The following is a 123,666-nucleotide window of genomic DNA, read 5'->3' on the forward strand; positions in this document are numbered from 1 at the left end:
GTGAGCCATCTGGCTCTTGAATTAGGTGCAACCGCAACAAACAAAAAACAAAAACATGAACAAGAAAACATCTTAAAGTGACTATGCGCAAACAGAAAAATCTAGGATAAAACTGCAAAGTCTTCCAGAATAAAAGCACCGTACACCGAAGCCGTGTGAAAAAAATCCCAGGGGGATGCAAATAAAACAACAACAACCACAAGACAACTTAGATTAAAGCCATCATTCTAACTCCCTACTTCAACAAACAAACATGGCCAAATCAAAAAACTTTTCGAAATCACCAAAATAATGCCATAAAAGCAATGTAACAGTGATCATAGGAACTGTGACCGGATTTTCACAATAAACGACATAAACAACATGTACCACCAAACCCTGCATGAGTCACTCCACAACAGCAAGAGCATCAGTCGGAGTATCAAAAATTTTCAATGCACCTTTAAGATCAGCACACTATAATCAAAACACCGATCATTTTTTTGCAGCGGTCATCCGGAGCGAAACATTTTTTGATTTCAGGCCGCTGAATAGCAGTGGCAGCTAGGGGTGTAAACTCCTCTAGAGCAGTTTTGAGTGAAGATCTCATAGGTAGTGATTCAAGTTGCAGTTTATTGGCAATTGCATTCCAGACCCTGGGGGCATCAATAGCAAAGGCCCTTCCTCCAGTATTGTGTCGTCTTAACACGGAGGCTTTCGCGACCAATATCATCCGTAGAGTTGTTTTTTGGGTTGGATTGCGGTGTGCTGTACTAGTGACGAATTGGCCCCGTTCTGTTTACGTGAGAAACCTTACTAGTTGCCTGTGTCGGGTGGTGACGGGTTCTAACGACACATTTATATACTTACGCGATCTAACCCCCCAAAAAAACCTCTATTATGGATGACATCGTCTTGTTAATAAAATAAATACCTTTTTTATTGTTGCTGCAAACATCGCAGACCACGGCATGGGAGTTTCAACTTCTGTGTGGGTGCGTTGATCCACCAACCCTGGCTGCAAATGCTGCAGCCTGCACAAGGCTGGGTCACTCGCGGCCACGCCACGTGCAGCAGGGTAGCCACTACCGCTGCCACCACCACCATCACCGCCACTACCACCGCCACCATCACCGCCACTACCACCACCACCATCACCGCCACTACCACCGCCACTACCACCACCACCGCCACTACCACCACCACCGCCACTACCACCACCACCGCCACCATCACCGCCACTACCACCGCCACCATCACCGCCACTACCACCACTGCCACCACCACTGCCACCACCATCACCACCGCCACCATCACCACCACCGCCACCACCATCACTGCCACCACCACAACCACCGCCACCACCATCACCACGACTACCACCACCGCCACCAACACCACCGCCACCACCACCGCTACCAAATGGCGCTCGCCATCGTCACGCCACCGCGGTCTCGGCGCGAGCCGCACGGACCATCTGCGCTGAAGTTGAACAATTCGATTTGGAGAAGAGGAAGAATAAGGAATAATAAAATGAGTGCATTGCATCGGAACAAAATCGCTCTAACACCTCCGTAGACCAAATAGCAGTCGAGGAGTAGCAGTAGACTTTGGGGGTCGGCGGGGGTGTCGGGTGGGGCCGGGTGGGGGGTGGGTGGGGGGTAGGGGGCGGGTGGGGGGCGGGGGGGGAGTCCGTTGGGGGGGGTGGGGGGCGGGTGGGGGGCGGGTGTGGGGAGATTAGGTTGGGGGCGATTAGGTGGTTCGAGTTGGGGGGGGGTAGGGTGGGGGGGGGGGTGACGGGGCGGGTGGGGGGGACGAGTGGGGGGGGGTCGGATGGAGGGGGTCGAGTGGGGGCGGGTGGGGGCGGGGCGGGGGGTGGATGCGGGTGGGGGTGTTCTCGCGTTAATCGGCAGCACAGAAACGATTCAGACCACGAGGTCAGGGAGGACATTAAAAACAGAAATGTAAAAGAGCCGTGCGGGATCTCAGCGCGGCGAATTAGAGCAAAGAGGATCGGTTCCATATTTTATCCCCCCCCCCCGGATGGAGGGGAGGGATGATGGGTCATGGAATTTGGCTTCAGCCCATCATCATCCGTTGTTCCATCGGGGAGGGGGGCGATAAAATATGTAACCGCGTTGTCGTGAAGCCAACAGCGGGTGTAGTGGGGGGGGTGCGAGGTAGGGGGAGTGGAGGCTACAAGAAAGCAACAAGCACGACAATAAAATAATTTTTTTTTTTAAAAACACGCTTTAATGAGTAATGGCAGAACTCCACGACTCCAGGAAGTGGCTCCCCGAAGCTTGCCATAGCGTAAGGGGCCATGGTGATTTACAGCCAACGTCAGTTGAGCGTGGACAATTATACCCGTAAAAAAGATTGTTTAAAAATATACATTTTTATTTTAAATGATAGAATATAGTATTGCCATCAGTATGACACACCTATACCAAGTTTACAGTCGATACGACATTGGGAAGACGGTTGAAATTGAGTTACAAGATTTGAGGATACGACAACAGACGGAGTGAGTTAAATAAAAGCGTGTAAAATGTTAAAAAATATATATTTTTCAATTTTTATTGATAGAATATAGTATTGTCGTCAGTATGACATAAGTATACCAAGTTTGCAGTCGATACGACATTGGAAATACGGTTGAAATTGAGTTACAAGGCTTTGAGGATACAACAGACAGAGTGAGTTAAATAATAAAAGCGTGTTAACAAAGTGAGCGAGACATCTCCGTTTGCTTTTACGGAGTTTTTGTTTGTTGTTATTGCATTAATTAAAGACAACCCATTAAACATCTTTGGTACATATATTAATAATGATAATGATGGACACGTTATCTGTGAGCGTGGGAGGGGAGTGGGTGGTATTGTGAGTGCATCATCCCCCCCCGACTCACGGCACACGAGGAAGATGCGGCTGTTACCTGCGCCTGGGATACTCTCAGATGGCTGCTAATGGATTGAGGATCAATGGGGAGAGGAGAGGGGAGTGAAAGAGGTTATTGATGTGCGTGCCGGAGAGAGAGAGGAGGGGGAGCTGGTGGGGGAGAGGGGGGTATATCGGAGTGGGGGTCCAAGCAGGGAGGGAGGGGTGGGAGATATTGGGAGGGAAAGAGAGGGAGGGAGGAATGGTGAGAGGGAGTGAGGATGGGAGGGCTCCAGCCGTACAGATACTAAAATTGGAACGATACAGAGAAGATTAGCATGGCTCCTGCGCAAGGATGACACGCAAATTTGTGAAGCTAAAAAAAAAGAGGGAGGGAGGATGGGAGGGAGAGAGAGGGAGGGATGGGAGGGAGGTGGTCGGAGCCAGGGTGTGGGCTGGAGTTCCGCCATGCGCGGCTGACCCACGCCGTGCCAGCCTTCAAGGAGCAGTGGGCGATGGAGGAGACCGTGTGCTCGGTGGCAGATGATGGGGAGCTCTGCATGCAGTTATCAGCTACCCGTTGGAGGCCGGTTGACTGCGAGAAGGGCTGCGTGCAGAACGAGAGAGAGCGAGAGAGTGAGCGAGAGAGGGGGGGTCATAAAACCAAATTTAAAAAAATTACGAAATGATGAACGAAGCAAAGTGCCGACTACACCGAGCATCTTCTTGTTTCTACTGATCGTAACCAAAAAAGAGTGAGCGAGAGAATGAGCGAGTGAGCGATAGCGAGAGGGGGGGTTTACATAAAGCAAAGCACAAAACAACGAAATTATGAACGAAGCAAAGTGCCGACTACACTGAGCATCTTCTTGTTTCCACTGTAAAAAAAATAGAGAGGGAGGATAGGAGAGAGAAAGGGAGGGAGGATGGGAGGGAGGTGCCCTTCAACATCAACCCACACTACCTGGACACTGACCTCAACAGCAAGCGCATGGGGGAAAATCATGAGGAGCCTGACACCCCACCTGTACTGGCTTTGCGTGAAGGTTGCATGTTGCTTGTGGAGGGTGACAAAGCCACACTGCTCGGCTGTACTAAAGCACGACTCTTTTTAAATCCTTTATATTAAGTTCGCTTGCTTGCTTGCGCGCTTACGACCGTGCAAATCTTTCGGTCGTTTTTTAACCCACTTCCCGTGATCCAATCGAGCTGACATTTTGAACACAGACTCGTTGTGCGTGACAATGTATTTTCGTGAACATTTTTTTTCCAAAATTTTACACTTTTAGGAAAAAATAAATTATATTTAATTACCAATGGCTTAATGGTGGCAGGCATTCATCTGACCCATAGGTGGCAGCCATTTCAAGCCAGAGGACGAGAGGACTCTAGCCGCCACGCATATAAAGGGTTTATAGTGAAAAACTTTGTTTTTACGGGTTAATTTTTTCAGATCGAAGGAACCCACAGAGCGCGATGTTGGCACAGACTTCAGCTTCCTGCTGGCCCATAAATGAGCATTGCATCGCTTCTCTAAAAACATCACTGCTTTCATAACTCTACATCAATTGTCCGACAGGAACAATCCAACCAGTGTCACACTATGCATAGTCAGTATCACATCATCGATGCCGTAAGATACAATTAAAGTAGGCTGCAGTTGCCACTTGTGTAGTTTATTGGATGTTTATGCTAATGGTGTTAACATTTATTTTGAAATGAAATTCATCTACAAATCTTGAATTGCTATATTTTTTTAGTTTAAGGAATGTTCATTGCTAAACACTAATTACCATTTTTTCAATACGTTATTTTAAAACGAATACTTTTATTGCTGTACAGCAGTTTGCACCAAAATGAGATAGTTGTATTCAAAGGCTGTATAAGGACGTGGTTTAATACTTAAAACATACATTGAAAGAAACAACGTACAATTATAGTTTTTACATCCTTGACAATATTTACATATGACATACACCTTTTAGACTTAAATTCATGTTTAATAACTCGCAAATCAATGTTTATTAATCAATGTTAATACTGATTTTGGACACAAGCACAATAAAATGTTCATATAGGGAGGGAAGATGGGAGGGAGAGAGAGTGAGGTTGGGAGGGAGACAGGGAGGGAGGATGGGAGGAGTAGTGAGGATGGGAGGGAGAGAGAGGGGAATGAGAATGGGAGGGAGAGAGGGAGGGGGAGAGGGAGGGAGAGAGGAGGCGAGGATGGGAGGGAGGGTGGGAGTTATTGGGGAGGGGGGGGGAAATGAGGATGGGAGAGAGAAAGGGAGGGAGGATGGGAGGGAGGAAGTGAGGATAGGAGGGAGAGAGGGGAGTGAGGATGGGAGGGAGAGAGGAGAGTGAGGATGGGAGGGAGAGAGGAGAGTGAGGATGGGAGGATGGGGGAGACGAGGGAGGGAGGGAGAGAGACGCAAAGGGAGAGGGGGGGCGTGGAAGAGAGGGAGGGGGAGACGTGGAGGGAGAGATTGTGAGAGAGCGGGGGAGAGAGGAAGGGAAGAAATTGGATGGACAATTAAAAGGGGAAGTAGGCAGGGAGGGATGGGGGGGGGCTCCTATAGGAGTGGGGATCAAGATGGGAGGGGCGATTGGCGAGGGGTAGGGTGGGAGGGTTGGATGGAGATGCGGGGGGGGGGGGGTGCCCAGCTCAAGCGATCGATGACGCTGCGAGGAGGAAGAGCGACACGGGGTGGACACGGGGCGTGAAGAGGTCAACATTGGCACGGCCCTCTCCGTGACTCTTTCTGTCATCATCAACCTTGGAGAGTCATCGGTTCACGCGATGTTGTTACTTCACGTGACACGCTCATCGCTGGCGTCGTCATTAGTAATGCGGGGCATTGTTCGCCGAGACCGTCGTCATCACGCCTGTTAATTAGTAATCGTTATTAAGTCCATAGTCATCATCATCATTACACTCGAATAGCTGTCAACCCACGCGGTTTACCCCGCATTCTTGTGCAGGGATATTGAGTTTTCAGGTCCATACGGCGCACAGCCCTTTCAATGCGGGCAACAAAATAAAACAAATTGTGTCTTTGTTTGTGTTTCACTCCTTGTGATGGGACGTTGTTGTATGAACGTTGAGATTTATGACCAATTACTGTCTGAATTGGTCTGTGATAAGCTAGGGCACTGATAAGGGGTTGACAGGGATGCACTCATGATGATCATCAGCATCATGGTGAGTTCTAGCAGATTACGATGGTAGCAGTGGGGCAGTGATGACTTTAGCGCCTCAAAGTAAGAAGGCCTGGGTTCAATTCCCGACTCGGGTGCCCTGTGTGGAGTCTGAATGTCCCCCCTGTTCCACAGAGTGTGAGTGGGTGTGGGGATAGGGCAGTTGTGGAGAGAGTGGAGAGTTTCCCATATCTGGGCAGTGTGCTCATGACCGGCTCCGGTTTGACAGCAGAGGTCTCACTCCGAATAAGTCGAGCGGCATTATCTTTTCATCGGTTGCGTAACGCTGTGTGGAAGCTACCTGGTCTGTCGCGCCGCACGTTAACTACCTCGCCTGGTATGCAGGAGGTCGTGGATTCGATTCCGACCCTGACGCCTGCCTGCTGTATATTTGGAGTTTGCGTGTCTCTCTCTCTCATCATCACGGTGGCTAGGAGATGTTTACTACCTCGCCTGGTATGCAGGAGGTCGTGGTTTCGATCTCGACCCTGACGCCTGCTGTATATTTGGAGTTTGGGTGTCTCTCTCTCTCTGATCATCATCACGGTGGCTAGGAGATGTTAACTACCTCGCCTTGTCTACAGGAGGTCGTGGGTTCGATTCCGACCCTGACGACGCCTGCTGCTGTATATTTGGAGTTTGCGGTGTCTCTCTCTCTTATCATCATCACGGTGGCTATGAGATGTTAACTCCCTCGCCTGGTGTACAAGAGGTCGTGGATTCGATCTCGACCCTGACGCCTGCTGCTGTATATTTGGAGTTTGCGGTGTCTCTCTCTCTCATCATCATCACGGTGGCTAGGAGATGTTGACTACCTCGCCTGGTATGCAGGAGGTCGTCGATTCGATTCCGACCCTGACGACGCCTGCTGTGTATTTGGAGTTTGCGTGTCTCTCTCGCTCATCATCATCACGGTGGCTAGGAGGTGTTAACTACCTCGCCTGGTATGCAGGAGGTCGTGGATTCGATTCCGACCCTGACGCCTGCTGTGTATTTAGAGTTTTCTCTCCCCCTGGACGCGTGGATATGTCTCTGGGTCCTCTAGTTTTATCCCCTGCCCCCTTGCCCAACCACATTTAGAATCAATGTCACTCGCACAAAGCATTTGGCCGCTACTATCAATGCCCACGTGATGATAGTAATAATCATAAGCACACTTTCAGTTGGAGCTGTCATTTGTGGAGGCCAGGTCACTTCTAAAAAAAGTTAAAGAGCCGCTCTCTAGCTCAGTACGTGGCCGGCCTTAGACCTGGCAAAAAAAAATTCAATAAGTAATATTTAAAAACTACTTTTTTTAAAACACGCTTTAATGAAATGTACCGTACTCGTAATGGCAGAACTCCACGACTCGAGGAAGTGGCCCCGAAGCTTGCCGTAACGTAAGGGGCCGTGGTGATTTACAGCCAACGTCAGTTGAGCGTGGACAATTAGACCCAAGCCCAAACATAACATATAAAAAATAATGTTTAAGAATATTTTATATTTTATTTTTAATGATAGAATATGTAAATTTGGGAGCTTTCGTGACTGCAGGAATTATTCTTTGGTTCTTTTCGGTTAAGTCACGTCTAAAAATAAAATAACCGAAAAGAACCAAAGAATAATTTCTGCAGTCACGAAAGCTCCCAAATTAAGATTGAACCACTTCTACGGGGAAGTTTTAAACTTATCCTTTTTTCTTTCTGGCTATTTGTTCTCTCTGCCTGTGTCCTCTCCTTGAAATTTCACACTTAAAATTCTAACTTAGCAAATTTTGAAACACGTAATAAACCAGGCTATGCGTTAATTGTGTGTTAACCGACTTTCTGTGTTGTATTACATCACATTTCGATAATTTACTAGGTTATTTAATTTTCGTGTGCTTGTCTCCTAATTTTCAGGCTTGCCTCCCGTGCCGCGTTTGTCCTAATTTTCAGGTTTGCCTCCCGTGCCGCGTCTATCATCTCACTTACAATAGGAGTACGTTGGCGTGCACCCATTGATCTCCCCGCCCTCTCCCTCCCCCCGTCCCCTCCTTCTCCTCTCTATATTTAAGGGACCGTCACAGAAACGACCATCTCTTTGTGCCGATTTGTGTCCTCTCTCTGTGTGCCGTTGTGATGTCTGTCTGCTTGTATGTCTGTCTATAGTTTTCTAGTTAGATTTGTGTTGCTCACACAGCCGATTTGTGTCCTCTCTCTGTGTACCGTTGTGATGTCTGTCTGCTTGTATGTCTGTCTATAGTTTTCTAGTTAGATATTTGTTGCTCACACTTAAAATTCTAACTTAGCAAATTTTGAAACACGTAGTCAACCAGGCCATGCGTTAATTGTGTGTTAACCGACTCTCTGTGTTGTATAACATCACATTTCAATATTTTACATGGTTATTTAATTTTCGTGTGCCTGTATACTCCTCTCTATGTGTGTCGTTGTGATGTCTGTCTGCTTGTATGTCGGTCTATAGTTTTCTAGTTAGATTTTTGTTGCTCACACAGCCGATTTGTGTCCTCTCTCTGTGTACCGTTGTGATGTCTGTCTGCTTGTATGTCTGTCTATAGTTTTCTAGTTAGATATTTGTTGCTCACACTTAAAATTCTAACTTAGCAAATTTTGAAACACGTAGTCAACCAGGCCATGCGTTAATTGTGTGTTAACCGACTCTCTGTGTTGTATAACATCACATTTCAATATTTTACATGGTTATTTAATTTTCGTGTGCCTGTATACTCCTCTCTATGTGTGTCGTTGTGATGTCTGTCTGCTTGTATGTCGGTCTATAGTTTTCTAGTTAGATTTTTGTTGCTATTTCTTTTATGCCTGATGATGATTGCTTGTGTTGCAATCGAAACGTCGTAATGTGTTGTTTTATTTTGATTTATTATTTTATTTTTAGACGTGACTTAACCGAAAAGAACCAAAGGATAGAATATGTCATTGTCATCAGTATACCAAGTTTGCAGTCGATATCACATTGGGAAGTGAGTAAAAATGTAGTTACAAGATTTGAGGATACGAAAACAACAACAACAACAGAGTGAGTTAATAGAAAGCATGTACAAATAATGGAAAAAAATATTTTTTTCTTTTATGTTTAATGATATAATATAGTATTGCCATCAGTATGACATAAGTATACCAAGTTTGCAGTCGATTCCACATTGGGAAGTGGGTTAAAATTGAGTTACAAGATTTGAGGACACGACAACAACAACAGAGTGAGTTCATAGAAAGCGTGTAATGAAGTAAACTCCGCGCAGCTTAATGGGACGAGCCAATTTCGCCGCTCCACCTCTCCAAGCCGCTCGTTCTTCTCCCTCCGTTGGCCGTGCAAGGCTCAGCGCAGTTCGGATGGAAACAAATGAACAAATCACGGTGACAAACCACAACAGAAGGGGATCCTCTGCACCAATTGGCACGTCAAAGCGCATTAAAGTGTGTGCGGGCTAAACACAGAACACCAATGATTTATTTTTACAATTACTCTTTATAATCTTATTGATTTAAAACTCCATTTAGCACAGCCCACCGAAGAATAGAATAAAATGTACTATGCTAATGCTTGACGGATTGTGAATTTAATTATGTCTGGGGGCGTACGTGTGTGTGTGTGTGTTGGTGTGTGTGTGTCACGGATCGAGTGGGCTGAATGGGCGCGGCACGGGCTAGAAAAGAGATGGAGAGGACGTGGAGCTGAGTGGACTTGCCGATGATTGGTACCAGCGGTGTCAAGATCGGCCTCTGTGGAGGAGGCTCGTTAAGGACGCTACTGGGTAGTTGGAGGCAGTCGCACTCCAACAACAACGGAGGGCGGAGGAGCGACGCTCACAACAACGAGCGGAGCGCCGGGTGGCAAAAGCACAGCAAGTTGGCACAGTAGGGGGCACAGGTGGTGCATCAGCCAGTCATCTCGGTCATCTCGCTCAGTCGACCCGTGGCACCTGGGTCTGCCCCGTGACCTCTTGCCAGTGGGCGTTCGACACGTCACGTGGCCTCAAGGTGCACTTGGCCTGGCACAAGCGTCGTGGTGACGTCACCGCCACTTAGTTGCAAATGGCGGTTGTTGTTGTGTGTCACTGTGTATGTATCACTTATGGGGAGCGGTAGTGTAGTGGTTAGCGCGCTGCGCTACGAACCCGGCGGCCTAAGTTTGATTCCCGCTCGCGGCCAACACCAGTGACGAATATCTGAAACAGTCCTGGGCGTCCCCTAGGTCGACTCAGCCTGAATCGAGTACCTGGTGCGATGTGTAAACATCGCCACTAGGGAGACAAAGGCGGCTGCGCGTGGTGCTGGCCACCCACCCCCTCGTGTGCCGTGCCAGCCTTCATAGGTGCTCGCTAACAGCACTTTACGCAACAGTCTGTTAAAGGCTACACGGGGGACCTTTGTCTTTGATATTCACTTCATCGATGCGTACGGGCGCGTGCGAGCGTCAGCCCCATCCGTACGCTCGAACGTTCCATTCCAATCGGACAGTGAAAACCGGTTCCCCCCTTTAAGCGGCTATCGGTTTTGAACCGGTTTCGCACGATGGGTCAGTGGTCGAGGCAGGGTGGTGTGGACGCGTGCTCGCTGCAACGTGGAACACGGAGCGGGTTCTGCGTTATAACGGAGCGGGTTCCGCGTTAAAACGGAGCGGGTTTCTTTGTTATGAAAGTTTTGTGTGGTAAGAACGACGCTGACGCCAGTCGTGTAGGGGCTGACGACAACTCTTTATTTAAGGGCTCGCGCCTAACTCGGGGGAAGGGATTAACACAGAGTTATTAACTAATCTCCCCAGGGGAAGGGTACTGGGAGTTCCCTACACCCTACCAGGCTATCGGGCTCTTCCCACAGCACTAACCGAGGGTTCAGCCAACTCTGCCAGCCGGGTAAAGCAGCCCCCTTTAGCCTGGCTCTCTACCCTCTATCCCGGAGCCCCCTACTCCCCTAACACTCACTCCTCTGGCTCACGGCGAAGACCCCGTCCACGTCACGGGTCTCCCCTAAAATACCCCGGGGGGGCATGACGTCACTTTTCCTTGACGGCATTCCCCCCGAGGTAGAGGTCGCAAACGGGTTTTGATTCCTTACCCGTACCCGGCCGCACCAGGGTCGCAAACGGGTGCCCGTACCCTACCCGATACCTGGCTACCCGTACCTGGCCGGGTACGGGTATCGGGTACCCGATTGCGACCTCTGGCATGAAGCCATGTTGCAGGCGCGGGTGGGTTGATTCTAGGAACTTGAATTGTGAGAAGAGACAAGACGTTGGGAAATGGGTGACAAACGGTGACTCACCAGTGACTCACGGCCTACCCGTACCCGGCCGCACCAGGGTCGCAAACGGCTACCCGTACCCGGCCGTGTACGGGTAGCCGGGTAGGGTACGGGTATCGGGTACCCGGTTGCGACCTCTGCCCCGAGGCGAGTGTGACCTGACGTCAGCACTCCACTCCTCAACATCAGGAGTGAGCCGGTTTTCGCTGTCCGTTAGCAGCCCCTGCGAGAAAACAGGAAGCGACAACCGATTGGAGTGGAATGTTTGAGCAATGGATGCGTTAAAAACCGCACGGTGTCAGGCCTCTGAGGGTTAACAACAATCATACCGTACGCATCGATGAAGTGAATATCAAAGACAAAGGTCCCCCGTGTAGCCTTTAACATACTGTTGGGGCAAGTGCTGTTAGCGAGTAGCACCTGTGAAGGCCGGCACGGCAAAACGAGGGGGTGGGTGGCCAACACCATGCCGGGCCGCCTTTGTCTCCCCCGCGGCGATGTTTACTACACACCGCACCGGGTGCTCATTTGAGGCGGAGGCGACCTAGGGGAGGCCCCTGGACCCGTTCAAATAATCGTCGCCGGTGTTGGCCGTGAGCGGGAATCGAACACGTGGTCGCCGGGTTCGTAGCGAAGTGCGATAACCACTGCGCCACCGCTCCTTCGCAGCGAATATCACACTCAAACGCACACACACATGCAGACATGTGAAGTATCGGAAATGACGGCAGGAAACTTTTTGACGGGTAACACACTTTTTATTAAATCTTGACTTGTCACAATACAACGTGTGGTCTCTATTCTTCCGACGACCCACTTTACTTAACTCGTGTAGACTCTCTCTCTCTGGCTACACTCTGTACTTAACTCGTGTAGACTCTAGGCCTCTGGCTACACACATCACTCGTCTCGTGTAGACCCTATGCCTCTGGCTACACACTCCACTCGCCTCGTGTAGACTCTAGCTCTCTGGCTACACACGTCACTCGTCTCGTGTAGACTCTAGCTCTCTGGCTACACACATCACTCGTCTCGTGTAGACTCTAGCTCTCTGGCTACACACTCTGCATGCTGACACTGCATGCTCCCCCTACACTCCGCCTCTGGGTTACACCGAGTCCGGGTCCTCACAGGACAGCGGGACTGGGTACCGCAGGGCCCTGTCTCTTCCTCTCCGTCTTCAGTCTTCGCTGGTTACACTCTCCCCGTGCGCCTGTGCGCATCACCTTATATAGTCCCTCCTCCCGGGAGACGGAGCGGATGCGGACCTCGATGCGAGCATCGCTCCTTAGTGAACCAATCACGACGCGCTATCTCTACGATCCGCTTTCCCCCAGCGCGTGTTTCCACTCATCACCCAATCACGCCGCGCTGCCACCCGATCACTCCCACACCAGCGCGTCACCGGCACCCAGCCAATCAGCACCACACAACACACGATCCCGCGCTGACACCTGATCGCTACCCCAGCGCGTATCGCCACTACATCACCCCCCCCCACATAGCACGCAGCCGTCCCGGCTGCTAACCAACAACCTCACACACCGTTAACACAACAAAACCCCCACCCCCCCAGTGTGCCCCGTAACACAACAACAACACAACAGCAACCTATGTACAATTTGACAATTAACACAAGAAAAGTCAACAATAACACACAACACCTTATAAAAAGCTATATACAGCCCGACGAACAACATAATAAAAGTGATTTCCAGAAAATGAACGTGCCCGGCGTCCCCGTGACTACCGCAGCGACGAGGCGCTCCAACTTCCTCGACTCCTCACATGGTAGGTCATGAAAAGTAGCGCGCCTTGGCGCGAGTCCGTCTGGCCGGTCCGTCATATGGGACGGGACGCTGACGACCGTCCGGTGGTTCCGGTTGCTCTAGACGGCGCGGGCCGGGCCTGAAAGGACCGGCCCCGCCGCGAAGATCCGGCCGCCGGTGGTCGGCAGCTGTCAGTTCCGAGAGACCTGGGAGGAGATCAGGCGGAAGCATATGAGGATCAGGCAAGGACATTTTCCCCTTTGGGTCGTCGGTCACGTCACATGCTCGGCCCTCACGACACAAGGGGAGGCCATATGGAGGCGAGAACGGTTTCAGTCGGGAGGGGTGGACGTACCACCGTCGCTTTCCCCATTTTATCTGAACGCACTGGGGGCGTGCAACACGCACGACCTCCACGGGTCCCCGCCATGGCTTCAACAACTTAGGCAACGTAGCCCAAGGCGCCTGAGGGCAATGCAGCCAGGCCCTGTCACCCGGTCTCCAGTCGTGCACGGACACCTTTCGTGCACGCAACCGCTCGTTAGCAATTTGGCGAGCCCGCGAATTAAGCCGTGCGGCTTCCCTTGCCTCTGTCAGCTTATGAATATTAAATTTAATATGTTCTGCCAATTTAGAATTAGGTCGTGGTGCGGACAGGCCAAGCTGCGTTTCCATTGGCGGGTCGGCTTCCCGACCGTACATCAGATAGAATGGGGAAAACCCCGTGGCTGCATGGGGGGCCATTCTATACGCGGCGAGGACCCCCGGGACCTGCAGGTCCCAATCAACATGTGCCTCACACACCCGCTGGCACAGCATAGAAGTCAAGGTCTTGTAGAGTCTCTCCACCATCCCGTCCGTCTGCGGGTGGTACAGGGAAGTACGCACCTTCTTAGTGCCCAACAGATCGCACACCTCTTGCAGCAATTTACTTGAAAATTTTTTCCCTTGGTCGGTCAGCAGGCGTTCGGGAGCCCCCTTGTCCAGGACGTAGCCCTGGACAAAGGCGTCCGTCACAGCCGCCGCCGACTGGTTGGCGAGTGGCCACGCCATAGGCCACCGGGTAAAATATTCGACTCCCACCAACAGGTACTTATTACCCCTAGGCGTGACTGGAAAGGGCCCCAGAATATCGAGCGCAACAAGCTCGTTAGTGCGCGAGACTTGAATGGATTGCAGCGGTGGATTAGCTGCCACGGGCGGTGGTTTCCGCCTGGCGCACTCAACGCATCCCTTCAGAATATTTACCACGTCGCCCCCCATTCCCGGCCAATAATAATCACGCTGAAGCAGGGCAAGCGTTTTGTTTACCCCCAAATGCAAGAGGCGTTCGTGCGCGGCCAAAACCACTTTCCCCCTCACAGCAGAAGGCACCACCAGTGCATGCCGCCGGGACAAACTGTCCCATCTCATCAACATGCCCTGTTTAAGTACATAGGAGCCAGTTCGCTCCTGGTCCTCGTTAGGACCTCCCACCCTGCGGCGCAACGCTAGCAGGGAGCTGTCCGCCATTTGGGGGCGGCCCCACTCACTCAGCGACAGTGAGAGCAGCGAGTCCCGATCCTGAGAGGTAGCGGGAACATCCCCGATTGGTGTGTCCGCGGTCGCAACCAATGCCCCCCTATCTTCCCCAACCGGCGGTTTACAGCGCGCCGATCCCGATAGACACGCACATTTCTGACAAGGCAACAATCGCGACAGGGCATCGGCATTTTTGTGTCGCAACCCCTTACGGTACGTGGTCGTGAACTGATAGTCTTGGAGGACTTCCAACCACCGTGACAATTGGCCCGAGGGTTGGGCGACCCTCAACGAATACTGTAGCGCCGCGTGATCCGTCCGGACCGTAAAGTGACGACCATAGAGATACGGTCTGAACTGTTGTACGAAAAATACAATGGCGAGCAGTTCACGACGGGTGACGCAGTAGCGCTGCTCCGCTGGAGACAACACCCTGCTACCATAAGCGACCACCCTTTCGACTCCCCCAACGACCTGGGACAGTACCCCCCCAATGCCCGTGTTGCTAGCATCCGTATCTAGCAAGAAGGGACTCGCAAAATCCGGATAACGCAAGGGTGGGGCACCCACCAAGGCGTCCCGGAGGGAGCAGAACGCGGCCTCCTCCTCCAGTCCCCATCGGAACTTCACACCTTTCGCCGTTAGAGCGTGCAAGGGTTTTGCAATAGTGGCGAAGTGCTCAACGAATCGGCGGTAATACGAAGCAAAACCGATGAAACTGCGCACGTCTGCAACTGACGTGGGTGTCGGCCATGAACTGACACAGTCCGTCTTCGCGGGATCGGTAGAGATCCCCGAAGAGTCGACAATGTGACCCAAGTATCTAACGGACTTACGAAAAAGGTGGCATTTGGCCGGTTTAAATTTCAATTTAGCCGATCGCATTCGCAAGAACACCCCTCTCAATCGCTGGGGGTGTTCCTCAAATGTTCTACTGAAAACAATGACATCGTCAAGGTAAATCAAGCACGTCTCCCATTGCAAGCCCGACAAAACCAACTCCATAAGACGCTGAAACGTCGCTGGAGAGGAGTGAAGTCCCATGGGTAACCGGTTAAACTGGAACAAGCCCCCTGGAGTCCGAAATGCTGTCTTAGGTTTAGACTCTTCGTCGAGTGGCAACTGCCAGAATCCCGATAATAAATCAAGAGTCGAAAAATATCGCGCACCAGACAATGCGTCGAGGGACTCGTCCATCCTGGGGAGCGGATACGCGTCAGCCACAGAGATCTTATTCAGGCGACGGAAATCTACGCAAAATCGCAAGGACCCATCTTGCTTCTTAACCAGCACAATAGGTGCTCCCCAAGGACTGGAGGAAGGCAAAATAATGTCGGCTTCAAGCATATCGTTAACGGACGACTGAACATGTACCTTCTCCGCAGGACTCAGTCGGAAGGGATTTAGCCTGACCGGCGCCGCATCGCCCGTGTCAATGTGGTGGCGCAACAAATCCGTACACCCAATGTCATATTTATGTTTACTGAACACATCAGAGAATTCCATGAGCAACTCGCGCAGCGCACCCAACTGCACACCTGACAAATCGTCCGAGCCCGCGCACAGCAAATGGACCCATTCAAGGTCCTCCCTTGGTTCAATGTTTTGCGTGGGGCTCGGATCAACGTGCGCAACCAGCCGCTCCTCCGCAGGAACCCGCGCCGCGTGAGCCAGCACGGTACCCTGCTGAATGACGGCTGGCCGCGACCCAGCGTTTAAAACCATTACAAACGGATCCTTGTCCGCCCGAACCAAAGTGTGAGCCACCGACAAATCGACCCCCCCGACAGCCCTGTTAGAAGGACCCAAAAGCATGCCTTGTTCCAAAGTCCCCTCCACCCATGGTTTCCGCAACCGGAGGTGAATTAGCATCTGTGAACCCGGGGGCACGTGCACGGTCTGCGTCGCCAACGCTTGTATCGTGGCGCACGCCGTCCGAATCTCAGTAGGGTTCGTCAAAAATGAAATACGGCGACCCGATGGTAGTTCAATGCAACGCTGATCGATTAGAATTTTAATGGGCATCTTAGCCAAAAAATCAGTGCCCAATAGACAAGGAACCGCCAAAGAAGACGAAACGAAAACGGGTCCCGACAATTTGATATCTCCAATGCAAATGGACGCCCTAATCTGACCGATAATGCCCAACGATCCACCATTTGCGGCGAAAAATGGCACATCCACTGGGAGCAGCGGACGGCATTGTACGGGGAGAATGTTATAAATGAGGTCCGATATAATAGTCGCCGACGCCCCCGTGTCCACCAATACCCTGACCTCGACCCCATCAATAGAACCCGCGACGACGGATGAACCCGCTGAAGCAGCCTCAATTCTGTGCCCCAACTCCGACCATTTAATGTCTCCCCGATCCCGGCCGAAACCCCCTCGCCGAACCGAATCCCCGAACCCTAACCGGCCCTCCTCCGTCGCCCCGCGACGGCCCATGCGTGTCGAGTGTGTGGGCCGAGCGTGTGAGGTGCCGCGACTTGCCGGGGTTTGTAGAGATGCCTTGGGGCCTTGGTCGTCGTCCAGCCGAGATCCTATGGCGCGCTGACGGGGAGCGCGGCAACCGGACGCCACGTGGCCCCGGAGGCCGCAGTTATAGCACGTGATGAGGGTCGTCGGTGATCTCGGTTGCCCCAGCTTGCGGGCCGATCGCAGAGGCGACCGACCCCCCGACCTCCAGTCCCCTGGTCGTTCCGCGGCGAACGCCTCCTCTCGCGGACCGACGACTTGGGGTTCGGTGATCACCGAATCCGGAGCTGAGGCCACGGCAGCGTTGCAGACGATCCCCTGTTTGTGTTGAAGGACCTCGTGCGCTTGTATACTCGTAGCGACCCGTAAGGAAGAAATGTCGATCTCGTCGGCCGTGTTGATGGGGACCCCCAGGTCCTGCGCCAACTTAAGCAGCTGCTCCAAAACCATCGCATCCTGTCCCTCCTCGTCCATCCGAGGGAATGCAGCATCGGCGAGAGCCAGCAACGCCGTGCGATAGGCGAGCGCGGTCTCCGTGTCCGCCTTCCGCCTCGCATAAAAATGATGGCGGCACGTCGAGGGAGGTCCGTAGACCTTGGCCATGAGACCCAGCGCTGCCTTCAGCGTGGAGCGGTCCGACCTCCGAGCAGACATGAAGGCCGCGAGCGCGTTATCGTCCAACATGGCAGGCAGTGCCCGCAGCGCCGTAGCATCGGACCAGGCAGACATCTCTTGATGCGCCAAAAACCTGCGCTGAAATTGGCCCCAGTCCCCGCCTTCCGCCTTGAAGGCTGACAATGCGGGGAGGCGCTGTTGAAAAATGAAGTCGTCCTCCGCGTCGTGGTTCCTTCCCGCCGCTCCGTCGGTGTGTAAGATGGCGGCCCCAATGGCGGATGACTGATGGCGGTCCGCAGCGCGCGTTGATGACGTAAGAGGGCGCGCTTGGAGAACTGCCGCCACGTGGCGGTCGCCGTTCCCGCCAAAAGTCGACGCCGATGAAATGGCGGGAATCGCCAAGTCATTTTGGCGGGAATCTGCGGGGCGACCCTGTAGAATGTCCGCCGCCGTCTCCGCTCCAGCCGACGAGCTGATTTCCGCCAGGATTGACGCGGCGGCGAGCAGCAGCTTCGCCAGACGAGAGTGCGCCTCACGGAGCACGGCCTCGGTCCCCCGTCGCTCCTCCGGCACCGTCGGCGGATCTTGCAGCGTGGGCCATTCTTCGTCCTCACCCCCCGACGGCAGCTGACCCGGGTCGTCAAGGTTGTCCTCGCGGTCAATCCCGTGGGTCCGATTGGTCTTCCTTGCATCCATGCTTGGAAGACAGTTTCACTTCTGACGCCAGTTGAAGTATCGGAAATGACGGCAGGAAACTTCTTGACGGGTAACACACTTTTTATTAAATCTTGACTTGTCACAATACAACGTGTGGTCTCTATTCTTCCGACAACCCACTTTACTTAACTCGTGTAGACTCTCTCTCTCTGGCTACACTCTGTACTTAACTCGTGTAGACTCTAGGCCTCTGGCTACACATATCACTCGTCTCGTGTAGACCCTATGCCTCTGGCTACACACTCCACTCGCCTCGTGTAGACTCTAGCTCTCTGGCTACACACGTCACTCGTCTCGTGTAGACTCTAGCTCTCTGGCTACACACATCACTCGTCTCGTGTAGACTCTAGCTCTCTGGCTACACACTCCGCATGCTGACACTGCATGCTCCCCCTACACTCCGCCTCTGGGTTACACCGAGTCCGGGTCCTCACAGGACAGCGGGACTGGGTACCGCAGGGCCCTGTCTCTTCCTCTCCGTCTTCAGTCTTCGCTGGTTACACTCTCCCCGTGCGCCTGTGCGCATCACCTTATATAGTCCCTCCTCCCGGGAGACGGAGCGGATGCGGACCTCGATGCGAGCATCGCTCCTTAGTGAACCAATCACGACGCGCTATCTCTACGATCCGCTTTCCCCCAGCGCGTGTTTCCACTCATCACCCAATCACGCCGCGCTGCCACCCGATCACTCCCACACCAGCGCGTCACCGGCACCCAGCCAATCAGCACCACACAACACACGATCCCGCGCTGACACCTGATCGCTACCCCAGCGCGTATCGCCACTACACATGTATGACATGACGCGTGATAAAAACGTCGTTGCATATGGGATGCACGCTTATAGCTGGACCAGTTGCAAATCTTATCCGAGTGAGTGCAAATTTAATGTTGAATGTAAGCGTAGTCTGATCGGGTCTGTTTCAGTGTGTCTTTGTTTGTGCCGTGCTGAAGTCACCCTGTGTCTGTATGAGAGCGTGGATGTGGGGCAGTTCAATTAATGTGATATTGGACTCTCACCATAGACCATCACCATAGACCATCACCATAGACCATCACCATAGACCATCACCATCACCATAGACCATTACCATAGACCAGGGGTCTGCAACCTTTAAGACATAAAGAGCCACTTGGACCCGTTTCCGAAGGAAAAAATAAACTGGGAGCCGCAAAACCATTGCAACATTTAAAACAAATATAACACTGCATATATTGTTTCTTACCTTATTGCTATATACAGGATCGTGCAGTCAGCCGTCAATCTAAATAAAAAAAGGACTTTTTCACTTAACAATGTAAAATATATTTTTGCAAATTAATAGCTAAATTACCTGGTTAATGGGATTTTTGCTCCTGAACCTCAGTGCACAGTGTCTGCACATCAGGGCTGTAAGACGTCACCTTCATTTTCACACAGGCTTGCAAGCTGTCATCTGTGAGGCGTGATCGATGTTTGTTTTTAATATAGTTCATGTTGGAGAAGACCCGCTCACATACATTTGTGGAGCCGAAGATCGACAGGACTCCAAATGCATACTTTTTCATGTTTATATAAGTGTTGGGGATGGCATTCCATGTTTCGAATACAAGTTTGTCCTGTTTGGGAAGGTTTTCAATATCACTCCATTTATGATTCTGAGCCAGAATGGCCTTCTGACGGGCAACATCCTCAAGAGTAGCGGTCAAGCATTTGAACTTGGACACCCATATATCTTTGTCGGCTATATCGGCCAGTTCCATCTCAAGATCAGGTTGACTTACACCTGCAAATGCAGTCATATTCAATAGGGATGGATCGATCGCCAGGGGAGTGACAGGGAAGGATAATGTCGTTTTTTCCTCTCTGAACTCACAGAATCGTTTCCCAAACGAACTTTGCATTGTGGTGATTGCAGACTTGAAATATTCCAAATGTATCGTATCATGACTTTGTTTGAACTCTCTCAAAGAGGGAAAGTGAGACAGTGTACCTCTCTGTAAATCTTTGACAAACACTGTCAACTTGCGCTCGAATGCCAAAACCTCCTCCAGCATGTGCAGGGCTGTGCCTCCTTTCCCCTGAAGGGTTGTATTTAGCGTGTTTAGATGTGCTGTCATGTCTACCATAAAATGTAATTTTTCCAGCCACTCTGGCTGTTCCAGCTCAGCAAAGGTGAGCTCTTTGCTGCCCAGGAAGGTTTTTACTTCTTCCAAACATGTGACAAAGCAACGGCAACGTTATTGCCTGTCACCGGGCGGGCAGTGTGGAGCGGAGCGGCGACCTGTCAGCAGCGGCAACGCCAGAGCAGGTGTCACAGTGCGCCTCCTCCCCTCGCTAGCATCCGCCCCGGAGCCGCGGTCAAGGTTCAAAAGAGCCGCATGCGGCTCCGGAGCCGCAGGTTGCCGACCCCTGCCATAGACCATCACCATCACCATAGACCTTTACCATAGACCATCACCATCACCACAGACCATCACCATAGACCATCACCATCACCATAGACCATTACCATAGACCATCACCATCACCACAGACCATCACCATAGACCATCACCATCACCACAGACCATCACCACAGACTCTCACCATAGACCATCACCATAGACCAACACCATAGACCATCACCATAGACCATCACCATAGACCAACACCATAGACCATCACCATAGACCATCACCATAGACCATCACCATAGACCATCACCATAGACCAACACCATAGACCATCAGCATCACCATAGACCACCACCGTCACCATAGACCATCACCATAGACCATCACCATAGACCACCACCGTCACCATAGACCATCACCATAGACCATCACCATAGACCATCACCATCACCATAGACCATCACCATAGACCCTCACCATAGACCATCACCATAGACCATCACCATAGACCATCACCATCACCATAGACCATCACCATAGACCATCACCATAGACCATCACCATAGACCATCACCATGGACTCTCACCAATGCAGAGTTTAGGTTTTGAGCTCTTCCTCGACTAACCACGGAAAGGGAATTGGACCAGGTGGTGATCAGTCCGCACAATTCTGGAAGATCACCGCCAGGGTATGGCACCTCCTCTACCCCCACGGGAAGGGAGTGTCACAACATCTTTGCATGATCCAGCAACCCTCGCTGCTGCTGCTGCTGCCTCCAGAAGATTTGGTTACAGGCAGCAACGTGCAGCGTAGCCACCACCGTCATTACCACAGCCATCAATATCAATTCTCCACTAAGTGACGGTGACGTCACCACGGTGCCTGTGCCAGGCTAGGTGCACTTTGAGGCTACCACGTGAAGTGTCGAAGGCTCGCTGCTGGCAGGAGATCTCGAAACAGACCCAGCAGGTGCCATGGGTTGGCTGACTGAGATAACTGGTAAATACACCAGCAGTACTCTCCTACTGTGCCAACTGGCTGTATTTTAGCCGACCAGCGCTCCGCTCGTTGTTGTGAGCGTGCTGCTCTGCCCTGCATTGTTGGTCGAGGGCGACTTCCTCCAACTGCCCAGTAGCAGTGTCCTTCACGAGCATCCTCCATAGAGGCCGATCTTGACACCGCTGGTAGCAGTCGTCGGCAAGTCCACTCAGCTCCACATCCTCCTGTTCCACATCAGCTCCATCTCTTCTCCAGTCCGTGCCGCGCCCGTTTAGCCGCCTCTATACAGCCAAACAGAAGCTGCTTGGGCATGCGGTGGCTGGGCATGCGGGCTACATGACCCAGCCAACGCAGCCTTGACTGCCAGACGAGCTCACCGATTGGAATATTTCCAGATGTTTCAAGGATTTGTGAGCTCCCCACACACAATCCAGCCTGGTTAAACCCAGGATGGATTCAGAGGCGTATATATGTCCCCGGGCGCCAAGGTAAAGGGACGCCAAAATGAGGCTTACAACGTTACATTAAAACTTATTGCAGCTGGCGCGGCAGCCTGAAACTACTGCACAAATCTACACCTCAACCTAAAAGTTTATATATCCCACCACACATAGCCTATATGTCATGTAATTACATTTTGGTACGTGCGCCTATTAAAAAATTACATGGATGAACGTCCCAAACAACAGACAGGCGCAGTCTTTCAGCCTTAGTCACTGGCCTGTTTTTTGGTGGCAGAAACTACGACGGCCTATTTTGAGTTCTTATTAGTGACACCACGCTCCAGGCGGCTGCACGCTCAATTACATCAGCATGGTTTAAACGCCGACTAGCGAACGTAGAGGAAGTGAATCGATCGTGGCTATTATATTCACCAATCAATAAAGCTGCTTACTGTTTTCGTTGTCTATTATTTACATCATCGAGTTCAAACTCACGAGCTTCGTTTGAGTTAACAAACGGTTTCAACAAGTGGAAAAACAGAAAAACTAAATTCTCATGAAAACAATCCTAGCCACCGCACAGCTTTTACTGCATGGAAGGAAGCCGAACGAAGGATAATTGATGGTACTGGAATTGACGCAGTGGTTCAAGCTCAGATTCATTTGGAAAAACAATGTTGGTGAGATATATTGCAAAGAATACTCACCTGTATTAAGTTTCTGGTTTCACAAAATTTGGCACTACGTGGCCATGAGAAAAATTTGAATGCAGATGAGGATAACAATGTTGGAAAAATTATCGCGCTGATCAAATTCGTTGCGCAGTATGACCCATTGTTAGCAAAACACGTACAGCACGCAGGAGAAAATCCGGGATCAGTTTCTTATTTGTCACCCGAAATCCAGGATGAATTTATCCACATACTTGCGTCGACTGTAAAGAACCAATTGTTGAGTGATATCAGGAAACACGTTCCTTAGGAGTGGGCAGGTAGGAACTTGGTTGGACAGCGCATTCGTGCATGACAGACAGACAAATAATCCCTGGTGGGCAGTGTGGAACCTGTTTTTCGTACCTGTATGTATAAAAGATAACTTGACTTTAGGTAGCCAGGCAGACAGCCCCCTTAACTACCCCCCCCCCCTCCCTTAGGCCCCTCCCCCCTTAGGCCCCTCCCCTGACCCCCTTTCCCATAGGCCCCTCCCCTGACCACCCCCCCCATATCCTCAGGCCCCTCCCCTGACCCCCCTTCCCTTAGGCCCTCCCCTGACCCCCCTTCTGTTAGGCCCCTCCCCTGAGCACCCCCCCCCCATATCCTTAGACCCCTCCCCTGACCCCCCCCCCTCAGGCCTCTCCGCTGACCCCCCCCTAAGGCCCCTCCCCTGAACCCCCCTCAGGCCCCTCCCCTGAACCCCCCCCCCCTCAGGTCCCTCTCCTGACTCCCTCCTTCCTTAGGCCCCTCCCCTGACCCTCCTCCCTTAGGCACCTCCCCTTTCCGTACCCGGCAGTAGGTCTCCACCAATCAAAGAGCTGTTTGTAAGGTCTCCACCAATCAAAGAGCTGTGTGTATTATATATTTATTTATGCACGACAGACAGACAGACAGTCAGACAGACAGACAGCTAAATAATTCCTAAATGCGGATGAGGATTAAAATGTTGGAAAAATTATCGCGCTGATCAAACTCGTTGCGCAGTATGACCCATTGTTAGCAAAACACGTACAGCACGCAGGAGAAAATCCGGGTTCAGTTTCTTATTTGTCACCGGAAATCCAGAATGAATTCATCCACATACTTGCGTCGACTGTAAAGAACCAATTGTTGAGTGATATCAGGAAAAACAAGTACTACAGTATCTACTTGACTCAACTCCTGATCTAGGACATCTGGAACAGCTTTCTCAGGTCATAAGATTTGTGGATGTGGATTTTCAAACTAAAAAAGTAACTATCAAATAATTTGTTTTAGGTTATATCGATATACATGCAAAAGATGCAGCAAGCCTAGAAAGAGTCATCGTCGAAAGACTGAAATCTGACAACATACCTCTAGCCGACTGTCGGACACAATGTTATGACAATGCTGCTGTGATGACTGGGCATATATCTGGCCTTCAACAACGAATGTGACAAAAATCACAGAGCATTGTCAACTGTGACAACCACAGCTTAAACTTAGCAGGAGTACACTCAGCTAAACAGGATCCACATTTCGTCACATATTTTGGAACAGTTGAAAGTATATATTTGTTTTCTCTCGTTCAACAATTCGTTGGGAAGAGTTAAAAAAAAGCTGTGCCCATCACAGTAAAGTGGGAGTCTGAAACATGCTGGAGTGCACGATCAGAAGCTGTTAAAGCTATCTATGAAGGACTGGATGAACTAGTAGGGCTGCTAGACAAATTATCGGACGTAACTATGACGCCTGAAACCAGAAGCGATGCAGAACAGTTACAGGTGTAGGGGTGTTACGGAGGAGCTGTATGTGTAGGGGTGTTAGAGAGAGAGCCGTTATGCATGGCAGCTTATGGGAAACAAACACAGTGGGCGGGGCTACGTGAGTGCACGGGGGGGGGGGTGCTCTCAACGACGTCCGCACCAGGCAGCCCGGGGCCCCACCCCTTAGCGGGGGTGGAGTATAAAGGGGGATGTGTCAGAGGGCTCGGGGCAGAATGTTTAAGTAAACTCTTGAAGACCGAAGACTGCCTAGCTAGAGCCCTGGACTCCCCTGGGACGCCGCCCTTGTCAGGGCCGCGCAGGACCGAGCCAGCGGCGTGGTCCCGTGAACCAGAGCCAGGACTCTGGGACTCCGGGTACCGTAGCCCGACTGACCAGTGTCGGGCCAGACAGCCTCCCCTAGCCCAGTAATTGGAGGATTAGGAGGCAGGCTAGGGGTAGCTAGCCGTGTGTTCCCAGCTATCCGGGCGAGGGGGCCGATACCCCCTCCAGTACTGTATGTCCCCAGTGACTGTTGTGAAATAAATACGTGTGCCTCTACTCGGGTGTCCACGCGTCCTCAACGGTACTACATCTGGTGACAGAAGTGAACAACAACGAACATGGACACGCGCCGAACAGCTTGGGCCGGGGTGCAGGAGGCGGAGGACACCGCGGGAAGTGCGGTGCCAGAGACGGCTGATGGAGGCAACGAGCAGCCGGGGCCGAATGTATCCTTACCGGGGCATCGGGAGGAAGGGGAGTCGCCATCCGACGGACTTCGGCTGGCGCACGCGAGGCTGGCGGAGCTGCTGTATGCTGCTGCCGCCACACTCGAGAGCATCACTCGGCTGGGGGCTGCTGGACCGCCGCGGGGCGAGGACGGCCGACGACCGTTGCGCCTTCCCGCCATTTCTACTGACTACAACTTTGAATCTCCCGCCATCGCCGCAGCAGCTGCCGAGGGCGTGGCCAGCCTCAACCTGGGGTCCGACATCGGCCTCGCAGGGGCTGCCGCGTCACCACCAACGGACGGAGCGTCACCATCAGCGCGAAAGGGCGATTCCATCTGTCGTTCGTGCCGACGCTCAGCCGAGTTGCGGGGACAGCAAAGCGTGGGCCTCCACGGCGATCGCTGCGCTACACCAAAGGCTGCCCCCGCTGAAAGAGTTTGTAGCTGAGGAGGGCGACTGGGGGGGGTTCCAGCGGCGCTTCCTCGCGCACCAAGAAATGGCGGGGTGGTCGGACGCCGAAGCCCTCTGCGCGCTGCCGGCGCTCCTCGACGGCGACGCCCTCGCCGCTCTTACGTCGGCACCGAGGGACAAGCGCTCCACTCTTCAGATGGCGGCGGAATGCAGACAGCGATTTTACGATCGCCAGCGGGGTGCAAAGGAGTCGCCCCTCGCCTACCGTACGAGCCTTCTGGCGTTGGCAAAGACGGCCTTCCCTCGTATGGATGACCAAGGCGTGGACGCGATGGTCACTGAGAAAATTCTTCTGCTGGCGGACGACCTGGACATCGCCATCGTCGCACAGGAGGACACGGAGATGGGTTCCCTCCAGGCGGCGCGGCTCATCCACGCTAACCTCCTGTCACAGCGACGGAAGGCCAGCAGGGCAGCGGCCGGGCGTACGGTGGCTGCCGTCACCCCCCCGACGGAGGAGGTCTACGCCGCCGACTTCCGACAGCAGCAGAGGGTGGGAGTACGGGCGGGCCGGGATGGGTCGGGCCACTCCGACCGTCCGTCATCACCGCCTGCGCTCCCGCGCTGCTATAACTGCGGCATCCGGGGCCACGTCGCCTCGGGGTGCCGCTCTCCTCGACAGCGGGGGACGACGCCTCGCCGGGACGCCGGCCCTCCTCCTCCTTCCAAGCTCCATCAACATGACCCGGCGAGTCGCGGCACCCCACATGTTTGGCCAAAGCACACACCCGTTACACACAAGCACACCGCAACGAACGGGGGGCCAACATTGCGCACCGTCGGGCCAACACGCACCACTATGGGGACCCAAATCGAACCCAGGCAGTGGTCCGTGTTGGCCCACCGCGTTGTGGCGGCGTCGTCGGGGTCGTCGGCCGTAGTAGGGCACATTGACGGGGTCGAAGTGCGTATCCTCGTCGATACAGGAGCGTCGGCGACTATCATTTCGGAACTCATATACAACATTCTCCCCGTCCAGAGTCGTCCTTTGCTACTGGTTAATGTCCCATTCTACGCTGCTAATGGGGGCTCATTGGGTATCATGGGTCAGATTCGCGCACAAATTTCGATCGGTGATATTAAATTGTCCGGCCCCATTTTTGTTTCCTCCTCGCTGGCGGTTCCGTGCCTGCTGGGGACGGACTTCTTGGGCAAAATGCCAATTCGGATTTTGATTGATCAAGGTTGCATTGAGCTCCCGTCGGGACGACGGATGGCGTTTTTGCCTTCCCCTACTGCGGCTCGGTCGGCGTTCGCAACGGTACCGGCGTTTGTCGTTCAAACGGTTCGCGTGCCGCCGGGGGCACATATGTTGGTGCCCCTAAAACTTCGTAGGCCCTTCGCTAAGGGTGTTGGGGACCAGGGTGTCCTGCTGGGGCCATCTAGGGCTGGGGTTAGCGGGCCGCATTTAATTCCCGCCCAGACCATCGTAAGGGGGGACGGGGACCCTTTCATCGCGGTCCTCAATGTGGGGTCGCAGGCCGTGGTAATTCCTCAAGGGACCGTGCTTGCTCACGCAACGCCGGTGCCCTGCGAGGAACCTGTCGCCAATCACGTTGGCACTGCCACTCTGCCGCTTCCACATTCGGACACCGATGAAGGGTGGCTTGAGGCGCTTTGTGCGGGATCGACGGACCTGTCGGATGTAGAGCGTCAAAAACTTAGGACACTCCTGCGCGAATTTGCCGACGTGTTCAGTCAGAACAAATTCGATTTAGGCTGTACCCATTTGCTGCGTCACCATATTGATACGGGTGACAGCGCGCCCATACGCCAAAATCCCTTCCGGCTGAGTCCCGCCGAGAAGGACCATGTCAAATCGGCTGTTGATGACATGTTAGCCGCTGACATCATTTCTCCCTCTACCAGCCCGTGGGGAGCGCCGATCGTTCTGGTTAAGAAACAGGATGGATCGTTGCGGTTTTGCGTCGATTTTCGCCGCCTCAACAAAATTTCCGTTGCTGACGCATACCCGCTTCCCCGTATTGACGAATCGCTGGACGCCTTGGCGGGGGCGCGATTCTTCTCCACATTGGATTTGCTTTCGGGATTCTGGCAGCTTCCTCTGGACGATGAATCTAAGCCTAAAACTGCATTCCGTACACCACATGGTCTCTTCCAATTTAACCGGTTGCCGATGGGATTACACTCGGCGCCGGCGACTTTCCAGCGATTGATGGAATTGGTTTTGGCTGGATTGCAGTGGGATTCGTGTTTAATCTATTTGGATGACGTTATCGTCTTTAGCAGAACATTTGACGAGCATCTCCAGAGGTTGCGGGCCGTTTTCCTCAAAATGCGGGCTGCTAATTTGAAATTTAAACCCCAAAAGTGTCATTTATTGCGCGAATCGGTACGTTATTTGGGGCACATTGTGGGACGCTCGGGTATTGCTACCGATCCCGCCAAAACGCAGTGCGTCAGCTCCTGGCCGACTCCCACCTCGGTGGGAGAGGTCAGGAGCTTCGTTGGTTTCGCGTCATATTACCGACGCTTTGTCGCGGACTTTGCCACCATTGCTAAGCCCCTGCACGCTTTGACGTCAAAGGGGGTCCGCTTCCATTGGGGACAGGAGGAGGAGGCTGTGTTCCGCTCCCTTCGGGACGCTCTGGTTAATGCCCCTCCCCTGGTTTATCCCGATTTTTCAAAACCCTTTGTGCTCGATACCGACACGAGCAACACAGGTATTGGGGGCGTGCTTTCCCAGGTGGTTGAGGGCGTGGAACGGGTGGTCGCGTACGGTAGTCGAGTGTTGTCTCCAGCGGAGCAACGATATTGTGTCACCCGTCGGGAACTGCTGGCAATTGTCTATTTCATCCAGCAGTACCGGCCATATCTGTACGGGCAGCGTTTCACCGTCCGTACAGACCATGCGGCGCTACAGTACGCCCTGCGAGTCCAACAACCATCGGGACAATTGTCTCGATGGCTGGAGGTTCTCCAGGATTTTGATTTTGAGACCACGTACCGTGAGGGCGTTCGCCACACCAACGCGGACGCTCTGTCGCGCATGCCAACCACCTCCGAATGCGCATTCCTTCCTGGGGTCGGGTCGGTGCAGGCATCCTGGTGAAATGCCTGTTCCGGTCTTGGCGGCTGCTGACGACGCAGCGTCAATGACGAATTCCATCGCACAACAGGGATCTGATTCCCTGTTGGGGTTGCCTGCCACGGAATGGGGGCGGTTGCAGATGGAAGATACCTCCCTCCTTGCGTTGCGCCGCCGCGTCGGGGACCGGGGGCGGGGGAGGGGTGATGCCGACGCATGGGAAATGCTCGGTGGGTTGTTAATGCATTGGGACGGGAAATCCCATCGACACCGGCTGGTGGTCCCTTCGGGGTTACGGGGTAGGGTGGTGTGGGCCGCTCACGAGCGCCTCCTCCACCTGGGAACCCAAAAGACCCTGGCCTTGCTCCAACTTGATTTTTTTTGGCCGGGCATGACAAGGGATGTCGGGGATCTGTTAGGGTCGTGCCCTACGTGTGCGCAGCGGAAACCACCAGCTAGGGAGTCAAACCCGCCCCTGCAGTCTATCAGGGTTTCCCGAGTGAACGAACTTGTCGCGCTGGATATTCTGGGACCGTTCCCCGCCACCCCCAGGGGAAATAGATATGTGTTAACCGGGGTGGAGTACTTCACGCGCTGGCCTATGGCCTGGCCCCTGGCCAACCAGTCGGCAGCAGCCATCGTGGAGGCCTTTGTCCAGGGATATGTCCTTGACAAAGGTGCTCCCGAGCGGCTGCTGACCGACCAGGGTAAAAAATTTTCTGGCAAATTGCTTCAACAGGTCTGTGACATCCTGGGCACGAAAAAGATTCGGACCTCTCCATATCACCCACAAACCGACGGGATGGTCGAGCGGTTGCATCGTACCATCACGTCGATGTTGTCACAGCAGGTTTCGGACTCACAGACAGATTGGGACTTGAAAATTCAGGGGGTCCTGGCAGCATACAGATTGGCCCCCCATGCTGCCACGGGATTTTCCCCCTTCTTCCTTATGTATGGCCGCGAACCTGACCCACCTGTTCGGGCCCAGCTGCAGATCCCAGCGCCACAGGGAAAAACTCAATTGGCCGAACATGTTAAATTTAACCTGGAAAAATTGACAGAGGCGCGGGATGCTGCCATGCAAAATTCTGACATGCGGCAGAGGGCTAATGAGCGCCTCATACTGGGTCGCGCGCATGTGCTACAGTGGAAGCCGGGGGACAGGGCATGGCTGCACTGTCCCCCAGGTACCGCTCGCGACCTCCTCAAAACTGGTGCGGCCGTGGCGGGGCCCCGTCGAGGTGGTTGAGGTCCTGAGACCTCAGTGCGTACGCATTAAATGGGGGAAGCACCCGGTGGTTTGTACACCCCTCCAGGCTCAAACCCTTCGTTGCGGTGCGAGGTCCCACTACACACGCGCGTGGCCAAACATGTGGGGGGGCGACCGACTCAAAGAGTTCGTCTCCGCTGCTCTCGCCTGACGCGTTGCCGGCTGTCCCGCCCCCAGGTGCACCGGGAGTGACGGGTTCACGCCCGACGACCCCCACGGGGGATGCCGAGGGTCTTGCGACGTCAACAACAGACTCACTCGGAGATGGACACTTGCCACCCGACGGCCTGCCGGCCGGGGTTATCCCGTGTGACGGGCCTGCGGCGAGGACGCGCGCAAAAATGCGCAGACTCTTGTGACGCACGGAGTGAAAATGGGAAAAAAAGGAAAAAAAGAATTTTTTTTTTTGAAATATTTTTTTTCCTGTGTACGTTCACATGTTATGCTCACTGTGTGCGGCGTCGGTGGTGTGCTCCTGGCACATTGCATTGTACGAATGTTGTGTTCGCTGTGTGTTGTGTGTGTGCTGGGGGGTTTCCTGATAAAAATGTATATACGTTGGTTGTACGGATTTCGTATTTATTCGGGGGTGGGGTGCGTCGGGTTATTTTCCCTTCCTGTTGTTCTTCTCGTTGCGTTATTGTTGTAAAAATGAGGCACACGCTGGGGGATCGAGGGGTGAATAAACTTTTATTGTCAAGGTTGCAGCCAGGACGGCTGCGAGCTGTACAGGGGGGGGTGATGTAGGGGTGTTACGGAGGAGCTGTATGTGTAGGGGTGTTAGAGAGAGAGCCGTTATGCATGGCAGCTTATGGGAAACAAACACAGTGGGCGGGGCTACGTGAGTGCACGGGGGGGGGGGGGGGGGTGCTCTCAACGACGTCCGCACCAGGCAGCCCGGGGCCCCACCCCTCAGCGGGGGTGGAGTATAAAGGGGGATGTGTCAGAGGGCTCGGGGCAGAATGTTTAAGTAAACTCTTGAAGACCGAAGACTGCCTAGCTAGAGCCCTGGACTCCCCTGGGACGCGCCCTTGTCAGGGCCGCGCAGGACCGAGCCAGCGGCGTGGTCCCGTGAACCAGAGCCAGGACTCTGGGACTCCGGGTACCGTAGCCCGACTGACCAGTGTCGGGCCAGACAGCCTCCCCTAGCCCAGTAATTGGAGGATTAGGAGGCAGGCTAGGGGTAGCTAGCCGTGTGTTCCCAGCTATCCGGGTGAGGGGGCCGATACCCCCTCCAGTACTGTATGTCCCCAGTGACTGTTGTGAAATAAATACGTGTGCCTCTACTCGGGTGTCCACGCGTCCTCAACGGTACTACACAGGCATGCGTATTAAATTTTAACTTCATAGTTTTATTAAATTTCTAGAATGTCATTCTTGGAAAAATGTATCGTGTTCAGAAGCTCTTACAGGAATTTTTGGAAAACGGGGCATAGATACAACAGGATCCTACTATGAACTTCAAGGAAGCAGCAACTGATCTTGAATCTTTGGAGCATGAATTTGTCACGTTCGTGATGATTTGAGCCAAGTTGCTGTAGAAAACGCCAAAACAAGATGCACAGCCTGGGGGATAGATGTGGACAGAAGAAGATGCCAGGAGAATTGGCAAGAGATGCAGGACTTTCAGCAGAAGAAGAAATTGTGCGCGTTATGAAGAGCGTACTTTATCGACTTCAACAGGAGATGTCAACACGGCTTTTACGACTAAAAGACCTGAACACAAAATATGGATTTCTGCTGGACGTCAAAACTCTTCTATCCGACACAGATGTCAATGCAATTCGTCGAAATTGCAGATTTTGGAAATTTCTATGACACCGACATCAATGGCCACGAACTTTTCACAGAAATTGGAGATTGCAAAATGCTGCTCAGTAAGAAGTTCTACCAGACAATCCTTTGGAGCTTCTTAGTTTTATGGAGACATATTTCCGAATTTGCGAATTTCACTGCAAATTGTATTAACAATAGCAGTTTCAATTGCAAGCTGTGAGCAGTCGTTCAGCAAATTGAAAATTGTCGTATTTGCGTGCTTCAATGGGACAAGATTGTCTCAGCGATCTTCCTCTTCTTAGCGGTGAAAGCGAAACATTGGAAAAAAAACAGATTTTGATTACGTGATTGACCAGTTTGCGACAGTGAAATCAAGAAAAATTTATCTTTTGTAGACTATGTCAACCAGTCTACGACAGTGACAGAGTGAGCCATGTGATATAATTTCTATAAATTTGCCTCTTTAAATACAATGTTTCATTAAAATTTAAATTGTTATTCCTTATTCGATGTAATAGGAAAATGTGATTAAACGGGGGGGGGGGGGGGGGGCGCCAATTTTATAGTTCGTCCCCGGGCGCAAAATATCCTAGCTACGCCTCTGGTGGTCATGCCCAAGGAGTTAAACGTTGACGAATCGAGGAGGCAGAGTTTATCCAGCATTCACCCCAATGCAGATAGACGGATGCGTCACTGCTTCAGAACCCAGGGATCTGAAGCAACACGCCACTTGTGCACAAGGCCACAAACAATGTCTATCAGCGTTGGATGTCTTTTCCAGGGGCAGAGCACTTTTGGCAATGTAGACAGATGCTTTGTATTGCTACAACCAAGGTCAACCCAACCTTTACTTAAAGCTAGTTAAAGTTGGCAGTATTCCGTTTCTCCCCCCTTGCCCCACATTCTTGATGTTCCTTTGAAATAGTTTGTTAGTGTGACAGAAAAAAGTGTCTCTTGAACATAATGTCCACATTTGCGTGTTTGGGGAAAAAGGATTCATTAGGTCATAAATTAAAGAAACCTGGATTCAGATTCTTTAAGCATGGCAAGGTGATCTTGTTTGAAGCCAAAGGCCTAAACCTTGGTACACGTTGCTGCTATCGAGGGACTTGCCTTGGGGAAGAAACGTGGCCAAATGCAGCACTAACACTGCCTACATATTGCACACATACAATCCTCGTGAAAGGTCAGAACAGTAGCGAATTTAAGAATTTTATTTGACAATGGTCAGCAAGACACGCAAGTGCCAGCAATCACAAGTAGTCATCAATAGCCACTCCCATCGAGCGCCACAGCCCGGCTCCTGTGCCTCCTCACGGCAATGGCAGCAGACAGGAGAGCAATGACGGCTGTGGCAATGACGAGGAGAAAGGACAGAGTCCCAGCAGAGGCCCACGATGAGGAGGGAGCCTCCAGCAACAGCAGAGCAGCGTCGTTAACAGAAGCTTCTTCAAAGAGCACGGGGCCCTGCAGTGACACCACGTGCTTTCCTACCACGCTGGAAGCGTCAGAGATGGCGTTGCGCTCTGGAACAACAGAAATCGGTTGATGACAACTGGCCCATACGAAAGGACATCATATGCGCAGGTCAAGTTCCCCAGAAAAAAAAAATCAAACGAGAAGGTAATTGTGGCATGCCACGGGTTGTGAAACCAGTCTGCAAAGGTCACAGCAAATGCACTTTAAATATAAACGATAACATAGCAACATTAAAACCCCTTCGTCCTCTTGAAAAATCGTTACTCTGCGAGGCTTTTCTGGGTAAACAAGCACAAAATATTCAATAGGTCGCGGTGGTGCTGCTCACTGTAGCGCCTGGTCTGTCCACACTGCCGATTGCACTCGGTGAGGAAGTTGGGGCTGGAGCTGTCGCACACCACAAGAGAGCAGTGCAGGTAAACCTGTGGCAGACAGAATGCATCGCTCCGGTAAGTAAATGTTTCCATGTTTTTAGGTAGTCCTTTTGCCCTCCAGTTGTACACAGTACACGTCATCCTTCCATGTGACCTGGTTTTCAATGGATGAAAAGAATCGGGCACTCACGAGGTCACGGGTGGTGCTGCGGTCAGAGTTCATGAAGGCGAAGGCCTGGAGTGCCAGACGCTTGTAGTGAGAAGGCAGTGGCAGGTCAGCAACACCAGGGAAGAACACACTGCAACAAGGAGACTGCACGGGGCAGCTGCACAAGAAAAAGTGCCGTTTACCCTCAATTCAAAGAAGATTGAATGCATGCATTTTTATTTAAATCTGCACGCAAGGATGAAGGGCAGCTTTAGTCAAGACATGCTCACGACTAGCAAGGCAGCCCAAATGCCAATATTCAGTGCATCGGTGCAATGCAACCATCACTGCATGTAGTCGGGCATTGTACAAACCACCAGCTCTGGGAGGCAGAGGGTGGCTGTGTTAACATCCAGAACCAAAGGAGCAGTGGCCATCGACATTTGGGGATGGCACTGCAATCTTGCTTAGACGACAGTACTTGATAGTCACCATTACACGAACCGTTGTCATTAACAAGGGGACGTAATTAGCACAACTCTGCTTACGTGGGGGAAGAAAAAGAGAGACAACCAATGCCTCAAAAACCAGGTTGCCTCTGCAGGCTCTGCTGTGGCAGAGAGAGCACTACCCCGCCCAGCCTCACCCATCCACCACAAGCTTCCACTGCGTGGGATCGGTGGCATCTGTCGTGGGCGTGGCCCAGCAGTCCTTCAGGAAGAGCACCAGCGTGGGGTCAGAGCGGTGCAGCAGTGACGCCTGCACGTAGAGCGGCGTTCCCAGAAGCGTTACCAGTGGGTACTGCCAGGGCTGGTACGGCGTGGTGTAGGAGTTGTCTGGCACCGTTCAGACATGGTTCACAATGTATGTGGATTAGTGGTGTAAAGGACCTGTTTAGAGCACATTGGACAAGGTAAAGCACAAAACCCCTAAAACGTGCGCATCACTTTTGAATTGAACTAGTGCACATCTCAACATGTTCCTGGCATAAAAATCGTGGTTTATATTTTATTTGTATTTTTAGAATAACATTCTGTGAGCCTCACCTACATACAACGGCATCTAAATGTCTGTAGATGCTGTAAGGGGCCACCATTTCACACGGAGGGACGGGAATCGGGTGCTAACAGTTGGCAAAGTTCTAGTCCCATTTTTAGCCAATTGGTAACCAATGAAGCTATTGATAGCAATTCGTTCAAGCAATTGTGATCTGACGAATGAGGCTAAGAAAGCCAGTCCAATTTTCCTGTAAACAATGCCCTCAGAGACCGTTTTGATTGATAGGGGCATTGTCATCCCGTTCAATGTCGGCCCCACACCAACATGGTTTCAAGCCAATAGCTGCTAGATTCAAAACCTCAGCAGAAATTAGCATTTGAAGTTACATGTCGTACCATGGATAATGTGCAAGTCGTTCTAGTTCCCTTATGGCTAATTATGAACTCTGTTGCCAGGTTCACAACACTGGCAGCACAGCCTAGCACGTCATCCGTTTGCAGTTCAAGTCCAGCAGCCATGCCGATGAATGCATTCAAAAATCGCATGCAGCCTGCAATCAGTGGAAATTAAACCAGGGTTGAGCTCCTAGCCGAGCAATGGCTAAAATAATCATGACTTTCAGCTGGCTTCGAGTCAGAGCTAATACAGACCCAAGTCTTCCCTGGGTAGAGCGACATCACAACCCGTGTTCAAGGTGGCATTTGTCCATTCAGAGCTGCACAGGGTGTGGGAGAGAGCAGTACTCACCAGTGAAGACCTGGAGCAGCAGGGAGAGGGGCCCAGTGGCCGTGGCTGGAGGTGGCGGTGGCAGAGTGCTCACCTGCACTCGAAGCTGCAGGTCTCCACTTCCAAGGAAGCGGCATTGAAGAACCATCCTGGTAAAAACACACACCACCAGCCAAAAGGCATGCACAATGCCCTCACGGCAGCAATAGATTGCAGGAGCGACACAGCAGACCGATAGGGTGCTTTGCAGATGTACCAGTGAAGGGACCCCCACCTTGGTTAATACCGCGTTTACATTAGCCATTAACCATATTCCTACTACAAGATGTTAAAGATCCTGTGACGAGGAAAAGTCGCCCTTGTGCGTCGAATGTCCCAATTTAATAATTAAATCGTTGAATATGGAAGCACAGCTTGGTCACGGTTCTGCTGGCATATGCTGCAAATATTTAATGTCGCAGGGACAGTGGCCATTGATGGGGGTGGGTCTCCTCTGCAAGACTCATGCTTGACCCTCATGAGCACAGCACTTGCAGAGGGGTGGTGGCAGTGCTTACTTGTATGTGGATGACTTGGTGATGGCGACGCTTCCATCAACGCAGAGCTCCCGCTCGGAGACCAACAGCAACTCGTACACGAGCTCCTGCCCACTCCACTGGACACACCACAAAGTAGTCGACACAAAACGATAATGCCATCGAGTGATCAAGTAGAAGAATGATAAGTGGTACTGGCCAAGAGTCCAAATTGTTCACAATTAGCTACAAATTATATTAGAATCCCCCTAAATTCTGCTTTGGCACTCGATTCATTTGAAACTCAATCATAAAGTGACCCTGTTGTTCTTCATCAACTCGTGCATGATTGTGCTCTGCACATCAAGGAGTTGTGCATAGTCAAGGGTCCCGATGCAGCACTTCAACAAGGTCAAACAACAACCATCAGGATGGGGGCAGGGCAAAGCAGAGTCCAGGAGCCCATTACCTGCACAGTGGCACCACACGCTGCCATGGGTACGTCAAAGACTGCAAGGTCTGCAGACACTAGCACGGGGCTGCACTGCGCACTGCTACCGCCAGTCAGGTGCACGGTGCTCAGGTCCAGCGGCGGAGACGTTAGGTTCCGAGACACGGGCACCACAAAGCGCCCATCTGTGGTGCACACTGGGTGGAGCATGGCGGGAGGGTATGGTGAATCACGAAAGATGCCCCATGTAGACCGTGGTGATGGAACAAATCCAGGGAAGCAGCACAGCAGGATGCTACTGTGCCAACATAGAACCTCAAAGCAGGAGCCTAGTTTAGGTAGTGAATGATGGAACCTCTGTTTTGAGTCAGCTACGTACCAGCTTCACTGTAGAAGCAGCGGCGTAGAGTGGGGTCGTAGCAGCAGCCACTCTGTGCACAGACGTCCGCGCTCAGGACACTCTGCACAGAGTTGCATGGGAAGTTCCTGCTCTGACCAGAGCACGTGGCGATCTCTAATAGCAGCAGGAGCACAACAGGTCATCGTACAAAACCCCACACGTACTTAAAATAAAACGGCATCGTTTGAGCCACGTATGTTAAGGAGTGTTACTTGGCACATGACCAAATCACCCGGGCAATGCACGCAATCTCAGAAGCGGAGCAGGGTTGAGTGTACTGCAAAGATGGGCAAACACGTTGCTCACTGGCTGCAAAAGGCTCTGGCAGTGCAGCACAATTTGTTGCATTGAAGGTTAGTGCCACTCAACCACAGCCAACAAGGAGCAGCGTGGTGAAGCATGGTCAAATTAACCCTCACGACCCAAGGCAGCACCAACCAGCAGTGCATTAGGAAAAACGCGTTTATATGGTGCAACTATTGCAATCAGCCATTGGGGGAAAGTGCATCGGAAAAGGATTCAAGCTGCAAGTTTGTCCAGTAAAAGCCAAGGGCATGAAACGCATCTGCAGGAAATGCAAGCGCATTATTGCAAAAGCACCAGGAGAGATGATCTAGGTCGAAACAGAAAGGCAGCTGTTGACCCAGCAGACCCATTCTAGAGCACCAAGTCACAGGTAGTGCAGTCTGTGGGTCAGATTAGCAGAGTCAAATCAATGGTACTCACCTCCAGCCCTCGCCGATCTTAGGTTCTCAGGGCAGTCGATGGTGAAAGCCCAGACGAGTCCATTCAGCCCCTGCCGCATCTCCTGCAGCTCCACCTGGATCTTCCTCCTGCCGTCCTGGTGAAATCAGCAGCCCTCAACATCGGACTCGGGGCCAGTGCTCCAGGAAGGCTTAAACAAATCAGTAGATTTAGTGCATTCGACATTGTTGGGTGAGGCCAGGTTAATGACAAGTAAAACTGTCAAATGGGAAACCCGCCACCACCTACCACCCAAATTATGGCAGGTAGACTGCATGTCGGGGGGGTTGCATTCCTGGGTCCGAAACCACTTTCCCAGGTTAACCCTTGTTATTGTACAAACGGATGCTGCGCTGCTCCGTGTGTAATACCGTTTCCATATTCAGCTTGCTACAAAACCGCAATTACTCTTCCCACACACATAGCACTCACAAATTACCACCTTTCACAAGACTTTCATGGCTTCTGCAAGCAACCTCAAGTAGTGCACATATTTCTGGCACAAAGCTCGTATGTTGGTTAGGTCTGCCACTTGCATTTTGCTGTTGTAGATCATACATGTCCAAGTAAGCCCCGTGTGCAATATTTTCTTACATCTACGTTGGTCTCTTAGAGGCCAGCTTGGATAGTGACCTTCTGTAGCAATATATAGTGCCGTTAATTCTATACCAAGCATCAAACTGCTCCGATTCCCTTCTTTGCATTGAATAGTATCGCGAATGCTGCATCCATTAGCAGGCGTGAAATACATCAACTGAAAGCTTGTTTTGCCGTGTATTTTGTGTGATGTAAACACCAGTTAACCGTTCACACATTGCCTCTATTAAGGTGACATGGACGTCTAGATGGCAAATCCTTTACCGTTAAGCACCGGAAGAGAACATTTATGCTAGAGATAAGACGGAGACTAAAGACAAAAAAGTAATGCAATGCGGCAAGAAAGGATACTTAGGATTGGTTTAAAGAGTAATGTAGCGACATGGCATACTACAATGAACAAGAGCACAAATGGCAAGTGCAAACCAAGGTAAATCTGATAAGACAAAGATGGCAAGATCTTGATAAGACATATGGAATGAGCATTGCATCGATTGTCCAGGGATACCAGTCAAGAGAAGGAGCTGCTGTATAAACTAGAATTAAAGACGCTACCACCAAGAGATGATCGAAATATCATTGTAGGAATAAATTGAAAAAGGAATGCAAACAATCTGAAAACAAATTCCAGAGTGGACGGCATGAGCTAAAATAAAAAAAAAATCTTGGAAGGAACTTAAAAATAAATGCACGAGCTAAGCAAACGTGGAGGGGAAAATGCCAGAGTAGACAAAATCAAATTAGATTCTGGCCAGACAACATCTGTGGGCACGTGATGGCCGATCGGTTATGGATTGCGAAACATCAATTTCGCTACTACCACAGCAGTCCCAGCGGGTACTAGCATCGACGCAAGTCACAACGGTCTCCTCGTGTTCACCTCCAAGCGCACGTGGCAGGCATCACCAGCAGCGGTGAAGTGGAGCGCAGCACCGTCCCTCGCGATGGAGAAGCCGCAGTCCCCCTGCGCAGACTCCACATCCACGGCCTCATTCCGCACCGCTGGAGACATCGAAAACAAAGTAAAAAAACCTGCATTTGGATGGATTACGCACCACAAGTTCATGTGGGCAGCGCGACTGCAAGGAGAACAACAAAGTATGGTGTCAGTGTGAACGCGAATAGGAAATCTCCACAGCACCAGGAACGTCTCTAAGACACCGGATCCTCAATACACTGTTGGAATTATGGTACTCCCAAACCTGCACAACGACCTCTTCTAATAGTTGCTAGTAAATATGGCTGCGTGTCGGATTTAGCGACAAGAGCTCCCAAGTCGTCAACGGAGGACTCGTGGGAAATGCAGACAATGCGACGAGAGAACCAAAGTAGGACAGGAGTCACCAGGTTCAGTTTACAACGGAAGTCACGACCTTGCATGAAATGTTCCAACGAATGGGAGAGCCCATTGTGCAGGCAATCAAGAAGTGGTATTGATTAATAAGAGATTCCACCGTCTAGTAAACACACGCAGCTATCCTATGGAAGAATAAGATTTGATTATCGTCGTCTGCTGTATTAGACTAGTGGAAATGAACCCTGACGCCAATACAGTATCATGCTTTGAATCCCAGATAAAAGTTTCCATCGTTCATGCGAATTACATGCCACACAGCGTTAACCAAAAAAACCTAAAATCGACACCGAATAAGAGAAATTGAGAGGTTAGAGCACATCGAAAGCTAAGCAGTTGGGACCAAACTGGCCAGAGAATTTCATCCTCGAATCAATTTGATAGCATCTATGAGAAGCGTCATATATTCAATCATACAATGGATCAAGATGTCAATTATGTCATCACGATTTAAGTGAAAGCTCGAGGACTCACTCCGTACAAAGACACGGTAGTCACTGTGGGAGGGGCTGCTCCATCCCACAGAAAAACCAAGGGTGGAGGAGATGCATTGCTTCAGCAGACCTGGGGGAGGCAGTTCAGAAGTTGAGACGTCAACATCAACTACACCTTATGGAGCAATTAAAAAAACAGCCCGCGACGGTTGCTTGGAGGGCGCACATCAGTACCTTCACTTTTCTGTGCACACATGTAAGGCGTTGTGTGTTGTTCTTATTTGGCGCAAATTCAAAAGGCACGTGCACAACTGGACAGTATGAACCTCACACCAGGGATCGTCAGCCTGCAGTTTCGACGCAGCTGGTTGCAACATGATATTTTGGTAGTAGACCCCTGCATTAGACTCTTGAAATTGTAGTAGAAAGTTGCCAAGGTAGAGCCTGATATGCAAATTATCAACGCGAGTGCACAGTTCGTTGTTACTATAATGGAAAGGAACAAGGTCATGATGATTTTGCACGCGTGTTTTACGTATAGTCGTGCAGTCAAATGTTGTACAATTCACTATTTTAAGTAAAGTTGCAAGGGCCGTGCCAATCAGTCACCAGCCATATTTTTCGAAAGCGTTATTATCGTAAAAAGGAACGTGCAAGGGAGAGTTAATGTCCCCGAACGCCCCCTTTTCCATGCGCTGGAGGATTATTAATTATCCACGTGCCGGCCTATGCCCAACGGCAGCCATCACGTCGCGTCACGTGACCGCTGCAACGGCAAGCGCACAACAAATTCACCCCCCTCCACCTCGTCCAGGCAGCGCTCTTGTTGGCAACTCGTGTCGCCGGTAACGCTTTACCAGTTCACCGAGAGACGCCGCCATTATAGTCTTGTGCATGGCGGTGTCCAGACACACGATAGCGGTATTGAGAGAATGCGCGATGTGGTTGTCATGTGGCGACAGCAGCAGCAGCAGCGCCCCCTACCACTCGGCTCCCCCAGCGTCCGCGGTCCCAGCGACTGTCGAAGCCTCGCGTGGACGGAGCCCAGGCAGAGGAAGCTGCGGGAAGTACGAGACACGTGACCGCCAAGACGAGAGAACGCAGGGGGAGGAGAGAGAGAGAGGCAAACACCGCAACCCCTCAACAAAAAAAGAAGTGGCCCTGTAGCGATTTTAGGAAGGGCCTATTCAAGGCCAGCACGGTGCACGAAGGAGTTGGTGTAAACAGCGCCACGCAAAGCCACCTTTGGAACCCCTACCACCCACAATTGGGCAAGCGAGACATTTCAGGACCGCATTTCCACATTTTTATCTCAATGCATTTCTCCATGCAGGCCAGTTACCCAAAGCGATATGGAAACGCCCTCTCTTACAAACGTACACAAGACTTCATTAACCAGTGCTGTTGAGGAACATCCCTGAACACCACTCAGCACGCCCCTCCGCCTCCTCACCTGGTCAGGAGCAGGAGAAGAACTCGCAGAGCCGCCATCGTAAAACAAATCATCAGCTGCGTCGCTTCCCTTAGGCCATGGACCCCTTTTATATGGAGAGCCCTCAGCGATCCCGATCCAGATTGGATCAGATCCACCCACGCATTGTCTAATCAGCGAGATTTTATGAGAGCAGATCGAGTCACTCATTGTCTCATCAGTAGAGGTTTGCTCGATCTCGGCGCACGTGCATGGATAGGAGCTGCACCGCAAATCACGCGGCACGTACGCAGGAGGAGTTCATTGGCTCATTACTGAAACTGAATGAGGCCGCGCGCAGATAAAAGCCCCGAGTCGGGACAGTAGCTGCGTTGGCTCTGCTGGTGCCGTGCTAAGTCTCCGTTTTTTGTTGTCCTTGCGATGGAGATCACGAGGGCTTTGTTTTCGGTCCTGGGGTTGTTATGTCTTGTCTCTGGTGAGTGGAGTTTGGTCGAAAGATTATTTTACAAACGTGTTTATTCGTCGTGTAATGTAACTGCCGTGTTTACTAATGCGAACACCATAATATACACGTACTAACGATGGGTTTGGTAGTGTGGCGTGGTGGTTAATTCACTGTTCTATATACCTGAACACGAATTTGCGTCCTGTAATGTTAACATTGGCGAGATGTGTCTAGACCTGGGGCTTTGCCCTAATTCAGCCCGTACTGATCTGTATGGTCAAACTGACGACCGCAATGTGCGAGACTTGATCCAGTAGCAGATTGCCAAAACGTATTCTTAACCTGTCGTGACGCGTATATACATTCATTGAGGTGCTACTGGGGAATTCGAACTCTCTTGTATTAGCAGCTCCGTGTGGATGATTGACTCGAGGCTCTGAGACTTTCTACGGCTTCACTGACCACCTGTGTCACTGTTTGGGTAACTCTCGCGTCTCCTCCCGTGCTGCACTTCCAGCTGCAGTGGCCACCTCCGCCACGGTGAGTGTGGTGTGTGACGAGGCGACGCTCACGCTGACCGTGAGCAGGGACCTGTTCGGCACGGGTCACCTGGCCCAGGCGAGTGACCTGTCCCTGGGAGTACCAGCCTGCCCCGTCACTGGGAGCGACGCCCTTGCTGGGACGGTGACCTTCCTCTACGCACTGGAAAGCTGTGGCAGCAGCCTCCAGGTAACTGGCTGCTAATGCTGCTGTAACATAATCTGCGCAATCCAACTGCTTTATGTTTTTGTCGAGTATAGGTGCAGAAGTATTACGATTCCGCATTCGAGTCAAGCCAGACTTCTTCAATAACAGCGGGGAGTATCGCTTTGAAATCCCCTTGGTATTTGTAGATCGGTCATTGCATTATTATGTTAAAGTCCGTTCTGGTTGACCAGTCGTACATTAGAGCGTTTTTATTCTTCCATAATACATTGGGAATCTGCGTTTGCCATGGTTTGTGTGGGTGTTTTTTTATGGGTGACATGAGCGAGGTGAATTATTTAAACCAAGGAACAGCTGCATTGGGTCTTTCACCAAGGTGTTTGAGCTTTTTTTTAAAATTATTATTCTGCTAGTATTGCAATGGGTAATAAACCCCACGTCTTCCTCCCTTCTTAGACGAGTGCAGAGCTGCTGTCTTACGAGAACTACCTCTACTACCGCCCCACGTCCAACACGGGCATTATCCGCACAAACTACGTCGCCGTGCCGGTCGTTTGCCGCTATCCCAGGCGAGTTCACCAGCAGTCTCTTGTTGACATTTTCTTAATTTTGAAGTCCAGCTAAACTGTTTACAATTCTACCACTGTCTTTAAAAATTATGTGCCGTTGCGTGTGCTTTAGCTTTGCGAGGCCTGAATTGCAATAAAGCCAATGTCGGTGAGTTAATCCACCGATGGAAAGTCTCCCTGTGCTGTCTGTCGTGGGGGTTTTTAGTGGCAACTTTACTGATGGGTTCACATCAAACGCCTGTCATGGCCTGTCTCAAACATCCAGCCTTGCAGTGTCCACGCCTGAAGTCGTGCATGCATTGCATACTGTGTGAACCACGGTTCCCTTAATTATACTCCATTCCCCCAAGTCGTCTACTTTACTCTTATTTGGTCCTCGTCGGATAAAAGTCTTGCAAGTTGCGATGTTAAATATACTCTAAAAATATCGTTCTGTATCTCTTCGCTTGTCTATTCGTTGTAAGCTGTTAACGACATTGCAATAATAATCTGGTCAAAAATTGGTGCACTTGAGCATCACCCACCTCTGCTCTTTGTAGAGAATGTGTGCCTGATCTCTTCCTGACTGCAGGAAGGGGAACGTGTCCAGCAATGCCATCAAACCCACATGGATCCCCTTCAGCAGCGCCAAGGTTATGCAACAGCAGCTGAGCTTCACGCTGAGGCTCATGACCGGTCAGTGGTGATGTGAGGACGTTGATTGCCTATTATGCACATGGCTACTACCAGGATGGCAATTTAGACTATAACCCCTTCAAGATGTGTGCTTGGTATTGAAGAATAGACCAGATATATGCCCGAGGTCCCTAAACTTTATTTTAGGTTAAAGAATAGGTTTACCCCTTTTTTTCTGGCACCAAAACTGTGGTGTTAAGATGTTAAAACGCCAAACTGAACTTTTTTTTACAAGGAATCGTGTCTGCATTAACCACTAATTGTGGTTAGAATGCAAACAAAACAACTGATAATATATGCATTGTCTTTGAAACTGATTGGTCCACACCAGACGGCTTTCTGTCGAGACGAAATACTCTGCCAGAAAGAAAGCTGTCTCTGGTTTCCACCAAATGAGTTTCAAAGATGATGCATAGATTATCCCTTTTTTATTTGCATTCTGACCACATTTTGTGGTTAATGCAGACATTATTCATTTGTAAAACGTTTCAGTTTGCTGTTTTAGCATCTTAACACCTGTTGCCAGAAAAAAGGGAAACCTATTCTCATTTTGGTACTGACAAAGGAGGTCCCATGATTTATCTTGGTTTCTTCCACAAGCAGTGGCGTGAGCAAGCACTTTCCTGGCTGTGCTTTTAGTCTGCACTCAGCCTTGGCAATTGTGTTTTTGAAGTTGTCTAATTGTGTTTCCTTTTATAAAGACGACTGGAGTGTGGCGCGACCTTCCACCGTATACCAGCTGGGCCAGACTCTGCATGTCGAGGCGAGCGTGCAGACACTGAACCACGTTCCACTCCGGATCTTCGTGGTCAGCTGCTTTGCAACCCCGGTTCCCGACAGAAACTCTCCCCTCAGCTACCAGATAATTTCTAACTCTGGGTGAGATTTCTCTCTTAATCCCACCTAATGAATGTTTATGTTCCTTGTCTTTAAAGGTGGCATTCCACTGCTTGAGTATATAACAGAGCCTGACCTTGGAATGCCGCTGAATCTTGCTCTGATGGTTAAGCCTGACCAGGTGTATGGTTAATGATTTTTACTGGTAGGAACGAAGTGAACCAGCCTACAATAGATTATTCCGTCCGTCCGATGTCCGATTAGGTGTAGCAACATCGCCCCCTACTGCAAACACTTGGCAGGACCCTACAAAAACCTTAACACTCTCTGAGGCTTTCCTGGCTAAACAAGTGTCATAATACATTATGTTTATATTCTTTGGTTATTCGTTCCTACCAGCCCACCCCGCAGGGACCTGTTATCATGTGTCTGTCGGTACATTACTGATGAGAGATGTGGTCAATGTGCGTCATCGGTGACTGATTTGGTTTGCGAGTGTGAGGGGGAGCCCCTTGCCCCTTAAGAGGTGGGCTTGGCGCACCCTCTGTGCCGTATTATACAGTGGAAGAGGAGTACTACATCTCCTAGCGCTGGCTTTCTGCTGGCCTGCCCTATGTAAAGTCACGTGTCGTACATCTACGGTGCCTGTGCAGGTGTCTGGTGGATGGCAAAGTCTCGTATGATGCTCACCTTACGTCTGGGTTCCTGCTCCGGCAAAGTGACAACGTCCTTCGCTTCTTCATCGATTCCTTCCGCTTCCTTGCGACGTTGACCAACAATGGCGATCAGGTGATCTACTGTCATGCAGGCTTCTACAGAAACCACCTTTTTAGCCACGTGGTAGGCAGTGTGGTTGAGTAATAACCATCTTCCTCTTCTCGGTCCAGGTTTTCGTCTTCTGCCAGCTGAAGGTTGCAGATGTTGCTACATCTCCTACGGCTGTCAATAAAGCTTGCACCTACAGCCCCTCGGCTGCATACAGGTTGGTCTGCTTCCTTGCATTGCCCAGCAATTTGTTTTTCAGTGTCTTCCATCCAATAGCTCAATCCATGCCTTGCATGTGGGCTACATATTATTATTACTGTGTGCTTAACTAATATCCCTGAGAGCTGACTGGTTTCTAGCTGCAACTGGTATTACATTTCCTGTGCAGTCCCACGGGTCTTCTCTTGTTTAGATGTATTCAGGTGATTATTGGTCATAGCCTGCACTTGTCTTGAGTTTAGCAACAGGTGTAGCAGCCTGCAATCGACATCTGTCATTCGTTTGAGCTCCTTTTGAAAAATCTCAGCCTCGTAGCGAGAGTTCAAATCTCACTCGTGGCTAATGTCGGGAGCATCAACGGAGCCTCGCCTTTTGTATATTTTTTTTTTTCCTCAAACTGATCACCAGGGCTGGTGTGTAACAACATTGGAAGTGGTCCTGGTCACAGACTTTCCCTTCATGCTACAAATACTTTCAGTACTTTCCTATAAGGCTCGGACTCTACAGGTCGGGTGCCGTCATACAGTTCAACACAATTACGCCCAGAATTGTATTCCTGGCCATTGCTCCCATCGAGTGGTATTGTCGCTATCGGTCTGGTCGACCGTGATGCTGGCCAAATGGTACACCACTGTACGTTGCTTGCCCTGAACGGGTGCTCAATCGGCACTTTTCTCAAATGTGAACGGATACGAGTGAGCATTGCCTGTGTAACTACAGACGACGTTTGTGTGCAATGCAGGTGGGTCTCTGCTGATGGCTCGGACTCGGTGTGCAGCTGCTGCGAGTCCACGTGCCCCAGTGGAAGAAGGCGCAGGGATGTGGCAGCAGTGACTGGTGAGTACAACCGTCGTATTCAGCCATTTAGTCTTGTACAGAAAACCCTTGAATATGAAAGGAGTTACGTTCTTGGAAAGTGTCAGAAAAGCCAAACTGCGACATTCACTATGTAAGCCTTGCCTAAATAATGGTGTTAGGTATGTGCCAAGTAAACTAAATGGAAATAATTTCGATTTAAAGCGTTTGTGACTGCAGGGATCCATATTATTGTTTTTTTTCGGTAAAGACACGTAGAAGGGAAATAAAAAAAAATTAAACACTAAAATTCTCATGACGTTTGGATTGCAACACAAGCAATCATCATCAGTTGTGTATGGGCTTAAGCCTGGGCCTTCGCCACATTACTAATGTGGTCCTCTCACTCAGGACCGTCGTATGCGGTGGAAGATGTGATGCTGGGCCCCATCGTGATTGCCAAGCCCTTCTCAGATGGTGCTGAGCCAAGCAGCCCTGCAAAACCGCAGCAGACACGGGTTTCTACATCTGCATCCAAAGGTAAAGCTACCAGATTCTTTCATGGCACATTTTTTCCAGTCTCTTAAAAGCTATTTCTCATACTTTGATACTGGCAAAAAGGTCCCATGATGCATCTGCTCGCCCAGGGATATAAATGCTCTGATGCATGGATTGTCGTTGTACTGTTTGCCTTTTGACGTTTTCTGGTTTGACTCGGACTAGCCCATGAAGAAGGTTGTCTCTGGTGTAGACCAATCCGTTTCAAAGATGATACCTATACAAAAGGAGCATGTTCACCAAAAGTGCGTGCGGTTAATGCAGACTTAATTTAAAACCAGGACATCCCATGAGGCAATGACGCTTCAAGGTTGACCTCATGGATTGGCAGTCTGTAATACTTAATCTCTATACGGAACTTTTGCAATTTGGGGAGGAAGCAATTTGTTTTTCGAAGTCTGCTTTCTTACTCCTTTTGAAAGGGCCTATGACATCCAACTACAACCCCTTTCCCCAATAAGATGAAAAGGTACAAAACACGGATATTACAGCAGTGCCCTAAAAGGTATGACCAACATATATTGCCATGATCCTCCTTAAATGTGCTTTGGTCGTCAGATGTAAATGTTTAACATCTCAATTTGTTTAACATACCTAATATGATATTTGTGATGGGTTTTTTAATAACATAAGATGTGTGACGTGCTGAAGTAAAGCCATCCACCAGTGTTAAATGGCAAACCTTGGTGAGTGACAAATTTGAACAGTACACCTTTCACACCTTGACCAAATACTTGGATAGGTCAAATGCCCCCACAACCTCCAGCATGTGGAAACCCTTGCTTTACGGCTCTGCAGTTACCCACCAGCCCTTTCTTTCAATTGTTATTTTACAGGTGCTGCTCCCGTCCTTGGTCTGGGAGTGGCTGCGCTGGTGATGGCTGTCGCAGCAAGCGCCACGGTGGCTTTGTTTGTTTCGAAGAGGCGTCACACGACTCCTTCAAAGGGATTGCAAACGAGCTTCTGATCTTCAGTTGCTTTGCTTAAGTTGTGATAAATAAAACTGGTGCATTACTTCTCTTGTGGGGTCTTTGCTTGGCGTTTCGAGCACTTTGTGTAACCACACCATAGCCCAGTTCATGAGGGTGAGCATGGAAACAATTGTGGTCTCCAATTCATGCGTGCCAGGACTAGTAGGATGTACCTAATAATAATGGCAAATGTTTTTTTTTAACCTTCCCAATTGTCCAAACTGGCAGTCATTGTTGTCCATGTACAATGGAGCAGTTGAACAATTTCAAGTAAGAAATCATTCCTATGTGTCACTTTAATCTTCCATAAAAATGGCCCCAGAAGTTTTTAACCGTGGCAGTAATTGGGCATTGTTGGTACATTACAAAGACGGATAATGTGTAACAACCGTGCAAAAAAATAGGCGCATTTAATACTGTACTTGAGCTGGTTGGAGTATTACATGTGGACATTTGCTTCCAGAGTGCCCACAGCCTTAAATAAAAATATTACCGGTAGGAACAATTCCACACTGCCCACCAGGGATTGGTGATCTGTCTTGCATAGCCACGCCCTCGATTTGTATTTCATAGAGCGCTTCGGGCGGGCTTAGTACCACGTGACACGCCGCCCCACGTACCTTGCGCCGCGTGACACAGATCGCACGAATGCGTTATCCAACCAAGTTCCTTCCTGCCCATTCCGAACGAACTTGTTATTACAAATGTTATCAGTTCAGGACAAAGGAACTTTATACCATGACATTTCAGGCGCTAGGTCACGTAGATGTTTCGTATGGTTTTTTTTTTACTTAAAAGGAAGATTCAAATCTCCCCGAAAAAAATATAGTACCGTTTCATGCGTCATGTCGGTTATTATGCAGGATTGAGCAAGTCCAGGAGAAATGGTCTTTACAGGTTGTCAGTCCTTCACACAGTTCGAGGAAGTTGAGGAGAAACGCGAAGGGAGGAGGTCAATGATTTGCAGGCTGTGTTTGAGGCAAACGGTCTCCCTAACAGCCAAGTTTTCCAGGCAGATGGTTTAACACAGGTAGTTGTAGACATGAGACTCTGGGCTATCAGCAAGTGTGGTGGTCATCAGAGGCGTAGCTAAGGGGGGGGGGGGGGGGGGGGCAGGGGGGTACATGTCCCCGGGCGCCAAGGTAAAGGGGCGCCAAAATGAGGCTTGCAACGTTACATTATAACTTATTGCGGCGGGCGCGGCAGCCTGAAACTACTGCACAAATCTACACCTCAACCTAAAAGTTTATATATCCCGCCACACACAGCCTACATGTCATGTAATTACATTTTGGTACGCGCGCCTATTAAGAACTTGCATGGAAGAACGTCCCAAACAACAGACAGGTGCAGTCTTTCAGCCTTGGTCACTGGCCTGTTTTTTGGTGGCAGAAACTACTACTGCCTATTTTTAGTTCTTATTAGTGACACCACGCTCCAAGCGGCTGCAGCAGCCAGAGCAGCCCACGTACGTTCAATTACATCAGCATGGTTTAAACGCCGACTAGCGAACGGAGAGTAAGTGAATCGTTCGTGGCTATTATATTCAACAATCAATAAAGCTGCTTACTGTTTTTGTTGTCTATTTACATCATCGAGTTCAAACTCACGAGCTTTGTTTGAGTTAACAAACGGTTTCAACAAGTGGAGAAAGCCAGAAAAACGAAATTCTCATGAAAACAATCCTAACCACCGCACAGCTTTTACTGCATGTGTAGTGGTGGTATTGACGTGCGCCGACTGTGACAGTGATGGATCACGGGGCGGCGCGGGGTGCGGGGTTGGGCACGCGTTGTGGGCGTGGTGTGGACGCGCGCGCCGGGAGTGACAGATGACGGGGCGGCGCGGCGTGGGTGGTGAGGCACGATGAGATGTGGGAAAAGAGGATCGTAGCCAGCGCCCAGCGATTGGTCGAATAAGTGGGTGCTCGCAGCGACGTCCGCAGGTGGGGTATAAAGGGGGACGCGCGAGAGCACTCGGGGAGAGTTACCCAGTTGAAGACCCGAAGACGGAGCTGAAGACCTAGTGCCCCGAGACCCCTAGTCCCGCCGTCCTTGTGGGGACCGGGGCCCTGTGTGGCTCGGAGGCGAGGCTGTGGGACCCGGGGTCCGACGCCCCCGTGGGTCGGGCTGGGGACCCACAGTCGAGACGGATACCCCGGGCAGGGATTGGTTGTCACCCGAGATACTAAGTGGGTGTTTGTCACCCGAGATACTAAGTGGGTGTTTGTCACCCGAGATACAAAGTAGGTGTTAGTCACCTGTGAACGAGTTTGATAAAATAAAGAGTGTGTTACCCGTGAAGTCGTCTCCCGCCGAGTTACTACATTACAACTGGCGTCAGAAGTAAACCTGTCTTCAAGAAGTATGGACACGAGGAAGACTACCCGTACCCACGAGCGAGGTCGGGACGACGACGGCGTACCGGGGACACCGACCTCGGGAGTAGAGGACGAGGAGTTGCCGCCGATGCAGCACTTCGCGGTGATGGCCGACGCTCCGCTTGCCTCCGACACCAGCCTCCAGGACGCGCACTCCCGGTTGGCGGAGTTGCTACTCGCCGCCGCCGCTGTCTTGGCCGACATCTCCGTTCCGGCGAGCGGAAAAACGGCTGCGGGGGTCGTGGAGGAAGCGACGTTGGAGGATTCCCGCCAAAAGGCGCTTCGCGCCAAAAGTCTGGAAGTTGCCGCCGTTTTTGGGGGGCCGCCACCGATTGGCGGGAAAGACGGACGCCACGTGGCCGGACACCTCCGCGCAGCGCAGCCCACGTCATCAGCGCGCGCCGGAGCCCTCCATTTTGCGCCTGACAACCGAGCCGACATTTTACACAACTACAGCGGAGCGCGGGAAAATCTCTCCGACGTCGACGACGATCGGGTCCTCCAGCAAAGATTGCCCGCGCTGTCGGCGTTCAAGGCGGATGGGGGCGACTGGGGAGCCTTCCAACGAAGGTTCCTCGCTCATCAGGAGATGTCGGGGTGGTCCGACACCACTGCCCTGCGTGCGTTGCCAGCGATGCTTGACGACGACGCGCTTGCAGCCTTCACATCTGCTGCAAGGTCGTCCCGCTCTACGCTCCAGGCCGCACTACACCTGATGGCGAAGGTGTTCGGGCCGCCCTCCACGTGTCGCCACCAGTTCTACGATCGGCGGAAGGTGGCTGGAGAAACGACGCTCGCCTATCGCACGGCACTACTCGCCTTGGCGGACGCAGCTTTTCCCCGCATGGATAAGGAGGGGAAGGACGCCATGGTGACGGAGCAGCTGCTGGTGTTGGCCCACGAGTTGGGGGTCCCCATCAACGTGGCGGACGAGATGGATATCTGCTCCCTGGCGATCGCCACGAGCATCCACGCGTACGAGGTCCTCAAACGCAAGCCGGGGGTCGTCTGCAAATGGGCGGGGAACGCGGCACTGGCCGCCACGATCGCCGAACCTCAGCCAGCTGGGGTGCAGGAGCAGGCCTTCGCTGCATCGCGTCTGGGGGAGTGGAGAACGGGAGGTCGTTCGCCCACACGTTCGCCCCGCAAGCTGGAGCAACCGAAACCTACGACGTCCGTCGTCTGCTACAACTGCGGCCTTCGGGGTCACGTCGCAGCCGGGTGCCGGGCCCCGCGTCAGCGCGCCACAGGACCACGTCGGGACGACGACCAGGGCCACAAGTCATCCCAACAAAACCCGGCAAGTCGCGGCACCTCACACGTTCGGTCCACAAACACGGCACATTCGGGTCGTCGCTTCGCGGTGGGGGGTTCGCGGCTGGGTGCCGGGGGTTCATTTCGGCGAGGGGGGTCCGTACGCGGCCCGCAAGCAGTCGAGTGGTCCGAATTGGCCCACAGGATCGTGGCTGCGTCGGCCGGGTCGTCCGTGGTAACGGGGTTCATTGACGGGGTTGAGGTCCGGGTGCTTGTTGACACGGGTGCGTCGGCCACCATCATCTCGGACCTTATTTATAACATTCTTCCCGTCCAAAGTAGACCCCTTCTGCCAGTAGACGTGCCATTTTATGCGGCGAATGGGGGATCCCTGGGGATCATCGGCCAGATTCGGGCGACTATTTGCATTGGTGACATCAAATTGGCGGGCCCTATTTTTGTATCATCATCGCTGGCCGTTCCCTGTTTGCTAGGTACGGACTTTTTGTCCAAAATGCCCATCAAAATTCTTATAGATCAGGCCTGCATAGAGCTTCCGTCAGGTCGGCGGGTTGCGTTCTTGTCGAGCCCTACCAAAATGCGCACGGTTTGTGCGACGGTGCAGGCGCTGGCGACTCACACTGTACGGGTGCCCCCGGGATCGCAAATGTTAGTACCCCTTCGGTTCAGGAAGCCACTCGAGGTGGGTGTGGAGGCACAGGGGGTGCTGTTGGGGCCGTCTAACAGAGCCAGTAGGGGCCTCGACTTAGCGGTTGCTCAAACCATGGTGAGAGGGGACAGTGAGCCGTTCGTAATGGTCCTGAATACGGGGTCGCGGCCGGCCGTAATTGCGCAGGGAACGGTGCTGGCTCACGCCGCGCTGCTACCCGTTGAGGAACGGCTCGTGGCTCAAGCAGATTTCACTGTTAAGTCGCATCCTCCAAGTGATGAGGGGACTGAGTGGTTGGACTCGTTGTGTGCCGGTTCTGCTAACTTGTCCGCGGTGCAATTGGGAGCATTGAGGGGTTTGATAATCGAGTTTGCTGACGTGTTCAGCAAACATAAGTACGATATCGGCTGCACTGACCTGTTGCGCCACCACATAGCTACAGGGGACGCGGCCCCTATTCGTCAGAATCCCTTCCGGCTCAGCCCAGCCGAGAAGGAACATGTGCAATCGGCGGTTAATGATATGTTGGCGGCCGATATCATTTCGCCCTCTTCTAGTCCGTGGGGTGCTCCTATTGTCCTAGTAAAGAAACAGGACGGGTCCTTGCGGTTTTGTGTCGATTTCCGCCGCTTAAACAAAATCTCGATGGCGGATGCGTATCCGCTCCCCAGGATGGATGAGTCGCTGGATGCCTTGGCGGGAGCGCAGTTTTTTTCCACACTCGATCTGCTTTCTGGATTTTGGCAATTGCCACTCGATAACGAGTCTAAACCTAAAACTGCTTTCCGGACACCTGGGGGCCTATTTGAATTCAACCGTTTGCCCATGGGCTTACATTCCGCTCCCGCCACGTTCCAGAGACTCATGGAATTGGTTTTGTCGGGCCTCCAATGGGATACCTGTTTGATTTATCTCGACGATATCATCGTCTTTAGTCGGACTTTCGAGGAGCACCTCCAGCGACTGAGAGCGGTGTTCCTCAGGATGCGTTCCGCTAAGCTTAAATTTAAACCGGCTAAATGTTTTCTGCTTCGGGAATCGGTCAGGTATTTGGGCCATATCGTGAGTCGTTCAGGGATCTCGACGGACCCTGCTAAGACGCATTGCGTCAGCTCATGGCCAACGCCAACCTCGGTCACGGAGGTTCGTAGTTTCATTGGTTTCGCCTCCTATTACCGTCGTTTTGTCAAGCAATTTGCCACCATAGCCAGGCCCCTGCATGCTTTGACGGCTAAGGGTGTGAGGTTTCACTGGGGGGCGGAAGAGGAGGCTGCGTTCTGCTCCCTCCGTGACGCCTTGGTGCAGGCTCCCCCCTTGTGTTACCCCGATTTCACACAACCGTTTTTGCTTGACACAGACGCCAGCAATACGGGTATCGGGGGGGTGCTCTCACAGGTGGTCGGGGGGGTGGAACGGGTGGTCGCCTACGGTAGTAGAGTTCTTTCCCCCGCCGAACAACGCTATTGCGTAACTCGTCGTGAATTGTTAGCCATTGTGTTTTTTACACAGCAATTCCGGCCGTATCTTTACGGCCGTCATTTTACGGTCCGTACGGACCATGCGGCTCTACAATACGCTATGCGCGTGGCACAGCCATCGGGCCAATTGTCCCGATGGTTGGAGGTCCTTCAAGACTACCAATTCACGACGATTTACCGCAAGGGGTTGCGACACTCAAATGCGGACGCCTTGTCGCGGTTGCCTCCGTGCACGGACTGCACATGTTTGTTGGGATCGGCGCGGTGCAAACCCCCGGTTGCCGGCACCCCGGGAGTTGCGCTCGCCGCCACTGACACCCCGGGAGAGGACGCCCCCACGGGGAGGGATTCGCTGTTGTCGTTGCCCCTCATTGAGTGGGGCCGCCTCCAGATGTCCGACAGCTCCCTACTTACGCTACGTCGGAAAGTTGGCGCTCCCGAGGTAGGGGAGGCGCGGGTCGGTTCCTGGGTGTGCAGACAGGGCCTTTTGATGAAGTGGGACAACATGTCCCGGCGTCACGTGCTCGTTGTGCCTGTTGCTATGCGGGGTAGGGTTGTTCTGGCAGCTCATGAACGGCTCATGCATCTGGGTTTTCACAAAACGCTCGCCCTAATCCAGCGAGACTATTATTGGCCGGGGATGGGTAACGACGTGGCGAATATTCTTAAGGGATGCGTAGGGTGCGCCAAAAGGAAACCGCCACCATTGGCAGCTAATTCACCGCTGCAATCCATTCAGGTTTCGCGCATAAACGAATTGGTAGCGTTGGACATCTTGGGGCCCTTTCCGGCTACACCAAGGGGAAATAGGTTCCTGCTGGTTGGCGTGGAATACTTCACCCGATGGCCTATGGCATGGCCGCTCGCCAACCAGTCGGCTGCGGCGGTGGCGGACGCCTTTGTCCAGGGTTATGTTTTGGACAAGGGCGCCCCCGAACGCTTGCTGACGGATCAAGGAAAGAATTTTTCGAGCGTTTTGTTGCGCGAGGTGTGCGACCTGTTGGGTACAAAGAAAGTGCGTACTTCCCCCTACCACCCACAGACTGACGGGATGGTTGAGCGTCTGAACAGGACGATTACGTCTATGTTGTGCCAACAGGTCTGCGACGATCAGGTTGATTGGGACTTACAGGTGCCGGGGGGTACTCGCGGCCTATCGAATGGCCCCTCATGCGGCGACGGGGTTTTCCCCATTTTTTCTTATGTATGGGCGGGAGGCCGATCCGGCCATGGACGTCCAACTGGGGATTTCCCAGCCACGTGCAAAATCTAAATTGGCAGACCACATCAAATTTAATATCGCCAAATTGACTGAAGCGCGGGAGGCGGCAAGGTTGAATTCGCGGTCGCGGCAAATTGCGAACGAGAAATTGCATGAGCGGAGGGTGCATACGCATGATTGGAAACCAGGCGATAAGGCCTGGCTGCATTGTCCACATGCACCGTTGGCTACGTCCCCCAAGTTGTTGAGACCTTGGAGGGGACCGGTGGAAATTGTGCGGGTTGCACGACCCCAGAGTATACAGATTAAATGGGGGGAAACGCCGTTGGTACGTGCACCCCTCCCGACTGAAGCCCTATGCGGCACCGTGTGACCCCGTTCTGTGCCGTGACGACCGGGCGTGTGATGTGACTGTCGACTCGGGGAGGGAGGTGTCGCAGGCTGATCCTCACGTGTCTCCACCTGACCCACCCCCAGGTGCCTCGGGCTTGACGGCTGCTGACCGTCGAGAGCCTGAACCCCGGGGCACGCACGGGTCCTCGATGCCTGGCCGATGTCTTCCTGAACCGCCGGCACCACCGGACATTCAACCGCGTCTGGTGCCGTACGACGGACCGGCAAGGCGGACTCGGGCTAGGGCTCAACAATTTTCATGAAGACGTTTTTTTCTCTACACCGAGCTCGCCCGGTGTTCCCCTCTGCCGGGGTAATGTCCCGTTGTAGGGACGCTCGGAAAAAGAAGGGGACACTGCACGAGTCGAAAGAAAAAAAAAATTTTTTCCATTTATTTTCCTTTTTGCATACACATTGCTATTGTCACTCGCCGGTTTGTATATATTGTTCTATTGTCGCGGTGGCACTGGTTGATGGTTGCGGATGGTAGTGTTCGCGTCGTGTTGTTACGTTAGTTGTTCTTGTTGTTGTGTTGTGTTACGGGGCACACAGGGCGGTTTGTATATTTTTATAGCAGCCGGGTCGGCTGCGAGCTATGTGGTAGGGGGTGATGTAGTGGTGGTATTGACGTGCGCCGACTGTGACAGTGATGGATCACGGGGCGGCGCGGGGTGCGGGGTTGGGCACGCGTTGTGGGCGTGGTGTGGACGCGCGCGCCGGGAGTGACAGATGACGGGGCGGCGCGGCGTGGGTGGTGAGGCACGATGAGATGTGGGAAAAGAGGATCGTAGCCAGCGCCCAGCGATTGGTCGAATAAGTGGGTGCTCGCAGCGACGTCCGCAGGTGGGGTATAAAGGGGGACGCGCGAGAGCACTCGGGGAGAGTTACCCAGTTGAAGACCCGAAGACGGAGCTGAAGACCTAGTGCCCCGAGACCCCTAGTCCCGCCGTCCTTGTGGGGACCGGGGCCCTGTGTGGCTCGGAGGCGAGGCTGTGGGACCCGGGGTCCGAAGCCCCCGTGGGTCCGGCTGGGGACCCACAGTCGAGACGGATACCCCGGGCAGGGAGTGTCCCGAGTAGCTCAGTGGCGTTAGTCGCCGAGTAGCTAAGTGGATGTTGGTCATCCGAGTAGCTCAGTGGCGTTAGTCGCCGAGTAGCTAAGTGGGTGGTTGTCACCCGAGATACTAAGTGGATGTTGGTCATCCGAGTAGCTCAGTGGGCGTTAGTCGCCAAGTAGCTAAGTGGGTGGTTGTCACGCGAGATACTAAGTGGGTGTTTGTCACCCGAGATACTAAGTGGGTGTTTGTCACCCGAGATACAAAGTAGGTGTTAGTCACCTGTGAACGAGTTTGATAAAATAAAGAGTGTGTTACCCGTGAAGTCGTCTCCCGCCGAGTTACTACATTACACATGGAAGGAAGCCGAACGAAGGATAATTGATGGTACTGGAATTGACGCAGTAGTTCAAGCTCAGATTCATTTGGAAAAACAACGTTGGTGAGATATATTGCAAAAAATACTCACCTGTATTAAGTTTCTGGTTTCACAAAATTTGGCACTACGTGGCCATGAGAAAAATTTTAATGCAGATGAGGATAACGATTTTGGAAAAATTATCGCGCTGATCAAATTCGTTGCGCAGTATGACCCATTGTTAGCAAAACACGTACAGCACGCAGGAGAAAATCCGGGATCAGTTTCTTATTTGTCACCCGAAATCCAGAATGAATTTATCCACATAATTGCGTCGACTGTAAAGAACCAATTGTTGAGTGATATCAGGAAGCATGTTCCTTCGGAGTGGGCAGGTAGGAACTTGGTTGGACAGCGCATTCGTGCATGACAGACAGACAAATAATCCCTGGTGGGCAGTGTGGAACCTGTTGTTCGTACCTGTATGTATAAAAGATAACTTGACTTTAGGTAGCCAGGCAGACAGCCCCCTTAACTATCGCCCCCCCCTCCCTTAGGCCCCTCCCCCCTTAGGCCCCTCCCCTGACCCCCTTTCCCATAGGCCCCTCCCCTGACCACCCCCCCCATATCCTCAGGCCCCTCCCCTGACCCCCCTTCTGTTAGGCCCCTCCCTTGAGCACCCCCCCCCCCCATATCCTTAGGCCCCTCCCCTGACCCCCCCCCCTCAGGCCGCTCCCCTGAACCCCCCCCCCCCTCAGGTCCCTCTCCTGACTCCCCCCTTCCTTAGGCCCCTCCCCTGACCCTCCTCCCTTAGGCACCTCCCCTCTCCGTACCCGGCAGTAGGTCTCCACCAATCAAAGAGCTGTTTGTAAGGTCTCCACCAATCAAAGAGCTGTGTGTATTATATATTTATTTATGCACGACAGACAGACAGACAGTCAGACAGACAGACAGCTAAATAATCACTGGTGGGCAGTGTGGAACATTGTTCCTCCCTGTAAAACAAGTACTATGGTATCTTACTTGACTCAACTCCTGATCTAGGACATCGGGAACAGCTTTCTCAGGTCATAAGATTTGTGAATGTGGATTTTTTAACTAAAAAAGTAACTATCAAATACATTTTTTAAGGTTATATCGATATACATGTGTAATAAACCTTCTCGAGACGGCTTCTGGAATCAGTCCTTTATTTTTCACTTCCACAGTTACACACACTCCCCGTTGCTGACAGGCAACTGGAAGCGGGCAGACAACCAGCTAAGTCGCCCGCGGCACCCAGAGCCCCGTACGCGCGTGGCTCCTGCTCTCTTCGTTCCCAGGTCTGCTCCCGACTCCTCCGTCTTTCCTCCTCTTAATCCCTGGGTCACGTGGTACTCCTAAGCCAATCCTCCATAGTCAGCGTTGACCGTTCCAGATCATTCCCCGTCAATCCCGGGACCACGCCTCTGATTCGGCTTCCCATTAGCTGAGGCCCCGATCGGCCAAGCCAATCACCCTAGCTAACATGCCGTGATCACGCCGAGGCCATGCTCCCTGGCTCTCCCCTCATTGGCTACAAAGCGGGACCAGCAAGCCGATCACCACGTGAGCCATACATGGCTCTTATTACACATGCAAAAGATGCAGCAAGCCTAGAAAGAGTCATCGTCGAAAGACTGAAATCTGACAACATACCTCTAGCCGACTGTCAGGCACAATGTTATGACATTGCTGCTTTGATGACTGGGCATATATCCGGCCTTCAACAACGAATATGTGACAAAAATCACAGAGCATTGTTTGTCAACTGTGACAACCACAGCTTAAACTTAGCAGGAGTACACTCAGCTAAACAGGATCCACATTTCGTCACATTTTTTGGAACAGTTGAAAGTATATATTTGTTTTTCTCTCGTTCAACAATTCTATGGGAAGAGTAAAAAAAAAAATCTGTGCCCATCACAGTAAAGTGGGAGTCCGAAACATGCTGGAGTGCACGATCAGAAGCTGTTAAAGCTATCTATGAAGGACTGGATGAACTAGTAGGGCTGCTAGACAAATTATCGGAGGACGTAACTATGACGCCTGAAACCAGAAGCGATGCAGAACAGTTACAGGCATGCGTATTAAATTTTAACTTCATAGTTTTATAAAATTTCTAGAATGTCATTCTTGGAAAAATGTATCGTGTTCAGAAGCTCTTACAGGAATTTTTGGAAAACGGGGCATAGATACAACAGGATCCTACTATGAACTTCAAGGAAGCAGCAACTGATCTTGAATCTTTGGAGCATGAATTTGTCAAGCTTCGTGATGATTTGAGCCAAGTTTCTGTAGAAAACGCCAAAACAAGATGCACAGCCTGGGGGATAGATGTGGACAGAAGAAGATGCCAGGAGAACTGGCAAGAGATGCAGGACTTTCAGCAGAAGAAGAAATTGTGCGCGTTATGAAGAGCGTACTTTATCGACTTCAACAGGAGATGTCAACACGGCTTTTACGACTAAAAGACCTGAACACAAAATATGGATTTCTGCTGGACGTCAAAACTCTTCTATCCGACACAGATGTCGATGCAATTCGTCGAAATTGCACAGATTTGGAAATTTCTATGACACCGACATCAATGGCCACGAACTTTTCACAGAAATTGGAGATTGCAAAATGCTGTTCAGTAACCGGAATGAAGTTCTACCAGAAACGCCTTTGGAGCTTCTTAGTTTTATGGAGACATAATACCGAATTTCACTGCAAATTGTATTAACAATAGCAGTTTCAATTGCAAGCTGTGAGCGGTCGTTCAGCAAATTGAAACTTATTTTGTCGTATTTGCGTGCTTCAATGGGACAAGATCGTCTCAGCGATCTTGCTCTTCTTAGCGTTGAAAGAAAAACATTGGAAAAAACAGATTTTGATTACGTGATTGACCAGTTTGCGACAGTGAAATCAAGAAAAATTAATATTTTGTAGACTGTCAACCAGTCTACGACAGTGACCAAGTGAGCCATATATATTCTTCTTTAAATACAATGTTTCATTAAAATTAAATTGTTATTCCGTATTCGATGTAATAGGAAAATGTGATTAAATGGGGGGGGGGGGGGGGGCGCCAATTGCGCAAAATATCCTAGCTACGCCTCTGGTGGTCATGCCCAAGGAGTTAAACGTTGATGAACCGAGGAGGCAGAGTTTATCCAGCATTCACCCCAATGCAGATAGACGGATGCGTCACCGCTTCAGAACCCAGGGATCTGAAACAAGCCACTTGTGTACAAGGCCACAAACAATGTCTAGTCAAGCCTCCATCAGCGTTGGTTGTCTTTTTCAGGGGCAGAGCACTTTTGACAATGTAGACATATGCGTTGTAATGCTACAACCAAGGTCAACTCAACCTTTACTTAAAGTTGGCAGTATTCCGTTTCTCCCTCCTTGCCCAACATTCTTGATGTTCCTTTGAAATAGTTTGTTAGTGTGACAGAAAAAATGGTCTCTGGACCATAATGTCCACATTTGCGTGTTTGGGGAAAAAGGATTCATTAGGTCATAAATTAAAGAAACCTGGATTCAGATTCTTTAAGCATGGCAAGGTGCTCTTGTTTGAAGCCAAAGGCCTAAACCTTGGTACACGTTGCTGCTATCGAGGGACTTTCCTTGGGGAAGAAACGTGGCCAAATGCAGCACTAACACTGCCTACATATTGCACACACACAATCCTCGTTAAAGGTCAGAACAGAAGTAGCGAATTTAAGAAATTTATTTTTGGCAATGGTCAGCAAGACATGCAAGTGCCAGCAATCACAAGTAGTCATCAATAGCCACTCCCATCGAGCGCCACAGCCCGGCTCCTGTGCCTCCTGACGGCAATGGCAGCAGACAGGAGAGCAATGACGGCTGTGGCAATGACGACGAGAAAGGACAGAGTCCCAGCCGAGGCCCACGATGAGGAGGGAGCCTCCAGCAACAGCAGAGCAGCGTCGTTAACAGGAGCTTCTTCAAAGAGCACGGGGCCCTGCAGTGACACCACGTGCTTTCCTACCACGCTGGAAGTGTCAGAGATGGCGTTGCGCTCTGGAACAACAGAAATCGGTTGATGACAACTGGCCCATACGAAAGGACATCATATGCGGCAGGTCAAGTTACCCAGAAAATCAAACGAGAAGGTAATTGTGGCATGCCACGGGTTGTGAAACCAGTCTGCAAAGGTCACAGCAAATGCACTTTAAATATAAACGATAACATAGCAACATTAAAACCCCTTCGTCCTCTTGAAAAATCGTTACTCTGCGAGGCTTTTCTGGGTAAACAAGCACAAAATATTCAATAGGTCGCGGTGGTGCTGCTCACTGTAGCGCCTGGTCTGTCCACACTGCCGATTGCACTCGGTGAGGAAGTTGGGGCTGGAGCTGTCGCACACCACGATAGAGCAGTGCAGGTAAACCTGTGGCAGACAGAATGCATCGCTCCGGTAAGTAAAGGTTTCCATGTTTTTAGGTAGTCCTTTTGCCCTGCAGTTGTACACAGTACACGTCATCCTTCCATGGTGGCCTGGTTTTCAATGGATGAAAAGAATCGGGCACTCACGAGGTCACGGGTGGTGCTGCGGTCAGAGTTCATGAAGGCGAAGGCCTGGAGTGCCAGACGCTTGTAGTGAGAAGGCAGTGGCAGGTCAGCAACACCAGGGAAGAACACACTGCAACAAGGAGACTGCACGGGGCAGCTGCACAAGAAAAAGTGCCGTTTACCCTCAATTCAAAGAAGATTGAATGCACGCATTTTTATTTAAATCTGCACGCAAGGATGAAGGGCAGCTTTAGTCAAGACATGCTCACGACTAGCAAGGCAGCCCAAATGCCAATATTCAGTGCATCGGTGCAATGCAACCATCACTGCATGTAGTCGGGCCTTGTACAAATCACCAGCTCTGGGAGGCAGAGGGTGGCTGTGTTAACATCCAGAACCAAAGGAGCAGTGGCCATCGACATTTGGGGATGGCACTGCAATCTTGCTTAGACGCCAGTACTTGATAGTCACCATTACACGAACCGTTGTCATTAACAAGGGGACGTAATTAGCACAACTCTGCTTACGTGGGGGAAGAAAAAGAGACAACCAATGCCTCAAAAACCAGGTTGCCTCTGCAGGCCCTGCTGTGGCAGAGAGAGCACTACCCCGCCCAGCCTCACCCATCCACCACAAGCTTCCACTGCGTGGGGTCGGTGGCATCTGTCGTGGGCGTGGCCCAGCAGTCCTTCAGGAAGAGCACCAGCGTGGGGTCAGAGCGGTGCAGCAGTGACGCCTGCACGTAGAGCGGCGTTCCCAGAAGCGTTACCAGCGGGTACTGCCAGGGCTGGTACGGCGTGGTGTAGGAGTTGTCTGGCAGCGTTCAGACATGGTTCACAAGGCATGTGGATTAGTGGTGTATAGGACCTGTTTAGAGCACATTGGACAAGGTAAAGCACAAAACCCCTAAAACGTGCGCATTACTATTCTCAGGTTTTTTCGGTAAAGTCACGTAGGTAAAAACATTAAAATTAATGAAAGTAAAATAAAACAAAACAAAATAAAATTCACGACGTTTCGGAGGCAACACAAGTCTCCGTCATCAGGTGGGACCGTCACAGCCGAATTAGCTGCATCAAGTGAAGCAATGATTCAAGATGTAATCCCTTATAAGCAAGTTGAAGGGAGGTGGAGAGGGGGGGAGAGCTTATCAGGCTGTTGTAGCCAATGAATGGAAACGTATCGGGAGGGAGGAGGAGCGGTGATCAAAGACTGCACGCAGTGCTCAACACAATGAATGGAGACGTGTCGGGACAGAGGGCGAGCGGCGATCAAAGACTGCACGCAGTGCTCAACACAATGAATGGAGACGCGCCGGGACGGAGGGCGAGCGGTGATAAAAGACATCACGTAGTGCTCAACACAATGAATGGAAACGTGGCGAGCGGTGATCAAAGAACAATTAAGAGATTACTGTTAAACACTGTGGATGTTAACACTCTGAAGTAAATTAAAATAGTGCCTGTCAGATAAGATAATTTACTTCACCGAGTGTTAACATCCACAGTGTTTAACAGTAATCTCTTCATTGTTCTTTGATCACCGCTCGCCACGTTTCCATTCATTGTGTTGAGCACTACGTGATGTCTTTGATCACCGCTCGCCCTCCGTCCCGGCGCGTCTCCATTCATTGTGTTGAGCACTGCGTGCAGTCTTTGATCACCGCTCCTCCCTCCCGATACGTTTCCATTCATTGGCTACCACAGCCTGATAAGCTCTCCCCCCCCCTCTCTTCAACTTGCTTATAAGGGATTACATCTTGAATCATTGCTTCACTTGATGCAGCTAATTCGGCTGTGACGGTCCCACCTGATGACGGAGACTTGTGTTGCCTCCGAAACGTCGTGAATTTTATTTTGTTTTGTTTTATTTTACTTTCATTAATTTTAATGTTTTTACCTACGTGACTTTACCGAAAAAACCTGAGAATATGAATCATTGCAGTCACGAAAGCTTCAAATCTAGAAGTGCGCATTACTGTTGAATTGAACTAGTGCACATCTCAACATGTTCCTGGCATAAAAATCGTGGTTTATATTTTAGTTGTATTTTCAGAATACAATTCTGTGACCCTCATCTACATACAACGGCACCTCTAAATGTCTGTAGATGATGCTGTAAGGGGGCACCATTTCACACGGAGGGACGGGAATCGGGTGCTAACAGTTGGCCAAGTTCTAGTCCCATTTTTAGCCAATTGGTAACCAATGAAGCTATTGATAACAATTCGTTCAAGCAAATGTGATCCAACAAATGAGGCTAAGAAAGCCAGTCCAATTTTCCTGTAAACAATGCCCTCAAGGAGACCGTTTTGATTGATAGGGGCATTGTCATCCCATTCAATGTCAGCCCCACACCAACATGGTTTCAAGCCAATAGCTGCTAGATTCAAAACCTCAGCAGAAATTAGCATTTGAAGTTATACGTCGTACCATGGAGAATGTGAACGTCGTTCTAGTTCCCTCATGGCTAATTATGAACTCTGTTGGCAGGTTCACAACACTGGCAGCACAGCCTAGCACGTCATCCGTTTGCAGTTCAAGTCCAGCAGCCATGCCGATTAATGCATTCAAAAATGGCATGCAGCCTGCAATCAGTGGAAATTAAACCAGGGTTGAGCTCCTAGCCGAGCAATGGCTAAAATAATCATGACTTTCAGCTGGCTTCGAGTCAGAGCTAATACAGACCCAAGTCTTCCCTGGGTAGAGCGACATCAACCCGTGTTCAAGGTGGCATTTGTCCATTTAGAGCTGCACAGGGTGTCGGAGAGAGCAGTACTCACCAGTGAAGACCTGGAGCAGCAGGGAGAGGGGCCCAGTGGCCGTGGCTGGAGGTGGCGGTGGCAGAGTGCTCACCTGCACTCGAAGCTGCAGGTCTCCACTTCCAAGGAAGCGGCATTGAAGAACCATCCTGGTAAAAACACACACCACCAGCCAAAAGGCATGCACAATGCCCTCACGGCAGCAATAGATTGCAGGAGCGACACAGCAGACCGATAGGGTGTTTTGCAGATGTACCAGTGAAGGGACCCCCACCTTGGTTAATACCGTGTTTACATTAGCCATGAACCATATTCCTACTACAAGATGTTAAAGATCCTGTGACGAGGAAAAGTCGCCCTTGTGCGTCGAATGTCCCAATTTAATAATTAAATCGTTGAATATGGAAGCACAGCTTGGTCACGGTTCTGCTGGCATATGCTGCAAATATTTAATGTCGCAGGGACAGTGGCCATTAATGTGGGTGGGTCTCCTCTGCAAGACTCATGCTTGACACTCATGAGCACAGCACTTGCAGAGGGGTGGTGGCAGTGCTTACTTGTATGTGGATGATTTGGTGATGGCGACGCTTCCATCAACGCAGAGCTCCCGCTCGGAGACCAACAGCAACTCGTACACGAGCTCCTGCCCACTCCACTGGACACACCACAAAGTAGTTGACACAAAACGATAATGCCAGAGTGATCAAGTAGAAGAATGATAAGTGGTACTGGCCAGGAGTCCAAATTTCTCACAATTAGCTACAAATTATATTAGAATCCCCCTAAAGTCTGCTTTGGCACTCGATTCATTTGAAACTCAATCATAAAGTGACCCTGTTGTTCTTCATCAACGCGTGCATGATTGTACTCTGCACATCAAGGAGTTGTGCATCGTGAAGGGTCCCGATGCAGCACTTCAACAAGGTCAAACAACAACCATCAGGATGGGGGCAGGGCAAAGCAGAGTCCAGGAGCCCATTACCTGGACAGTGGCACCACACGCTGCCATGGGTACGTCAAAGACTGCAAGGTCTGCAGACACCAGCACGGGGCTGCACTGCGCACTGCTACCGCCAGTCAGGTGCACGGTGCTCAGGTCCAGCGGCGGAGACGTTAGGTTCCGAGACACGGGCACCACAAAGCGCCCATCTGTGGTGCACACTGGGTGGAGCATAGCGGGAGGGTATGGTGAATCACGAAAGATGCACCATGTAGACCGTGATGATGGAACAAATCCAGGGAACCAGCACAGCAGGATGCTACTGTGCCAACATAGAACCTCAAAGCAGGAGCCTAGTTTAGGTAGTGAATGATGGAACCTCTGTTTTGAGTCAGCTACGTACCAGCTTCACTGTAGAAGCAGCGGCGTAGAGTGGGGTCGTAGCAGCAGCCACTCTGTGCACAGACGTCCGCGCTCAGGACACTCTGCACAGAGTTGCATGGGAAGTTCCTGCTCTGACCAGAGCACGTGGCGATCTCTAATAGCAGCAGGAGCACAACAGGTCATCGTACAAAACCCCACACGTACTTAAAATAAAACGGCATCGTTTGAGCCACGTATGTTAAGGAGTGTTACTTGGCACATGACCAAATCACCCGGGCAATGCACGAAATCTCAGAAGCGGAGGAGGGTTGAGTGTACAGCAAAGATAGGCGAAAACGTTGCTCACTGGCTGCAAAAGGCTCTGGCAGTGCAGCACAATTTGTTGCATTGAAGGTTAGTGCCACTCAACCGCGGCCAACAAGGAGCAGCGTGGTGAAGCATGGTCAAATTAACCCTCACGACCCAGGGCAGCACCAACCAGCAGTGGATTAGGAAAACGCGTTTTTATGGTGCAACTATTGCAATCAGCCATTGGGGGAAAGTGCATCGGAAAAGGATTCAAGCTGCAAGTTTGTCCAGTAAAAGCCAAGGGCATGAAACGCATCTGCAGGAAATGCAAGTGCATTATTGCAAGAGCACCAGGAGAGATGATCTAGGTCGAAACAAAAAGGCAGCTGTTGACCCAGCAGACCCATTCTATAGCACCAAGTCACAGGTAGTGCAGTCTGTGGGTCAGATTAGCAGAGTCAAATCAATGGTACTCACCTCCAGCCCTCGCCGATCTTAGGTTCTCAGGGCAGTCGATGGTGAAAGCCCAGACGAGTCCATTCAGCCCCTGCCGCATCTCCTGCAGCTCCACCTGGATCTTCCTCCTGCCGTCCTGGTGAAATCAGCAGTCCTGAACATCAGACTCGGGGCCAGTGCTCCAGGAAGGCTTAAACAAATCAGTAGATTTAGTGCATTCGACATTGTTGGGCGAGGCCAGGTTAATGACAAGTAAAACTGTCAAATGGGAAACCCGCCACCACCTACCACCCAAATTAAGGCAGGTAGACCGCACGTGGGGGGGGGGGGGGGGGTTGCATTCCTGGGTCCGAAATCACTTTCCCAGGTTAACCCTTGTTATTGTACAAACGGATGCTGCGCCGCGCCGAGTGTAATACAGTTTCCATATTCAGCTTGCCACAAAACCGCCAATACTCTTCCCACACACATAGCGCTCACAAATTACCAGAGGTGGGACAAAGTCATTGTTATGCAAGTCCAAGTCGAGTCGCAAGTCATCAAATTCATGACTCGAGTCCAAGTCACATGACTCGAGCCCACATCTCATAGGTGGGACAAAGTCATTGTTATGCAAGTCCAAGTCGAGTCGCAAGTCATCAAATTCATGACTCGAGTCTGACTCGAGTCCAAGTCACATGACTCGAGTCCACACCTCTGCAAATCACCACCCTTCACAAGACTTTCATGTCTTCTGCAAGCAAACCTCAAGTAGTGCACATAGCTCGTATGTTGGTTAGGTCTGCCACTTGCATTTTGCTGTTGTAGATCATACATGTCCAAGTAAGCCCCGTGTGCAATATTTTCTTACATCTACGTTGGTCTCTTAGAGGCCAGCTTGGATAGTGACCTTCTGTAGCAATATATAGTGCCGTTAATTCTATACCAAGCATCAAACTGCTCCGATTCCCTTCTTTGCATTGAATAGTATCACGAATGCTGCATCCATTAGCAGGCGTGAAATACATCAACTGAAAGCTTGTTTTGCCGTGTATTTTGTGTGATGTAAACACCAGTTAACCGTTCAAACATTGCCTCTATTAAGGTGACCACTTTGGTGACATGGACGTCTAGATGGCAAATCCTTTACCATTAAGCACCGGAAGAGAACATTTATGCTAGAGATAAGACGGAGACTAAAGACAAAAAAGCAATGCAATGAGGCAAGAAAGGATACTTAGGATTGGTTTAAAGAGTAATGTAGCGACATGGCATACTACAATGAACAAGAGCACAAATGGCAAGTGCAAACCAAGGTAAATCAGATAAGACAAAGATGGCAAGATCTTGATAAGACATATGGAATGAGCATTGCATCGATTGTCCAGGGATACCAGTCAAGAGAAGGAGCTGCTGTATAAACTAGAATTAAAGACTCTACCACCAAGAGATGATCGAAATATCATTGTAGGAATAAATTGAAAAAGCAATGCAAACAATCTGAAAACAAATTCCAAAGTGGACGGCATGAGCTAAAAAAAAAAAATCTTGGAAGGAACTTAAAAATAAATGCACGAGCTAAGCAAACGTGGATGGAAAAATGCCAGAGTAGACAAAATCAAATTAGATTCTGGCCAGACCACATCTGTGGGCACGTGATGGCCGATCGGTTATGGATTGCGAAACATCAATTTCGCTACTACCACAGCAGTCCCAGCATCGACGCAAGTCACAACGGTCTCCTCGTGTTCACCTCTACGCGCACGTGGCAGGCATCACCAGCAGCGGTGAAGTGCAGCGCAGCACCGTCCCTCACGATGGAGAAGCCGCAGTCCCCCGGCGCAGACTCCACATCCACGGCTTCATTCCGCACCGCTGGAGACAAATACAAAGTAAAAAAAAAACCTGCATTTGGATGGATTACGCACCACAAGTTTATGTGGGCAGCGTGACTGTAAGGAGAACAACAAAGTATGGTGTCAGTGTGAACGCGAATAGGAAATCTCCACAGTACCAGGAACGTCTCTAGGACACAGGAGCCTCAATACACTGTTGGAATTACGGTACTCCCAAACCTGCACAACGATCTCGTCTAATAGTTGCTAGTGAATACGGCTGCGTGTTGGATTTAGTGACAAGATCTCCCAAGTCGTCAACGGAGGACTCGTGGGAAATGCAGACAATGCGAGGAGAGAACCAAAGTCTGACATGAGTCACCAGGTTCAGTTTACAATGGAAGTCATGACCTTGCATGAAATGTTCCAACTAATGGGAGAGCGCATTGTGCAGGCAATCAAGAGGTGGTATTGATTAATAAGGGATTCAACCGTCTAGTAAACACACGCAGTTATCCTATGGAAGAATAATATTTGATTATCGTCGTCTGCTGTATTAGACTAGTGGAAATGAACCCCGACGCCAATACAGTATCATGCTTTGAATGCAGATAAAATTTTCCATCGTTCATGCGAATTACATGCCACACAGCATTAACCAAAAAACCTAAAATCGACACCGAATAAGAGAAAATGAGAGGTTAGTGCACATTGAAAGCGAAGCAGTTGGGACCAAACTGGCCAGAGAATTTCATCTCGAATCAATTTGATAGCATCTATGAGAAGCGTCATATATTCAATCATACAATGGATCAAGATGTCAATTATGTCATCACGATTTAAGTGAAAGCTCGTGGACTCACTCCGTACAAAGACACGGTAGTCACTGTGGGAGGGGCTGCTCCATCCCACAGAAAAACCAAGGGTGGAGGTGATGCATTGCTTCAGCAGACCTGGGGGAGGCAGTTCAGAAGTTGTGACGTCAACATCAACTACACCTTATGGAGCAATTAAAAAACAGCCCGCGACGGTTGCTGGGAGGGCGCACATCAGTCCCTTCACTTTTCTGTGCACACATGTAAGGTGTTGTGTGTTGTTCTTATTTGGCGCAAATTCAAAAGGCACGTGCACGACTGGACAGTATGAACCTCACACCAGGGATCGTCAGCCTGCAGTTTCGACGCAGCTGGTTGCAACATGATATTTTGGTAGTAGACCCCTGCATTAGACTCTTGAAATTGTAGTAGAAAGTTGCCAAGGTAGAGCCTGATATGCAAATTATCAACGCGAGTGCACAGTTCGTTGTTACTATAATGGAAAGGAACAAGGTCATGATGATTTTGCACGCGAGTGTTACGTATAGTCGTGCACAGTCAAATGTTGTACAAGTCACTATTTTAAGTAAAGTTGCAAGGGCCGTGCCAATCAGTCACCAGCCATATTTTTCGAAAGCGTTATTATCGTAAAAAGGAACGTGCAAGGGAGAGTTAATGTCCCCGAACGCCCCCTTTTCCATGCGCTGGAGGATTATTAATTATCCACGTGCCGGCCTATGCCCAACGGCAGCCATCACGTCGCGTCACGTGACCGCTCCAACGGCAGGCGCACAACAAATTCACCCCCCTCCACCTCGTCCAGGCAGCGCTCTTGTTGGCAACTCGTGTCGCCGGTAACGCTTTACCAGTTCACCGAGAGACGCCGCCATTATAGTCTTGTGCATGGCGGTGTCCAGACACACGATAGCGGTATTGAGAGAATGCGCGATGTGGTTGTCATGTGGCGACAGCAGCAGCAGCGCCCCCTACCACTCGGCTCCCCCAGCGTCCGCGGTCCCAGCGACTGTCGAAGCCTCGCGTGGACGGAGCCCAGGCAGAGGAAGCTGCGGGAAGTACGAGACACGTGACCGCCAAGACGAGAGAACGCAGGGGGAGGAGAGAGAGGCAAACACCGCAACCCCCCCACAAAAAAAGAAGTGGCCCTGCAGCGATTTTAGGAAGGGCCTATTCAAGGCCAGCACGGTGCACGAAGGAGTTGGTGTAAACAGCGCCCCGCAAAGCCACCTTTGGAACCCCTACCACCCACAATGGGGCAAGCGAGACATTTCAGGACCGCATTTCCACATTTTTATCTCAATGCATTTCTCCATGCAGGCCAGTTAGCCAAAGCGATATGGAAACGCCCTTTCTTACAAACGTACACAAGACTTCATTATCCAGAGCTGTTGAGGAACATCCCTGAACACCACTCAGCACGCCCCTCCGCCTCCTCACCTGGTCAGGAGCAGGAGAAGAACTCGCAGAGCCGCCATCGTAAAACAAATCATCGGCTGCGTCGCTTCCCTTAGGCCATGGACCCATTTTATATGGAGAGCCCTCAGCGATCCCGATCCAGATTGGATCAGATCCACCCACGCATTGTCTAATCAGCGAGATTTTATCAGAGCAGATCGAGTCACTCATTGTCTCATCAGTAGAGGTTTGCTCGATCTCGGCGCACGTGCATGGATAGGAGCTGCACCGCAAATCACGCGGCACGTACGCAGGAGGAGTTCATTGGCTCATTACTGAAACTGAATGAGGCCGCGCGCAGATAAAAGCCCCGAGTCGGGACAGTAGCTGCGTTGGCTCTGCTGGTGCCGTGCTAAGTCTCCGTTTTTTGTTGTACTTGCGATGGAGATCACGAGGGCTTTGTTTTCGGTCCTGGGGTTGTTATGTCTTGCCTCTGGTGAGTGGAGTTTGGTCGAAAGATTATTTTACAAACGTGTTTATTCGTCGTGTAATGTAACTGCCGTGTTTACTAATGTGAACACCATAATATACACGTACGAACGATGGGTTTGGTAGTGTGGCGTGGTGGTTAATTCACTGTTCTATATACCTGAACACGAATTTGCGTCCTGGTAATGTTAACATTGGCGAGATGTGTCTAGACCTGGGGCTTTGCCCTAATTCAGCCCGTACTGATCTGTATGGTCAAACTGACGACCGCAATGTGCGAGACTTGATCCAGTAGTAGATTGCCAAAACGTATTCTTAACCTGTCGTGACGCGTATATACATTCATTGAGGTGCTACTGGGGAATTCGAACTCTCTTGTATTAGCAGCTCCGTGTGGATGATTGACTCGAGGCTCTGAGACTTTCTACGGCTTCACTGACCACCTGAGTCACTGTTTGGGTAACTCTCGCGTCTCCTCCCGTGCTGCAGTTCCAGCTGCAGTGGCCACCTCCGCCACGGTGAGTGTGGTGTGTGACGAGGCGACGCTCACGCTGACCGTGAGCAGGGACCTGTTCGGCACGGGTCACCTGGCCCAGGCGAGTGACCTGTCCCTGGGAGTACCAGCCTGCCCCGTCACTGGGAGCGACGCCCTTGCTGGGACGGTGACCTTCCTCTACGCACTGGAAAGCTGTGGCAGCAGCCTCCAGGTAACTGGCTGCTAATGCTGCTGTAACATAATCTGCGCAATCCAACTGCTTTATGTTTTTTGTCGAGTATAGGTGCAGAAGAATTACAATTCCGCATTCGAGTCAAGCCAGACTTCTTCAATAACAGCGGGGAGTATCGCTTTGAAATCCCCTTGGTATTTGTAGATCGGTCATTGCATTATTATGTTAAAGTCCGTTCTGGTTGACCAGTCGTACATTAGAGCGTTTTTATTCTTCCATAATACATTGGGAATCTGCGTTTGCCATGGTTTGTGTGGGTGTTTTTTTATGGGTGACATGAGCTAGGTGAATTATTTAAACCAAGGAACAGCTGCATTGGGTCTTTCACCAAGGTGTTTGAGCTTTTTTTTTTAAATTATTATTCTGCTAGTATTGCAATGGGTAATAAACCCCACTTCTTCCTCCCTTCTTAGACGAGTGCAGAGCTGCTGTCTTACGAGAACTACCTCTACTACCGCCCCACGTCCAACACGGGCATTATCCGCACAAACTACGTCGCCGTGCCGGTCGTTTGCCGCTATCCCAGGCGAGTTCACCAGCAGTCTCTTGTTGACATTTTCTTAATTTTGAAGTCCAGCTAAACTGTTTACAATTCTACCACTGTCTTTAAAAATTATGTGCCGTTGCGTGTGCTTTAGCTTTGCGAGGCCTGAATTGCAATAAAGCCAATGTCGGTGAGTTAATCCACCGATGGAAAGTCTCCCTGTGCTGTCTGTCGTGGGGGTTTTTAAGTGGCAACTTTACTGATGGGTTCACTTCAAACGCCTGTCATGGCCTGCCTCAAATATCAAGCCTTGCAAGTGTCCACGCCTGAAGTGGTGCATGCATTGCATACTGTGTGAACCACGGTTCCCTTAATTATACTCCATTCCCCAAAGTCGTCTACTTTACTCTTATGTGGTCCTCGTCGGATAAAAGTCTTGCAAGTTGCGATGTTAAATATACTCTGAAAATATCGTTCTGTATCTCTTCGCTTGTCTATTCGTTGTAAGCTGTTAACGACATTGCAATAATAATCTGGTCACAAATTGGTGCAGTTGAGCATCCCCCACCTCTGCTCTTTGTAGAGAATGTGTGCCCGATCTCTTCCTGACTGCAGGAAGGGGAACGTGTCCAGCAATGCCATCAAACCCACATGGATCCCCTTCAGCAGCGCCAAGGTTATGCAACAGCAGCTGAGCTTCACGCTGAGGCTCATGACCGGTCAGTGGTGATGTGAGGACGTTGATTGCCTATTATGCACATGGCTACTACCAGGATGGCAATTTAGACTACAACCCCTTCAAGATGTGTGCTTGGTATTGAAGAATAGACCAGATATATGCCCGAGGTCCCTAAACTCTATTTTAGGTTAAAGAATAGGTTTACCCCTTTTTTTCTGGCACCAAAACTGTGGTGTTAAGATGTTAAAACGCCAAACTGAGAACTTTTTTTACGAGGAATCGTGTCTACATTAACCACTAATTGTGGTTAGAATGCAAACAAAACAACTGATAATATATGCATTGTCTTTGAAACTGATTGGTCCACACCAGACGGCTTTCTGTCGAGACGAAATACTCTGCCAGAAAGAAAGCTGTCTCTGATTTCCACCAAATGAGTTTCAAAGATGATGCATAGATTATCCGTTTTTTATTTGCATTCTGACCACATTTTGTGGTTAATGCAGACGTTATTCATTTGTAAAACGTTTCAGTTTGCTGTTTTAGCATCTTAACACCTGTTGCCAGAAAAAAGGGAAACCTATTCTCATTTTGGTACTGACAAAGGAGGTCCCATGATTTATCTTGGTTTCTTCCACAAGCAGTGGCGTGAGCAAGCACTTTCCTGGCTGTGCTTTTAGTCTGCACTCGGCCTTGGCAATTGTGTTTTTGAAGTTGTCTAATTGTGTTTCCTTTTTATAAAGACGACTGGAGTGTGGCGCGACCTTCCACCGTATACCAGCTGGGCCAGACTCTGCATGTCGAGGCGAGCGTGCAGACACTGAACCACGTTCCACTCCGGATCTTCGTGGTCAGCTGCTTTGCAACCCCGGTTCCCGACAGAAACTCTCCCCTCAGCTACCAGATAATTTCTAACTCTGGGTGAGATTTCTCTCTTAATCCCACCTAATGAATGTTTATGTTCCTTGTCTTTAAAGGTGGCATTCCACTGCTTGAGTATATAACAGAGCCTGACCTTGGAATGCCGCCGAATCTTGCTCTGATGGTTAAGCCTGACCAGGTGTATGGTTAATGATTTTACTGGTAGGAACGAAGTGAACCAGCCTACAATAGATTAGTCCGTCCGTCTGTCCGATTAGGTGTAGCAACATCGCCCCCTACTGCAAACACTTGGCAGGACCTATTATATAAGTTCTAAAATTAAGACTTGGCAGGACCCTACAAAAACCTTAACACTCTCTGAGGCTTTCCTGGCTAAACAAGTGTCATAATACATTATGTTTATATTCTTTGGTTATTCGTTCCTACCAGCCCACCCCGCAGGGACCTGTTATGTGGTGTCTGTCGGTACATTACTGATGAGAGATGTGGTCAATGTGTGTCATCGGTGACTGATTTGGTTTGCGAGTGGGAGGGGGGGAGCCCCTTGCCCCTTAAGAGGTGGGCTTGGCGCACCCTCTGTGCCGTATTATACAGTGGAAGAGGAGTACTACATCTCCTAGCGCTGGCTTTCTGTTGGCCTGCCCTATGTAAAGTCACGTGTCGTACATCTACGTGCCTGTGCAGGTGTCTGGTGGATGGCAAAGTCTCGTATGATGCTCACCTTACTTCTGGCTTCCTGCTCCGGCAAAGTGACAACGTCATTCGCTTCTTCATCGATTCCTTCCGCTTCCTTGCGACGTTGACCAACAATGGCGATCAGGTGATCTACTGTCATGCAGGCTTCTACAGAAACCACCTTTTTAGCCACGTGGTAGGCAATGTTGTTGAGTAATAACCATCTTCCTCTTCTCGGTCCAGGTTTTCGTCTTCTGCCAGCTGAAGGTTGCAGATGTTGCTACATCTCCTACGGCTGTCAATAAAGCTTGCACCTACAGCCCCTCGGCTGCTTACAGGTTGGTCTGCTTCCTTGCATTGCCCAGCAATTTGTTTTTCAGTGTCTTCCATCCAATAGCTCAATCCATGCCTTGCATGTGGGCTACATATTATTGCATGCCTGTGTGCTTAACTAATATCCCTGAGAGCTGACTGGTTTCTAGCTGCAACTGGTATTACAACATTTCCTGTGCAGGTCCCACGGGTCTTCTCTTGTTTAGATTTATTCAGGTGATTATTGGTCATAGCCTGCACTTGTCTTGAGTTTATCAACAAGTGTAGCAGCCTGCAAACGACGTCTGTCATTCGTTTGAGCTCCTTTTGAAAAATCTCAGCCTCTTAGCCAGAGTTCAAATCTCACTCGTGGCTAATGTCGGGAGCATCAACCAAGCCTCGCCTTCGTAGATTTTTTTTTTTCCCTCAAGCTGATCACCAGGTATGGTGTGTAACAACATTGGAAGTGGTCCTGTTCACAGACTTTCCCTTCATGCTACAAATACTTTCAGTACTTTCCTATAAGGCTCGGACTCTACAGGTCGGGTCCTGTCATACAGTTAAACACAACTACGCCCAGAATTGTATTCCTGGCCACTGCTCCCATCGACTGGTATTGTCGCTATCGGTCTGATCGACCGTGATGCTGGCCAAATGGTACACCACTGTACGTTGCTTGCCCTGAACGGGTGCTCAATCGGCACTTTTCTCAAATGTGAACGGATACGAGTGAGCATTGCCTGTGTAACTACAGACGACGTTTGTGTGCAATGCAGGTGGGTCTCTGCTGATGGCTCGGACTCGGTGTGCAGCTGCTGCGAGTCCACGTGCCCCAGTGGAAGAAGGCGCAGGGAAGTGGCAGCAGTGACTGGTGAGTACAACCGTCGTATTCAGCCATTTAGTCTTGTACAGAAAACCCTTGAATATGAAGGGAGTTACGTTCTTGGAAAGTGTCAGAAAAGCCAAACTGCGACATTCACTATGTAAGCCTTGCCTAAATAATGGTGTTAGGTATGTGCCAAGTAAACTAAATGGAAATAATTTATATTTAAAGCTTTTGTGACTGCAGGGATTCCTATTCTTGTTTTTTTCGGTAAAGTCACGTAGAAGGGAAATAAAAAAATTAAACACTAAAATTCTCATGACGTTTGGATTGCAACACAAGCAATCATCATCATCATCATCAGTTGTGTATGGGCTTAAGCCTGGGCCTTCGCCACATTACTAATGTGGTCCTCTCACTCAGGACCGTCGTATGCGGTGGAAGATGTGATGCTGGGCCCCATCGTGATTGCCAAGCCCTTCTCAGATGGTGCCGAGCCAAGCAGCCCTGCAAAACGGCAGCAGCCACTGGTTTCTACATCTGCATCCAAAGGTAAAGCTACCAGATTCTTTAATGGCGCATTTTTTCCAGTCTCGGTTAAAAACTATTTCTCATAATTTGATACTGGCAAAAAGGTCCCATGATGCATCTGCTCGCCCAGGGATATAAATGCTCTGATGCATGGATTGTCGTTGTACTGTTTGCCTTTTGACGTTTTCTGGTTTGACTCGGACTAGCCCATAAAGAAGGTTGTCTCAGGTGTAGACCAATCCGTTTCAAAGATGATTCCTATATAAAAGGAGCATGTTCACCAAAAGTGCGTGCGGTTAATGCAGACTTAATTTAAAACCAGGACATCCATGAGGCAATGACGCTTTAAGGTTGACCTCTCATGGATTGGCAGTCTGTAATACTTAATCTCTATACGGAACTTTGTGCAATTTGGGGAGGAAGCAATTTGTTTTTCGAAGTCTGCTTTCTTACTCCTTTGAAAGGGCCTATGACATCCAACTACAACCCCTTTCCCCAATAACAAGTTGAAAAGGTACAAAACACGGATATTACAGCAGTGCCCTAAAAGGTATGACCAACAAATATTGCCATGATCCTCCTTAAATGTGCTTTGGTCGTCAGATGTAAATGTTTAAGATCTCAATTTGTTTAACATACCTAAAATGATATTTGTGATTGTTTTTTAATAACATAAGATTGTGTGACGTGCTGAACTAAATCCATCCACCAGTGTTAAATGGCAAACCTTGGTGAGTGACAAATTTGAACAGTACACCTTTCACACCTTTACCAAATACTTGGATAGGTCAAATGCCCCCACAACCTCCAGCATGTGGAAACCCTAGCTTTACGGCTCTGCAGTTTACCCACCAGCCCTTTCTCTCAATTGTTATTTTACAGGTGCTGCTCCCGTCCTTGGTCTGGGAGTGGCTGCGCTGGTGATGGCTGTCGCAGCAAGCGCCACGGTGGCTTTGTTTGTTTCGAAGAGGCGTCACACGACTCCTTCAAAGGGATTGGAAACGAGCTTCTGATCTTCAGTTGCTTTGCTTAAGTTGTGATAAATAAAACTGGTGCATTACTTCTTGTCTTGTGGGGTCTTTGCTTGGCGTTTCGAGCACTTTGTGTAACTACACCATAGCCCAGTTCATGAGGGTGATCATGGAAACAATTGTGGTCTCCAATTCATGCGTGCCAGGACTAGTAGGATGTACCTAATAATAATGGCAAATGTTTTTTTTTACCTTCCCAATTGTCCAAACTGGCAGTCATTGTTGTCCATGTACAATGGAGCAGTTGAACAATTTCAAGTAAGAAATCCATTCCTATGTCACTTTAATCTTCCATAAAAATGGCCCCAGAAGTTTTTAACCGTGGCAGTAATTGGGCATTGTTGGTACATTACAAAGACGGATAATGTGTCACAACCGTGCAAAAAATAGGAGCATTTAATACTGTACTTAAGCTGGTTGGAGTATTACATGTGGAAATTTGCTTCCAGAGTGCCCACAGCCTTAAATCAAAATATTACCGGTAGGAACAATTCCACAAAGCCCACCAGGGATTGGTGATCTGTCTTGCATAGCCACGCCCTCTATTTGTATTTCATAGAGCGCTTCGGGCGGGCTTAGTACCACGTGATACGCCGCCCCACGTACCTTGCGCCGCGTGACACAGATCGCACGAATGCGTTATCCAACCAAGTTCCTATCTGCCCATTCCCAAGGAACTTGTTATTACAAATGTTATCAGTTCAGGACAATAACTTTATACCATGATATTTCAGGCGCTAGGTCACGTAGATGTTTCGTATGGTTTTTTTTTTTACTTAAAAGGAACATTCAAATCTCCCCGAAAAAAATATAGTACCGTTTCATGCGTCATGTCAGTTATTATGCAGGATTGAGCAAGTCCAGGAGAAATGGTCTTTACAGGTTGTCAGTCCTTCACACAGTTCGAGGAAGTTGAGGAGAAACGCCAAGGTAGAAGGGAGGGAGGTCAATGATTTCCAGGCCGTGTTTGAGGCAAACGGTCTCCCTAACAGCCGAGTTTTCCAGGCAGATGGTTTAACACAGGTAGTTGTAGACCGGAGACTCTGGGCTATCAGCAAGTGTGGTGGTCATCAGAGGCGTAGCTAGGGGGGGGGCAGGGGGGTACATATGTCCCCGGGCGCCAAGGTAAAGTGGTGCCAAAATGAGGCTTGCAACGTTACATTATAACTTATTGCGGCGGGCGCGGCAGCCTGAAACTACTGCACAAATCTACACCTCAACCTAAAAGTTTATATATCCCGCCACACACAGCCTACATGTCATGTAATTACATTTTGGTACGCGCGCCTATTAAGAACTTACATGGAAGAACGTCCCAAACAACAGACAGGCGCAGTCTTTCAGCCTTGGGCACTGGCCTGTTTTTTGGTGGCAGAAACTACGACGGCCTATTTTTAGTTCTTATTAGTGACACCACGCTCCAAGCGGCTGCAGCAGCCAGAGGAGCCCACGCACGTTCAATTACATCAGCATGGTTTAAACGCCGACTAGCGAACGGAGAGGAAGTGAATCGTTCGTGGCTATTATATTCAACAATCAATAAAGCTGCTTACGGTTTTTGTTGTCTATTTACATCATCGAGTTCAAACTCACGAGCTTCGTTTGAGTTTACAAACGGTTTCAACAAGTGGAGAAAGCCAGAAAAACGAAATTCTCATGAAAACAATCCTAACCACCGCACAGCTTTTACTGCATGGAAGGAAGCCGAACGAAGGATAATTGATGGCACTGGAATTGATGCAGTGGTTCAAGCTCAGATTCATTTGGAAAAACAACGTTGGCGAGATATATTGCAAAAAATACTCACCTGTATTAAGTTTCTGGTTTCACAAAATTTGGCACTACGTGGCCATGAGAAAAATTTGAATGCAGATGAGGATAACAATGTTGGAAAAATTATCGCGCTGATCAAATTCGTTGCGCAGTATGACCCATTGTTAGCAAAACACGTACAGCACGCAGGAGAAAATCCGGGATCAGTTTCTTATTTGTCACCCGAAATCCAGAATGAATTTATCCACATACTTGCGTCGACTGTAAAGAACCAATTGTTGAGTGATATCAGGAAACACGTTCCTTCTGAGTGGGCAGGTAGGAACTTGGTTGGACAGCGCATTCGTGCATGACAGACAGACAAATAATCCCTGGTGGGCAGTGTGGAACCTGTTGTTCGTACCTGTATGTATAAAAGATAACTTGACTTTAGGTAGCCAGGCAGACAGCCCCCTTAACTATCGCCCCCCCCCCCTCCCTTAGGCCCCTCCCCCCTTAGGCCCCTCCCCTGACCCCCTTTCCCATAGGCCCCTCCCCTGACCACCCCCCCCATATCCTCAGGCCCCTCCCCTGACCCCCCTTCCCTTAGGCCCTCCCCTGACCCCCCTTCTGTTAGGCCCCTCCCCTGAGCACCCCCCCCCCATATCCTTAGGCCCCTCCCCTGACCCCCCCCCCCCCTCAGGCCTCTCTGCTGACCCCCCCCCCCAGGACCCTCCCCTGAACCCCCCTCAGGCCCCTCCCCCGAACCCCCCCCCTCAGGTCCCTCTACCGACTCCCCCCTTCCTTAGGCCCCTCCCCTGACCCTCCTCCCTTAGGCACCTCCCCTCTCCGTACCCGGCAGTAGGTCTCCACCAATCAAAGAGCTGTTTGTAAGGTCTCCACCAATCAAAGAGCTGTATGTATTATATATTTATTTATGCACGACAGACAGACAGACAGTCAGACAGACAGACAGCTAAATAATCCCTGGTGGGCAGTGTGGAACATTGTTCCTCCCTGTAAAACAAGTACTATGGTATCTTACTTGACTCAACTCCTGATCTAGGACATCGGGAACAGCTTTCTCAGGTCATAAGATTTGTGAATGTGGATTTTTTAACTAAAAAAGTAACTATCAAATACATTTTTTAAGGTTATATCGATATACATGTGTAATAAACCTTCTCGAGACGGCTTCTGGAATCAGTCCTTTATTTTTCACTTCCACAGTTACACACACTCCCCGTTGCTGACAGGCAACTGGAAGCGGGCAGACAACCAGCTAAGTCGCCCGCGGCACCCAGAGCCCCGTACGCGCGTGGCTCCTGCTCTCTTCGTTCCCAGGTCTGCTCCCGACTCCTCCGTCTTTCCTCCTCTTAATCCCTGGGTCACGTGGTACTCCTAAGCCAATCCTCCATAGTCAGCGTTGACCGTTCCAGATCATTCCCCGTCAATCCCGGGACCACGCCTCTGATTCGGCTTCCCATTAGCTGAGGCCCCGATCGGCCAAGCCAATCACCCTAGCTAACATGCCGTGATCACGCCGAGGCCATGCTCCCTGGCTTCCCCTCATTGGCTACAAAGCGGGACCAGCAAGCCGATCACCACGTGAGCCATACATGGCTCTTATTACACATGCAAAAGATGCAGCAAGCCTAGAAAGAGTCATCGTCGAAAGACTGAAATCTGACAACATACCTCTAGCCGACTGTCGGGCACAATGTTATGACATTGCTGCTGTGATGACTGGGCATATATCCGGCCTTCAACAACGAATATGTGACAAAAATCACAGAGCATTGTTTGTCAACTGTGACAACCACAGCTTAAACTTAGCAGGAGTACACTCAGCTAAACAGGATCCACATTTCGTCACATTTTTTGGAACAGTTGAAAGTATATATTTGTTTTTCTCTCGTTCAACAATTCGTTGGGAAGAGTTAAAAAAAAGCTGTGCCCATCACAGTAAAGTGGGAGTCTGAAACATGCTGGAGTGCACGATCAGAAGCTGTTAAAGCTATCTATGAAGGACTGGATGAACTAGTAGGGCTGCTAGACAAATTATCGGAGGACGTAACTATGACGCCTGAAACCAGAAGCGATGCAGAACAGTTACAGGCATGCGTATTAAATTTTAACTTCATAGTTTTATTAAATTTCTAGAATGTCATTCTTGGAAAAATGTATCGTGTTCAGAAGCTCTTACAGGAATTTTTGGAAAACGGGGCATAGATACAACAGGATCCTACTATGAACTTCAAGGAAGCAGCAACTGATCTTGAATCTTTGGAGCATGAATTTGTCAAGCTTCGTGATGATTTGAGCCAAGTTTCTGTAGAAAACGCCAAAACAAGATGCACAGCCTGGGGGATAGATGTGGACAGAAGGAGATGCCAGGAGAATTGGCAAGAGATGCAGGACTTTCAGCAGAAGAAGAAATTGTGCGCGTTATGAAGAGCGTACTTTATCGACTTCAACAGATGTCAACACGGCTTTTACGACTAAAAGACCTGAACACAAAATATGGATTTCTGCTGGACGTCAAAACTCTTCTATCCGACACAGATGTCGATGCAATTCGTCGAAATTGCACAGATTTGGAAATTTCTATGACACCGACATCAATGGCCACGAACTTTTCACAGAAATTGGAGATTGCAAAATGCTGTTCAGTAACCGGAATGAAGTTCTACCAGAAACTCCTTTGGATCTTCTTAGTTTTATTGTGTTTCATGGAGACGACATATTTCCGAATTTGCGAATTTCACTGCAAATTGTATTAACAATAGCAGTTTCAATTGCAAGCTGTGAGTGGTCGTTCAGCAAATTGAAACTTATTGTCGTATTTGCGTTCAATGGGACAAGATCGTTTTAGCGATCTTGCTCCTCTTAGCGTTGAAAGAAAAACATTGGAAAAAACTGATTTTGATTACGTGATTGAGCAGTTTGCGACAGTGAAATCAAGAAAAATTAATCTTTTGTAGACTGTCAACCAGTCTACGATAGTGACCAAGTGAGCCATGTAATATAATTTCTATAAATTTGCTTCTTTAAATACAATGTTTCATTAAAATTTAAATTGTTATTCCGCATTTGATGTAATAGGAAAATGGGAAAATGTGATTAAACGGGGGGGGGGGGGGGGGGGGGGGGGGGGGGGGGGGGGGGGCGGGGGGGCGCCAATTTTATAGTTCGTCCCCGGGCGCAAAATATCCTAGCTATGCCTCTGGTGGTCATGCCCAAGGAGTTAAACGTTGATGAACCGGAGGCGGCAGAGTTTATCCAGCATTCACCCCAATGCAGATAGACGGATGCGTCACCGCTTCAGAACCCAGGGATCTGAAACAAGCCACTTGTGCACAAGGCCACAAACAATGTATAGTCAAGCCTCCATCAGCGTTGGTTGTCTTTTCCAGGGGCAGAGCACTTTTGACAATGTAGACATATGCGTTGTAATGCTACAACCAAGGTCAACTCAACCTTTACTTAAAGCTAGTTAAAGTTGGCAGTATTCCGTTTCTCCCTCCTTGCCCAACATTCTTGATGTTCCTTTGAAATAGTTTGTTAGTGTGACAGAAAAAAAAAAATTGTCTCTGGACCATAATGTCCACATTTGCGTGTTTGGGGAAAAAGGATTCATTAGGTCATAAATAAAAGAAACCTGGATTCAGATTCTTTAAGCATGGCAAGGTGCTCGTTTGAAGCCAAAGGCCTAAACCTTGGTACACGTTGCTGCTATCGAGGGACTTGCCTTGGGAAGAAACGTGGCCAAATGCAGCATTAACACTGCCTACATATTGCACACACAATCCTCGTGAAAGGTCAGAACAGCAGTAGCGAATTTAAGAATTTTATTTTTGGCAATGGTCAGCAAGACATGCAAGTGCCAGCAATTACAAGTAGTCATCAATAGCCACTCCCGTCGAGCGCCACAGCCCGGCTCCTGTGCCTCCTGACGGCAATGGCAGCAGACAGGAGAGCAATGACGGCTGTGGCAATGACGAGGAGAAAGGACAGAGTCCCAGCCGAGGCCCACGATGTGGAGGGAGCCTCCAGCAACAGCAGAGCAGCGTCGTTAACAGGAGCTTCTTCAAAGAGCACGGGGCCCTGCAGTGACACCACGTGCTTTCCTACCACGCTGGAAGCGTCAGAGATGTCGTTGCGCTCTGGAACAGAAATCGGTTAATGACAACTGGCCCATACGAAAGGACATCATATGCTGCAGGTCAAGTTCCCCAGAAAATCAAACGAGAAGGTAATTGTGGCATGCTACGGGTTGTGAAACCAGTCTGCAAAGGTCACAGCAAATGCACTTTAAATATAAACGATAACATAGCAACATTAAAACCCCTTCGTCCTCTTGAAAAATCGTTACTCTGCGAGGCTTTTCTGGGTGAACAAGCACAATATATTCAATAGGTCGCGGTGGTGCTGCTCACTGTAGCGCCTGGTCTGTCCACACTGCCGATTGCACTCGGTGAGGAAGTTGGGGCTAGAGCTGTCGCACACCACGATAGAGCAGTGCAGGTAAACCTGTGGGCAGACAGAATGCATCGCTCCGGTAAGTAAAGGTTCCCATGTTTTTAGGTAGTCCTTTTGCCCTCCAGTTGTACACAGTACACATCCCTCCATGGTGACCTGGTTTTTAATGGATGGAATCAATCGGGCACTCACGAGGTCACGGGTGGTGCTGCGGTCAGAGTTCATGAAGGCGAAGGCCTGGAGTGCCAGACGCTTGTAGTGAGAAGGCAGTGGCAGGTCAGCAACACCAGGGAAGAACACACTGCAACAAGGAGACTGCACGGGGCAGCTGCACAAGAAAAAGTGCCGTTTACCCTCAATTCAAAGAAGATTGAATGCACGCATTTTTATTTAAATCTGCACGCAAGGATGAAGGGCAGCTTTAGTCAAGACATGCTCACGACTAGCAAAGCAGCCCGAATGCCAATATGCAGTGCATCTGTGCAATGCAACCATCACTGCATGTAGTCGGGCCTTGTACAAACCACCAGCTCTGGGAGGCAGAGGGTGGCTGTGTTAACATCCAGATCCCAAGGAGCAGTGGCCATCGACATTTGGGGATGGTACTGCAATCTTGCTTAGACGCCAGTACTTGATAGTCACCATTACACGAACCGTTGTCATTAACAAGGGGACATAATTAGCACATCTCTGCTTACGTGGGGGAAGAAAAAGAGACAACCAATGTCTGAAACCAGGTTGCCTCTGCAGGCCCTGCTGTGGCAGAGAGAGCACTACCCCGCCCAGCCTCACCCATCCACTACAAGCTTCCACTGCGTGGGGTCGGTGGCATCTGTCGTGGGCGTGGCCCAGCAGTCCTTCAGGAAAAGCACCAGCGTGGGGTCAGAGCGGTGCAGCAGTGACGCCTGCACGTAGAGCGGCGTTCCCAGAAGCGTTACCAGCGGGTACTGCCAGGGCTGGTACGGCGTGGTGTAGGAGTTGTCTGGCAGCGTTCAGACATGGTTCACAAGGCATGTGGATTAGTGGTGTAAAGGACCTGTTTAGAGCACATTGGACAAGGTAAAGCACAAAACCCCTAAAACGTGCGCATTACTTTTGAATTGAACTAGTGCACACCTCAACATGTTCCTGGCATAAAAATCGTGGTTTATATTTTAGTTGTATTTTCAGAATACAATTCTGTGACCCTCACCTACATACAACGGCATCTCTAAATGTCTGTAGATGATGCTGTAAGGGGGCACCATTTCACACGGAGGGATGGGAATCGGGTGCTCACAGTTGGCCAAGTTCTAGGCCCATTTTTAGCCAATTGGTAACCAATGAAGCTATTGATAACAATTCGTTCAAGCAAATGTGATCCGACAAATGAGGCTAAGAAAGCCAGTCCAATTTTCCTGTAAACAATGCCCTCAAGGAGACCGTTTTGATTGATAGGGGCATTGTCATCCCGTTCAATGTCGGCCCCACACCAACATGGTTTCAATCTAATAGCTGCTAGATTCAAAACCTCAGCAGAAATTAGCATTTGAAGTTATACGTCGTACCATGGAGAATGTGAACGTCGTTCTAGTTCCCTTATGGCGAATTATGAACTCTGTTGGCAGGTTCACAACACTGGCAGCACAGCCTAGCACGTCATCCGTTTGCAGTTCAAGTCCAGCAGCCATGCCGATTAATGCATTCAAAAATCGCATGCAGCCTGCAATCAGTGGAAATTAAAGCAGGGTTGAGCTCCTAGCCGAGCAATGGCTAAAATAATCATGACTTTCAGCAGGCTTCGAGTCAGAGCTAATACAGACCCAAGTCTTCCCTGGGTAGAGCGACATCACAACCCGTGTTCAAGGTGGCATTTGTCCATTTAGAGCTGCACAGGGTGTCGGAGAGAGCAGTACTCACCAGTGAAGACCTGGAGCAGCAGGGAGAGGGGCCCAGTGGCCGTGGCTGGAGGTGGTGGTGGCAGAGTGCTCACCTGCACTCGAAGCTGCAGGTCTCCACTTCCAAGGAAGCGGCATTGAAGAACCATCCTGGTAAAAACACACACCACCAGCCAAAAGGCATGCACAATGCCCTCACGGCAGCAAGAGATTGCAGGAGCGACACAGCAGACCGATAGGGTGTTTTGCAGATGTACCAGTGAAGGGACCCCCACCTTGGTTAATACCGCGTTTACATTAGCCATAAACCATATTCCTACTACAAGATGTTAAAGATCCTGTGAAGAGGAAAAGTCGCCTTTGTGCGTCGAATGTCCCAATTTAATAATTAAATCGCTGAATATGGAAGCACAGCTTGGTCACGGTTCTACTGGCATATGCTGCAAATATTTAATGTCGCAGGGACAGTGGCCATTGATGGGGGTGGGTCTCCTCTGCAAGACTCATGCGCACAGCACTTGCAGAGGGGTGGTGGCAGTGCTTACTTGTATGTGGATGACTTGGTGATGGCGACGCTTCCATCAACGCAGAGCTCCCGCTCGGAGACCAACAGCAACTCGTACACGAGCTCCTGCCCACTCCACTGGACACACCACAAAGTAGTCGACACAAAACGATAATGCCATTGAGTGATCAAGTAGAAGAATGATAAGTGGTACTGGCCAGGAGTCCAAATTTCTCACAATTAGCTACAAATTATATTAGAATCCCCCTAAAGTCTGGTTTGGCACTCGATTCATTTGAAACTCAATCATAAAGTGACCCTGTTGTTCTTTATCAACGCGTGCATGATTGTACTCTGCACATCAAGGAGTTGTGCATCGTGAAGGGTCTCGATGCAGCACTTCAACAAGGTCAAACAACAACCATCAGGATGGGGGCAGGGCAAAGCAGAGTCCAGGAGCCCATTACCTGGACAGTGGCACCACACGCTGCCATGGGTACGTCAAAGACTGCAAGGTCTGCAGACACTAGCACGGGGCTGCACTGCGCACTGCTACCGCCAGTCAGGTGCACGGTGCTCAGGTCCAGCGGCGGAGACGTTAGGTTCCGAGACACGGGCACCACAAAGCGCCCATCTGTGGTGCACACTGGGTGGAGCATGGCGGGAGGGTATGGTGAATCACGAAAGATGCCCCATGTAGACCGTGGTGATGGAACAAATTCAGGGAAGCAGCACAGCAGGATGCTACTGTGCCAACATAGAACCTCAAAGCAGGAGCCTAGTTTAGGTAGTGAATGATGGAACCTCTGTTTTGAGTCAGCTATGTACCAGCTTCACTGTAGAAGCAGCGGCGTAGAGTGGGGTCGTAGCAGCAGCCACTCTGTGCACAGACGTCCGCGCTCGGGACACTCTGCACAGAGTTGCATGGGAAGTTCCTGCTCTGACCAGAGCATGTGGCGATCTCTAACAGCAGCAGGAGCACAACAGGTCATCGTACAAAACCCCACACGTACTTAAAATAAAACGGCATCGTTTGAGCCACGTGTCACGTATGTTAAGGAGTGTTACGTGGCACATGACCAAATCACCTGGGCAATGCACGCAATCTCAGAAGCGGAGCAGGGTTGAGTGTACTGCAAAGATGGGCAAAAACGTTGCTCACTGGCTGTAAAAGGCTCTGGCAGTGCAGCACAATTTGTTGCATTGAAGGTTAGTGCCACTCAACCACAGCCAACAAGGAGCAGCGTGGTGAAGCATGGTCAAATTAACCCTCACGACCCAGGGCAGCACCAACCAGCAGTGCATTAGGAAAAACGCGTTTAGATGGTGCAACTATTGCAATCAGCCATTGGGGGAAAGTGCATCGGAAAAGGATTCAAGCTGCAAGTTTGTGCAGTAAAAGCCAAGGGCATGAAACGCATCTGCAGGAAATGCAAGCGCATTATTGCAAAAGCACCAGGAGAGATGATCTAGGTCGAAACAGAAAGGCAGCTGTTGACCCAACAGACCCATTCTATAGCACCAAGTCATAGGTAGTGCAGTCTGTGGGTCCGATTAGCAGAGTCAAATCAATGGTACTCACCTCCAGCCCTCGCCGATCTTAGGTTCTCAGGGCAGTCGATGGTGAAAGCCCAGACGAGTCCATTCAGCCCCTGCCGCATCTCCTGCAGCTCCACCTGGATCTTCCTCCTGCCGTCCTGGTGAAATCAGCAGTCCTGAACATCAGACTCGGGGCCAGTGCTCCAGGAAGGCTTAAAACAAATCAGTAGATTTAGTGCATTCGACATTGTTGGGCGAGGCCAGGTTAATGACAAGTAAAACTGTCAAATGGGAAACCCGCCACCACCTACCACCCAAATTAAGGCAGGTAGACCGCACGTGGGGGGGGGGGGGGGGGTTGCATTCCTGGGTCCGAAATCACGTTCCCAGGTTAACCCTTGTTATTGTACAAACGGATGCTGCGCCGCGCCGTGTGTAATACAGTTTCCATATTCAGCTTGCCACAAAACCGCCAATACTCTTCCCACACACATAGCGCTCACAAATTACCAGAGGTGGGACAAAGTCATTGTTATGCAAGTCCAAGTCGAGTCGCAAGTCATCAAATTCATGACTCGAGTCCAAGTCACATGACTCGAGTCCACACCTCTGCAAATTACCACCCTTCACAAGACTTTCATGTCTTCTGCAAGCAAACCTCAAGTAGTGCACATTTCTGGCACAAAGCTCGTATGTTGGTTAGGTCTGCCACTTTCATTTTGCTGTTGTAGATCATACATGTCCAAGTAAGCCCCGTGTGCAATATTCTCTTACATTTACGTTGGTCTCTTAGAGGCCAGCTTGGATAGTGACCTTCTGTAGCAATATATTGCCATTGATTCTATACCAAGCATCAAACTGCTCTGATTCCCTTCTTTGCATTGAATAGTATCACGAATGCTGCATCCATTAGCAGGCGTGAAATACATCAACTGAAAGCTTGTTTTGCCGTGTATTTTGTGTGATGTAAACACCAGTTAACCGTTCAAACATTGCCTCTATTAAGGTGACCACTTTGGTGACATGGACGTCTAGATGGCAAATCCTTTACCATTAAGCACCGGAAGAGAACATTTATGCTAGAGATAAGACGGAGACTAAAGACAAAAAAGCAATGCAATGCGGCAAGAAAGGATACTTAGGATTGGTTTAAAGAGTAATGTAGCGACATGGCATACTACAATGAACAAGAGCACAAATGTCAAGTGCAAATCAAGGTAAATCTGATAAGACAAAGATAGCAGATCTTGATAAGACATATGGAATGAGCATTGCATTGATTGTCCAGGGATACCAGTCAAGAGAAAGAGCTGCTGTATAAACTAGAATTAAAGTCGCTACCACCGAGAGATGATCGAAATAAATTGAAAAAGCAATGCAAACAATCTGAAAACAAATTCCAGAGTGGACGGCAGGAGCTAAAAAAATAAAAAATCTTGGAAGGAACTTAAAAATAAATGCACGAGCTAAGCAAACGTGGAGGGGAAAATGCCAGAGTAGACAAAATCAAATTAGATTCTGGCCAGACAACATCTGTGGGCACGTGATGGCCGATCGGTTATGGACTGCGAAACATCAATTTCGCTACTACCACAGCAGTCCCAGCGGGTACTAGCATCGACGCAAGTCACAACGGTCTCCTCGTGTTCACCTCCATGCGCACGTGGCAGGCATCACCAGCAGCGGTGAAGTGGAGCGCAGCACCGTCCCTCGCGATGGAGAAGCCGCAGTCCCCCTGCGCAGACTCCACATCCACAGCCTCATTCCGCACCGCTGGAGACATCAAAAACAAAGTAAAAAAACCTGCATTTGGATGGATTACACACCACAAGTTCATGTGGGCAGCGTGACTGTAAGGAGAACAACAAAGTATGGTGTCAGTGAACGCGAATAGGAAATCTCCACAGTACCAGGAACGTCTCTAGGACACCGGATCCTCAATACACTGTTGGAATTATGGTACTCCCAAACCTGCACAACGACCTCGTCTAATAGTTGCTAGTGAATAAGGCTGCCTGTTGGATTTAGCGACAAGATCTCCCAAGTCGTCAACGGAGGACTCGTGGGAAATGCAGACAATGCGAGGAGAGAACCAAAGTCTGACATGAGTCACCAGGTTCAGTTTTCAATGGAAGTCATGACCTTGCATGAAATGTTCCAACTAATGGGAGAGCGCATTGTGCATGCAATCAAGAGGTGGTATTGATTAATAAGGGATTCAACCGTCTAGTAAACACACGCAGTTATCCTATGGAAGAATAATATTTGATTATCGTCGTCTGCTGTATTAGACTAGTGGAAATGAACCCCGACGCCAATACAGTATCATGCTTTGAATCCAGATAAAATTTTCCATCGTTCATGCGAATTACATGCCACACAGCATTAACCAAAAAACCTAAAATCGACACCGAATAAGAGAAAATGAGAGGTTAGTGCACATTGAAAGCGAAGCAGTTGGGACCAAACTGGCCAGAGAATCTCATCCTCGAATCAATTTGATTGAATATATGACGCTTCTCATAGATGCTATCATACAATGGATCAAGATGTCAATTATGTCATCACGATTTAAGTGAAAGCTCGTGGACTCACTCCGTACAAAGACACGGTAGTCACTGTGGGAGGGGCTGCTCCATCCCACAGAAAAACCCAGGGTGGAGGAGATGCATTGCTTCAGCAGACCTGGGGGAGGCAGTTCAGAAGTTGAGACGTCAACATCAACTACACCTTAAGGAGCAATTAAAAAACAGCCCGCGACGGTTGCTGGGAGGGCGCACATCAGTCCCTTCACTTTTCTGTGCACACATGTAAGGTGTTGTGTGTTGTTCTTATTTGGCGCAAATTCAAAAGGCACGTGCACAACTGGGCAGTATGAACCTCACACCAGGGATCGTCAGCCTGCAGTTTCGACGCAGCTGGTTGCAACATGATATTTTGGTAGTAGACCCCTGCATTAGACTCTTGAAATTGTAGTAGAAAGTTGCCAAGGTAGAGCCTGATATGCAAATTATCAACGCGAGTGCACAGTTCGTTGTTACTATAATGGAAAGGAACAAGGTCATGATGATTTTGCACGCGAGTGTTACGTATAGTCGTGCACAGTCAAATGTTGTACAAGTCACTATTTTAAGTAAAGTTGCAAGGGCCGTGCCAATCAGTCACCAGCCATATTTTTCGAAAGCGTTATTATCGTAAAAAGGAACGTGCAAGGGAGAGTTAATGTCCCCGAACGCCCCCTTTTCCATGCGCTGGAGGATTATTAATTATCCACGTGCCGGCCTATGCCCAACGGCAGCCATCACGTCGCGTCACGTGACCGCTCCAACGGCAGGCGCACAACAAATTCACCCCCCTCCACCTCGTCCAGGCAGCGCTCTTGTTGGCAACTCGTGTCGCCGGTAACGCTTTACCAGTTCACCGAGAGACGCCGCCATTAAAGTCTTGTGCATGGCGGTGTCCAGACACACGATAGCGGTATTGAGAGAATGCGCGATGTGGTTGTCATGTGGCGACAGCAGCAGCAGCAGCGCCCCCTACCACTCGGCTCCCCCAGCGTCCGCGGTCCCAGCGACTGTCGAAGCCTCGCGTGGACGGAGCCCAGGCAGAGGAAGCTGCGGCAAGTACGAGACACGTGACCGCCAAGACGAGAGAACGCAGGGGGAGGAGAGAGAGAGAGAGGCAAACACCGCAACCCCTCCACAAAAAAAGAAGTGGCCCTGAAGCGATTTTAGGAAGGGCCTATTCAAGGCCAGTACGGTGCACGAAGGAGTTGGTGTAAACAGTGCCACGCAAAGCCACCTTTGGAACCCCTACCACCCACAATTGGGCAAGCGAGACATTTCAGGACCGCATTTCCACATTTTTATCTCAATGCATTTCTCCATGCAGGCCAGTTACCCAAAGCGATATGGAAACGCCCTCTCTTACAAACGTACACAATACTTCATTAACCAGTGCTGTTGAGGAACATCCCTGAACACCACTCAGCACGCCCCTCCGCCTCCTCACCTGGTCAGGAGCAGGAGAAGAACTCGCAGAGCCGCCATCGTAAAACAAATCATCGGCTGCGTCGCTTCCCTTAGGCCATGGACCCCTTTTATATGGAGAGCCCTCAGCGATCCCGATCCAGATTGGATCAGATCCACCCACGCATTGTCTAATCAGCGAGATTTTATCAGAGCAGATCGAGTCACTCATTGTCTCATCAGTAGAGGTTTTCTCGATCTCGGCGCACGTGCATGGATAGGAGCTGCACCGCAAATCACGCGGCACGTACGCAGGAGGAGTTCATTGGCTCATTACTGAAACTGAATGAGGCCGCGCGCAGATAAAAGCCCCGAGTCGGGACAGTAGCTGCGTTGGCTCTGCTGGTGCCGTGCTAAGTCTCCGTTTTTTTTGTTGTCCTTGCGATGGAGATCACGAGGGCTTTGTTTTCGGTCTTGGGGTTGTTATGTCTTGCCTCTGGTGAGTGGAGTTTGGCCGAAAGATTATTTTACAGACGTGTTTATTCGTCGTGTAATGTAACTGCCGTGTTTACTAATGTGAACACCATAATATACACGTACTAACGATGGGTTTGGTAGTGTGGCGTGGTGGTTAATTCACGGTTCTATATACCTGAACACGAATTTGCGTCCTGGTAATGTTAACATTGGCGAGATGTGTCTAGACCTGGGGCTTTGCCCTAATTCAGCCCGTACTGATCTGTATGGTCAAACTGACGACCGCAATGTGCGAGACTTGATCCAGTAGTGGATTGCCAAAACGTATTCTTAACCTGTCGTGACGCGTATATACATTCATTGAGGTGCTACTGGGGAATTCGAACTCTCTTGTATTAGCAGCTCCGTGTGGATGATTGACTCGAGGCTCTGAGACTTTCTACGGCTTCACTGACCACCTGTGTCACTGTTTGGGTAACTCTCGCGTCTCGTCCCGTGCGGCACTTCCAGATGCAGTGGCCACCTCCGCCACGGTGAGTGTGGTGTGTGACGAGGCGACGCTCACGCTGACCGTGAGCAGGGACCTGTTCGGCACGGGTCACCTGGCCCAGGCGAGTGACCTGTCCCTGGGAGTACCAGCCTGCCCCGTCACTGGGAGCGACGCCATTGCTGGGACGGTGACCTTCCTCTACGCACTTGAAAGCTGTGGCAGCAGCCTCCAGGTATCTGGCTGCTAATGCTGCTGTAACATAATCTGCGCAATCCAACTGCTTTATGTTTTTGCCGAGTATAGGTGCAGAAGAATTACAATTCCGCATTCGAGTCAAGCCAGACTTCTTCAATAACAGCGGGGTGTATCGCTTTGAAATCCCCTTGGTATTTGTAGATCGGTCATTGCATTATTATGTTAAAGTCCGTTCTGGTTGACCAGTCGTACATTAGAGCGTTTTTATTCTTCCATAATATATTGGGAATCTGCATTTGCCATGGTTTGTGTGGGTGTTTTTATGGGTGACATTAGCTAGGTGAATTATTTAAACCAAGTAACAGCTGCATTGGGTCTTTCACCAAGGTGTTTGAGCTTTTTTTATTATTATTCCGCTAGTATTGCAATGGGTAATAAACCCCACTTCTTCCTCCCTTCTTAGACGAGTGCAGAGCTGCTATCTTACGAGAACTACCTCTACTACCGCCCCACGTCCAACACGGGCATTATCCGCACAAACTACGTCGCCGTGCCGGTCGTTTGCCGCTATCCCAGGCGAGTTCACCAGCAGTCTCTTGTTGAAATTTTCTTAATTTTGAAGTCCAGCTAAACTGTTTACAATTCTACCACTGTCTTTAAAAATTACGTGCCGTTGCGTGTGCTTTAGCTTTGCGAGGCCTGAATTGCAATAAAGCCAATGTCAGCTAGTTAATCCACCGATGGAAAGTCTCCCTGTGCTGTCTGTCGTGGGGGTTTTTAGTGGCAACTTTACTGATGGGTTCACATCAAACGCCTGTCATGGCCTGTCTCAAACATCCAGCCTTGCAGTGTCCACGCCTGAAGTGGTGCATGCATTGCATACTGTGTGAACCACGGTTCCCTTAATTATACTCCATTCCCCCAAGTCGTCTACTTTACTCTTATTTGGTCTTCGTCGGATAAAACTCTTGCAAGTTGCGATGTTAAATATACTCTGAAAATATGGTTCTGTGTCTATTCGTTGTAAGATGTTAACGACATTGCAATAATAATCTGGTCACAAATTGGTGCAGTTGAGCATCACCCACCTCTGCTCTTTGTAGAGAATGTGTGCCTGATCTCTTCCTGACTGCAGGAAGGGGAACGTGTCCAGCAATGCCATCAAACCCACATGGATCCCGTTCAGCAGCGCCAAGGTTATGCAACAGCAACTGAGCTTCACACTGAGGCTCATGACCGGTCAGTGGTGATGTAAGGACGTTGATTGCCTATTATGCATATGGCTACCACCAGGATGGCAATTTAGACTACAACCCCTTCAAGATGTGTGCTTGGTATTGAAGAATAGGCCACATATATGCCCGAGGTCCCTAAACTTTATCTGAGGTTTAAGAATAGGGTTACCCCTTTTTTTCTGGCACCAAAACTGTGGTGTTTAGATGTTAAAACGCCAAACTGAGAACTTTTTTGCGAGGAATCTTGTCCACATTAACGACTAATTGTGGTCAGAATGCAAACAAAACTGATAATATATGCATTGTCTTTGAAATTGATTGGTCCACACCAGACGGCTTTCTGTCGAGACGAAAGACTCTGCCAGAAAGAAAGCTGTCTCTGGTTTCCACCAAATGAGTTTCAAAGATGATGCATATATTATCAGTTTTTACTGGTATGAACGAAGTGAACCAGCCTACAATGGATTATATCGTCCGTCCAGCAACATCGCCCCCTACTGCAAACATTTGGCAGGACCCTACAAAAACCTTTACACTCGGTGAGGGTTTCCTGGCTAAACAAGTGTAATAATACATTATGTTTATATTCTTTGGTTATTTGTTCCTACCAGCCCACCCCGCAGGGACCTGTTTTATTTGCATTCTGACCACAAATTTTGTGGTTAATGCAGACATAAATCATTTGTAAAACGTTTCAGTTTGCTGTTTTAGCATCTTAACACCTGTTGCCAGAAAAAAGGGAAACCTATTCTCATTTTGGTACTGACAAAGGAGGTCCCGTGATTTATCTTGGTTTCTTCCACAAGCAGTGGCGTGAGCAAGCACTTTCCTGGCTGCGCTTTTAGTCTGCACTCGGCCTTGGCAATTGTGTTTTGAAGTTGTCTAATTGTGTTTCCTTTTATAAAGACGACTGGAGTGTGGCGCGACCTTCCACCGTATACCAGCTGGGCCAGACTCTGCATGTCGAGGCGAGCGTGCAGACGCTGAACCACGTCCCACTCCGAATCTTCGTGGTCAGCTGCTTTGCAACCCCGGTTCCGGACAGGAACTCTCCCCTCAGCTACCAGATAATTTCTAACTCTGGGTGAGATTTCTCTCTTAATCCCACCTAATGAATGTTTATGTTCCTTGTCTTTAAAGGTGGCATTCCACTGCTTGAGTATATAACAGAGCCTGACCTTGGAATGCCGCTGAATCTTGCTCTGATGGTTAAGCCTGACCAGGTGTATGGTTAATGATTTTTACTGGTAGGAACGAAGTGAACCAGCCTACAATAGATTATACCGTCCGTCTGATGTCCGATTAGGTGTAGCAACATCGCCCCCTACTGCAAACACTTGGCAGGACCCTACAAAAAAAATTAACTCTCTCTGAGGCTTTCCTGGCTAAACAAGTGTCATAATACATTATGTTTATATTCTTTGGTTATTCGTTCCTACCAGCCCACCCCGCAGGGACCTGTTATCATGTGGTGTCTGTCGGTACATTACTGATGAGAGATGTGGTCAATGTTTGTCATCGGTGACTGATTTGGTTTGCGAGTGGGAGGGGGAGCCCCTTGCCCCTTAAGAGGTGGGCTTGGCGCACCCTCTGTGCCGTATTATACAGTGGAAGAGGAGTACTACATCTCCTAGCGCTGGCTTTCTGCTGGCCTGCCCTATGTAAAGTCACGTGTCGTACATCTACGGTGCCTGTGCAGGTGTCTGGTGGATGGCAAAGTCTCGTATGATGCTCACCTTACTTCTGGCTTCCTGCTCCGGCAAAGTGACAACGTCCTTCGCTTCTTCATCGATTCCTTCCGCTTCCTTGCGACGTTGACCAACAATGGCGACCAGGTGATCTACTGTCATGCAGGCTTCTACAGAAACCACCTTTTTAGCCACGTGGTAGGCAGTGTGATTGAGTAATAACCATCTTCCTCTTCTCGGTCCAGGTTTTCGTGTTCTGCCAGCTGAAGGTTGCAGATGTTGCTACATCTCCTACGGCTGTCAATAAAGCTTGCACCTACAGCCCCTCGGCTGCTTACAGGTTGGTCTGCTTCCTTGCATTGCCCAGCAATTTGTTTTTCAGTGTCTTCCATCCAATAGCTCAATCCATGCCTTGCATGTGGGCTACATATTATTGCATGCCTGTGTGCTTAACTAATATCCCTGAGAGCTGACTGGTTTCTAGCTGCAACTGGTATTACAACATTTCCTGTGCAGGTCCCACGGGTCTTCTCTTGTTTAGATTTATTCAGGTGATTATTGGTCATAGCCTGCACTTGTCTTGAGTTTATCAACAAGTGTAGCAGCCTGCAAACGACGTCTGTCATTCGTTTGAGCTCCTTTTGAAAAATCTCAGCCTCTTAGCCAGAGTTCAAATCTCACTCGTGGCTAATGTCGGGAGCATCAACCGAGCCTCGCCTTCGTAGATATTTTTTTTTCTTCCTCAAGCTGATCACCAGGGCTGGTGTGTAACAACATTGGAAGTGGTCCTGTTCACAGACTTTCCCTTCATGCTACAAATACTTTCAGTACTTTCCTATAACGCTCTGACTCTACAGGTCGGGTGCCGTCATACAGTTAAACACAACTACGCCCATAATTGTATTCCTGGCCACTGCTCTCATCGAGTGGCATTGTCGCTATCGGTCTGATCGACCGTGGTGCTGGCCAAATGGTACACCACTGTACGTTGCTTGCCCTGAACGGGTGCTCAATCGGCACTTTTCTCAAATGTGAACGGATACGAGTGAGCATTGCCTGTGTAACTACAGACGACGTTCGTGTGCAATGCAGGTGGGTCTCTGCTGATGGCTCGGACTCGGTGTGCAGCTGCTGCGAGTCCACGTGCCCCAGTGGAAGAAGGCGCAGGGAAGTGGCAGCAGTGACTGGTGAGTACAACCGTCGTATTCAGCCATTTAGTCCTGTACAGAAAACCCTTGAATATGAAGGGAGTTACGTTCTTGGAAAGTGTCAGAAAAGCCAAACTGCGACATTCACTATGTAAGCCTTGCCTAAATAATGGTGTTAGGTATGTGCCAAGTAAACTAAATGGAAATAATTTCTATTTAAAGCTTTTGTGACTGCAGGGATCCATATTCTTGTTTTTTTTTTTTCGGTAAAGTCACGTAGAAGGGAAATAAAAAAATTAAACACTAAAATTCTCATGACGTTTGGATTGCAACACAAGCAATCATCATCAGTTGTGTATGGGCTTAAGCCTGGGCCTTCGCCACATTACTAATGTGGTCCTCTCACTCAGGACCGTCGTATGCGGTGGAAGATGTGATGCTGGGCCCCATCGTGATTGCCAAGCCCTTCTCAGATGGTGCCGAGCCAAGCAGCCCTGCAAAACGGCAGCAGCCACGGGTTTCTACATCTGCATCCAAAGGTAAAGCTACCAGATTCTTTCATGGCACATTTTTTCCAGTCTCGGTTAAAAGCTATTTCTCATACTTTGATACTGGCAAAAAGGTCCCATGATGCATCTGCTCGCCCAGGGATATAAATGCTCTGATGCATGGATTGTTGTTGTACTGTTTGCCTTTTGACGTTTTCTGGTTTGACTCGGACTAGCCCATAAAGAAGGTTGTCTCTGGTGTAGACCAATCCGTTTCAAAGATGATACCTATATAAAAGGAGCATGTTCACCAAAAGTGCGTGCGGTTAATGCAGACTTAATTTAAAACCAGGACATCCATGAGGCAATGACGCTTTAAGGTTGACCTCTCATGGATTGGCAGTCTGTAATACTTAATCTCTATACGGAACTTTGTGCAATTTGGGGAGGAAGCAATTTGTTTTTCGAAGTCTGCTTTCTTACTCCTTTGAAAGGGCATATGACATCCAACTACAACCCCTTTCCCCAATAACAAGTTGAAAAGGTACAAAACACGGATATTACAGCAGTGCCCTAAAAGGTATGACCAACAAATATTGCCATGATCCTCCTTAAATGTGCTTTGGTCGTCAGATGTAAATGTTTAAGATCTCAATTTGTTTAACATACCTAAAATGATATTTGTGATTGTTTTTTAATAACATAAGATTGTGTGACGTGCTGAAGTAAAGCCATCCACCAGTGTTAAATGGCAAACCTTGGTGAGTGACAAATTTGAACAGTACACCTTTACCAAATACTTGGATAGGTCAAATGCCCCCACAACCTCCAGCATGCGGAAACCCTAGCTTTACGGCTCTGCAGATACCCACCAGCCCTTTCTCTCAATTGTTATTTTACAGGTGCTGCTCCCGTCCTTGGTCTGGGAGTGGCTGCGCTGGTGATGGCTGTCGCAGCAAGCGCCACGGTGGCTTTGTTTGTTTCGAAGAGGCGTCACACGACTCCTTCAAAGGGATTGGAAACGAGCTTCTGATCTTCAGTTGCTTTGCTTAAGTTGTGATAAATAAAACTGGTGCATTACTTCTTGTCTTGTGGGGTCTTTGCTTGGCGTTTCGAGCACTTTGTGTAACTACACCATAGCCCAGTACATGAGGGTGAGCATGGAAACAATTGTGGTCTCCAATTCATGCGTGCCAGGACCAGTAGGATGTACCTAATAATAATGGCAAATATTTTTGTTTTAAACCTTCCCAATTGTCCAAACTGGCAGTCATTGTTGTCCATGTACAATGGAGCAGTTGAACAATTTCAAGTAAGAAATCCATTCCTATGTCACTTTAATCTTCCATAAAAATGGCCCCAGACGTTTTTAACCGTGGCAGTAATTGGGCTTTGTTGGTACATTACAAAGACGGATAATGTGTAACAACCGTGCAAAAAATAGGAGCATTTAATACTGTACTTAAGCTGGTTGGAGTATTACATGTGGAAATTTGCTTCCAGAGTGCCCACAGCCTTAAATAAAAATATTACCGGTAGGAACAATTCCACACTGCCCACCAGGGATTGGTGATCTGTCTTTCATAGCCACGCCCTCGATTTGTATTTCATAGAGCGCTTCGGGCGGGCTTAGTATCACGTGACACGCCGCCCCACGTACCTTGCGCCGCGTGACACAGATCGCACGAATGCGTTATCCAACCAAGTTCCTACCTGCCCATTCCGAAGGAACTTGTTATTACAAATGTTATCAGTTCAGGACAAAGTAACTTTATACCATGACATTTCAGGCGCTAGGTCACGTAGATGTTTCGTATGGTTTTTTTTTACTTAAAAGGAACATTCAAATCTCCCCGAAAAAAATATAGTACCGTTTCATGCGTCATGGCAGTTATTATGCAGGATTGAGCAAGTCCAGGAGAAATGGTCTTTACAGGTTGTCAGTCCTTCATACAGTTTGAGGAAGTTGAGGAGAAACGCCAAGGTAGAAGGGAGGAGGTCAATGATTTCCAGGCTGTGTTTGAGGCAAACGGTCTCCCTAACAGCCAAGTTTTCCAGGCAGATGGTTTAACACAGGTAGTTGTAGACATGAGACTCTGGGCTATCAGCAAGTGTGGTGGTCATCAGAGGCGTAGCTAAGGGGGGGGGGGGGGGGGCAGGGGGGTACATGTCCCCGGGCGCCAAGGTAAAGGGGCACCAAAATGAGGCTTGCAACGTTACATTATAACTTATTGCGGCGGGTGCGGCAGCCTGAAACTACTGCACAAATCTACACCTCAACCTAAAAGTTTATATATCCCGCCACACACAGCCTACATGTCATGTAATTACATTTTGGTACGCGCGCCTATTAAGAACTTGCATGGAAGAACGTCCCAAACAACAGACAGGTGCAGTCTTTCAGCCTTAGTCACTGGCCTGTTTTTTGGTGGCAGAAACTACGACTGCCTATTTTTAGCTCTTATTAGTGACACCACGCTCCAAGCGGCTGCAGCAGCCAGAGCAGCATGGTTTAAACGCCGACTAGCGAACGGAGAGTAAGTGAATCGTTCGTGGCTATTATATTCAACAATCAATAAAGCTGCTTACGGTTTTTGTTGTCTATTATTTACATCATCGAGTTCAAACTCACGAGCTTCGTTTGAGTTAACAAACGGTTTCAACAAGTGGAGAAAGCCAGAAAAACGAAATTCTCATGAAAACAATCCTAACCACCGCACAGCTTTTACTGCATGGAAGGAAGCCGAACGAAGGATAATTGATGGTACTGGAATTGACGCAGTGGTTCAAGCTCAGATTCATTTGGAAAAACAACGTTGGCGAGATATATTGCAAAAAATACTCACCTGTATTAAGTTTCTGGTTTCACAAAATTTGGCACTACGTGGCCATGAGAAAAATTTGAATGCAGATGAGGATAACAATGTTGGAAAAATTATCGCGCTGATCAAATTGGTTGCGCAGTATGACCCATTGTTAGCAAAACACGTACAGCACGCAGGAGAAAATCCGGGATCAGTTTCTTATTTGTCACCCGAAATCCAGAATGAATTTATCCACATACTTGCGTCGACTGTAAAGAACCAATTGTTGAGTGATATCAGGAAACACGTTCCTTCTGAGTGGGCAGGTAGGAACTTGGTTGGACAGCGCATTCGTGCATGACAGACAGACAAATAATCCCTGGTGGGCAGTGTGGAACCTGTTGTTCGTACCTGTATGTATAAAAGATAACTTGACTTTAGGTAGCCAGGCAGACAGCCCCCTTAACTATCGCCCCCCCCCCTCCCTTAGGCCCCTCCCCCCTTAGGCCCCTCCCCTGACCCCCTTTCCCATAGGCCCCTCCCCTGACCACCCCCCCCCATATCCTCAGGCCCCTCCCCTGACCCCCCTTCTGTTAGGCCCCTCCCCTGAGCACCCCCCCCCCCATATCCTTAGGCCCCTCCCCTGACCCCCCCCCCCTCAGGCCTCTCCGCTGAACCCCCCCCCCCCTCAGGTCCCTCTCCTGACTCCCCCCTTCCTTAGGCCCCTCCCCTGACCCTCCTCCCTTAGGCACCTCCCCTCTCCGTACCGGCAGTAGGTCTCCACCAATCAAAGAGCTGTTTACCTGACTCCCCCCTTCCTTAGGCCCCTCCCCTGACCCTCCTCCCTTAGGCACCTCCCCTCTCCGTACCCGGCAGTAGGTCTCCACCAATCAAAGAGCTGTTTGTAAGGTCTCCACCAATCAAAGAGCTGTGTGTATTATATATTTATTTATGCACGACAGACAGACAGTCAGACAGCTAAAAAATCCCTGGTGGGCAGTGTGGAACATTGTTCCTCCCTGTAAAACAAGTACTACGGTATCTTACTTGACTCAACTCCTGATCTAGGACATCGGGAACAGCTTTCTCAGGTCATAAGATTTGTGAATGTGGATTTTTTAACTAAAAAAGTAACTATCGAATACATTTTTTAAGGTTATATCGATATACATGTGTAATAAACCTTCTCGAGACGGCTTCTGGAATCAGTCCTTTATTTTTCACTTCCACAGTTACACACACTCCCCGTTGCTGACAGGCAACTGGAAGCGGGCAGACAACCAGCTAAGTCGCCCGCGGCACCCAGAGCCCCGTACGCGCGTGGCTCCTGCTCTCTTCGTTCCCAGGTCTGCTCCCGACTCCTCCGTCTTTCCTCCTCTTAATCCCTGGGTCACGTGGTACTCCTAAGCCAATCCTCCGTAGTCAGCGTTGACCGTTCCAGATCATTCCCCGTCAATCCCGGGACCACGCCTCTGATTCGGCTTCCCATTAGCTGAGGCCCCGATCGGCCAAGCCAATCACCCTAGCTAACATGCCGTGATCACGCCGAGGCCATGCTCCCTGGCTCTCCCCTCATTGGCTACAAAGCGGGACCGGCAAGCCGATCACCACGTGAGCCATACATGGCTCTTATTACACATGCAAAAGATGCAGCAAGCCTAGAAAGAGGCATCGTCGAAAGACTGAAATCTGACAACATACCTCTAGCCGACTGTCGGGCACAATGTTATGACAATGCTGCTGTGATGACTGGGCATATATCCGGCCTTCAACAACGAATATGTGACAAAAATCACAGAGCATTGTTTGTCAACTGTGACAACCACAGCTTAAACTTAGCAGGAGTACACTCAGCTAAACAGGATCCACATTTCGTCACATTTTTTGGAACAGTTGAAAGTATATATTTGTTTTTCTCTCGTTCAACAATTCGTTGGGAAGAGTAAAAAAAAATCTGTGCCCATCACAGTAAAGTGGGAGTCTGAAACATGCTGGAGTGCACGATCAGAAGCTGTTAAAGCTATCTATGAAGGACTGGATGAACTAGTAGGGCTGCTAGACAAATTATCGGAGGACGTAACTATGACGCCTGAAACCAGAAGCGATGCAGAACAGTTACAGGCATGCGTATTAAATTTTAACTTCATAGTTTTATTAAATTTCTAGAATGTCATTCTTGGAAAAATGTATCGTGTTCAGAAGCTCTTACAGGAATTTTTGGAAAACGGGGCATAGATACAACAGGATCCTACTATGAACTTCAAGGAAGCAGCAACTGATCTTGAATCTTTGGAGCATGAATTTGTCAAGCTTCGTGATGATTTGAGCCAAGTTTCTGTAGAAAACGCCAAAACAAGATGCACAGCCTGGGGGATAGATGTGGACAGAAGGAGATGCCAGGAGAATTGGCAAGAGATGCAGGACTTTCAGCAGAAGAAGAAATTGTGCGCGTTATGAAGAGCGTACTTTATCGACTTCAACAGGAGATGTCAACACGGCTTTTACGACTAAAAGACCTGAACACAAAATATGGATTTCTGCTGGACGTCAAAACTCTTCTATCCGACACAGATGTCGATACAATTCGTCGAAATTGCACAGATTTGGAAATTTCTATGACACCGACATCAATGGCCACGAACCGAACTTTTCACAGAAATTGGAGATTGCAAAATGCTGCTCAGTAACCAGAATGAAGTTCTACCAGAAACGCCTTTGGAGCTTTAGTTTTATGGAGACATATTTCCGAATTTCACTGCAAATTGTATTAACAATAGCAGTTTCAATTGCAAGCTGTGAGCGGTCGTTCAGCAAATTGAAACGTATTTTGTCGCATTTGCGTGCTTCAATGGGACAAGATCGTCTCAGCGATCTTGCTCTTCTTAGCGTTGAAAGAAAAACATTGGAAAAAACAGATTTTGATTACGTGATTGGCCAGTTTGCGACAGTGAAATCAAGAAAAATTAATCTTTTGTAGACTGTCAACCAGTCTACGACAGTGACCAAGTGAGCCATATAAATTCTTCTTTAAATACAATGTTTCATTAAAATTAAATTGTTATTCCGTATTCGATGTAATAGGAAAATGTGATTAAATGTGGGGGGGGGGGGGGGGGGGCGCCAATTTTGTAGTTCGTCCCCGGGCGCAAAATATCCTAGCTACGCCTCTGGTGGTCATGCCCAAGGAGTTAAACGTTGATGAACCGAGGAGGCAGAGTTTATCCAGCATTCACCCCAATGCAGATAGACGGATGCGTCACCGCTTCAGAACCCAGGGATCTTAAACAAGCCACTTGTGCACAAGGCCACAAACAATGTCTATCAGCGTTGGTTGTCTTTTCCAGGGGCAGAGCACTTTTGACAATGTAGACATATGCGTTTTAATGCTACAACCAAGGTCAACTCAACCTTTACTTAAAGCTAGTTAAAGTTGGCAGTATTCCGTTTCTCCCTCCTTGCCCAACATTCTTGATGTTCCTTTGAAATAGTTTGTTAGTGTGACAGAAAAAAAAATTGTCTCTGGACCATAATGTCCACATTTGCGTGTTTGGGGAAAAAGGATTCATTAGGTCATAAATAAAAGAAACCTGGATTCAGATTTTTTAAGCATGGCAAGGTGCTCTTGTTTGAAGCCAAAGGCCTAAACCTTGGTACACGTTGCTGCTATCGAGGGACTTGCCTTGGGGAAGAAACGTGGCCAAATGCAGCACTAACACTGCCTACATATTGCACACATACAATCCTCGTGAAAGGTCAGAACAGCAGTAGCGAATTTAAGAATTTTATTTGACAATGGTCAGCAAGACACGCAAGTGCCAGCAATCACAAGTAGTCATCAATAGCCACTCCCATCGAGCGCCACAGCCCGGCTCCTGTGCCTCCTCACGGCAATGGCAGCAGACAGGAGAGCAATGACGGCTGTGGCAATGACGAGGAGAAAGGACAGAGTCCCAGCCGAGGCCCACGATGAGGAGGGAGCCTCCAGCAACAGCAGAGCAGCGTCGTTAACAGAAGCTTCTTCAAAGAGCACGGGGCCCTGCAGTGACACCACGTGCTTTCCTACCACGCTGGAAGCGTCAGAGATGGCGTTGCGCTCTGGAACAACAGAAATCGGTTGATGACAACTGGCCCATACGAAAGGACATCATTTGCGCAGGTCAAGTTCCCCAGAAAAAAAAATCAAACGAGAAGGTAATTGTGGCATGCCACGGGTTGTGAAACCAGTCTGCAAAGGTCACAGCAAATGCACTTTAAATATAAACGATAACATAGCAACATTAAAACCCCTTCGTCCTCTTGAAAAATCGTTACTCTGCGAGGCTTTTCTGGGTAAACAAGCACAAAATATTCAATAGGTCGCGGTGGTGCTGCTCACTGTAGCGCCTGGTCTGTCCACACTGCCGATTGCACTCGGTGAGGAAGTTGGGGCTGGAGCTGTCGCACACCACAAGAGAGCAGTGCAGGTAAACCTGTGGCAGACAGAATGCATCGCTCCGGTAAGTAAAGGTTCCCATGTTTTTAGGTAGTCCTTTTGCCCTCCAGTTGTACACAGTACACGTCATCCTTCCATGTGACCTGGTTTTCAATGGATGAAAAGAATCGGGCACTCACGAGGTCACGGGTGGTGCTGCGGTCAGAGTTCATGAAGGCGAAGGCCTGGAGTGCCAGACGCTTGTAGTGAGAAGGCAGTGGCAGGTCAGCAACACCAGGGAAGAACACACTGCAACAAGGAGACTGCACGGGGCAGCTGCACAAGAAAAAGTGCCGTTTACCCTCAATTCAAAGAAGATTGAATGCACGCATTTTTATTTAAATCTGCACGCAAGGATGAAGGGCAGCTTTAGTCAAGACATGCTCACGACTAGCAAGGCAGCCCAAATGCCAATATTCAGTGCATCGGTGCAATGCAACCATCACTGCATGTAGTCGGGCCTTGTACAAATCACCAGCTCTGGGAGGCAGAGGGTGGCTGTGTTAACATCCAGAACCAAAGGAGCAGTGGCCATCGACATTTGGGGATGGCACTGCAATCTTGCTTAGACGCCAGTACTTGATAGTCACCATTACACGAACCGTTGTCATTAACAAGGGGACGTAATTAGCACAACTCTGCTTACGTGGGGGAAGAAAAAGAGACAACCAATGCCTCAAAAACCAGGTTGCCTCTGCAGGCCCTGCTGTGGCAGAGAGAGCACTACCCCGCCCAGCCTCACCCATCCACCACAAGTTTCCACTGCGTGGGGTCGGTGGCATCTGTCGTGGGCGTGGCCCAGCAGTCCTTCAGGAAGAGCACCAGCGTGGGGTCAGAGCGGTGCAGCAGTGACGCCTGCACGTAGAGCGGCGTTCCCAGAAGCGTTACCAGCGGGTACTGCCAGGGCTGGTACGGCGTGGTGTAGGAGTTGTCTGGCACCGTTCAGACATGGTTCACAAGGTATGTGGATTAGTGGTGTAAAGGACCTGTTTAGAGCACATTGGACAAGGTAAAGCACAAAACCCCTAAAACGTGCGCATTACTGTTGAATTGAACTAGTGCACATCTCAACATGTTCCTGGCATAAAAATCGTGGTTTATATTTTAGTTGTATTTTCAGAATACAATTCTGTGACCCTCACCTACATACAACGGCATCTAAATGTCTGTAGATGCTGTAAGGGGGCACCATTTGACACGGAGGGACGGGAATCGGGTGCTAACAGTTGGCCAAGTTCTAGTCCCATTTTTAGCCAATTGGTAACCAATGAAGCTATTGATAACAATTCGTTCAAGCAATTGTGATCTGACGAATGAGGCTAAGAAAGCCAGTCCAATCTTCCTGTAAACAATGCCCTCAAGGAGATCGTTTTGATTGATATGGGCATTGTCATCCCGTTCAATGTCGGCCCCACACCAACATGGTTTCAAGCTAATAGCTGCTAGATTCAAAACCTCAGCAGAAATTAGCATTTGAAGTTATACGTCGTACCATGGAGAATGTGAACGTCGTTCTAGTTCCCTTATGGCGAATTATGAACTCTGTTGGCAGGTTCACAACACTGGCAGCACAGCCTAGCACGTCATCCGTTTGCAGTTCAAGTCCAGCAGCCATGCCGATTAATGCATTCAAAAATCGCATGCAGCCTGCAATCAGTGGAAATTAAAGCAGGGTTGAGCTCCTAGCCGAGCAATGGCTAAAATAATCATGACTTTCAGCAGGCTTCGAGTCAGAGCTAATACAGACCCAAGTCTTCCCTGGGTAGAGCGACATCACAACCCGTGTTCAAGGTGGCATTTGTCCATTTAGAGCTGCACAGGGTGTCGGAGAGAGCAGTACTCACCAGTGAAGACCTGGAGCAGCAGGGAGAGGGGCCCAGTGGCCGTGGCTGGAGGTGGCGGTGGCAGAGTGCTCACCTGCACTCGAAGCTGCAGGTCTCCACTTCCAAGGAAGCGGCATTGAAGAACCATCCTGGTAAAAACACACACCACCAGCCAAAAGGCATGCACAATGCCCTCACGGCAGCAAGAGATTGCAGGAGCGACACAGCAGACCGATAGGGTGTTTTGCAGATGTACCAGTGAAGGGACCCCCACCTTGGTTAATACCGCGTTTACATTAGCCATAAACCATATTCCTACTACAAGATGTTAAAGATCCTGTGAAGAGGAAAAGTCGCCTTTGTGCGTCGAATGTCCCAATTTAATAATTAAATCGCTGAATATGGAAGCACAGCTTGGTCACGGTTCTACTGGCATATGCTGCAAATATTTAATGTCGCAGGGACAGTGGCCATTGATGGGGGTGGGTCTCCTCTGCAAGACTCATGCGCACAGCACTTGCAGAGGGGTGGTGGCAGTGCTTACTTGTATGTGGATGACTTGGTGATGGCGACGCTTCCATCAACGCAGAGCTCCCGCTCGGAGACCAACAGCAACTCGTACACGAGCTCCTGCCCACTCCACTGGACACACCACAAAGTAGTCGACACAAAACGATAATGCCATTGAGTGATCAAGTAGAAGAATGATAAGTGGTACTGGCCAGGAGTCCAAATTTCTCACAATTAGCTACAAATTATATTAGAATCCCCCTAAAGTCTGGTTTGGCACTCGATTCATTTGAAACTCAATCATAAAGTGACCCTGTTGTTCTTTATCAACGCGTGCATGATTGTACTCTGCACATCAAGGAGTTGTGCATCGTGAAGGGTCTCGATGCAGCACTTCAACAAGGTCAAACAACAACCATCAGGATGGGGGCAGGGCAAAGCAGAGTCCAGGAGCCCATTACCTGGACAGTGGCACCACACGCTGCCATGGGTACGTCAAAGACTGCAAGGTCTGCAGACACTAGCACGGGGCTGCACTGCGCACTGCTACCGCCAGTCAGGTGCACGGTGCTCAGGTCCAGCGGCGGAGACGTTAGGTTCCGAGACACGGGCACCACAAAGCGCCCATCTGTGGTGCACACTGGGTGGAGCATGGCGGGAGGGTATGGTGAATCACGAAAGATGCCCCATGTAGACCGTGGTGATGGAACAAATTCAGGGAAGCAGCACAGCAGGATGCTACTGTGCCAACATAGAACCTCAAAGCAGGAGCCTAGTTTAGGTAGTGAATGATGGAACCTCTGTTTTGAGTCAGCTACGTACCAGCTTCACTGTAGAAGCAGCGGCGTAGAGTGGGGTCGTAGCAGCAGCCACTCTGTGCACAGACGTCCGCGCTCGGGACACTCTGCACAGAGTTGCATGGGAAGTTCCTGCTCTGACCAGAGCATGTGGCGATCTCTAACAGCAGCAGGAGCACAACAGGTCATCGTACAAAACCCCACACGTACTTAAAATAAAACGGCATCGTTTGAGCCACGTGTCACGTATGTTAAGGAGTGTTACGTGGCACATGACCAAATCACCTGGGCAATGCACGCAATCTCAGAAGCGGAGCAGGGTTGAGTGTACTGCAAAGATGGGCAAAAACGTTGCTCACTGGCTGTAAAAGGCTCTGGCAGTGCAGCACAATTTGTTGCATTGAAGGTTAGTGCCACTCAACCACAGCCAACAAGGAGCAGCGTGGTGAAGCATGGTCAAATTAACCCTCACGACCCAGGGCAGCACCAACCAGCAGTGCATTAGGAAAAACGCGTTTAGATGGTGCAACTATTGCAATCAGCCATTGGGGGAAAGTGCATCGGAAAAGGATTCAAGCTGCAAGTTTGTGCAGTAAAAGCCAAGGGCATGAAACGCATCTGCAGGAAATGCAAGCGCATTATTGCAAAAGCACCAGGAGAGATGATCTAGGTCGAAACAGAAAGGCAGCTGTTGACCCAACAGACCCATTCTATAGCACCAAGTCATAGGTAGTGCAGTCTGTGGGTCCGATTAGCAGAGTCAAATCAATGGTACTCACCTCCAGCCCTCGCCGATCTTAGGTTCTCAGGGCAGTCGATGGTGAAAGCCCAGACGAGTCCATTCAGCCCCTGCCGCATCTCCTGCAGCTCCACCTCTATCTTCCTCCTGCCGTCCTGGTGAAATCAGCAGCCCTCATCAGACTCGGAGCCAGTGCTCCAGGAAGGCTTAAAACAAATCAGTAGATTTAGTGCATTCGACATTGTTGGGCGAGGCCAGGTTAATGACAAGTAAAACTGTCAAATGGGAAACCCGCCACCACCTACCACCCAAATTAAGGCAGGTAGACCGCACGTGGGGGGGGGGGGGTTGCATTCCTGGGTCCGAAATCACTTTCCCAGGTTAACCCTTGTTATTGTACAAACGGATGCTGCGCCGCGCCGTGTGTAATACAGTTTCCATATTCAGCTTGCCACAAAACCGCCAATACTCTTCCCACACACATAGCGCTCACAAATTACCAGAGGTGGGACAAAGTCATTGTTATGCAAGTCCAAGTCGAGTCGCAAGTCATCAAATTCATGACTCGAGTCCAAGTCACATGACTCGAGTCCACACCTCTGCAAATTACCACCCTTCACAAGACTTTCATGTCTTCTGCAAGCAAACCTCAAGTAGTGCACATTTCTGGCACAAAGCTCGTATGTTGGTTAGGTCTGCCACTTTCATTTTGCTGTTGTAGATCATACATGTCCAAGTAAGCCCCGTGTGCAATATTCTCTTACATTTACGTTGGTCTCTTAGAGGCCAGCTTGGATAGTGACCTTCTGTAGCAATATATTGCCATTGATTCTATACCAAGCATCAAACTGCTCTGATTCCCTTCTTTGCATTGAATAGTATCACGAATGCTGCATCCATTAGCAGGCGTGAAATACATCAACTGAAAGCTTGTTTTGCCGTGTATTTTGTGTGATGTAAACACCAGTTAACCGTTCAAACATTGCCTCTATTAAGGTGACCACTTTGGTGACATGGACGTCTAGATGGCAAATCCTTTACCATTAAGCACCGGAAGAGAACATTTATGCTAGAGATAAGACGGAGACTAAAGACAAAAAAGCAATGCAATGCGGCAAGAAAGGATACTTAGGATTGGTTTAAAGAGTAATGTAGCGACATGGCATACTACAATGAACAAGAGCACAAATCTCAAGTGCAAATCAAGGTAAATCTGATAAGACAAAGATAGCAGATCTTGATAAGACATATGGAATGAGCATTGCATTGATTGTCCAGGGATACCAGTCAAGAGAAAGAGCTGCTGTATAAACTAGAATTAAAGTCGCTACCACCGAGAGATGATCGAAATAAATTGAAAAAGCAATGCAAACAATCTGAAAACAAATTCCAGAGTGGACGGCAGGAGCTAAAAAAATAAAAAATCTTGGAAGGAACTTAAAAATAAATGCACGAGCTAAGCAAACGTGGAGGGGAAAATGCCAGAGTAGACAAAATCAAATTAGATTCTGGCCAGACAACATCTGTGGGCACGTGATGGCCGATCGGTTATGGACTGCGAAACATCAATTTCGCTACTACCACAGCAGTCCCAGCGGGTACTAGCATCGACGCAAGTCACAACGGTCTCCTCGTGTTCACCTCCATGCGCACGTGGCAGGCATCACCAGCAGCGGTGAAGTGGAGCGCAGCACCGTCCCTCGCGATGGAGAAGCCGCAGTCCCCCTGCGCAGACTCCACATCCACAGCCTCATTCCGCACCGCTGGAGACATCAAAAACAAAGTAAAAAAACCTGCATTTGGATGGATTACACACCACAAGTTCATGTGGGCAGCGTGACTGTAAGGAGAACAACAAAGTATGGTGTCAGTGAACGCGAATAGGAAATCTCCACAGTACCAGGAACGTCTCTAGGACACCGGATCCTCAATACACTGTTGGAATTATGGTACTCCCAAACCTGCACAACGACCTCGTCTAATAGTTGCTAGTGAATAAGGCTGCCTGTTGGATTTAGCGACAAGATCTCCCAAGTCGTCAACGGAGGACTCGTGGGAAATGCAGACAATGCGAGGAGAGAACCAAAGTCTGACATGAGTCACCAGGTTCAGTTTTCAATGGAAGTCATGACCTTGCATGAAATGTTCCAACTAATGGGAGAGCGCATTGTGCATGCAATCAAGAGGTGGTATTGATTAATAAGGGATTCAACCGTCTAGTAAACACACGCAGTTATCCTATGGAAGAATAATATTTGATTATCGTCGTCTGCTGTATTAGACTAGTGGAAATGAACCCCGACGCCAATACAGTATCATGCTTTGAATCCAGATAAAATTTTCCATCGTTCATGCGAATTACATGCCACACAGCATTAACCAAAAAACCTAAAATCGACACCGAATAAGAGAAAATGAGAGGTTAGTGCACATTGAAAGCGAAGCAGTTGGGACCAAACTGGCCAGAGAATCTCATCCTCGAATCAATTTGATTGAATATATGACGCTTCTCATAGATGCTATCATACAATGGATCAAGATGTCAATTATGTCATCACGATTTAAGTGAAAGCTCGTGGACTCACTCCGTACAAAGACACGGTAGTCACTGTGGGAGGGGCTGCTCCATCCCACAGAAAAACCCAGGGTGGAGGAGATGCATTGCTTCAGCAGACCTGGGGGAGGCAGTTCAGAAGTTGAGACGTCAACATCAACTACACCTTAAGGAGCAATTAAAAAACAGCCCGCGACGGTTGCTGGGAGGGCGCACATCAGTCCCTTCACTTTTCTGTGCACACATGTAAGGTGTTGTGTGTTGTTCTTATTTGGCGCAAATTCAAAAGGCACGTGCACAACTGGGCAGTATGAACCTCACACCAGGGATCGTCAGCCTGCAGTTTCGACGCAGCTGGTTGCAACATGATATTTTGGTAGTAGACCCCTGCATTAGACTCTTGAAATTGTAGTAGAAAGTTGCCAAGGTAGAGCCTGATATGCAAATTATCAACGCGAGTGCACAGTTCGTTGTTACTATAATGGAAAGGAACAAGGTCATGATGATTTTGCACGCGAGTGTTACGTATAGTCGTGCACAGTCAAATGTTGTACAAGTCACTATTTTAAGTAAAGTTGCAAGGGCCGTGCCAATCAGTCACCAGCCATATTTTTCGAAAGCGTTATTATCGTAAAAAGGAACGTGCAAGGGAGAGTTAATGTCCCCGAACGCCCCCTTTTCCATGCGCTGGAGGATTATTAATTATCCACGTGCCGGCCTATGCCCAACGGCAGCCATCACGTCGCGTCACGTGACCGCTCCAACGGCAGGCGCACAACAAATTCACCCCCCTCCACCTCGTCCAGGCAGCGCTCTTGTTGGCAACTCGTGTCGCCGGTAACGCTTTACCAGTTCACCGAGAGACGCCGCCATTAAAGTCTTGTGCATGGCGGTGTCCAGACACACGATAGCGGTATTGAGAGAATGCGCGATGTGGTTGTCATGTGGCGACAGCAGCAGCAGCAGCGCCCCCTACCACTCGGCTCCCCCAGCGTCCGCGGTCCCAGCGACTGTCGAAGCCTCGCGTGGACGGAGCCCAGGCAGAGGAAGCTGCGGCAAGTACGAGACACGTGACCGCCAAGACGAGAGAACGCAGGGGGAGGAGAGAGAGAGAGAGGCAAACACCGCAACCCCTCCACAAAAAAAGAAGTGGCCCTGAAGCGATTTTAGGAAGGGCCTATTCAAGGCCAGTACGGTGCACGAAGGAGTTGGTGTAAACAGTGCCACGCAAAGCCACCTTTGGAACCCCTACCACCCACAATTGGGCAAGCGAGACATTTCAGGACCGCATTTCCACATTTTTATCTCAATGCATTTCTCCATGCAGGCCAGTTACCCAAAGCGATATGGAAACGCCCTCTCTTACAAACGTACACAATACTTCATTAACCAGTGCTGTTGAGGAACATCCCTGAACACCACTCAGCACGCCCCTCCGCCTCCTCACCTGGTCAGGAGCAGGAGAAGAACTCGCAGAGCCGCCATCGTAAAACAAATCATCGGCTGCGTCGCTTCCCTTAGGCCATGGACCCCTTTTATATGGAGAGCCCTCAGCGATCCCGATCCAGATTGGATCAGATCCACCCACGCATTGTCTAATCAGCGAGATTTTATCAGAGCAGATCGAGTCACTCATTGTCTCATCAGTAGAGGTTTTCTCGATCTCGGCGCACGTGCATGGATAGGAGCTGCACCGCAAATCACGCGGCACGTACGCAGGAGGAGTTCATTGGCTCATTACTGAAACTGAATGAGGCCGCGCGCAGATAAAAGCCCCGAGTCGGGACAGTAGCTGCGTTGGCTCTGCTGGTGCTGTGCTAAGTCTCCGTTTTTTTTGTTGTCCTTGCGATGGAGATCACGAGGGCTTTGTTTTCGGTCTTGGGGTTGTTATGTCTTGCCTCTGGTGAGTGGAGTTTGGCCGAAAGATTATTTTACAGACGTGTTTATTCGTCGTGTAATGTAACTGCCGTGTTTACTAATGTGAACACCATAATATACACGTACTAACGATGGGTTTGGTAGTGTGGCGTGGTGGTTAATTCACGGTTCTATATACCTGAACACGAATTTGCGTCCTGGTAATGTTAACATTGGCGAGATGTGTCTAGACCTGGGGCTTTGCCCTAATTCAGCCCGTACTGATCTGTATGGTCAAACTGACGACCGCAATGTGCGAGACTTGATCCAGTAGTGGATTGCCAAAACGTATTCTTAACCTGTCGTGACGCGTATATACATTCATTGAGGTGCTACTGGGGAATTCGAACTCTCTTGTATTAGCAGCTCCGTGTGGATGATTGACTCGAGGCTCTGAGACTTTCTACGGCTTCACTGACCACCTGTGTCACTGTTTGGGTAACTCTCGCGTCTCGTCCCGTGCGGCACTTCCAGATGCAGTGGCCACCTCCGCCACGGTGAGTGTGGTGTGTGACGAGGCGACGCTCACGCTGACCGTGAGCAGGGACCTGTTCGGCACGGGTCACCTGGCCCAGGCGAGTGACCTGTCCCTGGGAGTACCAGCCTGCCCCGTCACTGGGAGCGACGCCATTGCTGGGACGGTGACCTTCCTCTACGCACTTGAAAGCTGTGGCAGCAGCCTCCAGGTATCTGGCTGCTAATGCTGCTGTAACATAATCTGCGCAATCCAACTGCTTTATGTTTTTGCCGAGTATAGGTGCAGAAGAATTACAATTCCGCATTCGAGTCAAGCCAGACTTCTTCAATAACAGCGGGGTGTATCGCTTTGAAATCCCCTTGGTATTTGTAGATCGGTCATTGCATTATTATGTTAAAGTCCGTTCTGGTTGACCAGTCGTACATTAGAGCGTTTTTATTCTTCCATAATATATTGGGAATCTGCATTTGCCATGGTTTGTGTGGGTGTTTTTATGGGTGACATTAGCTAGGTGAATTATTTAAACCAAGTAACAGCTGCATTGGGTCTTTCACCAAGGTGTTTGAGCTTTTTTTATTATTATTCCGCTAGTATTGCAATGGGTAATAAACCCCACTTCTTCCTCCCTTCTTAGACGAGTGCAGAGCTGCTATCTTACGAGAACTACCTCTACTACCGCCCCACGTCCAACACGGGCATTATCCGCACAAACTACGTCGCCGTGCCGGTCGTTTGCCGCTATCCCAGGCGAGTTCACCAGCAGTCTCTTGTTGAAATTTTCTTAATTTTGAAGTCCAGCTAAACTGTTTACAATTCTACCACTGTCTTTAAAAATTACGTGCCGTTGCGTGTGCTTTAGCTTTGCGAGGCCTGAATTGCAATAAAGCCAATGTCAGCTAGTTAATCCACCGATGGAAAGTCTCCCTGTGCTGTCTGTCGTGGGGGTTTTTAGTGGCAACTTTACTGATGGGTTCACATCAAACGCCTGTCATGGCCTGTCTCAAACATCCAGCCTTGCAGTGTCCACGCCTGAAGTGGTGCATGCATTGCATACTGTGTGAACCACGGTTCCCTTAATTATACTCCATTCCCCCAAGTCGTCTACTTTACTCTTATTTGGTCTTCGTCGGATAAAACTCTTGCAAGTTGCGATGTTAAATATACTCTGAAAATATGGTTCTGTGTCTATTCGTTGTAAGATGTTAACGACATTGCAATAATAATCTGGTCACAAATTGGTGCAGTTGAGCATCACCCACCTCTGCTCTTTGTAGAGAATGTGTGCCTGATCTCTTCCTGACTGCAGGAAGGGGAACGTGTCCAGCAATGCCATCAAACCCACATGGATCCCGTTCAGCAGCGCCAAGGTTATGCAACAGCAACTGAGCTTCACACTGAGGCTCATGACCGGTCAGTGGTGATGTAAGGACGTTGATTGCCTATTATGCATATGGCTACCACCAGGATGGCAATTTAGACTACAACCCCTTCAAGATGTGTGCTTGGTATTGAAGAATAGGCCACATATATGCCCGAGGTCCCTAAACTTTATCTGAGGTTTAAGAATAGGGTTACCCCTTTTTTTCTGGCACCAAAACTGTGGTGTTTAGATGTTAAAACGCCAAACTGAGAACTTTTTTGCGAGGAATCTTGTCCACATTAACGACTAATTGTGGTCAGAATGCAAACAAAACTGATAATATATGCATTGTCTTTGAAATTGATTGGTCCACACCAGACGGCTTTCTGTCGAGACGAAAGACTCTGCCAGAAAGAAAGCTGTCTCTGGTTTCCACCAAATGAGTTTCAAAGATGATGCATATATTATCAGTTTTTACTGGTATGAACGAAGTGAACCAGCCTACAATGGATTATATCGTCCGTCCAGCAACATCGCCCCCTACTGCAAACATTTGGCAGGACCCTACAAAAACCTTTACACTCGGTGAGGGTTTCCTGGCTAAACAAGTGTAATAATACATTATGTTTATATTCTTTGGTTATTTGTTCCTACCAGCCCACCCCGCAGGGACCTGTTTTATTTGCATTCTGACCACAAATTTTGTGGTTAATGCAGACATAAATCATTTGTAAAACGTTTCAGTTTGCTGTTTTAACATCTTAACACCTGTTGCCAGAAAAAAGGGAAACCTATTCTCATTTTGGTACTGACAAAGGAGGTCCCGTGATTTATCTTGGTTTCTTCCACAAGCAGTGGCGTGAGCAAGCACTTTCCTGGCTGCGCTTTTAGTCTGCACTCGGCCTTGGCAATTGTGTTTTGAAGTTGTCTAATTGTGTTTCCTTTTATAAAGACGACTGGAGTGTGGCGCGACCTTCCACCGTATACCAGCTGGGCCAGACTCTGCATGTCGAGGCGAGCGTGCAGACGCTGAACCACGTCCCACTCCGAATCTTCGTGGTCAGCTGCTTTGCAACCCCGGTTCCGGACAGGAACTCTCCCCTCAGCTACCAGATAATTTCTAACTCTGGGTGAGATTTCTCTCTTAATCCCACCTAATGAATGTTTATGTTCCTTGTCTTTAAAGGTGGCATTCCACTGCTTGAGTATATAACAGAGCCTGACCTTGGAATGCCGCTGAATCTTGCTCTGATGGTTAAGCCTGACCAGGTGTATGGTTAATGATTTTTACTGGTAGGAACGAAGTGAACCAGCCTACAATAGATTATACCGTCCGTCTGATGTCCGATTAGGTGTAGCAACATCGCCCCCTACTGCAAACACTTGGCAGGACCCTACAAAAAAAATTAACTCTCTCTGAGGCTTTCCTGGCTAAACAAGTGTCATAATACATTATGTTTATATTCTTTGGTTATTCGTTCCTACCAGCCCACCCCGCAGGGACCTGTTATCATGTGGTGTCTGTCGGTACATTACTGATGAGAGATGTGGTCAATGTTTGTCATCGGTGACTGATTTGGTTTGCGAGTGGGAGGGGGAGCCCCTTGCCCCTTAAGAGGTGGGCTTGGCGCACCCTCTGTGCCGTATTATACAGTGGAAGAGGAGTACTACATCTCCTAGCGCTGGCTTTCTGCTGGCCTGCCCTATGTAAAGTCACGTGTCGTACATCTACGGTGCCTGTGCAGGTGTCTGGTGGATGGCAAAGTCTCGTATGATGCTCACCTTACTTCTGGCTTCCTGCTCCGGCAAAGTGACAACGTCCTTCGCTTCTTCATCGATTCCTTCCGCTTCCTTGCGACGTTGACCAACAATGGCGACCAGGTGATCTACTGTCATGCAGGCTTCTACAGAAACCACCTTTTTAGCCACGTGGTAGGCAGTGTGATTGAGTAATAACCATCTTCCTCTTCTCGGTCCAGGTTTTCGTGTTCTGCCAGCTGAAGGTTGCAGATGTTGCTACATCTCCTACGGCTGTCAATAAAGCTTGCACCTACAGCCCCTCGGCTGCTTACAGGTTGGTCTGCTTCCTTGCATTGCCCAGCAATTTGTTTTTCAGTGTCTTCCATCCAATAGCTCAATCCATGCCTTGCATGTGGGCTACATATTATTGCATGCCTGTGTTCTTAACTAATATCCCTGAGAGCTGACTGGTTTCTAGCTGCAACTGGTATTACAACATTTCCTGTGCAGGTCCCACGGGTCTTCTCTTGTTTAGATTTATTCAGGTGATTATTGGTCATAGCCTGCACTTGTCTTGAGTTTATCAACAAGTGTAGCAGCCTGCAAACGACGTCTGTCATTCGTTTGAGCTCCTTTTGAAAAATCTCAGCCTCTTAGCCAGAGTTCAAATCTCACTCGTGGCTAATGTCGGGAGCATCAACCGAGCCTCGCCTTCGTAGATATTTTTTTTTCTTCCTCAAGCTGATCACCAGGGCTGGTGTGTAACAACATTGGAAGTGGTCCTGTTCACAGACTTTCCCTTCATGCTACAAATACTTTCAGTACTTTCCTATAACGCTCTGACTCTACAGGTCGGGTGCCGTCATACAGTTAAACACAACTACGCCCATAATTGTATTCCTGGCCACTGCTCTCATCGAGTGGCATTGTCGCTATCGGTCTGATCGACCGTGGTGCTGGCCAAATGGTACACCACTGTACGTTGCTTGCCCTGAACGGGTGCTCAATCGGCACTTTTCTCAAATGTGAACGGATACGAGTGAGCATTGCCTGTGTAACTACAGACGACGTTCGTGTGCAATGCAGGTGGGTCTCTGCTGATGGCTCGGACTCGGTGTGCAGCTGCTGCGAGTCCACGTGCCCCAGTGGAAGAAGGGGCAGGGAAGTGGCAGCAGTGACTGGTGAGTACAACCGTCGTATTCAGCCATTTAGTCCTGTACAGAAAACCCTTGAATATGAAGGGAGTTACGTTCTTGGAAAGTGTCAGAAAAGCCAAACTGCGACATTCACTATGTAAGCCTTGCCTAAATAATGGTGTTAGGTATGTGCCAAGTAAACTAAATGGAAATAATTTCTATTTAAAGCTTTTGTGACTGCAGGGATCCATATTCTTGTTTTTTTTTTTTCGGTAAAGTCACGTAGAAGGGAAATAAAAAAATTAAACACTAAAATTCTCATGACGTTTGGATTGCAACACAAGCAATCATCATCAGTTGTGTATGGGCTTAAGCCTGGGCCTTCGCCACATTACTAATGTGGTCCTCTCACTCAGGACCGTCGTATGCGGTGGAAGATGTGATGCTGGGCCCCATCGTGATTGCCAAGCCCTTCTCAGATGGTGCCGAGCCAAGCAGCCCTGCAAAACGGCAGCAGCCACGGGTTTCTACATCTGCATCCAAAGGTAAAGCTACCAGATTCTTTCATGGCACATTTTTTCCAGTCTCGGTTAAAAGCTATTTCTCATACTTTGATACTGGCAAAAAGGTCCCATGATGCATCTGCTCGCCCAGGGATATAAATGCTCTGATGCATGGATTGTTGTTGTACTGTTTGCCTTTTGACGTTTTCTGGTTTGACTCGGACTAGCCCATAAAGAAGGTTGTCTCTGGTGTAGACCAATCCGTTTCAAAGATGATACCTATATAAAAGGAGCATGTTCACCAAAAGTGCGTGCGGTTAATGCAGACTTAATTTAAAACCAGGACATCCATGAGGCAATGACGCTTTAAGGTTGACCTCTCATGGATTGGCAGTCTGTAATACTTAATCTCTATACGGAACTTTGTGCAATTTGGGGAGGAAGCAATTTGTTTTTCGAAGTCTGCTTTCTTACTCCTTTGAAAGGGCATATGACATCCAACTACAACCCCTTTCCCCAATAACAAGTTGAAAAGGTACAAAACACGGATATTACAGCAGTGCCCTAAAAGGTATGACCAACAAATATTGCCATGATCCTCCTTAAATGTGCTTTGGTCGTCAGATGTAAATGTTTAAGATCTCAATTTGTTTAACATACCTAAAATGATATTTGTGATTGTTTTTTAATAACATAAGATTGTGTGACGTGCTGAAGTAAAGCCATCCACCAGTGTTAAATGGCAAACCTTGGTGAGTGACAAATTTGAACAGTACACCTTTACCAAATACTTGGATAGGTCAAATGCCCCCACAACCTCCAGCATGCGGAAACCCTAGCTTTACGGCTCTGCAGATACCCACCAGCCCTTTCTCTCAATTGTTATTTTACAGGTGCTGCTCCCGTCCTTGGTCTGGGAGTGGCTGCGCTGGTGATGGCTGTCGCAGCAAGCGCCACGGTGGCTTTGTTTGTTTCGAAGAGGCGTCACACGACTCCTTCAAAGGGATTGGAAACGAGCTTCTGATCTTCAGTTGCTTTGCTTAAGTTGTGATAAATAAAACTGGTGCATTACTTCTTGTCTTGTGGGGTCTTTGCTTGGCGTTTCGAGCACTTTGTGTAACTACACCATAGCCCAGTACATGAGGGTGAGCATGGAAACAATTGTGGTCTCCAATTCATGCGTGCCAGGACCAGTAGGATGTACCTAATAATAATGGCAAATATTTTTGTTTTAAACCTTCCCAATTGTCCAAACTGGCAGTCATTGTTGTCCATGTACAATGGAGCAGTTGAACAATTTCAAGTAAGAAATCCATTCCTATGTCACTTTAATCTTCCATAAAAATGGCCCCAGACGTTTTTAACCGTGGCAGTAATTGGGCTTTGTTGGTACATTACAAAGACGGATAATGTGTAACAACCGTGCAAAAAATAGGAGCATTTAATACTGTACTTAAGCTGGTTGGAGTATTACATGTGGAAATTTGCTTCCAGAGTGCCCACAGCCTTAAATAAAAATATTACCGGTAGGAACAATTCCACACTGCCCACCAGGGATTGGTGATCTGTCTTTCATAGCCACGCCCTCGATTTGTATTTCATAGAGCGCTTCGGGCGGGCTTAGTATCACGTGACACGCCGCCCCACGTACCTTGCGCCGCGTGACACAGATCGCACGAATGCGTTATCCAACCAAGTTCCTACCTGCCCATTCCGAAGGAACTTGTTATTACAAATGTTATCAGTTCAGGACAAAGTAACTTTATACCATGACATTTCAGGCGCTAGGTCACGTAGATGTTTCGTATGGTTTTTTTTTACTTAAAAGGAACATTCAAATCTCCCCGAAAAAAATATAGTACCGTTTCATGCGTCATGGCAGTTATTATGCAGGATTGAGCAAGTCCAGGAGAAATGGTCTTTACAGGTTGTCAGTCCTTCATACAGTTTGAGGAAGTTGAGGAGAAACGCCAAGGTAGAAGGGAGGAGGTCAATGATTTCCAGGCTGTGTTTGAGGCAAACGGTCTCCCTAACAGCCAAGTTTTCCAGGCAGATGGTTTAACACAGGTAGTTGTAGACATGAGACTCTGGGCTATCAGCAAGTGTGGTGGTCATCAGAGGCGTAGCTAAGGGGGGGGGGGGGGGGGCAGGGGGGTACATGTCCCCGGGCGCCAAGGTAAAGGGGCACCAAAATGAGGCTTGCAACGTTACATTATAACTTATTGCGGCGGGTGCGGCAGCCTGAAACTACTGCACAAATCTACACCTCAACCTAAAAGTTTATATATCCCGCCACACACAGCCTACATGTCATGTAATTACATTTTGGTACGCGCGCCTATTAAGAACTTGCATGGAAGAACGTCCCAAACAACAGACAGGTGCAGTCTTTCAGCCTTAGTCACTGGCCTGTTTTTTGGTGGCAGAAACTACGACTGCCTATTTTTAGCTCTTATTAGTGACACCACGCTCCAAGCGGCTGCAGCAGCCAGAGCAGCATGGTTTAAACGCCGACTAGCGAACGGAGAGTAAGTGAATCGTTCGTGGCTATTATATTCAACAATCAATAAAGCTGCTTACGGTTTTTGTTGTCTATTATTTACATCATCGAGTTCAAACTCACGAGCTTCGTTTGAGTTAACAAACGGTTTCAACAAGTGGAGAAAGCCAGAAAAACGAAATTCTCATGAAAACAATCCTAACCACCGCACAGCTTTTACTGCATGGAAGGAAGCCGAACGAAGGATAATTGATGGTACTGGAATTGACGCAGTGGTTCAAGCTCAGATTCATTTGGAAAAACAACGTTGGCGAGATATATTGCAAAAAATACTCACCTGTATTAAGTTTCTGGTTTCACAAAATTTGGCACTACGTGGCCATGAGAAACATTTGAATGCAGATGAGGATAACAATGTTGGAAAAATTATCGCGCTGATCAAATTGGTTGCGCAGTATGACCCATTGTTAGCAAAACACGTACAGCACGCAGGAGAAAATCCGGGATCAGTTTCTTATTTGTCACCCGAAATCCAGAATGAATTTATCCACATACTTGCGTCGACTGTAAAGAACCAATTGTTGAGTGATATCAGGAAACACGTTCCTTCTGAGTGGGCAGGTAGGAACTTGGTTGGACAGCGCATTCGTGCATGACAGACAGACAAATAATCCCTGGTGGGCAGTGTGGAACCTGTTGTTCGTACCTGTATGTATAAAAGATAACTTGACTTTAGGTAGCCAGGCAGACAGCCCCCTTAACTATCGCCCCCCCCCCTCCCTTAGGCCCCTCCCCCCTTAGGCCCCTCCCCTGACCCCCTTTCCCATAGGCCCCTCCCCTGACCACCCCCCCCATATCCTCAGGCCCCTCCCCTGACCCCCCTTCTGTTAGGCCCCTCCCCTGAGCACCCCCCCCCATATCCTTAGGCCCCTCCCCTGACCCCCCCCCCCTCAGGCCTCTCCGCTGAACCCCCCCCCCCTCAGGTCCCTCTCCTGACTCCCCCCTTCCTTAGGCCCCTCCCCTGACCCTCCTCCCTTAGGCACCTCCCCTCTCCGTACCGGCAGTAGGTCTCCACCAATCAAAGAGCTGTTTACCTGACTCCCCCCTTCCTTAGGCCCCTCCCCTGACCCTCCTCCCTTAGGCACCTCCCCTCTCCGTACCCGGCAGTAGGTCTCCACCAATCAAAGAGCTGTTTGTAAGGTCTCCACCAATCAAAGAGCTGTGTGTATTATATATTTATTTATGCACGACAGACAGACAGTCAGACAGCTAAAAAATCCCTGGTGGGCAGTGTGGAACATTGTTCCTCCCTGTAAAACAAGTACTACGGTATCTTACTTGACTCAACTCCTGATCTAGGACATCGGGAACAGCTTTCTCAGGTCATAAGATTTGTGAATGTGGATTTTTTAACTAAAAAAGTAACTATCGAATACATTTTTTAAGGTTATATCGATATACATGTGTAATAAACCTTCTCGAGACGGCTTCTGGAATCAGTCCTTTATTTTTCACTTCCACAGTTACACACACTCCCCGTTGCTGACAGGCAACTGGAAGCGGGCAGACAACCAGCTAAGTCGCCCGCGGCACCCAGAGCCCCGTACGCGCGTGGCTCCTGCTCTCTTCGTTCCCAGGTCTGCTCCCGACTCCTCCGTCTTTCCTCCTCTTAATCCCTGGGTCACGTGGTACTCCTAAGCCAATCCTCCGTAGTCAGCGTTGACCGTTCCAGATCATTCCCCGTCAATCCCGGGACCACGCCTCTGATTCGGCTTCCCATTAGCTGAGGCCCCGATCGGCCAAGCCAATCACCCTAGCTAACATGCCGTGATCACGCCGAGGCCATGCTCCCTGGCTCTCCCCTCATTGGCTACAAAGCGGGACCGGCAAGCCGATCACCACGTGAGCCATACATGGCTCTTATTACACATGCAAAAGATGCAGCAAGCCTAGAAAGAGGCATCGTCGAAAGACTGAAATCTGACAACATACCTCTAGCCGACTGTCGGGCACAATGTTATGACAATGCTGCTGTGATGACTGGGCATATATCCGGCCTTCAACAACGAATATGTGACAAAAATCACAGAGCATTGTTTGTCAACTGTGACAACCACAGCTTAAACTTAGCAGGAGTACACTCAGCTAAACAGGATCCACATTTCGTCACATTTTTTGGAACAGTTGAAAGTATATATTTGTTTTTCTCTCGTTCAACAATTCGTTGGGAAGAGTAAAAAAAAAAAATCTGTGCCCATCACAATAAAGTGGGAGTCTGAAACATGCTGGAGTGCACGATCAGAAGCTGTTAAAGCTGTCTATGAAGGACTGGATGAACTAGTAGGGCTGCTAGACAAATTATCGGAGGACGTAACTATGACGCCTGAAACCAGAAGCGATGCAGAACAGTTACAGGCATGCGTATTAAATTTTAACTTCATAGTTTTATTAAATTTCTAGAATGTCATTCTTGGAAAAATGTATCGTGTTCAGAAGCTCTTACAGGAATTTTTGGAAAACGGGGCATAGATACAACAGGATCCTACTATGAACTTCAAGGAAGCAGCAACTGATCTTGAATCTTTGGAGCATGAATTTGTCAAGCTTCGTGATGATTTGAGCCAAGTTTCTGTAGAAAACGCCAAAACAAGATGCACAGCCTGGGGGATAGATGTGGACAGAAGGAGATGCCAGGAGAATTGGCAAGAGATGCAGGACTTTCAGCAGAAGAAGAAATTGTGCGCGTTATGAAGAGCGTACTTTATCGACTTCAACAGGAGATGTCAACACGGCTTTTACGACTAAAAGACCTGAACACAAAATATGGATTTCTGCTGGACGTCAAAACTCTTCTATCCGACACAGATGTCGATGCAATTCGTCGAAATTGCACAGATTTGGAAATTTCTATGACACCGACATCAATGGCCACGAACTTTTCACAGAAATGGAGATTGCAGTAACCAGAATGAAGTTCTACCAGAAACGCCTTTGGAGCTTCTTAGTTATATGGAGACATATTTCCGAATTTGCGAATTTCACTGCAAATTGTATTAACAATAGCAGTTTCAATTGCAAGCTGTGAGCGGTCGTTCAGCAAATTGAAACTTATTTTGTCGCATTTGCGTGCTTCAATGGGACAAGATCGTCTCAGCGATCTTGCTCTTCTTAGCGTTGAAAGAAAAACATTGGAAAAAACAGATTTTGATTACGTGATTGACCAGTTAGATAGTGAAATCAAGAAAAATTAATCTTCTGTAGACTGTCAACCAGTCTACGACAGTGACCAAGTGAGCCATATAAATTATTCTTTAAATACAATGTTTCATTAAAATTAAATTGTTATTCCGTATTCGATGTAATAGGAAAATGTGATTAAATGGGGGGGGGGGGGGGCGCCAATTTTGTAGTTCGTCCCCGGGCGCAAAATATCCTAGCTACGCCTCTGGTGGTCATGCCCAAGGAGTTAAACGTTGATGAACCGAG

The 123,666-nt window shown here is 49.4% G+C and overlaps 8 protein-coding genes and 1 non-coding gene across 10 annotated transcripts; 5 read left to right on the forward strand and 4 right to left on the reverse strand.

Moving 5' to 3' along the window:
• Positions 1 to 3,144: 3,144 nt before the first annotated feature.
• On the forward strand, positions 3,145 to 3,249 carry LOC144736612 (U6 spliceosomal RNA). Its single transcript, XR_013588784.1, has one exon. It is a non-coding gene; the product is annotated as a U6 spliceosomal RNA (small nuclear RNA).
• Positions 3,250 to 33,155: 29,906 nt separating this feature from the next.
• On the reverse strand, positions 33,156 to 41,771 carry LOC144736603 (zona pellucida sperm-binding protein 4-like). Its single transcript, XM_078619168.1, has 13 exons — positions 41,631 to 41,771; positions 41,162 to 41,235; positions 40,218 to 40,307; positions 39,270 to 39,391; positions 37,775 to 37,889; positions 37,028 to 37,162; positions 36,667 to 36,845; positions 36,240 to 36,337; positions 35,704 to 35,831; positions 34,604 to 34,793; positions 34,000 to 34,135; positions 33,764 to 33,857; positions 33,156 to 33,482 (listed from the first exon to the last, which is right to left on the reverse strand). Exons 1-13 carry the CDS (start codon positions 41,681 to 41,683, stop codon positions 33,223 to 33,225), a joined length of 1,674 nt encoding a protein of 557 aa, XP_078475294.1. The 5' UTR covers positions 41,684 to 41,771; the 3' UTR covers positions 33,156 to 33,222.
• Positions 41,772 to 41,925: 154 nt separating this feature from the next.
• Positions 41,926 to 48,191, forward strand: LOC144736607 (zona pellucida sperm-binding protein 3-like). The gene is made up of 10 exons (XM_078619173.1): positions 41,926 to 42,084; positions 42,572 to 42,783; positions 43,216 to 43,332; positions 43,904 to 44,003; positions 44,705 to 44,882; positions 45,494 to 45,629; positions 45,728 to 45,822; positions 46,567 to 46,661; positions 47,031 to 47,159; positions 48,014 to 48,191. The coding sequence occupies exons 1-10, from the start codon at positions 42,030 to 42,032 to the stop codon at positions 48,142 to 48,144; spliced, it is 1,248 nt and encodes a 415-aa protein (XP_078475299.1). The 5' UTR covers positions 41,926 to 42,029; the 3' UTR covers positions 48,145 to 48,191.
• Positions 48,192 to 60,678: 12,487 nt separating this feature from the next.
• On the reverse strand, positions 60,679 to 70,527 carry LOC144736605 (zona pellucida sperm-binding protein 4-like). Its single transcript, XM_078619170.1, has 13 exons — positions 70,413 to 70,527; positions 69,948 to 70,021; positions 69,006 to 69,095; positions 68,061 to 68,182; positions 66,350 to 66,464; positions 65,604 to 65,738; positions 65,243 to 65,421; positions 64,818 to 64,915; positions 64,282 to 64,409; positions 62,123 to 62,312; positions 61,521 to 61,656; positions 61,284 to 61,377; positions 60,679 to 61,007 (listed from the first exon to the last, which is right to left on the reverse strand). Exons 1-13 carry the CDS (start codon positions 70,463 to 70,465, stop codon positions 60,748 to 60,750), a joined length of 1,674 nt encoding a protein of 557 aa, XP_078475296.1. The 5' UTR covers positions 70,466 to 70,527; the 3' UTR covers positions 60,679 to 60,747.
• A 202-nt stretch (positions 70,528 to 70,729) lies between these two features.
• On the forward strand, positions 70,730 to 77,033 carry LOC144736606 (zona pellucida sperm-binding protein 3-like). Of its 2 annotated transcripts, none has more exons than XM_078619172.1 (10): positions 70,730 to 70,866; positions 71,355 to 71,566; positions 72,001 to 72,117; positions 72,691 to 72,790; positions 73,494 to 73,671; positions 74,317 to 74,452; positions 74,551 to 74,645; positions 75,396 to 75,490; positions 75,866 to 75,994; positions 76,856 to 77,033. In XM_078619172.1, the coding sequence occupies exons 1-10, from the start codon at positions 70,812 to 70,814 to the stop codon at positions 76,984 to 76,986; spliced, it is 1,248 nt and encodes a 415-aa protein (XP_078475298.1). In that variant the 5' UTR covers positions 70,730 to 70,811; the 3' UTR covers positions 76,987 to 77,033. The 2 variants fall into 2 exon arrangements, with proteins under 2 accessions (XP_078475298.1, XP_078475297.1); XM_078619171.1 differs by having other exon boundaries at positions 70,737 to 70,866; positions 71,349 to 71,566.
• A 5,560-nt stretch (positions 77,034 to 82,593) lies between these two features.
• On the reverse strand, positions 82,594 to 91,324 carry LOC144736500 (zona pellucida sperm-binding protein 4-like). Its single transcript, XM_078619046.1, has 13 exons — positions 91,171 to 91,324; positions 90,700 to 90,773; positions 89,755 to 89,844; positions 88,811 to 88,932; positions 87,203 to 87,317; positions 86,449 to 86,583; positions 86,088 to 86,266; positions 85,661 to 85,758; positions 85,138 to 85,265; positions 84,031 to 84,220; positions 83,431 to 83,566; positions 83,196 to 83,289; positions 82,594 to 82,922 (listed from the first exon to the last, which is right to left on the reverse strand). Exons 1-13 carry the CDS (start codon positions 91,221 to 91,223, stop codon positions 82,663 to 82,665), a joined length of 1,674 nt encoding a protein of 557 aa, XP_078475172.1. The 5' UTR covers positions 91,224 to 91,324; the 3' UTR covers positions 82,594 to 82,662.
• A 154-nt stretch (positions 91,325 to 91,478) lies between these two features.
• LOC144736501 (zona pellucida sperm-binding protein 3-like) lies at positions 91,479 to 97,928 on the forward strand. Its single transcript, XM_078619047.1, has 10 exons — positions 91,479 to 91,626; positions 92,115 to 92,326; positions 92,753 to 92,869; positions 93,429 to 93,528; positions 94,431 to 94,608; positions 95,224 to 95,359; positions 95,458 to 95,552; positions 96,305 to 96,399; positions 96,771 to 96,899; positions 97,751 to 97,928. Exons 1-10 carry the CDS (start codon positions 91,572 to 91,574, stop codon positions 97,879 to 97,881), a joined length of 1,248 nt encoding a protein of 415 aa, XP_078475173.1. The 5' UTR covers positions 91,479 to 91,571; the 3' UTR covers positions 97,882 to 97,928.
• A 5,492-nt stretch (positions 97,929 to 103,420) lies between these two features.
• Positions 103,421 to 112,142, reverse strand: LOC144736587 (zona pellucida sperm-binding protein 4-like). The gene is made up of 13 exons (XM_078619150.1): positions 111,994 to 112,142; positions 111,523 to 111,596; positions 110,578 to 110,667; positions 109,634 to 109,755; positions 108,033 to 108,147; positions 107,279 to 107,413; positions 106,918 to 107,096; positions 106,491 to 106,588; positions 105,968 to 106,095; positions 104,866 to 105,055; positions 104,264 to 104,399; positions 104,028 to 104,121; positions 103,421 to 103,747 (listed from the first exon to the last, which is right to left on the reverse strand). Exons 1-13 carry the CDS (start codon positions 112,044 to 112,046, stop codon positions 103,488 to 103,490), a joined length of 1,674 nt encoding a protein of 557 aa, XP_078475276.1. The 5' UTR covers positions 112,047 to 112,142; the 3' UTR covers positions 103,421 to 103,487.
• A 187-nt stretch (positions 112,143 to 112,329) lies between these two features.
• LOC144736591 (zona pellucida sperm-binding protein 3-like) lies at positions 112,330 to 118,751 on the forward strand. The gene is made up of 10 exons (XM_078619154.1): positions 112,330 to 112,449; positions 112,938 to 113,149; positions 113,576 to 113,692; positions 114,252 to 114,351; positions 115,254 to 115,431; positions 116,047 to 116,182; positions 116,281 to 116,375; positions 117,128 to 117,222; positions 117,594 to 117,722; positions 118,574 to 118,751. The coding sequence occupies exons 1-10, from the start codon at positions 112,395 to 112,397 to the stop codon at positions 118,702 to 118,704; spliced, it is 1,248 nt and encodes a 415-aa protein (XP_078475280.1). The 5' UTR covers positions 112,330 to 112,394; the 3' UTR covers positions 118,705 to 118,751.
• The last annotated feature ends 4,915 nt before the right edge of the window (positions 118,752 to 123,666 follow it).

This window comes from Lampetra planeri, chromosome 61 (genome assembly GCF_965212315.1).
Source record: "Lampetra planeri chromosome 61, kcLamPlan1.2.h2, whole genome shotgun sequence".
Taxonomy (NCBI): domain Eukaryota; kingdom Metazoa; phylum Chordata; class Hyperoartia; order Petromyzontiformes; family Petromyzontidae; genus Lampetra; species Lampetra planeri.

Excerpts from the sequence above, each read along its gene's own strand:
- LOC144736605 (XM_078619170.1), bottom strand. The coding sequence starts at position 70,465 with ATGATTTGTTTTACGATGGCGGCTCTGCGAGTTCTTCTCCTGCTCCTG. Across the intron at positions 62,313-64,281 it reads GCTGCTCCAGGTCTTCACTG|ACAACTCCTACACCACGCCG; the intron begins GTGAGTACTGCT and ends GAACGCTGCCAG. Across the intron at positions 61,378-61,520 it reads GCAGCACCACCCGTGACCTC|GTTTACCTGCACTGCTCTAT; the intron begins GTGAGTGCCCGA and ends TGTCTGCCACAG.
- LOC144736603 (XM_078619168.1), bottom strand. The coding sequence starts at position 41,683 with ATGATTTGTTTTACGATGGCGGCTCTGCGAGTTCTTCTCCTGCTCCTG. Across the intron at positions 39,392-40,217 it reads CTACCGTGTCTTTGTACGGA|CGGTGCGGAATGAGGCCGTG; the intron begins GTGAGTCCTCGA and ends CGATGTCTCCAG. Across the intron at positions 36,338-36,666 it reads CGTGTGGTGCCACTGTGCAG|TGGAGTGGGCAGGAGCTCGT; the intron begins GTAATGGGCTCC and ends TGGTGTGTCCAG.
- LOC144736501 (XM_078619047.1), top strand. The coding sequence starts at position 91,572 with ATGGAGATCACGAGGGCTTTGTTTTCGGTCTTGGGGTTGTTATGTCTT. Across the intron at positions 94,609-95,223 it reads CAGATAATTTCTAACTCTGG|GTGTCTGGTGGATGGCAAAG; the intron begins GTGAGATTTCTC and ends GTGCCTGTGCAG. Across the intron at positions 96,400-96,770 it reads GGAAGTGGCAGCAGTGACTG|GACCGTCGTATGCGGTGGAA; the intron begins GTGAGTACAACC and ends CCTCTCACTCAG.
- LOC144736606 (XM_078619171.1), top strand. The coding sequence starts at position 70,812 with ATGGAGATCACGAGGGCTTTGTTTTCGGTCCTGGGGTTGTTATGTCTT. Across the intron at positions 72,791-73,493 it reads CACGCTGAGGCTCATGACCG|ACGACTGGAGTGTGGCGCGA; the intron begins GTCAGTGGTGAT and ends CTTTTTATAAAG. Across the intron at positions 75,995-76,855 it reads TTCTACATCTGCATCCAAAG|GTGCTGCTCCCGTCCTTGGT; the intron begins GTAAAGCTACCA and ends GTTATTTTACAG.
- LOC144736587 (XM_078619150.1), bottom strand. The coding sequence starts at position 112,046 with ATGATTTGTTTTACGATGGCGGCTCTGCGAGTTCTTCTCCTGCTCCTG. Across the intron at positions 107,414-108,032 it reads AAGATCGGCGAGGGCTGGAG|AGATCGCCACATGCTCTGGT; the intron begins GTGAGTACCATT and ends TGCTGCTGTTAG. Across the intron at positions 106,096-106,490 it reads ACCAAGTCATCCACATACAA|GATGGTTCTTCAATGCCGCT; the intron begins GTAAGCACTGCC and ends TGTTTTTACCAG.
- LOC144736607 (XM_078619173.1), top strand. The coding sequence starts at position 42,030 with ATGGAGATCACGAGGGCTTTGTTTTCGGTCCTGGGGTTGTTATGTCTT. Across the intron at positions 42,784-43,215 it reads GCTGTGGCAGCAGCCTCCAG|ACGAGTGCAGAGCTGCTGTC; the intron begins GTAACTGGCTGC and ends CTCCCTTCTTAG. Across the intron at positions 44,004-44,704 it reads CACGCTGAGGCTCATGACCG|ACGACTGGAGTGTGGCGCGA; the intron begins GTCAGTGGTGAT and ends CCTTTTATAAAG.
- LOC144736591 (XM_078619154.1), top strand. The coding sequence starts at position 112,395 with ATGGAGATCACGAGGGCTTTGTTTTCGGTCTTGGGGTTGTTATGTCTT. Across the intron at positions 113,693-114,251 it reads TTTGCCGCTATCCCAGGCGA|GGGAACGTGTCCAGCAATGC; the intron begins GTTCACCAGCAG and ends GACTGCAGGAAG. Across the intron at positions 116,376-117,127 it reads AGCCCCTCGGCTGCTTACAG|GTGGGTCTCTGCTGATGGCT; the intron begins GTTGGTCTGCTT and ends TGTGCAATGCAG.
- LOC144736500 (XM_078619046.1), bottom strand. The coding sequence starts at position 91,223 with ATGATTTGTTTTACGATGGCGGCTCTGCGAGTTCTTCTCCTGCTCCTG. Across the intron at positions 88,933-89,754 it reads CTACCGTGTCTTTGTACGGA|CGGTGCGGAATGAGGCTGTG; the intron begins GTGAGTCCACGA and ends TGATGTCTCCAG. Across the intron at positions 83,290-83,430 it reads GCAGCACCACCCGTGACCTC|GTTTACCTGCACTGCTCTAT; the intron begins GTGAGTGCCCGA and ends GTCTGCCCACAG.